Raw genomic sequence first — 144,179 nt, forward strand, 5'->3', positions numbered from 1 at the left:
ACCCCGGGTCTTTACCAAGGTAATGGCCGAAATGATGATTCTTCTTCGAAGAAAAGGCGTCTTAATTATCCCTTACTTGGACGATCTCCTGATAAGGGCATAGTCCAGGGAACAGTTGGAGGTCGGAGTAGCACTATCTCGGATACTGCTACAACAGCACGGGTGGATTCTAAATATTCCAAAATCGCAGCTGATCCCGACGACACGTCTGCTGTGCCTAGGGATGATTCTGGACACAGTCCAGAAAAAGGTGTTTCTCCCGGAAGAGAAAGCCAGGGAGTTATCCGAGCTAGTCAGGAACCTCCTAAAAACAGTGCATCATTGCACAAGGGTCCTGGTAAAAATGGTGGCTTCCTACGAAGCAATTCCATTCGGCAGATTTCACGCAAGAACTTTTCAGTGAGATCTGCTGGACAAATGGTCCGGATCGCATCTTCAGATGCATCAGCGGATAACCCTATATCCAAGGACAAGGGTGTCTCTCCTGTGGTGGTTATAGAGTGCTCATCTTCTAGAGGGCCGCAGATTCGGCATTCAGGATTGGATGCTGGTGACCACGGAGCCCAGCCCGAGAGGCTGGGGAGCAGTCACACAAGGAAAAAATTTCCAGGGAGTGTGATCAAGTCTGGAGACTTTTCTCCACATAAATATACTGGAGCTAAGGGTAAATTTATAATGCTCTAAGCTTAGCAAGACCTCTGCTTCAAGGTCAGCCGGTATTGATCCAGTGGGAAAAACATCACGGCAGTCGCCCACGTAAACAGACAGGGCGACACAAGAAGCAGGAGGGCAATGGCAAAAACTGCAAGGACTTTTCGCTGGGCGGAAAATCATGTGATAGCACTGTCAGCAGTGTTTCATCCCGGGAATGGAAACTGGGAAGCAGACTTCCTCAGCAGGCACGACCTCCACCCGGGAGAGTGGAAACTTCATCGGGAAGTTTTTTCCACATGATTGTAAACCGTTGGGAAATACCAAAGGTGGACATGATGGCGTCCCGTCTGAACAAAAAATGGGACAGGTATTGCGCCAGGTTAAGAGACCCTCAGGCAATAGCTGTGGACGTTCTGGTAACACCGTGGGTGTACCAGTCGGTGTATGTGTTCCCTCCTCTGCTTCTCATACCTAAGGTGCTGAGAATTATAAGACGTAGAGGAGTAAGAACTATACTCATGGCTCCGGATTGGCCAAGAAGGACTTGGTACCCGGAACTTCAAGAGATGCTTACAGAGGTCTTATGGCCTCTGCCGCTAAGAAGGGACTTGCTTCAGCAAGTACCATGTCTGTTCCAAGACTTACCGCAGCTGCGTTTGTCGGCATGGCGGTGGAACGCCGGATCCTAAGGGAAAAAGGCATTCCGGAAGAGGTCATTCCTACCCTGGTCAAAGCCAGAAAGGAGGTGACCGCACAACATTATCACCACATGTGGCGAAAATATGTTGCGTGGTGTGAGGCCAGGAAGGCCCCACAAAGAAATTTCAACTCGGTCGTTTCCTGCATTTCCTGCAAACAGGAGTGTCTATGGGCCTCAAATTGGGGTCCATTAAGGTTCAAATTTCGGCCCTGTCGATTTTCTTCCAGAAAGAATTGGCTTCAGTTCCTGAAGTCCAGAAGTTTGTCAAGGGAGTATTGCATATACAACCCCCTTTTGTGCCTCCAGTGGCACTGTGGGATCTCAACGTAGTTCTGGGATTCCTCAAATCACATTGGTTTAAAACCAGTCAAATCTGTGGATTTGAAGCATCTCACATGAAAAGTGACCATGCTCTTGGCCCTGGCCTGGACCAGGCGAGTGTCAAATTGGTGGTTTTTTCTCAAAAAAGCCCATATCTGTTTGTCCATTCGGACAGGGCAGAGCTGCGGACTCGTCCCCAGTTCTCTCCCTAAGGTGGTGTCAGTGTTTCACCTGAACCAGCTTATTGTGGTGCCTTGCACCTACTAGGGACTTGGAGGACTCCAAGTTGCTAGATGTTGTCAGGGCCCTGAAAATATGTTCCAGGACGGCTGGAGTCCAGAAAACTGACTTGCTGTTATCCTGTATGCACCCAACAAACTGGGTGCTCTTGCTTCTAAGCAGACTATTGCTAGTTGGATGTGTAATACAATTCAGCTTGCACATTCTGTGGCAGGCCTGCCACAGCCAAAATATGTCAATGCCCATTCCACAAGGAAGGTGGGCTCATCTTGGGCGGCTGCCCGAGGGGTCTCGGCTTTACAACTTTGCCGAGCGGTTATTTAGTCAGGGGCAAACACGTTTGTAAAATCCTACAAATTTGATACCCTGGCTAAGGAGGACCTGGAGTTCTCTCATTCGGTGCTGCAGAGTCATCCGCACTCTCCCGCCCGTTTGGGAGCTTTGGTATTATCCCCATGGTCCTTTCAGGAACCCCAGCATCCACTAGGACGATAGAGAAAATAAGAATTTACTTACCGATAATTCTATTTCTCGGAGTCCGTAGTGGATGCTGGGCGCCCATCCCAAGTGCGGATTGTCTGCAATACTTGTACATAGTTACAAAAATCGGGTTATTATTGTTGTGAGCCATCTTTTCAGAGGCTCCGCTGTTATCATACTGTTAACTGGGTTCAGATGTACAGTGTGATTGGTGTGGCTGGTATGAGTCTTACCCGGGATTCAAAATCCTTCCTTATTGTGTACGCTCGTCCGGGCACAGTACCTAACTGAGGCTTGGAGGAGGGTCATAGGGGGAGGAGCCAGTACACACCACCTGATCGTAAAGCTTTACTTTTTGTGCCCTGTCTCCTGCGGAGCCGCTATTCCCCATGGTCCTTTCAGGAACCCCAGCATCCACTACGGACTCCGAGAAATAGAATTATCGGTAAGTAAATTCTTATTTTTTCTGGTGTGTGTGTGTGTGTGTGTGTGTGTTGCCATGAGTCATTTGTAAAGAGACCTGCAAGGGATTTTTTTTTTGTGAGTCTGTTCCTGGTATTTTGCTCATATCTACATCCTTGAGGTGAGAACATGACTCGGATAGAGCCACTGCACTGCAGAAACTGAGAAAGAGATGTGACAACCTAGCTGCGAGATTCACCACTCCTCTTCCAGTCAGGTACATTGAGGTGCAGTACACAACAATGCTGCTCAACCAGGACATTCTCCAAAATACAAATTACAGAAGGTTTTCTGATAATATTGTAATCAGGGCCGGATTAACAATGGGGCGGATGGAGCTGCAGCTCCAGGCCCCCCATTGAAAATAGGCCCACAGGCTTCCCTGCAAAGCAGCCAGTGTTTACAGGAAAGAAACACTGTCTGCATTGCTATGTCCCCACAGTGGCCTGCACTCACCTCTTCACTGGATTGCTGCCGCGATCGGAGCTTAGCTCCGATCAGGCAGCGTTTGGTAACAGAACCCAGCACAGCTTGTACCACTGATGCTGCAGCCCGTGCTGGTTCTCCATTCTCCCAGTGGCTGGGCTTAGGGCTATGCAGCACTTCCTCCTCGTACTGCAAGCCCCGCCCATTTCATGACATCGTGAAAGGGGTGGGGCCAGCACTGCTGCAGTCTTGTTGTCACATGCAATACTGAGGCAGGAAAAGGTAAGGAGAGAGAAGTAGCAAGGGAGGGAGAATAAAGATGGAATGTAGGTAAGACATGAGTACAGGAAAAGAAGAGTAATGTACAGACAGACAGTAAAGTAAGTGATTAAGGTATGTTAGAAAAGAAGTAAGTAAATAAAGATAAATACTCTATGTAAGAGATTGGAAAGGAAGGCAAGCATGTGATGTGAGAGATTCAGTAATCACAAAACATGCACTACAGGCATTTTGTGACCCTGTTTTTAAAAATGTGCAGGTGCTGCAGGATATGCTGTGCAGCCAGTAACATTTCTCGGTGTCTGTCACCGCTAGCAGAGATCTCATCCAATCGCCGCCTGAGACCTACAGCCTCCCCTACCTGCTCACCATCGCACACTGCGCCGCTTTACAATTTATATCAGGTGTTACTATGTGCACGTTCGGGGAGAGCTTGTCAGTGTGACCTGGGCTGCGGTGTCAGCAGATTTGTGCTGGTGCTGACAAGGATCGTGAAGCTGAGCCGGCAGATCACGGTGCTCGGCAGTGCTTTCTGCGTGGCGATCTTCTTCCTCTACCTAATTCTGGACTGGGCCATTTAGGCTATGGGAGGGGAGGTTAGGGTTAGGCTGCAGGGAAAGAGGTTAGGGACAAGCACTTGGGGAGGTTAGAGTTAGGCTACAGGGAGGGGACGTTAGGGTTAGGTTGCGGGGAGGGGAGGTTAGGGTTAGGCTGCAGTGAGAGGAGGTTAGGGTTAGAATGCGGGGGGGGGGGGTTAGGGTTAGGCTGCGGTGAGGGGAGGTTAGGGTTAGAATGCGGGGGGGAGGTTAGGGCTAGGCTGCGGTGAGGTTAGGGTTAGGCTGCAGGAAGGGGAGGTTATGGTTAGGCTGCAGGGAGGGGAGATTAGGGTTAGACTGCAGGGAGGGGAGGTTAGGCTGCAGGGAGGGGAGGTTAGGGTTAGGCTATGGGATGAGAGGTTAAGCTGCAGGGAGGGGAGATTAGGGTTAGGCTATGGGAGGGGAGATAAGGGTTAGGTTGCGGGGAGGGGAGGTTAGGGTTAGGCTGCAGGGAGGGGAGGTTAGGGTTAGGCTGCGGGGAGGGGAGGTTAGGCTGCAGGGAGGGGAGGTTAGGGTTAGGCTGCGGGGAGGGGAGGGTTAGGGTTAGGCTGCGGGAGGGGAGGTTAGTGTAGGCAATGGGGGGAGGTTGGAGAAAGGCTGTAGAAGTGGAGGAGAGGGTTAGGCTGGCGGTACCTATAATTATGGGACACACAGTCACACAGTGACTTGGGACGTCGATGGACACCTTGCACAGGGCAGCACAAAGTCACTGGGTGCAATCCGCACTCCACAGTTTTAACGCACAGGGTTAGGAGCCAGTGTCAGGCGTATCAGCGGTGATAGCAAACTGGGGATCTCTAAAACGTGGGCCTCTGTCAGGACAGAGAGAGATAGGAGCCGGACACAGGGGAAGCCTCCTAATGGAACAGCCTGCCTCCTCTCTCCCTTTCTGCTCTCTGCTCTCCCGTCTCCCGTCTCCCGCTCACTCACCTTGGTCTGTTTCCTGGTGCCGGCATCAGGGCTTGGTAGAGCAGGTAGAGGTGCTCTTGTTCGGGCAACATGTCCGCAGTGCCTCTGCTACAAGCACCGTGCAGGGAGACAGCAGCGTGCAGATCCACAGGATAATCAGCCCACATCGCCGCCGCCAGTCAGGATGTGCTGGGGATGGGTCGCCAGTGTTGGGGGAAGCCCCTTCTGCCCTGAGTGAAGGTGCCACCCCTGTTCATGGGGAAGGGGGGGCGAGCGACGCAGCAGGGGGAGAAGGGAACAGCTCCTGCAAATGACTAGAGAGCGGGTGCCTCACTACTTTTTTTTTATTTTGGTGCACGCAGAGCCGTCCTTCATGTGCTGACGCCAATAGGCAGCTGCCTAATGGAAGCGCCGGCTCTGCTTACTGCAATGTATCCGACCCGCTCTTTAACCTGCACTGTATCCGTCCTGCACTGTACCTGACCCACACTGTGTGACCCACACTGTAACTGACTCAATATTTAACTGTGTGTCCCAATATATTCCGCACTGTACCCAACACAGTATCCAGCAGGTACAGAGCACTGTTTTTATTGTTGGGGAAATTTTGGGAGCTGCTCCACAAAAAGTCACTTTACATGGGCACAGAGTGACAGTCATCAGTGGCCCGGGGCCCCCAGGAGGCTGGTATAGATTGGGAATTGAGAATAGGCATGTGCACATGCCTAAAGGCCCATACACACTAGAAGATATTGTGAACTATATCAGTCCTTGTGAGCTTTATGAGCGATATCGTTCACAATATAGTCCAGTGTGTATCCAATGAACGATGCGCGCCCACGCCCTTCATCAGCTAGGGTTTCAGTCTTCTGAACTTGCAGTTAAATGTTGCCTATATCTTTCACGTAAAAGTGTATATCGTTCAGTGTGTACGCGGTGAACGATGAGCCATGGACGATATGAACGATATTCATCATAATAGCCACTCTGTAATGCCAGCCCATTATTTAAATTAGCCACCATTAGTGTCCCAGACGATGCTAGCAATATCGTTCATCGTTCATATCGTTTGAAAAATCATTCAGTGTGTATGCACAATGTCTTTTATCAAGTATGTTTAGAAGCTGAAGGGAAATCATTCACCAATATCGTTCATTGGTCATATTGTTTAGTGTGTATGGGGCTTAAAAGTCAGCCACCCATGGGTTGATGCACTGTAGTGAGTAAGCAGACACCCAAAGTAGTCCCTCCCATCCCCATCCTCAGGGGCCCACCCCTTCTTACCCCTTATGCTACCTGGATTGCGTCACTGTAAACTTCTCCTCCAGAGCTGCTCTGCACGCAAAGACCAGAGCAAAGATAAAAATAAAAATTTTGTGGGGAGGCAGTGGCGTGTTGTGTATAGTGATGTATTGTGGTGAAGTAGTGCAATTATGCAGTGTGAGGGAGAGAGTGTAGTGATGTAGAGTGGAGAGTTAGTGCTGAGATATAGGGGTCTATTTACTAAGTCTTGGATGGAGATAAAGTACCAGCCAATCAGCTACTAACTGTCATTTTTCAAACCCAGCCTGTGAAATGGCAGTTAGGAGCCGATTAGCTGAGACGTTATCTCCGTCGACTTTATCTCCATCCCAGGCTTAGTAAATAGACCCCATAGTGCTGAGATGTAGTGTGGGAAGGTAGCATAGTGATGTAGTGTTGGGAGGTAGTGTAGTATAGTGTTGAGGTGTAGTGTGGGGTGGTAGCGTAGTGATGTAGTGTGGGGTGGTAAGTCCAGTGATATAGTGCGGAGGTGTAGTATGGGTAAGTAGTGCAGTGATATACTGTAGTGCGGAGATGTGGTGTGAGGAGGTAGCGTAGCGATGTAGTGTGGGTTGGTAGTGCAGTGATATGGTGCAGAGATGAGGCGTGGGACGGTAGCGTAGCAATGTAGTGTGAGATGGTAGTGCAGTGAGATGGTGCAGAGATGTAGTGTGAGGATGTAGCAGAGTGATGTAGTGTGGGGTGGTAGTGCAGTGATATGGTACAGAGATGTAGTGTGGAGTGGTAGCGTAGTGGTATAGTGATGAGATGTAGTATAGGGAGGTGGTTCAGGAATATAGTATAGAGGTGTAGTGTTGGGAGGTAGTTTGGGTATGTATAGTGCTGGGATGTAGGGTGGGGGGGTAGCGAAGTGATATAGTGCAGGCATGTTGTGCAGAGATGTAGGAGTGATATAGTGCAGAGATGTAGTATAGTGAAGATATGTAATGTGGGGAGGTACTGTAGTGCAGTGATGTAGTATGCCACCACACCACCCTGGACACACAGGGAGAACTTCTGTGCGGCGATCACACGCCCGGTGGCGGCACACAATAGGCCCTTTATAAATTTCAGCTCCAGGCCTATGTGGACCTTAATCTGGCACTGATTGTAATGATATTTATGAAACCCTGGAGCCACTTCCCTGTGATTTCTTCACATGGTTTTCTACACTAACATTAACATTCTGAACTGCTGCATACAAATTTAGGCTATGCCAAGCATAATGCACGTGGGTAAATGGGGTTAGATTACACTGCATCATTTCAAACTATTGCAACTATAACAAACACATATAGAACACTGCCATTACATTAAATTACCAGGATGCTATACTTTAACATGTCGACATTCTGAATATTCTAAAAGTTGACTTTTTATACCACACCCGCTGCACTTGTTGCCCCCTATGTCTGAAGATCTATGTTTCTATCATTAAAGGGAAAGCATGCCTTTTTGCAGATGACACACAGGTATGCAACAGGGTAGACACACCAGGTGGGGTAAAACAAATGATTGAGGATCTAGGTAGACTAGAGGAATGGTCAAGAGTCTGGCAATTACAGTTTAATGCCAAAAAATGCAAAATCATGCACTTGGGTCTCAAAAATCCTAAAGCTAAATATAGTATTAATGGCACTATACTGGAAACTACTGAGGAGGAAAGGGATCTAGGAGTTACTATTTCAGATGACTTAAAGGCAGGTAAGCAATGTAACAAGGCAATGAGGAAGGCTAGTCAGATGCTTGGCTGCATTGGGAGAGGAATCAGCAGCAGAAAGAAAGAAGTAATAATGCCACTGTATAGGTCATTGGTACGGCCTCATCTAGAATACTGTATTCAGTTCTGGAGGCCATATCTTCAAAAGGATATTAATACATTAGAAACTGTACAAAGGAGGGCAACTAAAATGGTGCATGGCCTACATCACAAAACATACCCAGAAAGACTAAGAAATCTCAATATGTATAGTTTGGAGCAGAGAAGGGAAAGGGGGGACATGATAGAAACTTTCAAATATATCAAGGGTTTTAACAAAGTCCAGGAGGGAAACATTCTCCAAATGAAGAGAAGCAATAGGACACGAGGACATGCACTGAGGCTGGAGGGGGGGAGGTTCAGGGGAAATTTACGGAAAAATTATTTCACAGAAAGGGTAGTGGACAAGTGGAATAGCCTCCCATCAGAGGTGGTAGAGGCTAAGACAGTAGAGCAATTTAAACATGCATGGGATAGACATAAGGATATCCTTACAAAGAAATAAGGATCAAATAAGGTTAGAGATAAAAAATAATGTAGAAAAAAAAAAAAAAGGGGGCAGACTAGATGGGCCAAGTGGTTCTTATCTGCACACAAATTCTATGTTTCTATGTTTCTAAGAGGTGGATAGAGAGGTAGGCAATTTTATTTTGTTAGGCCCTTTACCCAACCAGCGTGTTTTTGAGTACCTAGAGGGGAAACACAGGCAAACATGGAGAGAACATACAGACTCCACAATTCAATCTAGTGCTGTAAAATGGCAATGCTTACCACAGTGCCATCATGCTTCCCAAGGTGAAGACGATGAATGGTGTATGTGATGTAGAGCTTTGAGCGTATCCTGATGAGCTGTGAGTATATGAAGATACTCTATGTGCTATTCAGTGTACTCATGTTTTCTAGTCAGATTTCTGTGTGCGTGATTGGGGAAGAGATATGTATTTGTAACACAAACAATATAACACTACAAGTAGCTGTTAACTGAGAACATTTCTTTCAAAGAATGACTTTCTGTAAAGTAGAAGATTTCATTTTTTTTATTTTATTTTTTTATTTTATTTCCTGCACCTCACATTTACATTCCTGACAGGGTTGGTTTAAGAGTGGAGGGGTCCCATGTTCAGGCAGTGTGGGCCCCTTCCTTGCGGCACCACAGTAGACCCTGTTATTGTGCCAGATTCTAATGCACATTCTCAGGTCTCGGGGAACATGGTGCCCATGACTTCTCTACTGCGCACGCTCAAATCTCCAGGAAAATGGCCGCTTTTTCATAGTGATTTCTGCTGCTGCACACCGACCTGGTACTCCTGAGGAGAGTATAAGTATATGGGGGCAAGATGTGCTGTGTGGGCCTCTCTGGACCCTGTGTATCGCATGCCCTTCACTCATTATGGACATATCAATGGTTCCTGTTCCATGCAGATCCATTCCACTCCTTTGTTATCTATTTTTTCAATCTACCACCAAATTCTAAGGGTTTTATGTAATACCTTCTGATTTCACGGAAACTGCAGGCCTTCGGTGAGAAGAGATGTGCACCGGAAATTTTTCGGGTTTGGTGTTTTGGTTTTGGGTTCGGTTCCGTGGCCGTGTTTTGGGTTCGAACGCGTTTTGGCAAAACCTCACCGAATTTTTTTTGTCGGATTCGGGTGTGTTTTGGATTCGGGTGTTTTTTTCAAAAAACCCTAAAAAACAGCTTAAATCATAGAATTTGGGGGTCATTTTGATCCCAAAGTATTATTAACCTCAATAACCATAATTTCCACTCATTTTCAGTCTATTCTGAACACCTCACACCTCACAATATTATTTTTAGTCCTAAAATTTGCACCAAGGTCGCTGGATGACTAAGCTCAGCGACCCAAGTGGCCGACACAAACACCTGGCCCATCTAGGAGTGGCACTGCAGTGTCACGCAGGATGGCCCTTCCAAAAAACACTCCCCAAACAGCACATGACGCAAAGAAAAAAAGAGGCGCAATGAGGTAGCTGTGTGACTAAGCTCAGCGACCCAAGTGGCCGACACAAACACCTGGCCCATCTAGGAGTGTCACTGCAGTGTCACGCAGGATGGCCCTTCCAAAAAACACTCCCCAAACAGCACATGACGCAAAGAAAAAAAGAGGCGCAATGAGGTAGCTGTGTGAGTAAGCTAAGCGACCCTAGTGGCCGACACAAACACCTGGCCCATCTAGGAGTGGCACTGCAGTGTCAGGCCGGATGGCCCTTCCAAAAAATACTCCCCAAACAGCACATGATGCAAAGAAGAAAAAAAAGAGGCGCAATGAGGTAGCTGTGTGACTAAGATAAGTGACCCTAGTGGCCGACACAAACACCTGGCCCATCTAGGAGTGGCACTGCAGTGTCACGCAGGATGGCCCTTCCAAAAAATACTCCCCAAACAGCACATGACGCAAAGAAGAAAAAAAAGAGGCGCAATGAGGTAGCTGTGTGACTAAGATAAGCGACCCTAGTGGCCGACACAAACACCTGGCCCATCTAGGAGTGTCACTGCAGTGTCACGCAGGATGGCCCTTCCAAAAAACACTCCCCAAACAGCACATGACGCAAAGAAAAATGAAAGAAAAAAGAGGTGCAAGATGGAATTGTCCTTGGGCCCTCCCACCCACCCTTATGTTGTATAAACAGGACATGCACACTTTAACCAACCCATCATTTCAGTGACAGGGTCTGCCACACGACTGTGACTGAAATGATGGGTTGGTTTGGACCCCCACCAAAAAAGAAGCAATCTCTCCTTGCACAAACTGGCTCTACAGAGGCAAGATGTCCACCTCATCATCATCCTCCGATTCATCACCGTGTACATCCCCCTCCTCACAGATTATCAATTCGTCCCCACTGGAATACACCATCACAGCTCCCTGTGTACTTTGTGGAGGCAATTGCTGCTGGTGAATGTCTCCACGGAGGAATTGATTATAATTCATTTTAATGAACATCATCTTCTCCACATTTTCTGGAAGTAACCTCGTACGCCGATTGCTGACAAGGTGAGCGGCGGCACTAAACACTCTTTCGGAGTACACACTTGTGGGAGGGCAACTTAGGTAGAATAAAGCCAGTTTGTGCAAGGGCCTCCAAATTGCCTCTTTTTCCTGCCAGTATACGTACGGACTGTCTGACGTGCCTACTTGGATGCGGTCACTCATATAATCCTCCACCATTCTTTCAATGGTGAGAGAATCATATGCAGTGACAGTAGACGACATGTCAGTAATTGTTGGCAGGTCCTTCAGTCCGGACCAGATGTCAGCATCAGCAGTCGCTCCAGACTGCCCTGCATCACCGCCAGCGGGTGGGCTCGGAATTCTGAGCCTTTTCCTCGCACCCCCATTTGCGGTAGAATGTGAAGGAGGAGATGTTGACAGGTCGCGTTCCGCTTGACTTGACAATTTTCTCTCCAGCAGTTCTTTGAACCCCTGCAGACTTGTGTCTGCCGGAAAGAGAGATACAACGTAGGTTTTTTAATCTAGGATTGAGCAAAATGTAGTGCTCTGATTTCAACAGATTGACCACCCGTGAATCCTTGTTAAGCGAATTAAGGGCTGCATCCACAAGTCCCACATGCCTAGCGGAATCGCTCCGTGTTAGCTCCTTCTTCAATGCCTCCAGCTTCTTCTGCAAAAGCCTGATGAGGGGAATGACCTGACTCAGGCTGGCAGTGTCTGAACTGACTTCACGTGTGGCAAGTTCAAAGGGCATCAGAACCTTGCACAACGTTGAAATCATTCTCCACTGCACTTGAGACAGGTGCATTCCATCTCCTATATCGTGCTCAGTTGTATAGGCTTGAATGGCCTTTTGCTGCTCCTCCAACCTCTGAAGCATATAGAGGGTTGAATTCCACCTCGTTACCACTTCTTGCTTCAGATGATGGCAGGGCAGGTTCAGTAGTTTTTGGTGGTGCTCCAGTCTTCTGTACGTGGTGCCTGTACGCCGAAAGTGTCCCGCAATTCTTCTGGCCACCGACAGCATCTCTTGCACACCCCTGTCGTTTTTTAAAAAATTCTGCACCACCAAATTCAAGGTATGTGCAAAACATGGGACGTGCTGGAATTTGCCCATATTTAATGCACACACAATATTGCTGGCGTTGTCCGATGCCACAAATCCACAGGAGAGTCCAATTGGGGTAAGCCATTCCGCGATGATCTTCCTCAGTTGCCGTAAGAGGTTTTCAGCTGTGTGCGTATTCTGGAAAGCGGTGATACAAAGCGTAGCCTGCCTAGGAAAGAGTTGGCGTTTGCGAGATGCTGCTACTGGTGCCGCCGCTGCTGTTCTTGCGGCGGGAGTCCATACATCTACCCAGTGGGCTGTCACAGTCATATAGTCCTGACCCTGCCCTGCTCCACTTGTCCACATGTCCGTGGTTAAGTGGACATTGGGTACAACTGCATTTTTTAGGACACTGGTGAGTCTTTTTCTGACGTCCGTGTACATTCTCGGTATCGCCTGCCTAGAGAAGTGGAACCTAGATGGTATTTGGTAACGGGGGCACACTGCCTCAATAAATTGTCTAGTTCCCTGTGAACTAACGGCGGATACCGGACGCACGTCTAACACCAACATAGTTGTCAAGGACTCAGTTATCCGCTTTGCAGTAGGATGACTGCTGTGATATTTCATCTTCCTCGCAAAGGACTGTTGAACAGTCAATTGCTTACTGGAAGTAGTACAAGTGGGCTTACGACTTCCCCTCTGGGATGACCATCGACTCCCAGCGGCAACAACAGCAGCGCCAGCAGCAGTAGGCGTTACACGCAAGGATGCATCGGAGGAATCCCAGGCAGGAGAGGACTCGTCAGACTTGCCAGTGACATGGCCTGCAGGACTATTGGCATTCCTGGGGAAGGAGGAAATTGACACTGAGGGAGTTGGTGGGGTGGTTTGCGTGAGCTTGGTTACAAGAGGAAGGGATTTACTGGTCAGTGGACTGCTTCCGCTGTCACCCAAAGTTTTTGAACTTGTCACTGACTTATTATGAATGCGCTGCAGGTGACGTATAAGGGAGGATGTTCCGAGGTGGTTAACGTCCTTACCCCTACTTATTACAGCTTGACAAAGGGAACACACGGCTTGACACCTGTTGTCCGCATTTCTGGTGAAATACCTCCACACCGAAGAGCTGATTTTTTTGGTATTTTCACCTGGCATGTCAACGGCCATATTCCTCCCACGGACAACAGGTGTCTCCCCGGGTGCCTGACTTAAACAAACCACCTCACCATCAGAATCCTCCTGGTCAATTTCCTCCCCAGCGCCAGCAACACCCATATCCTCCTCATCCTGGTGTACTTCAACACTGACATCTTCAATCTGACTATCAGGAACTGGACTGCGGGTGCTCCTTCCAGCACTTGCAGGGGGCATGCAAATAGTGGAAGGCGCATGCTCTTCACGTCCAGTGTTGGGAAGGTCAGGCATCGCAAACGACACAATTGGACTCTCCTTGTGGATTTGGGATTTCAAAGAACGCACAGTTCTTTGCGGTGCTTTTGCCAGCTTGAGTCTTTTCAGTTTTCTAGCGAGAGGCTGAGTGCTTCCATCCTCATGTGAAGCTGAACCACTAGCCATGAACATAGGCCAGGGCCTCAGCCGTTCCTTGCCACTCCGTGTGGTAAATGGCATATTGGCAAGTTTACGCTTCTCCTCCGACAATTTTATTTTAGGTTTTGGAGTCCTTTTTTTTCTGATATTTGGTGTTTTGGATTTGACATGCTCTGTACTATGACATTGGGCATCGGCCTTGGCAGACGACGTTGCTGGCATTTCATCGTCTCGGCCATGACTAGTGGCAGCAGCTTCAGCACGAGGTGGAAGTGGATCTTGATCTTTCCCTAATTTTGGAACCTCAACTTTTTTGTTCTCCATATTTTATAGGCAGAACTAAAAGGCACCTCAGGTAAACAATGGAGATGGATGGATTGGATACTAGTATACAATTATGGACGGACTGCCACGGTTAGGTGGTATAAAAAAACCACGGTTAGGTGGTATATATTGTAATACAATTATGGATGGACGGACTGCCTGCCGAGTGCCGACACAGAGGTAGCCACAGCCGTGAACTACCGCACTGTACACTGGTTGATAAAGAGATAGTAGTATACTCGTAACAACTAGTATGACACTATGACGGTATAAAGAATGAAAAAAAAACCACGGTTAGGTGGTATATATTATAATAATACAATTATGGATGGACGGACTGCCTGCCGAGTTCCGACACAGAGGTAGCCACAGCCGTGAACTACCGCACTGTACACTGGTTGATAAAGAGATAGTAGTATACTCGTAACAACTAGTATGACTGACTATGACGGTATAAAGAATGAAAAAAAAACCACGGTTAGGTGGTATATATTGTAATACAATTATGGATGGACGGACTGCCTGCCGAGTTCCGACACAGAGGTAGCCACAGCCGTGAACTACCGCACTGTACACTGGTTGATAAAGAGATAGTAGTATACTCGTAACAACTAGTATGACTGACTATGACGGTATAAAGAATGAAAAAAAAACCACGGTTAGGTGGTATATATTATAATACAATTATGGATGGACGGACTGCCTGCCGACTGCCGACACAGAGGTAGCCACAGCCGTGAACTACCGCACTGTACACTGGTTGATAAAGAGATAGTAGTATACTCGTAACAACTAGTATGACACTATGACGGTATAAAGAATGAAAAAAAAACCACGGTTAGGTGGTATATATTATAATACAATTATGGATGGACGGACTGCCTGCCGACTGCCGACACAGAGGTAGCCACAGCCGTGAACTACCGCACTGTACACTGGTTGATAAAGAGATAGTAGTATACTCGTAACAACTAGTATGACACTATGACGGTATAAAGAATGAAAAAAAAACCACGGTTAGGTGGTATATATTATAATACAATTATGGATGGACGGACTGCCTGCCGAGTGCCGACACAGAGGTAGCCACAGCCGTGAACTACCGCACTGTACACTGGTTGATAAAGAGATAGTAGTATACTCGTAACAACTAGTATGACTGACTATGACGGTATAAAGAATGAAAAAAAAACCACGGTTAGGTGGTATATATTATAATACAATTATGGATGGACGGACTGCCTGCCGACTGCCGACACAGAGGTAGCCACAGCCGTGAACTACCGCACTGTACACTGGTTGATAAAGAGATAGTAGTATACTCGTAACAACTAGTATGACACTATGACGGTATAAAGAATGAAAAAAAAACCACGGTTAGGTGGTATATATTATAATACAATTATGGATGGACGGACTGCCTGCCGACTGCCGACACAGAGGTAGCCACAGCCGTGAACTACCGCACTGTACACTGGTTGATAAAGAGATAGTAGTATACTCGTAACAACTAGTATGACACTATGACGGTATAAAGAATGAAAAAAAAACCACGGTTAGGTGGTATATATTATAATAATACAATTATGGATGGACGGACTGCCTGCCGACACAGAGGTAGCCACAGCCGTGAACTACCGCACTGTACACTGGTTGATAAAGAGATAGTAGTATACTCGTAACAACTAGTATGACTATGACGACGGTATAAAGAAAGAAAAAAAAATACCACGGTTAGGTGGTATATAATTATACAATTATGGATGGACGGACTGCCTGCCGAGTGCCGACTGCCGACACAGAGGTAGCCACAGCCGTGAACTACCGCACTGTACTGTGTCTGCTGCTAATATAGACTGGTTGATAAAGAGATAGTATACAACAATATACTACTATACTGGTGGTCAGGCACTGGTCACCACTAGTCACACTGGCAGTGGCACTCCTGCAGCAAAAGTGTGCACTGTTTAATTTTAAATTAATATAATATTATGTACTCCTGGCTCCTGCTATAACAACCTGCAGTGCTCCCCAGTCTCCCCCACAATTATTATAAGCTTTTATACATTGATGTGCAGCACACTGGGCTGAGCTGAGTGCACACAGACTGAGTCACACTGTGTGACTGCTGTGTATCGTTTTTTTCAGGCAGAGAACGGATATAGCAGAGAACGGATATATTAAATAAAAGTTAACTTAACAACAACTGCACTGGTCACTGTGGTAAACTCTGTCTGCACAATCTCTCTCTCTCTCTCTCTCTTCTAATCTATTCTAATGGAGAGGACGCCAGCCACGTCCTCTCCCTATCAATCTCAATGCACGTGTGAAAATGGCGGCGACGCGCGGCTCCTTATATAGAATCCGAGTCTCGCGAGAATCCGACAGCGTCATGATGACGTTCGGGCGCGCTCGGGTTAACCGAGCAAGGCGGGAAGATCCGAGTCGCTCGGACCCGTGAAAAAAAAAGTGAAGTTCGTGCGGGTTCGGATTCAAAGAAACCGAACCCGCTCATCTCTACATGTGTTACAGTTACCTGCTCTGTCACCTGGGTTCTTCCTGTGGATATTGGGTCTGCACTGAACATGATACAGCTGTAACGTCAGAGGCTATCAGAGCTGTCCTGGGGATGTGATGATCTGCCCCACACTTTATAACCCTACCGCCAGGGGTGGTATTCATGTGACCGGCGGTCTGCTGACCGACAGTCACATGACCTCCTCCACCATCCCGCTGGCTCAGTATCCCGACGGTCTGCATGCCGACCAACAGGGACTATTTCCACTCGTGGGTGTCCACGACACCCATAGAGTGGGAATAGAACTCGTGGCGACCGCAGGTCGCCACCGAGCCCGCAAGGGGCTTGCTGCACTCGCCCCTCCCCGCCGGGATCCCGGCGTCGGTATGCTGCCGGGATCCCGGCGTCGGTAAGCTGACCGGCGGTCAGGAGACCGCCGGTCAGCCATACTACACCCAATATAGATCTCCCTCTGTTACAACTGTGGACTTACAGTAATGCGTCTATCACTATCTATTACTGTGTGAGCAACAAACTGATTCTTGATACTGTGGTGACGTTCAGAATTATTTCTAGAAGTTTCCCAGTTCTCCTTTTAATTGGTTGCTGTATCCCAGGCTAGGGAGACGTACTGTATCACAGCTGGGAGACAAAGTAATAACCAATCGGCTTCTGTCCTTTATGAAACACAGGGCAGGATGTACTAATGGGGAAATGTGGACAAAACTCTGCAAATGCCATTTGTGGAGATTTGGACACATATGTAGCTTTGGCCGGTATGTAACTGATAAGTGTCGGGATGTATTGCGTCACAGATGCTTAGTACATCCGGGATGATGTCAATTTACCTACAATCAAAATCCCGACAACCATTGACTGACGGTCAAAAACCCGACCAGGTCAAAATCCCGACATTTAAAATAACGATAAGGTCCAAATACCGACATTTAAAATGTTGACAGGTCAAAAAGTCGATATGAGTTTTTCATGATTTTTTCATTGAAACCGACTTGTTCACACTTTACCATCCCAGTGGACCTGGAGGGGGAATATAATAGTGTACCGAGCGCAGGGAGGCACCGTGCCCGAAGCATGGAGAGCAAAGCGAGCCATGCGCAGGGACGCGGTACACTTACAAGGTGTCTATGTCGACATACACACCGAAAAAAACAATGAAAATCTCGTCTCGACTTTTTGACCTGTCAACATTTAAATGTTGGTATTTTGACCTTGTCTGTATTTTAAATGTCGGTATTTTGACCTTGTCAGGAATTTGACCATCGGGCAATTGTCGTCAGGATTTTGATTGTAGGTATTTTATACTAAACGCTGTGCATCTTGTTAGTAATATATCTCTTTCCAAGCTTTGATACATTTACCTCTCAGTCACTATAACACCTGATTGGAATATATGGCACTTTTTATATCTCATGTAAAGCACTTATCTAAAATCTCTTGAATGCTACTGTATCGCGTAGATGTCTCACGTAGCCGCTCAACCCAATCCTTCCTACTCGCTTACATTGAAGGTCACTGCTGACCATCCAATCAAAAATCGACGAGAAGCTTCTGTCTAAAAACCTACGGGAAAAGCTGCTTGTATGTTTAGTAACTGGGAACCGCAGAGAAGACAGTGTCTGTAAACCCAGCAGTTATCAGAAGATCTGATTATGGAAACCTCTGAAAACTCCAACAGAGGAATGAGTCAGCAGCCCCGTCTCAAGATCCATGCATTGCAGACTGTGTGAGCTATATACTATCACTGTAACTAATTGCTAAGTTGTCATGAGCTACTCAGTGCTTTATATTGTGCTATTAATTTTTACAATAATTTACAAAACCTTTCTGACAGCGAGAGAAATCTAAAATACCGGTTGGTTTTCTTTCGTACTCCTGATACCTCTCTAGAAATTCCTGTTCAGCCCCAGGAATTTGCTACAAGAAAACTCAGACTTGACAGGAAACTAGAGTTCACACTGCCTAAAGAAACATTATTACTCAGTGGGGTATATTTACAAAGATTCGTGTTTTGGCCGTTTTGAAGGGTGTTTGAACTAGAGATGAGCGGGTTCGGTTTCTTTGAATCCGAACCCGCACGAACTTCACTTTTTTTTCCACGGGTCCGAGCGACTCGGATCTTCCCGCCTTGCTCGGTTAACCCGAGCGCGCCCGAACGTCATCATGACGCTGTCGGATTCTCGCGAGGCTCGGATTCTATCGCGAGACTCGGATTCTATATAAGGAGCCGCGCGTCGCCGCCATTTTCACTCGTGCATTGAGATTGATAGGGAGAGGACGTGTCTGGCGTCCTCTCCATTAGAATAGAGATAGATAGATTAGATAGAGAGAGATTGTGCAGAGTCGCAGACAGAGTTAGTTTACCACAGTCAGTGACCAGTGCAGTTGCTAGTTAACTTTTATTTAATATAATATATCCGTTCACTTCTCTCTGCTATATCCGTTCTCTGCCTGAAAAAAAAAACGATACACAGCACAGTCAGTCACACAGTGTGACTCAGTCTGTGTGCACTCAGCTCAGCCCAGTGTGCTGCACAGTCATCAATGTATAAATTAAAAGCTTATAATTAATTGTGGGGGAGACTGGGGAGCACTGCAGGTTGTTAGCAGGAGCCAGGAGTACAATTATATTAATTAACAGTGCACACTTTTGCTGCAGGAGTGGTGACCAGTGCCTGACCACCAGTATAGTATTGTTGTATACTACTAATATCTCTTTAAATATCAACCAGTCTATATTAGCAGCAGACACAGTACAGTGCGGTAGTTCACGGCTGTGGCTACCTCTGTGTCGGCACACGGCAGGCAGTCCGTCCGACCAGAATTGTATTATTTATTATTATATACCTACCACCTAACCGTGGTTTTTTTTTCATTCTTTATACCGTCATAGTGTCATCCTAATTGTTACGAGTATACTACTATCTCTTTATCAACCAGTGTACAGTGCGGTAGTTCACGGCTGTGGCTACCTCTGTGTCGGCACACGGCAGGCAGTCCGTCCGACCAGAATTGTATTATTTATTATTATATACCTACCACCTAACCGTGGTTTTTTTTTCATTCTTTATACCGTCATAGTGTCATCCTAATTGTTACGAGTATACTACTATCTCTTTATCAACCAGTGTACAGTGCGGTAGTTCACGGCTGTGGCTACCTCTGTGTCGGCACACGGCAGGCAGTCCGTCCGACCAGAATTGTATTATTTATTATTATATACCTACCACCTAACCGTGGTTTTTTTTTCATTCTTTATACCGTCATAGTGTCATCCTAATTGTTACGAGTATACTACTATCTCTTTATCAACCAGTGTACAGTGCGGTAGTTCACGGCTGTGGCTACCTCTGTGTCGGCACACGGCAGGCAGTCCGTCCGACCAGAATTGTATTATTTATTATTATATACCTACCACCTAACCGTGGTTTTTTTTTCATTCTTTATACCGTCATAGTGTCATCCTAATTGTTACGAGTATACTACTATCTCTTTATCAACCAGTGTACAGTGCGGTAGTTCACGGCTGTGGCTACCTCTGTGTCGGCACACGGCAGGCAGTCCGTCCGACCAGAATTGTATTATTTATTATTATATACCTACCACCTAACCGTGGTTTTTTTTTCATTCTTTATACCGTCATAGTGTCATCCTAATTGTTACGAGTATACTACTATCTCTTTATCAACCAGTGTACAGTGCGGTAGTTCACGGCTGTGGCTACCTCTGTGTCGGCAGTCGGCAGGCAGTCCGTCCATCCATAATTGTATTATTATTATAATATATACCACCTAACCGTGGTTTTTTTTTCATTCTTTATACCGTCATAGTGTCATACTAGTTGTTACGAGTATACTACTATCTCTTTATCAACCAGTGTACAGTGCGGTAGTTCACGGCTGTGGCTACCTCTGTGTCGGCAGTCGGCAGGCAGTCCGTCCATCCATAATTGTATTATTATTATAATATATACCACCTAACTGTGGTTTTTTTTGCATTCTTTATACCGTCGTCATAGTGTCATACTAGTTGTTACGAGTATACTACTATCTCTTTATCAACCAGTGTACAGTGCGGTAGTTCACGGCTGTGGCTACCTCTGTGTCGGCAGTCGGCAGGCAGTCCGTCCATCCATAATTGTATTATTATTATAATATATACCACCTAACCGTGGTTTTTTTTTCATTCTTTATACCGTCGTCATAGTGTCATACTAGTTGTTACGAGTATACTACTATCTCTTTATCAACCAGTGTACAGTGCGGTAGTTCACGGCTGTGGCTACCTCTGTGTCGGCAGTCGGCAGGCAGTCCGTCCATCCATAATTGTATTATTATTATAATATATACCACCTAACCGTGGTTTTTTTTTCATTCTTTATACCGTCGTCATAGTGTCATACTAGTTGTTACGAGTATACTACTATCTCTTTATCAACCAGTGTACAGTGCGGTAGTTCACGGCTGTGGCTACCTCTGTGTCGGCAGTCGGCAGGCAGTCCGTCCATCCATAATTGTATTATTATTATAATATATACCACCTAACCGTGGTTTTTTTTTCATTCTTTATACCGTCGTCATAGTGTCATACTAGTTGTTACGAGTATACTACTATCTCTTTATCAACCAGTGTACAGTGCGGTAGTTCACGGCTGTGGCTACCTCTGTGTCGGCAGTCGGCAGGCAGTCCGTCCATCCATAATTGTATTATTATTATAATATATACCACCTAACCGTGGTTTTTTTTTCATTCTTTATACCGTCGTCATAGTGTCATACTAGTTGTTACGAGTATACTACTATCTCTTTATCAACCAGTGTACAGTGCGGTAGTTCACGGCTGTGGCTACCTCTGTGTCGGCAGTCGGCAGGCAGTCCGTCCATCCATAATTGTATTATTATTATAATATATACCACCTAACCGTGGTTTTTTTATACCACCTAACCGTGGCAGTCCGTCCATAATTGTATACTAGTATCCAATCCATCCATCTCCATTGTTTACCTGAGGTGCCTTTTAGTTCTGCCTATAAAATATGGAGAACAAAAAAGTTGAGGTTCCAAAATTAGGGAAAGATCAAGATCCACTTCCACCTCGTGCTGAAGCTGCTGCCACTAGTCATGGCCGAGACGATGAAATGCCAGCAACGTCGTCTGCCAAGGCCGATGCCCAATGTCATAGTACAGAGCATGTCAAATCCAAAACACCAAATATCAGAAAAAAAAGGACTCCAAAACCTAAAATAAAATTGTCGGAGGAGAAGCGTAAACTTGCCAATATGCCATTTACCACACGGAGTGGCAAGGAACGGCTGAGGCCCTGGCCTATGTTCATGGCTAGTGGTTCAGCTTCACATGAGGATGGAAGCACTCAGCCTCTCGCTAGAAAACTGAAAAGACTCAAGCTGGCAAAAGCACCGCAAAGAACTGTGCGTTCTTTGAAATCCCAAATCCACAAGGAGAGTCCAATTGTGTCGTTTGCGATGCCTGACCTTCCCAACACTGGACGTGAAGAGCATGCGCCTTCCACTATTTGCATGCCCCCTGCAAGTGCTGGAAGGAGCACCCGCAGTCCAGTTCCTGATAGTCAGATTGAAGATGTCAGTGTTGAAGTACACCAGGATGAGGAGGATATGGGTGTTGCTGGCGCTGGGGAGGAAATTGACCAGGAGGATTCTGATGGTGAGGTGGTTTGTTTAAGTCAGGCACCCGGGGAGACACCTGTTGTCCGTGGGAGGAATATGGCCGTTGACATGCCAGGTGAAAATACCAAAAAAATCAGCTCTTCGGTGTGGAGGTATTTCACCAGAAATGCGGACAACAGGTGTCAAGCCGTGTGTTCCCTTTGTCAAGCTGTAATAAGTAGGGGTAAGGACGTTAACCACCTCGGAACATCCTCCCTTATACGTCACCTGCAGCGCATTCATAATAAGTCAGTGACAAGTTCAAAAACTTTGGGTGACAGCGGAAGCAGTCCACTGACCAGTAAATCCCTTCCTCTTGTAACCAAGCTCACGCAAACCACCCCACCAACTCCCTCAGTGTCAATTTCCTCCTTCCCCAGGAATGCCAATAGTCCTGCAGGCCATGTCACTGGCAAGTCTGACGAGTCCTCTCCTGCCTGGGATTCCTCCGATGCATCCTTGCGTGTAACGCCTACTGCTGCTGGCGCTGCTGTTGTTGCCGCTGGGAGTCGATGGTCATCCCAGAGGGGAAGTCGTAAGCCCACTTGTACTACTTCCAGTAAGCAATTGACTGTTCAACAGTCCTTTGCGAGGAAGATGAAATATCACAGCAGTCATCCTACTGCAAAGCGGATAACTGAGTCCTTGACAACTATGTTGGTGTTAGACGTGCGTCCGGTATCCGCCGTTAGTTCACAGGGAACTAGACAATTTATTGAGGCAGTGTGCCCCCGTTACCAAATACCATCTAGGTTCCACTTCTCTAGGCAGGCGATACCGAGAATGTACACGGACGTCAGAAAAAGACTCACCAGTGTCCTAAAAAATGCAGTTGTACCCAATGTCCACTTAACCACGGACATGTGGACAAGTGGAGCAGGGCAGGGTCAGGACTATATGACTGTGACAGCCCACTGGGTAGATGTATGGACTCCCGCCGCAAGAACAGCAGCGGCGGCACCAGTAGCAGCATCTCGCAAACGCCAACTCTTTCCTAGGCAGGCTACGCTTTGTATCACCGCTTTCCAGAATACGCACACAGCTGAAAACCTCTTACGGCAACTGAGGAAGATCATCGCGGAATGGCTTACCCCAATTGGACTCTCCTGTGGATTTGTGGCATCGGACAACGCCAGCAATATTGTGTGTGCATTAAATATGGGCAAATTCCAGCACGTCCCATGTTTTGCACATACCTTGAATTTGGTGGTGCAGAATTTTTTAAAAAACGACAGGGGCGTGCAAGAGATGCTGTCGGTGGCCAGAAAAATTGCGGGACACTTTCGGCGTACAGGCACCACGTACAGAAGACTGGAGCACCACCAAAAACTACTGAACCTGCCCTGCCATCATCTGAAGCAAGAAGTGGTAACGAGGTGGAATTCAACCCTCTATATGCTTCAGAGGTTGGAGGAGCAGCAAAAGGCCATTCAAGCCTATACAATTGAGCACGATATAGGAGATGGAATGCACCTGTCTCAAGTGCAGTGGAGAATGATTTCAACGTTGTGCAAGGTTCTGATGCCCTTTGAACTTGCCACACGTGAAGTCAGTTCAGACACTGCCAGCCTGAGTCAGGTCATTCCCCTCATCAGGCTTTTGCAGAAGAAGCTGGAGGCATTGAAGAAGGAGCTAACACGGAGCGATTCCGCTAGGCATGTGGGACTTGTGGATGCAGCCCTTAATTCGCTTAACAAGGATTCACGGGTGGTCAATCTGTTGAAATCAGAGCACTACATTTTGGCCACCGTGCTCGATCCTAGATTTAAAGCCTACCTTGGATCTCTCTTTCCGGCAGACACAGGTCTGCTGGGGTTGAAAGACCTGCTGGTGACAAAATTGTCAAGTCAAGCGGAACGCGACCTGTCAACATCTCCTCCTTCACATTCTCCCGCAACTGGGGGTGCGAGGAAAAGGCTCAGAATTCCGAGCCCACCCGCTGGCGGTGATGCAGGGCAGTCTGGAGCGACTGCTGATGCTGACATCTGGTCCGGACTGAAGGACCTGACAACGATTACGGACATGTCGTCTACTGTCACTGCATATGATTCTCTCAACATTGATAGAATGGTGGAGGATTATATGAGTGACCGCATCCAAGTAGGCACGTCACACAGTCCGTACTTATACTGGCAGGAAAAAGAGGCAATTTGGAGGCCCTTGCACAAACTGGCTTTATTCTACCTAAGTTGCCCTCCCACAAGTGTGTACTCCGAAAGAGTGTTTAGTGCCGCCGCTCACCTTGTCAGCAATCGGCGTACGAGGTTACATCCAGAAAATGTGGAGAAGATGATGTTCATTAAAATGAATTATAATCAATTCCTCCGCGGAGACATTGACCAGCAGCAATTGCCTCCACAAAGTACACAGGGAGCTGAGATGGTGGATTCCAGTGGGGACGAATTGATAATCTGTGAGGAGGGGGATGTACACGGTGATATATCGGAGGGTGAAGATGAGGTGGACATCTTGCCTCTGTAGAGCCAGTTTGTGCAAGGAGAGATTAATTGCTTCTTTTTGGGGGGGGGTCCAAACCAACCCGTCATATCAGTCACAGTCGTGTGGCAGACCCTGTCACTGAAATGATGGGTTGGTTAAAGTGTGCATGTCCTGTTTTGTTTATACAACATAAGGGTGGGTGGGAGGGCCCAAGGATAATTCCATCTTGCACCTCTTTTTTCTTTTCTTTTTCTTTGCATCATGTGCTGATTGGGGAGGGTTTTTTGGAAGGGACATCCTGCGTGACACTGCAGTGCCACTCCTAGATGGGCCCGGTGTTTGTGTCGGCCACTAGGGTCACTAATCTTACTCACACAGCTACCTCATTGCGCCTCTTTTTTTCTTTGCGTCATGTGCTGTTTGGGGAGGGTTTTTTGGAAGGGACATCCTGCGTGACACTGCAGTGCCACTCCTAGATGTGCCCGGTGTTTGTGTCGGCCACTAGGGTCGCTAATCTTACTCACACAGTCAGCTACCTCATTGCGCCTCTTTTTTTCTTTGCGTCATGTGCTGTTTGGGGAGGGTTTTTTGGAAGGGCCATCCAGCGTGACACTGCAGTGCCACTCCTAGATGGGCCCGGTGTTTGTGTCGGCCACTAGGGTCGCTTATCTTACTCACACAGCGACCTCGGTGCAAATTTTAGGACTAAAAATAATATTGTGAGGTGTGATGTGTTCAGAATAGGCTGAAAATGAGTGTAAATTATGTTTTTTGAGGTTAATAATACTTTGGGATCAAAATTACCCCCAAATTCTATGATTTAAGCTGTTTTTTAGGGTTTTTTTAAAAAAACACCCGAATCCAAAACACACCCGAATCCGACAAAAAAAATTCGGTGAGGTTTTGCCAAAACGCGGTCGAACCCAAAACACGGCCGCGGAACCGAACCCAAAACCAAAACACAAAACCCGAAAAATTTCCGGCGCTCATCTCTAGTTTGAACTCGAATGGTATCGGGTGCATTTTACTGCAACTTTTTTAATCCTGATACGATCATTCACTAAGCTGCCGAGTTTTGCACATTCGTTTTTTCCGATGTCGATGTGATTCGTAATATCAGGCAGTGTTTTACGGGAGTGATGAGTAAAACACTGCCTGACAAAACACAAGGAATCCCGGACGGATCTGTGAGATCCGTGCAGGGCTTCATTGTGTACCTTAAAAAGTTGATTAAAGTCTTAAAAAATCTGAAAAAAATTGCGTGGGGTCCCCCCTCCTAAGCACAACCAGCCACATGCTCTTTGAGCCGGTCCTAGTTGAAAAAATATGGGGGGGAAAATGACAGGGGTTCCCCCATATTTAATCAACCAGCACCGGGCTCTGCGCCTGGACCTGGTTCCAAAAATACGGGGGACAAAAAGCGTAGGGTCCCCCGTATTTTTGAAACCAGCACCGGGCTCCACTAGCCAGGTACATAATGCCACAGCCGGGGGACACTTTTATAGTGGTCCCTGCGGCCCTGGCATTACATACCCAACTAGTCACCCCTGGCCAGGGTACCCTGGAGGAGTGGGAACCCCTTAAATCAAGGGGTCCCCCCCTCCAGCCACCCAAGGGCCAGGGGTGAAGCCCGAGGCTATCCCCCCCATCCAAGGGCGGCGGATGGGGGGCTGATAGCCTTTTGAAAAAATGTGAATATTGTTTTTAGTAGCAGTACTACAAGTCCCAGCAAGCCTCCCCCGCAAGCTGGTACTTCGAGAACCACAAGTACCAGCATGCAGTGGAAAATCGGGCCCGCTGGTACCTGTAGTACTACTACTAAAAAAATACCCCCAAAAAAACAGGACACACACACCGTGAAAGTATAATTTTATTACATACATGCACACCTCCAAACATACATACTTACCTATGTTCACACGAGGCTCTGTCCTCTTGTCCCTGTAGAATCCTTGGGGTACCTGTGAAAATAATTATACTCACATAATCCAGTGTAGAATCAGACCTTTGTATAATCCACGTACTTGGCAAAATAATAAAACGGAATCCCGACCACACACTGAAAGGGGCCCCATGTTTACACATGGGACCCCTTTCCCCGACTGCCAGGACCCCCCCCTGACTCCTGTCAAAGAGGGTCCCTTCAGCCAATCAGGGAGCGCCGCGTCGTGGCACTCTCCTGATTGGCTGTGTGCTCCTGTAGTGTCTGTCAGGCTGCACACGGCAGAGATACAATGTAGCGCCTATGCGCTCCATTGTATCCAATGGTGGGAACTTTGCGGTCAGCGGTTGACCGAAAGTAACCTCACCGCTGACCGCAAAGTTCCCACCATTGGATACAATGGAGCACATAGGCGCTACATTGAATCTCTGCCGTGTGCAGCCTGACAGACACTACAGGAGCACACAGCCAATCAGGAGAGTGCCACGACATTACGATCGCCGGAGTGAAGAAAAAGCCGTGAGTAAAAAAACTATCTTCATAGCAAAAATACTTGGCGCAGTGCGAACATTGCGCATGCGTACTAAGCAGAAAAACGCTGCGTTGCGAAGAAAATTACCGAGCGAACGACTCGGAATGACCCCCCTGATACGATCATTCACTAAGCTGCCGAGTTTTGCACATTCGTTTTTTCCGATGTCGATGTGATTCGTAATATCAGGCAGTGTTTTACGGGAGTGATGAGTAAAACACTGCCTGACAAAATACAAGGAATCCCGGCCGGATCTGTGAGATCCGTGCAGGGCTTCATTGTGTACCTTAAAAAGTTGATTAAAGTCTTAAAAAATCTGAAAAAAATTGCGTGGGGTCCCCCCTCCTAAGCACAACCAGCCACGTGCTCTTTGAGCCGGTCCTAGTTGAAAAAATATGGGGGAAAAAATGACAGGGGTTCCCCCATATTTAATCAACCAGCACCGGGCTCTGCGCCTGGACCTGGTCCCAAAAATACGGGGGACAAAAAGCGTAGGGTCCCCCGTATTTTTTAAACCAGCACCGGGCTCCACTAGCCAGGTACATAATGCCACAGCCGGGGGACACTTTTATAGTGGTCCCTGCGGCCCTGGCATTACATACCCAACTAGTCACCCCTGGCCAGGGTACCCTGGAGGAGTGGGAACCCCTTAAATCAAGGGGTCCCCCCCTCCAGCCACCCAAGGGCCAGGGGTGAAGCCCGAGGCTATCCCCCCCATCCAAGGGCGGCGGATGGGGGGCTAATAGCCTTTTGAAAAAATGTGAATATTGTTTTTAGTAGCAGTACTACAAGTCCCAGCAAGCCTCCCCCGCAAGCTGGTACTTGGAGAACCACAAGTACAAGCATGCAGTGGAAAACCGGGCCCGCTGGTACCTGTAGTACTGCTACTAAAAAATACCCCCAAAAAAACAGGACACACACACTGTGAAAGTATAATTTTATTACATACATGCACACCTCCAAACATACATACTTACCTATGTTCACACGAGGCTCTATCCTCTTGTCCCTGTAGAATCCTTGGGGTACCTGTGAAAATAATTATACTCACATAATCCAGTGTAGAAACAGACCTTTGTATAATCCACGTACTTGGCAAAATAATAAAACGGAATCCCGACCACACACTGAAAGGGGTCCCATGTTTACACATGGGACCCCTTTCCCCGACTGCCAGGACCCCCCCTGACTCCTGTCAAAGAGGGTCCCTTCAGCCAATCAGGGAGCGCCGCGTCGTGGCACTCTCCTGATTGGCTGTGTGCTCCTGTAGTGTCTGTCAGGCTGCACACGGCAGAGATACAATGTAGCGCCTATGCGCTCCATTGTATCCAATGGTGGGAACTTTGCGGTCAGCGGTTGACCGAAAGTAACCTCACCGCTGACCGCAAAGTTCCCACCATTGGATACAATGGAGCACATAGGCGCTACATTGAATCTCTGCCGTGTGCAGCCTGACAGACACTACAGGAGCACACAGCCAATCAGGAGAGTGCCACGACGTGGCGCTCCCTGATTGGCTGAAGGGACCCTCTTTGACAGGAGTCAGGGGGGTTCTTGGCAGTCGGGGAAAGGGGTCCCATGTGTAAACATGGGACCCCTTTCAGTGCGTGGTCGGGTTTCCATTTTATTATTTTGCCAAGTACGTGGATTATACAAAGGTCTGATTCTACACTGGATTATGTGAGTATAATTTTTTTCACAGGTACCCCAAGGATTCTACAGGGACAAGAGGACAGAGCCTCGTGTGAACATAGGTAAGTATGTATGTTTGGAGGTGTGCATGTATGTAATAAAATTATACTTTCACGGTGTGTGTGTCCTGTTTTTTGGGGGTATTTTTTTAGTAGTAGTACTACAGGTACCAGCGGGCCCGGTTTTCCACCGCATGCTGGTACTTGTGGTTCTCCAAGTACCAGTTTGCGGGGGAGGCTTGCTGGGACTTGTAGTACTGCTACTAAAAACAATATTCACATTTTTTCAAAAGGCTATTAGCCCCCCATCCGCCGCCCTTGGATGGGGGGGACAGCCTCGGGCTTCACCCCTGGCCCTTGGGTGGCTGGAGGGGGGGGGACCCCTTGATTTAAGGGGTTCCCACTCCTCCAGGGTACCCCGGCCAGGGGTGACTAGTTGGGTATGTAATGCCAGGGCCGCAGGAACCACTATAAAAGTGTCCCCCGGCTGTGGCATTATGTACCTGGCTAGTGGAGCCCGGTGCTGGTTTCAAAAATACGGGGGACCCCTACGCTTTTTGTCCCCCGTATTTTTGGAACCAGGACCAGGCGCAAAGCCCGGTGCTGGTTGATTAAATATGGGGGAACCCCTGTCATTTTTTGCCCCATATTTTTTCAACCAGGACAGGCTCAAAGAGCCCGAGGCTGGTTATGCTAAGGAGGGGGGACCCCTCAGGCAGTGTGAAAGGGGTATTAGTGGCACAACCTTGTAATGAACACGTTATTCCTTTTTTTCTGGTGTGTGTGTGTGTGTGTGTGTGTGTGTGTGTGTGTGTGTGTGTTGCCATGAGTCATTTGTAAAGAGACCTGCAAGGGATTTTTTTTTTGTGAGTCTGTTCCTGGTATTTTGCTCATATCTACATCCTTGAGGTGAGAACATGACTCGGATAGAGCCACTGCACTGCAGAAACTGAGAAAGAGATGTTACAACCTAGCTGCGAGATTCACCACTCCTCTTCCAGTCAGGTACATTGAGGTGCAGTACACAACAATGCTGCTCAACCAGGACATTCTCCAAAATACAAATTACAGAAGGTTTTCTGATAATATTGTAATGATATTTATGAAACCCTGGAGCCACTTCCCTGTGATTTCTTCACATGGTTTTCTACACTAACATTAACATTCTGAACTGCTGCATACAAATTTAGGCTATGCCAAGCATAATGCACGTGGGTAAATGGGGTTAGATTACACTGCATCATTTCAAACTATTGCAACTATAACAAACACATATAGAACACTGCCATTACATTAAATTACCAGGATGCTATACTTTAACATGTCGACATTCTGAATATTCTAAAAGTTGACTTTTTATACCACACCCGCTGCACTTGTTGCCCCCTATGTCTGAAGAGGTGGATAGAGAGGTAGGTAATTTTATTTTGTTAGGCCCTTTACCCAACCAGCGTGTTTTTGAGTACCTGGAGGGGAAACACAGGCAAACATGGAGAGAACATACAGACTCCACAATTCAATCTAGTGCTGTAAAATGGCAATGCTTACCACAGTGCCATCATGCTTCCCAAGGTGAAGACGAAGAATGGTGTATGTGATGTAGAGCTTTGAGCGTATCCTGATGAGCTGTGAGTATATGAAGATACTATATGTGCTATTCAGTGTACTCATGTTTTCTAGTCAGATTTCTGTGTGCGTGATTGGGGAAGAGATATGTATTTGTAACACAAACAATATAACACTACAAGTAGCTGTTAACTGAGAACATTTCTTTCAAAGAATGACTTTCTGTAAAGTAGAAGATTTCATTTTTTTTATTTTATTTTTTTATTTTATTTCCTGCACCTCACATTTACATTCCTGACAGGGTTGGTTTAAGAGTGGAGGGGTCCCATGTTCAGGCAGTGTGGGCCCCTTCCTTGCGGCACCACAGTAGACCCTGTTATTGTGCCAGATTCTAATGCACATTCTCAGGTCTCGGGGAACATGGTGCCCATGACTTCTCTACTGCGCACGCTCAAATCTCCAGGAAAATGGCCGCTTTTTCATAGTGATTTCTGCTGCTGCACACCGACCTGGTACTCCTGAGGAGAGTATAAGTATATGGGGGCAAGATGTGCTGTGTGGGCCTCTCTGGACCCTGTGTATCGCATGCCCTTCACTCATTATGGACATATCAATGGTTCCTGTTCCATGCAGATCCATTCCACTCCTTTGTTATCTATTTTTTCAATCTACCACCAAATTCTAAGGGTTTTATGTAATACCTTCCGATTTCACGGAAACTGCAGGCCTTCGGTGAGATTTCAGCTAAATTTAAAGAGACAATCTGTTCTAAGACTGAATCAGCCTTATAACTGGTGGCCGCTTTAAATTTAGCTGTAATCTCACCGACGTTCCGCAGCTTCCGTGGAATCGAAAGCTATTACATAAACTCCAAATAAACCCCAAAGTGTCAACTGTAAAGCACAAGGGACATGCTGGCGCTATATAGGGAAATGTTAATAAATAAGTGTCTGCTCTGTTATATAATGTAGTATTTGCATGTAGTTCCCAGATATTGAAAGTTATCTTGGCTCCGCCTTCCCCAGTGTCTATTTAATGATAGTATACAGCTGCTTACCCTGCAGTAGACTGGTGCTTTCTAGAGTTCAGCAGTAGTTGCAACACACAATGACGTCTCTCCTTGGATCTCTGTGTGTTCTCTCAGCTCTCATGGCCACTGGTAAGTACATATCACAGTACATGTGTTACAGTTACCTGCTCTGTCGCCTGGGTTCTTCCTGTGGATATTGGGTCTGCACTGAACATGATATAGCTGTAACGTCAGAGGCTATCAGAGCTGTCCTGGGGATGTGATGATCTGCCCCACACTTTATAACCCTACCGCCAGGGGTGGTATTCATGTGACCGGCGGGCTGCTGACCGACAGTCACATGACCTCCTCCACCATCCCGCTGGCTCAGTATCCCGATGGTCTGCATGCCGACCAACAGGGACTAATTCCACTCGTGGGTGTCCACGACACCCATAGAGTGGGAATAGAACTCGTGGCGACCGCAGGTCGCCACCGAGCCCGCAGCTTGGCGAGCGCAGCGAGCCCGCAAGGGGCTTGCTGCACTCGCCCCTCCCCGCCGGGATCCCGGCGTCGGTATGCTGCCGGGATCCCGGCGTCGGTAAGCTGACCGGCGGTCAGGAGACCGCCGGTCAGCCATACTACACCCAATATAGATCTCCCTCTGTTACAACTGTGGACTTACAGTAATGCGTCTATCACTATCTATTACTGTGTGAGCAACAAACTGATTCTTGATACTGTGGTGACGTTCAGAATTATTTCTAGAAGTTTCCCAGTTCTCCTTTTAATTGGTTGCTGTACCCCAGGCTAGGGAGACGTACTGTATCACAGCTGGGAGACAAAGTAATAACCAATCGGCTTCTGTCCTTTATGAAACACAGGGCAGGATGTACTAATGGGGAAATGTGGACAAAACTCAGCAAATGCCATTTGTGGAGATTTGGACACATATGTACCTTTGGCCGGTATGTAACTGATAAGTGTCGGGATGTATTGCGTCACAGATGCTTAGTACATCCGGGATGATGTCAATTTACCTACAATCAAAATCCCGACAACCATTGACTGACGGTCAAAAACCCGACCAGGTCAAAATCCCGTCATTTAAAATAACGATAAGGTCCAAATACCGACATTTAAAATGTTGACAGGTCAAAAAGTCGATATGAGTTTTTCATGATTTTTTCATTGAAACCGACTTGTTCACACTTTACCATCCCAGTGGACCTGGAGGGGGAATATAATAGTGTACCGAGCGCAGGGAGGCACCGTGCCCGAAGCATGGCGAGCAAAGCGAGCCATGCGCAGGGACGCGGTACACTTACAAGGTGTCTATGTCGACATACACACCGAAAAAAACAATGAAAATCTCGTCTCGACTTTTTGACCTGTCAACATTTAAATGTTGGTGTTTTGACCCTGTCTGTATTTTAAATGTCGGTATTTTGACCTTGTCAGGATTTTGACCGTCGGTCAATTGTCGTCAGGATTTTGATTGTAGGTATTTCATACTAAACGCTGTGCATCTCGTTAGTAATATATCTCTCTCCAAGCTTTGATACATTTACCTCTCAGTCACTATAACACCTGATTGGAATATATGGCACTTTTTATATATCATGTAAAGCACTTATCTAAAATCTCTTGAATGCTACTGTATCGCGTAGATGTCTCACGTAGCCGCTCAACCCAATCCTTCCTACTCGCTTACATTGAAGGTCACTGCTGACCATCCAATCAAAAATCGACGAGAAGCTTCTGTCTAAAAACCTACGGGAAAAGCTGCTTGTGTGTTTAGTAACTGGGAACCGCAGAGAAGACAGTGTCTGTAAACCCAGCAGTTATCAGAAGATCTGATTATGGAAACCTCTGAAAACTCCAACAGAGGAATGAGTCAGCAGCCCCGTCTCAAGATCCATGCATTGCATAACGTAGGGACATAGAGAATGCCATTACCTCTTGTACAACATTCCACAAATACAGAGATTGCACACAATAAGTAAAATCCAATCCACAAAATGAATCTGATGGTGTTGGCTGCCGCATCTTGCCAAATTTCCTACCTAGCACTGGCCAACACAAAAATCTAAAAAGAGTGCAAGAAGGTGCAGATAGGGGGGAATCTAATTGCCTGTAAATCTGCTGTATTGGCAATAATTTAAAAGGCAAAACCAGGCTGGACTTTAAAACAAAGACAACAAAACCACCAGGCAGAATGGCTGCTCACAATATAAAAGATGTATCCAGGTTTACCAGGTTGCTGCTTCTATAACACTCTGCAGCCAGGACTGCAACCAGATCATCCACAATCAAAGGAATTTCAAAGGTCAAAAGCAGACCTTCCATCCATGTCGACCTAGTGACTGTCGACCTATAGTGGTCGACCTAAACATTGTCGACCTAGACACTGTCGATTTGATGAACCACACCCGGCACAAACATGAGTAGGGGCCAAGGTACCACAGTTGGAACATTAACCATGTGGGTGTGGTATGTTAGGTAGATAAGACTTAGGTCCACAGTATCTAGGTTGACCACTATTGGTTGACAGTAAGTAGGTTGACATAGTTTCTATGTGGACAGGAACTCTAGGTCGACATGTACTAGGTCAACATAAGAAAATGTCGACATATATATTTTTTCTTTTTTTGGTGTCGCTTTCTCCGTACAGTGACCGGGAACCCCAATTATTGCACCGTGTCCCCTCCCCGATTGTAATCCAAGTGGATCGTAAAGTATGAAAAAGTTCAAAAAATGAAGAAAAATGTGAAAAACTCATGTCGACCTTTTGTCATGTTGACCTAGAACATGCCGACCCAGAAACCATATCGACCTACTTACTGTCGACCTAAAGACTGGATCCCAACCGTGTAATCGCAGACTCTATAAGAAAAAAAATAATTTGGTTACAACATATCCTCGTTTCACTATTCTTTCTTTTTTCAATTGCAGGTTTTTCTCTCACGTGTAAGCTGTGCACGGGCGTTGATTTTTCCTCCTGTACTGGAGAAACCACACAGTGTGCCGCAAATCAGGCTTGTGGGGGTGTCCGTACAGCATCTATAGCAAGTATGTTATACAGAGATTGCATTTTGCAAACAATATTTATGTGACTTGTGCTTTCACCTTTTAAGCTGCAAAGAGTTTGGTTTTGTGGAACTTATCGTAGCATTGTTCACATTTGCCTCCACTTCTTTAAATAAGAAGAATAAATTAAGAAGGAGACAGTAACTGTGTCCCTGGGGCCCGATTCAGAGATCTATGCTAATGCAATTGCATGTCCGATTTTCTCTGCTTTGCCACTGCTGACATTAGCGAGTGAAGCCCATGAATGAAAAAGGACGCCCACAGGAGCTATCGCTACTCTTCTGCAATTGCGTACACATTCGCAGCCTACACACAAGAACAGGGAATATCAGGCTTAGCTGTTCGTATATATGCACACTGGACATGACAGTGGCGACGCAGGCTCATTTATGTACGTAAGAACGTGCAGCTGACGGTAGATACACACCTCAAAAGCAGTCATGCCTGTGTTTTTACAACCACTTCTTATTAACGCCTCCAAACGGTCACTTCCCGGCAATCACTTTGCAATGAAATCCTCATTGTGAACGGGTTCGTAGCTGCACCTTGACACATACACAATGCAATTGCGGTGCTTGCACAGTCTGTCGAAAGTCTCTCAGTTGCGTGGAACATCAGCCATTGCGTCCATCTCTGTATTGGGCCCCTTGATAAACCAGTGCAGGCGGTGCAAATACGTACTTTTTTTTTCTTCATGCAGGGTAAATACAGACAGCTTTTGGCTGTAGCTCAGAAATACTATGCAGGATTATTTTTACACTGCAATTCAGATTTCAGTTTGGACACGCCAGTTACATGATCTTTCTTACTCTTTTCCCAAATCGCAATCAGGCCATCAGTGGGATGTAATGGAGTCTGAGATCGCTGGAGGTAGGTGCGGGATGCCGGCCAACATCGTTTTTTTAGAGGGGCAATCATTTATAAGGCATGGTTATGCCTTGTAAGTAAGAAAAAACATTGTTTTCCCTAATGCACACTGAGTGAAAAATAATACTACATAATGGCCCTCATTCCGAGTTGATCGCTCGCTGCCGTTTTTAGCAGCGTAGCGATCAGGCTAAAAATCGGCTGTTCTGCGCATGCGTATGGTACGCAGCGCGCACGCACGAAGTACTTTCACACAAAACTGCAGTTTTACACAAGCTCGAGCGGCGCTTTTCAGTCACTCGAGTGTTCGTAGTGTGATTGACAGGAAGTGGGTGTTTCTGGGCGGCAACTCAGCCTTTTCAGGGAGTGTGCTGAAAAACGCAGGCATGCCTGAAAAAAATGTAGGAGTGGCTGGGGAAACAGGGGAGTGGTTGGCCGAACGCAGGGCGTGTTTGTGACGTCAAACCAGGAACTAAACATTCTGCAGTCGTCGCAAGGTAGGAGTAAGTATCGAGCCACTCTGAAACTGCATGAAATTTTCTTAGTAGTAGAACTGCTAACCTTTGTTCGCACTTCTGCTAAGCTAAGATACACTCCCAGAGGGCGGCGGCTTAGCGTTTGCACTGCTGCTAAAAGCAGCTAGCGAGCGATCAACTCGGAATGAGGGCCAATAATCAGATAATACGGAGATCTTAGTTGCGTATATCTGCAGATATAGGGTTAAGCCCCCAGGCCGATCGGCAAGGCGTCTCCGTCACTGGGGGTCCCTAATACTAGGTATGGGTCCGGGGTGCAGGACCCCATCACGTCGGCACAGGTCGGCTACCCCAGGTCAGCATACAGGTGAAAGTTAATAAGGGTTAATAAGAAGCACATAAGTGCTATGTAAGTGAAGTGTGATTAAAATAATACAAAAATATATACAAAGTGATAGGGAAAATAATAAGTGTTAATAAAGTGTTAGGGTGTGCCGACCTGAAGCCACCCAGCCACACTGACATAGGGGCCACCGCACCCCACCCCCACCCCATAAATAATTACACATATGACTGGGTCTGAATTCCCAGTGTAAGGTCACATGATAATGGCTCCTACAGCATCTGAGAGCCAGCTTACCTGGAGACACCCCTAACTTCTCCAATAGCACTCCCTCCTAATGCTGACCCATCCATGCCTCTCTAAATACAATGCACATATATTGGCAAGCTGCTCAATCAGATTGTGATGTCACTCAGGTGCTAAAAGGGAGGGGTAATTCTGAGTAAGAAAACACATTGTTTTCCCTAATGCACACTGAGTGAAAAATAATACTACATATGCCTTGTAAGTGACTGCCCCTTTAGAAAACATCCAAATTCGGCCAGCAGCCCACACGTCGGGTGGACTCTGGCTCCATTACGTCCCGCCCCATGCATACCTCCCAACTGTCCCGATTTTCGCGGGACAGTCCCGTTTTTTGGGGTCTGTCCCGCTGTCCCACCCGCGGGCCGCAGTGTCCCGCGGTGGGGGGGGGACAGTTGGGAGGCTCAGTCTCTCGCTGCCCTGCTTAGCAGAGCAGCGGTGAATAGACGCTGTGCGCATGCGCACAGCGTCTATTCATTGTAGACAGAGGGAGAGGGGGCATGCCAGCGGCTCACGGAGCGCTGGGCATGCCCCCTCAGTGACGAAATCGGGGGCGTGGCTCGCGATCGCGGGTCTTCCCGCGAAGCCACGCCCCCTTTTCATAGGTCACACCCCTTTTTCGGGAGAGCGCGCGGCTTCGCCGCGCGTGTGTCCCTCTTTCAAGGCGGCCAAAGTTGGGAGGTATGCCCATGTGTCTATAGGTGGGGTTCCGGGTAAGACTTGGGCCATGTCATGCACAGTACTGTAAATCTTAGTTGGCAGCATTGGCTCACAGATATATCCATTTAATAGCAATTTATTGTAGTGATTGTCTTGAAAAAGAGTGGCTTATTGAGGGAGGGGCCAATAAAAACAGAAGATAAGCAGCCAATCAGATTTTCTTATTAATTTTTTTTTTAAAATGTTCTTTATAAATGATGGCTGGAAGTTGGTTACAATAGGCAAATTCTCCACTTGTCTCTCACGCCCAGCATGGGTAGGTGTAAGTGCCAATACAAGTGTCAACAGCTGCAGCCGCAGACAGAAAAATTGTGGCATGCGAATCCTCACCTCGGGCTTCCATGAGCAAAATGTCTGCATTCCAAATGTGGCCACATATGGAGTGACACTTAGGGACAGGGGCGGAATGTCCACAGCCCCCTCAAGGAAAGTTACCCGGTGGGCCGATGCGCACATGGGGCCTGTTTTGTTATTGACATGTGAAAGGTAGTGCTGCAGCCATGGTTACACATAATACCTCTGGTGCTGCTCATGTGAGGCCACTTCTACAACATTTTTCTAGGGCCCCATTCAGTTCCCAATCCGCCCCTGACGACTTTGAAAAAAAGAGCAAAGGATAATACTAGCACTGTAATAGAATTTTAATTACCTACCGGTAAATCCTTTTCTCATAGTTTGTAGAGGATACTGGGGTCCACATTAGTACCATGGGGTATAGACGGGTCCACTAGGAGCCTTGGGCACTTTAAGAAATCAATAGTGTGCACTGGCTTCTCCCTCTATGCCCCTCCTACCAGACTCAATCTAGAAACTGTGCCCGAGGAGACGGACATATCTTGAGAGAAGGATTCAGAAAGGATAGTGGTGAGATTCGAACCAGCACACACGAACAAGAAGAAAACATGTTAACCCAACATGAACAGGAACAGTAACGGCTGAACCAACAACAATACTTAACCGAGTAACCATGCAGGAAACATGAAGCACGGGAAGGAGCCCAGTATCCTCTATGGACTACAAGAAAAGGATTTACCAGTAGGTAATTAAAATCCTATTTTCTCTTACGTCCTAGAGGATACTGGGGTCCACATTAGTACCATGGGGATGTTCCAAAGCTCCCAAACCAGGAGGGAGAGTGCTGAGGTTCCTGCAGAACTTATTCACCAAACTGAAGGTCCCCAGAGGCCAAAGTATCGAACTTGCAGAACTTGTAAAACGTGTTCGACCCAGACCAAGTTGCTGCTCGACAGAGCTGTAAAGCCGAGACACCCCGGGAAGCTGCCCAGGAAGAACCCACCGACCGAGTAGAGTGGGCATGAACAGATTTAGGAGCCGGCAAACTTGCTGGATAGTAAGTGTGATCCAGCGAGCAATAGACTGCTTTGAAGCAGGGCACCCAAGTTTCTTGGCATCATAAAGCACAAACAGTTCGATTTCCTGTGACGAGCCATTCGCTTCACACAGATTTTCAAAGCCCTCACAACATCCAGGGACTTTGAAGTAGAAGAGGCGTCGGTAACCACCGGCACCACAATAGGTTGGTTGATATGAAACGCAGACACCACCTTCGGAAGAAACTGCTGACAAGTTCTGAGTTCAGCTCTATCTTCATGAAAAACCAAATAGGGGCTCTTGTGAGACAGGGCCTCCAATTCCGATACACGCCTTGCCGAAGCCAAGGCCAATAGTGTGACGGTCTTCCACGTAAGAAACTTTACATCAACCTCCTGTAAAGGTTCAAAGTTCAAACCAATCCGATTGCAGAAACTGCAACACCACGTTGAGATCCCAAGGTGCCGTGGGAGGCACAAAGGGCGGTTGGATGTGCAGAACTCCTTTCAAGAAGGTCTGAACCTCAGGAAGGGAAGCCAACTGTTTCTGGAAGAAAATGGACAAGGCTGAAATCTGGACGTTTATGGATTCTAGGCAGTAGCGGATCTTGCCACGGGCAAGCAGGACTTTTGCCCGGGGCGCCGCCTTTCCGGAGGGCGCCGCACTATGGCAAAATCAACTGCTGCTGTGGTGCCCCCTGCTGCCGCTGTCCGCTGTGAAGGGAAACTAGACGCTACGTTTCTAGTTTCCCTTCCTGGAGAGGACCTTAACTGTAATGATGTGCAGTGCGCGTTGACGTCATCGCGCACCGCACAGCAAAGGTCCTCTCCACGAAGGGAACTAGACGCTTAGCGTCTAGTTTTCCTTCGTGGAGAGGACCTTTGCTGTGCGGTGCACGTTGACGTCCTCGCGCACCGCACATCCTACTACAGTACAGGGGACGTAACTGACCACGCCCCCTGTATAAAGCCACACTCCCTAATGCCGCCCTGGGGCGCAAGAAGCCCCGGAACCGGCCCTGATTCTAGGCGTAGGCCCTCATCCACACCAGACTGCAGAAAAAGCAGAAACCGACTCAGTTGAAATTCCATCGCAGGAAATTTCCTGTTTTCACACCAAGAGACATATTTTCTCTAAATTTGGTGGTAATGTTTAGACGTTTCCCCTTTTCTGGCTTGAATCAAGGTAGAAATTACCCTGTCCGCAATCCCTTTCCGAGCTAGAATTTGATGCTCAACCTCCATGCCATCAAACGTAGCCGTGGTAAGTCTTGATAGATGAATGGCCCCTGTTGTAGAAGATCCTCCCGAAGAGGTAGAGGCCACGGGTCTGCCAGAAGCCTTTCCAGTAGATCTGCGTACCAAGCCCTTCTTGGCTAATCCGGAGCAATGAGAATTGCTTGAACCCTTTCCCTTTTTATTCTTTTGAGAATTCTTGGGATCAATGGAAGTGGTGAAAAGACATACACCATCTAATAGACCCATGGAGTCACCAGAGCATCCACCGCCACTGCCTGTGGGTCTCTTGACCTGGAGCAATACTGCTGGAGCTTCTTGTTGAGACGAGAGGCCATCATGTCGATCTGTGGAGTTCCTCACCGATGAGTCAAGCACCCAAATACATCCGGGTGAAGGCCCCACTCTCCTGGGTGGAGGTCGTGTCTGCTGAGGAAGTCTGCTTCCCAGTTGTCCATTCCCGGAATGAAGATCGCGGACAGTGCCACAGCGTGTCTCTCTGCCCAGAGGAGAATCCTTGTCACCTCTGACATTGCTGCTCTGCTCTTCGTTCTGCCCTGTCGGTTTATGTACATCACCGCCGTCACATTGTCCGACTGAACCTGGATGGCTCGATCTTGAAGAAGATGAGACGCCTGCAGAAGGGCGTCGTATATGGCCCTTAGTTCCAGAACGTTGATCGGAAGAATGGTTTCCTGACTTGACCATTTTCCTTGGAAGTGTTCCCCTTGGGTGACTGACCCCAACCTCTGAGGCTTGCATCCGTGGTTAGCAGAATCCAATTTTGAATCCCAAACCATCGGACCTCCGTCAGGTGAGAAGTCTGTAGCCACCACAGAAGAGAAATCCTGGTTCTTGGCAACAGACGTATCCTCTGGTGCATGTGGAGATGCGATCCGGACCATTTGTCCAGCAGATCCAGCTGGAAGGGCCTTGCGTGAAACCTTCCATACTGCAGTGCCTCGTAAGAGGCTACCATCTTTCCCAGGAGGCGTATACACAGATGCACCGATATCTGGGTCGGCATAAGGATGTCCCGTACCATTGACTGAATTACCAATGCCTTTTCCAGAGGAAGGAATACCTTCTGTACCTCCGTTTCCAGTATCATCCCCAGGAACGGAAGCCTCCGTGTTGGTTCCAGGTGAGATTTTGGCAGGTTCAGAATCCACCCTGATCCTGGAGTAGTCGTGTGGAGAGGCTAATGCTGTGTAACAACCTCTCCCTGGATGGTACTTTTATCAGCAGATCGTCCAGGTATGGTATTATGTTCAATCCTTGCTTGCAGAGGAGAAACATCATCTCCGCCATTACTTTGGTAAACACCCTCGGTGCCGTGGAGAGCCCAAAGGGCAGGGCCTGGAACTGGTAGTGACAGTCCTGCAATGCAAACCTTAGATAAGCCTGATGCGCTGGCCAAATTGGAATATGAAGGTAAGCATCCTTGATATCCAGAGACACCAGGAATTCTCCCTCCTCCAGACCTGAGATCACCGCTCTCAGCGACTCCATCTGAGTTTGAAGACCCGTAAATACGGGTTCAGTGACTTGAGTTTTAAAATGGGCCTCACCGAACCGTTCGGTTTCAGTACCACAAACAGGTTGGAATAGAAACCCTTGTTTTGTAGTTGAATGGGAACTGGAACAATGACCTGAGTCTGTACCAGTTTTTGAATTGCTGCTTGTAAGGTTTGTGAGGTGGGAGTTCCTGAAACTCCAGTCTGTAACCCTGGACGATAAGATCTTTTACCCATGGATTCAGGTACGATGTGGCCCAAACATTACTGAAATATCGTAACCGGGCTCCCACCTGCCTGTTATCCAGGCAGTGAGGTCCACCGTAATGCTGACAGTTTCGCGGAAGCAGAACCGGAGGTCTGATCCTGTGAGGCTGTATTTGCAGGTTTTTGGGGCTTACCTCTATTGCCTTTGAAGGTTGTAGAAGAACCCTTGAACTTACTTTTAAACTTTGCTGTCTGAAAGGACTGCAAATTTGGCGCAGTATAGGATTTCTAGCCGGGGGTGCTGCGGAAGGAAGGTATGTAGACTTACCCACCATAGCCTTGGATATCCACGTATCCAGTACATCTCCAAAAAGGCTTTACCTGTGAAAGGTAGGCTTTCCACGCCTTTCCTGGAATCCGCATCTGCAGTCCACTGGCGTAGCCACAAGCCCCTGCGTGCTGACACGGCCATGGCAGTGGTGCTTGCGTTGAGCAATCCAATCTCGTTTATGGCCTCCACCATAAAGTTAGCAGAATCCTATATATGCTGTAGGAGTCAAATAATCTCCCCCCTGGATAAGTAATCTAACCCGTCAATTAGATTACCTGACCATTTTGCGGTGGCATACAGTGATCCATGCACAAGCTATAGTGGGTCTTTGGGCCACCCCCGCAGCTGTGTACAGAGACTTGAGAGTGGTCTCAATCTTGCGGTCTGCAGCATCCTTCAATGAAGCTGCCCCAGGAACAGGTTAAACTATCTTACGTAATAGCCTGGAAACCGATGCGTCAACTATCGGTGGGTTTTCCCATTTTTTTTCTATCATCCTGAGGAACCGGAAGGATGTGAGCAACCCTTTTGGAATCTGAAACTTCTTGTCAGGATTAACAAAAGTTGCCTCAAAGAGGGAATTTAATTCCTTAGAAGCAGGAAAAGTAGCAAAGGATTTCTATTTCACATTAAAATAAGATTCCTCCTGGTCCTCTGACACCTTGTCAGGAATGTGCAGGACATCTCTTATAGCTTCTATTAGGGCCTGTATTCACTGTCCTAAAGCTGCAACCCCCTCTACCGAGTCCACGTCACCCTCCTCTGGGTCTGATACCTCATCATCGGTATCAGCCTGCATGATTTGGGCCAGAGTACACTTTTGTGGACAAATGACATAAGTCTGAGTCGCTGGAATGACCACTGAGTCTCTATTCATCAGGTCATCAACAGATTGCCTTAAGTATTGCGTCTCCTTTTCATTTTGGGATAATTTATTCAAAATATTTGAAATCATCCCTTTTAATGAATCTAACCACACTGGTTCAGATCTACTAGCCTGAGAATGTGTACTATCCTGAGTACACTGCAGTGATCCCCCAGATTGAGAAAAACACTCTGCTGTGCATGATACACACTTCTTTGACATAGTGAATGTGAAAGAACCCCCCCCCCACACACACACACACACACACACACGAAACAGGTTAAAACACAGTTAACCCACACAGAGCCCTTCTAGGGAGACACAGAGTATGACAGCGTCGCTATAGCTAAACTACATGTTTAGCTGGGTCGCAATCTAAATACCCTTAATAGGGCTTAGTACACCAAATATTGCTCCCCCCCTCCTTTGCTATGAACCCCTGGTTTGGCTGAGATGTTCTGGAGTCCTTGTGGAGGAGCTGCGCTTCCCAGCCAGTCTGCCTGTGTATAGCTGCAGAGGGAAAATGGCACTGGTGAGCTGCTGGATAGTGAAGCCCCGTCCCCTTAATGACGTGCGGTCTTCCTGGTTTTTTTATACTGGCTGAGGAAAAGAATCATGTCTACAGTGGGTTAAAACCCCTGTAGTGTAGTGCCAGTGTGGGTAATAGCAGTGGCTTCAGCTCACCCCTCACAGCGGTCACTGTGTGCTGGCAGACGGCTACTCGCCGCGTCCTGGGTCGCAGCGGCTATGCGTGACATCATGCAGCCACCGCGGCCCACCCCCCGCAACGGTCCGGACATGCTTGCGCTCTCTGGACCGCGCCCCGCCAATGGCGTTCTAACACTGGGTGTCATTCCGAGATGTTCGCTCGTTAGTTTTTTTCGCAACGGAGCGATTTGTCGCAAACTGCACATGTGCAATGTTCGCAGTGCGCCTGCGCCAAGTAAATTAGAAAACAAAAGTTTGGTATTTTACTCACGGCCTAACGAAGATTTTTCTTCGTTCTGGTGATCGTAGTGACAGGAAGTGGGTGTTTCTGGGTGGAAACTGGCCGTTTTATGGGAGTGTGCGGAAAAACGCAGGCGTTTCAGGGAAAAACGCGGGAGTGGCTGGAGAAACAGGGGAGTGTCTGGGCAAATGCTGGGTGTGTTTGTGATGTCAAACCAGGAACGAAACTGACTGAACTGATCGCAGTGTAGGAGTAAGTCTCGAGCTACTCAGAAATTGCTAAGAAATTTCTATTCGCAATTGTGCTAATCTTTCGTTCGCAATTCTGCTAAGCTAAGATACACTCCCAGAGGGCGGTGGCTTAGCGTGTGCAATGCTGCTAAAAGCAGCTAGCGAGCGAACAACTCGGAATGAGGGCCACTGTTGACACGCCCCCTCCCACCCCGCGACCGCCTCTGCCTGCCAATCAGGCAGAGGCGATCGCAGCCCTGAGATGCTTTTAGCATCTCACTGGGCTCCCGGATTGTGCACGTACAGAGCGCACGCTGCGCGAGCGCACGCCACAAAGGGCATCAGTCTGAATTAGCCCCAATGTTAGTAACAATGTGGAAATTTAGTTCAAAATCACTTCGCTGTTTTTGGTTGATTTCCTGAAAAATATTGAAAATTAATAGTAAATACAATCTGTATTTACAAAAAGGCATGACACTCTCACTACCCTTACCCGCCCTACTAATGGTACATTGGACACCTCTCAGTGGCGGGCACAGGAACGATTTATGGGTACCCAGAACACCCCCCTCCCCTCTTCCCAATGGACCACATCTTCTTTCAGAGAAGGAGACAGCCTTGTCCCCGTGTCTTCACTGGCTGTAGGCCACCTGTTGCCGTGTTTGGAGTAGGGATGGCCATCAACCATCGATGATTCAAAATCGATGGTCTATGGTCGATTCTGAATACGATGGTAAAGACCAACTAGATTTTTTTTTTATTCTTCCCCTCTACATTATGTTTGGACAAAGAGCTTTGCTCTGCCCCTGTCACCTGCAAGTCCCACCCCCAATCACTGATTGGCCAGCAGCCCACTCCATAGTAAAGAAGGGATGACCATCGGTGGGTGAAACCATTGATGGTTCCCTAGCATATGGTTTCTTAACATTGATGGCCAACCCACCGATGGCCATCCCTAGATCGGAGAAGCCGCACATGTTTGGCATCTGCTTGGACAGAGCATTGGTTGGCGGAGCTCTCTGTACTGGATACAGATGGTCAAGGGTGGTGTTCCTGTATATGCCCAGTAGCAGCAGCAGCTCCACTCATATGCCATCTGCTCACCCACTCTGGCAGCCAGGCTCCTCAGCCCTTGGCTTGTGTAAGTAAGCTTGCTGTGTGTGTGTGTGTGTGTGTGCAGAGCCGGATTAAGGCAGGGGCAAGAGGGCGGGCATCCCGGGGCTCCCACACATTAGGGGCCCCCACACCATATGTTTTGTAGGAGTCTTCCTTCGGCGGCTCAGCTGTTCAGTAACAGCAGCCGCCGAGGAGCTCCAGCACAGTCAGTCTTGCAGGACAAGGTAATCCCGCGAGACAGTGTCTGCAAGCCGCAGGACCGCCTGCGCTCCCTGCTGCAATGTAAGTAAAAATATGCATGTGTGTGTATGTATGTGAGTGTGTGTGTGTATGTGTGTGCATGCGAGCGCGCGCGCGCTCGGCCTTGGGAAGGAGGAGTGACGACTTTGCCAGAAATCATAGGTGGGGGCCCCCACAATCTACGTTGCCCTGGGCCCCCACCACCCTTAACTCGACCCTGTGTGTGTGTGTGTGTGTGTGTGTGTGTATGCTATGTGTGTTTGTTAGTATACTACTGTTTGTGTTTGTATGTATGTTCAGATATATACGTATACACACATACTCATATTTGGAATCCCCCCCCCCTCCCGAAAATCCTGCCTCTAGGGATAGCAGGTCCTCACCACTCACCTTGTGTTGTACTGTCATGTTGAGCAGAGAACACCCATGCAATTACACCTACTGTACTGTATTATAAGGAAGCTAAAACATTTCCAGAGCATGGAAGGTGAATATAATGTAAGTGGGATAGTGTTTATTACTGTATGTGGATGTTCAGTTATATTTCTCTTTTTGTAGCGTAACTATTCATAGATAATGGTAACGAGGTAAACAGAGGTGATGCGGGGAGGACTCGGCTACATGTAAGTGCTGGGGTCCTGCTGTGATGTGTGTTCTAGTGGATGAACCCCACCCAGGGGATGTTATTAGGAAAGCAGTGAGTTGGTAATTTTTGGGATTATGGGGTCTTTTCACTAAGCCTTGGATGGAGATAAAGTGGACGGAGATAAAGTACCAGCCAATCAGCGTCTATCTGCCGTGTCACAGGCAGTGTTTGAAAAATTAGAGTTAGGAGCTGGTTGGTTGGGACTTTAACTCCAGCCACCTTGGGGGTCATTCCGAGTTGATCGCTAGCTGCTTTTGTTCGCTGCGCAGCGATCAGGCAAAAGAAAGGCACTTCTACGCATGCATATGTGGCGCAATGCGCATGCGCATCGTACAATTGCAACGAACGATGTAGTTGCACACAAGGTCTAGCAAAGCTTTTCAGTCACACTGCTGGCCGCAGAGTGATTGACAGGAAGAGGGCATTTCTGGGTGTCAACTGACCGTTTTCAGGGAGTGTTCGAAAAAACGCAGGTGTGCCAGGAAAAACGCAGGCGTGGCTGGGCGAATGCAGGGCGTGTTCATGATGTCAAAACAGGAACTGAATAGTCTGAAGTGATCGCAAGCGTTGAGTAGGTCTGAAGCTACTCTGAAACTGCACAAAATTATTTTGTAGCCGCTCTGCGATCCTTTCGTTCGTACTTCTGCTTAGCTAAAATACACTCCCAGTGGGAGGCGGCATAGCGTTTGCACGGCTGCTAAAAACTGCTAGCGAGCGAACAACTCGGAATGACCACTCTTATCTCCATCCAAGGCTTAGTAAATAGACCCCAAAGTACCAACCAACTGCTAACTGTCATGTTTTCAAACACAGCCTGTTACATGGCGGTTAGGAGTCGATTGACTGGTACTTTATCTCTCTCCACTTTGGGGGTGATTCAGAGTTGTTCGCTCGCTAGCTACTTTTAGCAGCATTGCACACGCTAAGTCGCCGCCCTCTGGGAGTGTATCTTAGCTTAGCAGAATTGCGAACGAAAGAGTAGCAGAATTGCGAATAGAAATTTCTTAGCAGTTTCTTAGTAGCTCGAGATCTACTCACAAATAGCGATCAGTTCAGTCAGTTTCGTTCCTGGTTTGCCGTCACACACACACCCAGCGTTCGGCCAGCCACTCCCCCGTTTCTCCAGACACTCCCGTGTTTTTCCCTGAAACGCCTGCGTTTTTCCGCACACTCCCAGAAAACGGTCAGTTTCCGCCCAGAAACACCCACTTCCTGTCAATCACACTACGATCAGCAGAACGATGAAAAATCTTTGTTACGCCTTGAGTAAAATACCAAACTTTTGTGCTAATTTACTTGGCGCAGGCGCCCTGCGTACATTGCGCATGCGCAGTTTGCGACTAATCGCTCCGTAGCAAAAAAAAATAACGAGCGAACAACACGGAATGACCCCCTTTATCTCCATCCAAAGGTTAGTAAATAGACCCCTAAGAACTTTGAGCATAAAGTAGGGAAGACCTAGCTTTCTTTTTTAAATGTGTTTTATTTAGTTAATTGAAATTCATTATTCTTTTTGTGCAGATGGAGTCACAGTAAGTGAAATCTATGTCCTGTCTTGTGTAACTAATGAGAAGTGTAACACAAATGCATCTCTCAGCACTCCCAGCAGCAAAATAAAGTTGGCCACGTCCTGTTGTTACATGGATAACTGCACTCCATCAACACCTACACGTAAGTGTTCCAATTTAATTCTGATTTCCTATCTCTGAACTATGATATTTTCTGTGCACCTGTGAAAGTAGCAATTGACGGAATTTAGAACTGCTGGCGAAAGTAAAACACCTGGGTATTTTGGGCCTCATTCCGAGTTGACCGCACGCAGCTACTTTTTGCAGCCCGTGTGATCAACTAGATGCCACCTATGGGCAGGGATTTTTTGCATAGCAAGGCTGCGAACGCTTGTGCAAGCCCTGCTATGCAAAAAAAGATTTGAGCAAAAGAAGACCAGGATCAGGCTTACTTACCCTGTGCGACGGATCCAGCGACGAAGGTCCCGGAATTGACGTCAGACATCCGTCCTCCAAACGCCTGGACACACCTGTGTTCGACTCACCACGCCTTGAAAATGGTCAGTTGACACCCCGGAACGCCTCCCGCCTGTCAGTCTTCTTGCGATTGCCGCTGCGATCACTTTTTCCGCTGGCGGCGTCGCTGCCCGGTGATGGCTGTCGCCGTGAAAGACGTGCATGCGCATTGCGGGTACCACGCAGGTGCAGTCCCGGTCCGTTCACACCGCAGCAATGAACCGCGGCGTGCGAACGGGTCGGAATGACCCCCTGAGAGCACATAAAGGACTTACACTTATTTCTTTAAGTTGGAGCTCAGACAGTATTCCTTTCAAAGTAAAATACCCATATGAAATTTTAACTTTAAAGACTTCGAGGGTCTTTTAATAAAATGTTAAGCCAAGCTATAACCTAATAAAAATGATTTACAAGGAAAATTACATTGAGGAAAGTGCTATAAGTGCAGATACAGAGATAGTGAATGATATAATGTTCTTTTATAAAAATCCCTTTCAATGTTTTGCATAGGATTGTTTAAAATTACTCATATACAGTAGCCTTGTGAATGTGGATTATTGTTAATACGGATGGTGTAATGGTTAGCATTACTACCTCACAGCACTGAGGTCATGGGTTCGATTCACACCATGGCTCTAACTGTGTGGAGTTTGTATATTTGCACCGTACTTGCGTGGGTTTCCTCCGGGTACTCCGGTTTCCTCCCACAATCCAAAATATACTGGTAGGTTAATTGGATCCCAACAAAATTAACCCTAGCATGAATGTGTGTATATGTGGTAGGGAATATAGATTGTAAGCTCAACTGGGGCAGGGACTGATGTGAATGGCCAAGTATGGATGGATCTGCATGGATCCCAAGTGAATGGACACGGGTCTATCGAATCCTCCGGAAATAAGAAAACGGGAGGGGGGAACAAAGGGTTCGACCAATTGTCTAGTACACAGGTTCTCAAACTCGGTCCTCAGGACCCCACACAGTGCATGTTTTGCAGGTAACCCAGCAGGTGCACAGGTGTATTAATTACTCAGTAACACATTTAAAAAAGGTCCACAGGTGGAGCTCATTATTTAAATTGTGATTATGAGAGGAGACCTGCAAAACATGCACTGTGTGGGGTCTAGAGATGAGCGCCGGAAATTTTTCGGGTTTTGTGTTTTGGTTTTGGGTTCGGTTCCGCGGCCGTGTTTTGGGTTCGACCGCGTTTTGGCAAAACCTCACCGAATTTTTTTTGTCGGATTCGGGTGTGTTTTGGATTCGGGTGTTTTTTTAAAAAAACCCTAAAAAACAGCTTAAATCATAGAATTTGGGGGTAATTTTGATCCCAAAGTATTATTAACCTCAAAAAACATAATTTACACTCATTTTCAGCCTATTCTGAACACATCACACCTCACAATATTATTTTTAGTCCTAAAATTTGCACCGAGGTCGCTGTGTGAGTAAGATAAGCGACCCTAGTGGCCGACACAAACACCGGGCCCATCTAGGAGTGGCACTGCAGTGTCACGCAGGATGGCCCTTCCAAAAAACCCTCCCCAAACAGCACATGACGCAAAGAAAAAAAGAGGCGCAATGAGGTAGCTGACTGTGTGAGTAAGATTAGCGACCCTAGTGGCCGACACAAACACCGGGCACATCTAGGAGTGGCACTGCAGTGTCACGCAGGATGTCCCTTCCAAAAAACCCTCCCCAAACAGCACATGACGCAAAGAAAAAAAGAGGCGCAATGAGGTAGCTGACTGTGTGAGTAAGATTAGCGACCCTAGTGGCCGACACAAACACCGGGCCCATCTAGGAGTGGCACTGCAGTGTCACGCAGGATGTCCCTTCCAAAAAACCCTCCCCAAACAGCACATGACGCAAAGAAAAAAAGAGGCGCAATGAGGTAGCTGACTGTGTGAGTAAGATTAGCGACCCTAGTGGCCGACACAAACACCGGGCCCATCTAGGAGTGGCACTGCAGTGTCACGCAGGATGTCCCTTCCAAAAAACCCTCCCCAATCAGCACATGATGCAAAGAAAAAGAAAAGAAAAAAGAGGTGCAAGATGGAATTATCCTTGGGCCCTCCCACCCACCCTTATGTTGTATAAACAAAACAGGACATGCACACTTTAACCAACCCATCATTTCAGTGACAGGGTCTGCCACACGACTGTGACTGATATGACGGGTTGGTTTGGACCCCCCCCAAAAAAGAAGCAATTAATCTCTCCTTGCACAAACTGGCTCTACAGAGGCAAGATGTCCACCTCATCTTCACCCTCCGATATATCACCGTGTACATCCCCCTCCTCACAGATTATCAATTCGTCCCCACTGGAATCCACCATCTCAGCTCCCTGTGTACTTTGTGGAGGCAATTGCTGCTGGTCAATGTCTCCGCGGAGGAATTGATTATAATTCATTTTAATGAACATCATCTTCTCCACATTTTCTGGATGTAACCTCGTACGCCGATTGCTGACAAGGTGAGCGGCGGCACTAAACACTCTTTCGGAGTACACACTTGTGGGAGGGCAACTTAGGTAGAATAAAGCCAGTTTGTGCAAGGGCCTCCAAATTGCCTCTTTTTCCTGCCAGTATAAGTACGGACTGTGTGACGTGCCTACTTGGATGCGGTCACTCATATAATCCTCCACCATTCTATCAATGTTGAGAGAATCATATGCAGTGACAGTAGACGACATGTCCGTAATCGTTGTCAGGTCCTTCAGTCCGGACCAGATGTCAGCATCAGCAGTCGCTCCAGACTGCCCTGCATCACCGCCAGCGGGTGGGCTCGGAATTCTGAGCCTTTTCCTCGCACCCCCAGTTGCGGGAGAATGTGAAGGAGGAGATGTTGACAGGTCGCGTTCCGCTTGACTTGACAATTTTGTCACCAGCAGGTCTTTCAACCCCAGCAGACCTGTGTCTGCCGGAAAGAGAGATCCAAGGTAGGCTTTAAATCTAGGATCGAGCACGGTGGCCAAAATGTAGTGCTCTGATTTCAACAGATTGACCACCCGTGAATCCTTGTTAAGCGAATTAAGGGCTGCATCCACAAGTCCCACATGCCTAGCGGAATCGCTCCGTGTTAGCTCCTTCTTCAATGCCTCCAGCTTCTTCTGCAAAAGCCTGATGAGGGGAATGACCTGACTCAGACTGGCAGTGTCTGAACTGACTTCACGTGTGGCAAGTTCAAAGGGCATCAGAACCTTGCACAACGTTGAAATCATTCTCCACTGCACTTGAGACAGGTGCATTCCATCTCCTATATCGTGCTCAATTGTATAGGCTTGAATGGCCTTTTGCTGCTCCTCCAACCTCTGAAGCATATAGAGGGTTGAATTCCACCTCGTTACCACTTCTTGCTTCAGATGATGGCAGGGCAGGTTCAGTAGTTTTTGGTGGTGCTCCAGTCTTCTGTACGTGGTGCCTGTACGCCGAAAGTGTCCCGCAATTTTTCTGGCCACCGACAGCATCTCTTGCACGCCCCTGTCGTTTTTTAAAAAATTCTGCACCACCAAATTCAAGGTATGTGCAAAACATGGGACGTGCTGGAATTTGCCCATATTTAATGCACACACAATATTGCTGGCGTTGTCCGATGCCACAAATCCACAGGAGAGTCCAATTGGGGTAAGCCATTCCGCGATGATCTTCCTCAGTTGCCGTAAGAGGTTTTCAGCTGTGTGCGTATTCTGGAAAGCGGTGATACAAAGCGTAGCCTGCCTAGGAAAGAGTTGGCGTTTGCGAGATGCTGCTACTGGTGCCGCCGCTGCTGTTCTTGCGGCGGGAGTCCATACATCTACCCAGTGGGCTGTCACAGTCATATAGTCCTGACCCTGCCCTGCTCCACTTGTCCACATGTCCGTGGTTAAGTGGACATTGGGTACAACTGCATTTTTTAGGACACTGGTGAGTCTTTTTCTGACGTCCGTGTACATTCTCGGTATCGCCTGCCTAGAGAAGTGGAACCTAGATGGTATTTGGTAACGGGGGCACACTGCCTCAATAAATTGTCTAGTTCCCTGTGAACTAACGGCGGATACCGGACGCACGTCTAACACCAACATAGTTGTCAAGGACTCAGTTATCCGCTTTGCAGTAGGATGACTGCTGTGATATTTCATCTTCCTCGCAAAGGACTGTTGAACAGTCAATTGCTTACTGGAAGTAGTACAAGTGGGCTTACGACTTCCCCTCTGGGATGACCATCGACTCCCAGCGGCAACAACAGCAGCGCCAGCAGCAGTAGGCGTTACACGCAAGGATGCATCGGAGGAATCCCAGGCAGGAAAGGACTCGTCAGACTTGCCAGTGACATGGCCTGCAGGACTATTGGCATTCCTGGGGAAGGAGGAAATTGACACTGAGGGAGTTGGTGGGGTGGTTTGCGTGAGCTTGGTTACAAGAGGAAGGGATTTACTGGTCAGTGGACTGCTTCCGCTGTCACCCAAAGTTTTTGAACTTGTCACTGACTTATTATGAATGCGCTGCAGGTGACGTATAAGGGAGGATGTTCCGAGGTGGTTAACGTCCTTACCCCTACTTATTACAGCTTGACAAAGGGAACACACGGCTTGACACCTGTTGTCCGCATTTCTGGTGAAATACCTCCACACCGAAGAGCTGATTTTTTTGGTATTTTCACCTGGCATGTCAACGGCCATATTCCTCCCACGGACAACAGGTGTCTCCCCGGGTGCCTGACTTAAACAAACCACCTCACCATCAGAATCCTCCTGGTCAATTTCCTCCCCAGCGCCAGCAACACCCATATCCTCCTCATCCTGGTGTACTTCAACACTGACATCTTCAATCTGACTATCAGGAACTGGACTGCGGGTGCTCCTTCCAGCACTTGCAGGGGGCATGCAAATAGTGGAAGGCGCATGCTCTTCACGTCCAGTGTTGGGAAGGTCAGGCATCGCAAACGACACAATTGGACTCTCCTTGTGGATTTGGGATTTCAAAGAACGCACAGTTCTTTGCGGTGCTTTTGCCAGCTTGAGTCTTTTCAGTTTTCTAGCGAGAGGCTGAGTGCTTCCATCCTCATGTGAAGCTGAACCACTAGCCATGAACATAGGCCAGGGCCTCAGCCGTTCCTTGCCACTCCGTGTGGTAAATGGCATATTGGCAAGTTTACGCTTCTCCTCCGACAATTTTATTTTAGGTTTTGGAGTCCTTTTTTTTCTGATATTTGGTGTTTTGGATTTGACATGCTCTGTACTATGACATTGGGCATCGGCCTTGGCAGACGACGTTGCTGGCATTTCATCGTCTCGGCCATGACTAGTGGCAGCAGCTTCAGCACGAGGTGGAAGTGGATCTTGATCTTTCCCTAATTTTGGAACCTCAACTTTTTTGTTCTCCATATTTTATAGGCAGAACTAAAAGGCACCTCAGGTAAACAATGGAGATGGATGGATTGGATACTAGTATACAATTATGGACGGACTGCCACGGTTAGGTGGTATAAAAAAACCACGGTTAGGTGGTATATATTATAATAATAATACAATTATGGATGGACGGACTGCCTGCCGACTGCCGACACAGAGGTAGCCACAGCCGTGAACTACCGCACTGTACACTGGTTGATAAAGAGATAGTAGTATACTCGTAACAACTAGTATGACACTATGACGACGGTATAAAGAATGGAAAAAAAACCACGGTTAGGTGGTATATATTATAATAATAATACAATTATGGATGGACGGACTGCCTGCCGACTGCCGACACAGAGGTAGCCACAGCCGTGAACTACCGCACTGTACACTGGTTGATAAAGAGATAGTAGTATACTCGTAACAACTAGTATGACACTATGACGACGGTATAAAGAATGAAAAAAAAACCACGGTTAGGTGGTATATATTATAATAATAATACAATTATGGATGGACGGACTGCCTGCCGACTGCCGACACAGAGGTAGCCACAGCCGTGAACTACCGCACTGTACACTGGTTGATAAAGAGATAGTAGTATACTCGTAACAACTAGTATGACACTATGACGACGGTATAAAGAATGAAAAAAAAACCACGGTTAGGTGGTATATATTATAATAATAATACAATTATGGATGGACGGACTGCCTGCCGACTGCCGACACAGAGGTAGCCACAGCCGTGAACTACCGCACTGTACACTGGTTGATAAAGAGATAGTAGTATACTCGTAACAATTAGGATGACACTATGACGGTATAAAGAATGAAAAAAAAAACCACGGTTAGGTGGTAGGTATATAATAATAAATAATACAATTCTGGTCGGACGGACTGCCTGCCGTGTGCCGACACAGAGGTAGCCACAGCCGTGAACTACCGCACTGTACACTGGTTGATAAAGAGATAGTAGTATACTCGTAACAATTAGGATGACACTATGACGGTATAAAGAATGAAAAAAAAAAACCACGGTTAGGTGGTAGGTATATAATAATAAATAATACAATTCTGGTCGGACGGACTGCCTGCCGTGTGCCGACACAGAGGTAGCCACAGCCGTGAACTACCGCACTGTACACTGGTTGATAAAGAGATAGTAGTATACTCGTAACAATTAGGATGACACTATGACGGTATAAAGAATGAAAAAAAAAACCACGGTTAGGTGGTAGGTATATAATAATAAATAATACAATTCTGGTCGGACGGACTGCCTGCCGTGTGCCGACACAGAGGTAGCCACAGCCGTGAACTACCGCACTGTACACTGGTTGATAAAGAGATAGTAGTATACTCGTAACAATTAGGATGACACTATGACGGTATAAAGAATGAAAAAAAAAACCACGGTTAGGTGGTAGGTATATAATAATAAATAATACAATTCTGGTCGGACGGACTGCCTGCCGTGTGCCGACACAGAGGTAGCCACAGCCGTGAACTACCGCACTGTACACTGGTTGATAAAGAGATAGTAGTATACTCGTAACAATTAGGATGACACTATGACGGTATAAAGAATGAAAAAAAAACCACGGTTAGGTGGTAGGTATATAATAATAAATAATACAATTCTGGTCGGACGGACTGCCTGCCGTGTGCCGACACAGAGGTAGCCACAGCCGTGAACTACCGCACTGTACACTGGTTGATAAAGAGATAGTAGTATACTCGTAACAATTAGGATGACACTATGACGGTATAAAGAATGAAAAAAAAACCACGGTTAGGTGGTAGGTATATAATAATAAATAATACAATTCTGGTCGGACGGACTGCCTGCCGTGTGCCGACACAGAGGTAGCCACAGCCGTGAACTACCGCACTGTACACTGGTTGATAAAGAGATAGTAGTATACTCGTAACAATTAGGATGACACTATGACGGTATAAAGAATGAAAAAAAAAACCACGGTTAGGTGGTAGGTATATAATAATAAATAATACAATTCTGGTCGGACGGACTGCCTGCCGTGTGCCGACACAGAGGTAGCCACAGCCGTGAACTACCGCACTGTACACTGGTTGATAAAGAGATAGTAGTATACTCGTAACAATTAGGATGACACTATGACGGTATAAAGAATGAAAAAAAAAACCACGGTTAGGTGGTAGGTATATAATAATAAATAATACAATTCTGGTCGGACGGACTGCCTGCCGTGTGCCGACACAGAGGTAGCCACAGCCGTGAACTACCGCACTGTACACTGGTTGATAAAGAGATAGTAGTATACTCGTAACAATTAGGATGACACTATGACGGTATAAAGAATGAAAAAAAAACCACGGTTAGGTGGTAGGTATATAATAATAAATAATACAATTCTGGTCGGACGGACTGCCTGCCGTGTGCCGACACAGAGGTAGCCACAGCCGTGAACTACCGCACTGTACTGTGTCTGCTGCTAATATAGACTGGTTGATATTTAAAGAGATATTAGTAGTATACAACAATACTATACTGGTGGTCAGGCACTGGTCACCACTCCTGCAGCAAAAGTGTGCACTGTTAATTAATATAATTGTACTCCTGGCTCCTGCTAACAACCTGCAGTGCTCCCCAGTCTCCCCCACAATTAATTATAAGCTTTTAATTTATACATTGATGACTGTGCAGCACACTGGGCTGAGCTGAGTGCACACAGACTGAGTCACACTGTGTGACTGACTGTGCTGTGTATCGTTTTTTTTTTCAGGCAGAGAACGGATATAGCAGAGAGAAGTGAACGGATATATTATATTAAATAAAAGTTAACTAGCAACTGCACTGGTCACTGACTGTGGTAAACTAACTCTGTCTGCGACTCTGCACAATCTCTCTCTCTCTATCTAATCTATCTCTATTCTAATGGAGAGGACGCCAGACACGTCCTCTCCCTATCAATCTCAATGCACGAGTGAAAATGGCGGCGACGCGCGGCTCCTTATATAGAATCCGAGTCTCGCGATAGAATCCGAGCCTCGCGAGAATCCGACAGCGTCATGATGACGTTCGGGCGCGCTCGGGTTAACCGAGCAAGGCGGGAAGATCCGAGTCGCTCGGACCCGTGAAAAAAAACATGAAGTTCGGGCGGGTTCGGATTCCGAGGAACCGAACCCGCTCATCTCTAGTGGGGTCCTGAGGACCGAGTTTGAGAACCTGTGGTCTAGTATGTTTTGAACAAGGCGCAACTCCCCATATTTCCTAAAGTCCTCCCTACTCTCCGTACAAAGGTGTGCGTACCGTACTCACATCCACTTAGACAATTCAATGCATATTAAGGTATCTTTCAATCCCATGTTCTTATCAACTTCAGAATGCCCAATATTCACAGAAAGGAGACAGAAATTGAGCATACCCGACTTACAGTACGATGCATATGGGCGTGTCCATAACGGTTTCTTAACTCTTCATATAGTCAGTGTCTTCAAAACATCCTTCCAGAACTTATATGAAGTGGGTAATGTATGTAGTATAATAAAATCTCATCAGATGTATACTAAAAAGATTATTTTATTCCAAAATTCTATGACCATCTGAACATATAAAACCGGACACACTGGCAAAGTATTCAGGTAGATGATAATGACACCAAAAAAAGTTGAGAAATAAGTATCCGGACTTTCCTCACCTTTAATGGTGTGACCTAAAGAGTTCCCAGTGCTCCAGACCCTCACACCTGACGCGTTTCGACCTAAGTCTCTGTCAAAGTGAGTGCTGAGGGCAAATGACCAGGTATTTATACCTAAAAACCGGATATCCTGTCAAGTGGGTGGGGTACCCATATTTAAATTGAGAGATGAAAACAAACATTAAAAAGTAAGCATGAAAAAAACAATTCTACTAATACATCATTTATGGAGCTCCCATAGATAGTTGGCAAATCTCAAACAGATTTATAGGGACCACAAACTGAAATTACCACTATGCGTTAAACTTAATGCACAGTGGAACGCATCAACTTCCAGCAGAACCAGAAGCTCCGTTGCTGAGCGACCCTTCTTCCGTGTGGTGCGCAAGGCTTGGAACGCACCGCACAGTGGAGAACATCGACTTCTGGTGGAACTGGAAGCCCCTCTGTGTATTCTGCATAGATTGTACGTTCCACTAACATATTGGTGGACCACAAAGTACCCCGTCGGGAATGAGAGTATGCCTGCTATGCGTTACACCTTCTCACAGGTGCAGTTAATAGCCTGACAATAACAATGAACCTTCATAGTGAAATGAAGTGTAATTCCATACTACATTCACTAAAAAGACCTAATTTCGTATATAAAAAAAATGAATCAATAAAATATAAAAAAACAACATTATGACCACATCCCTATGAGGTCACCTGCATAGAAGATCAGTCTCACATTGTGTATTAAAATAAATAATCTGTCCCATATTCTAATTTAAATTGGATATTAGATGTCCTATTAGTTCTGGGATCTGTTGCCTTTTACATTTATAGGGTTATGAAACTCTACTGGATGGTGGTCGTTACGTCGACATACATTGGGTCAACCACGTTTGGTTGACATGCATTAGGTCGACATGACCACTAGGTCGACATGGTCATTAGGTTGATATGTACTAGGTCGAAATGGAAAAAGGTCGACATGAGTTTTTGACAATTTTTAAAAAAAATGTTGACCTTTTTTATACTTAACGATTCACGTGGACTACAATTGGGAACGTTAACCTGTGCCGAGCCCCGCGGTAGCAGAGAGAGGCACCATGCACGAAGCATGGTGAGCGAAGCGAGCCGTGCGAGGGGTCATGGTGCACTAACTGGGGTTCCCCGTCACTTTTCGAAGAAAACGACACCAAAAAAGTAAAAAAACCCTCATGTTGACCTTTTTCCATGTCAACCTAGCACATGTCGACCTAGTTGTCATGTCAACCTAATGCATGCCGACCAAATGTGGTCGACCCAATGTATGTCAACCTAACTCAGGTCGACTTAATGAACCACACCCAACTCTTCTATGGCAAACGATATTATCTATATATTGTATATTTTGAATCTTCCTGTTTTACAGTAGCCGCTGATAGCTCCCAGCCCAATGGTCTGACCTGCCGGACGTGTCTCTCTGCTTATTCTGACTATTGTTACACCGGGGACACCATAGGATGTAATGGAGATGAAAATATGTGTATTCTCCAACGTACCAATATTATTAATGGTAATTATACCTCTTTTATGTTTCTGTCCTGTACAGCGTTGTGTAAATGGAGTTATAATACCCATTGTAGAGTCTGGGGAAATGTGCCTGGGTCACATACAATCCAGCTTTATCATTAGAAATATCACTTTTCCCTGGCTTTATTCCAGGTTTGTATATGAGGTCTGATTCTGAGATAGTCTTGTGGGCAGATCTCACAGAATTCAGCATTGGCACCAATTTAGACTTACGCACACAGAGAGAATTTGTTAATTAGTACGTATTGATCCACCCATCAGTGCGAGACACTGGGCCTAATTCATGATTATAAGGCATTCCGCGTCATTAAAATGCAAAGGCAGCAGGAGGCCTCTGTAGGACGATAGACGCCTCCTGTGTGCATTTGCGAGATCCGAGAGCTGCATCTGGGGATTTTGCCTCGGATCACCATCACGTCCATGGTGATGGTTTATTTTAGGCACCGGTCAGCCGGCATTAGCCTAAGCTTAATCATGCTGGCCGTTGGCTATTGACACCCAGGTGCAGGAAGTTTGCATCCTGCAATGCAGATCCTGGACATGCCGGCCAACGTTGTTTAGGTGTGACAGGAGGCTGTGCGCAATACTGCAAGATCCATTCTGAACATACGCAGATCCCACACCATCTGATCTGTAAGTAAGCCATCGGGTTTAATAAAGCGCCATATCCAGGAAATGGGAACTTCAGGATGGCAGATGGGATCACATGGAACTAATCTCACTCATGGGTGAGCCATGACTTGCTGGCCAACGTCAATGCTCATTTGCATTGTGCAGACAGTCATGCTGTCTGTTTAAGACAGATGTATTGCATTCAGCATGGGGCTGGTGTAAGTTCTGATAACAATAGTGGCAGCTGTGGGACAGGCTTCCACATGCAGACGCACAGAATTTACTAGACATGGGCTGATTCTTGCATTACCATAATGTAGTTGGTAGACATTCATGGACAGATGGGAAAGCGGAAAAGGATGCGCCTGATGTCTAACTCAGAATAGGCCCTATAATCTCATCCAGTCTTTAGGTCGACCCTGTCTAGGTTGACAGTCAATAGGTAGACCACTGAAGGTCAACAGTAAGTAGGTTGACACTGACTGAAGGTCGACACATGACTAGGTGGACAGGAATAGAAGGTCAACATGGTCATTAGGCCAACATGGGCAAGGTCAACACACATAAGGTCGACACAGTTTTTTTTTGGGGGGGCAGGACCTTTTCATACCTCCTCTATCCAGGTGGGCACAGAGTTTGTTATAAACCTTCTAGCAAGCCACCATGCCCGAAGCATGTTGAGCGAACGCGTTTCAACTGTCGGTGGTCCCAGATGGCAATTCGGGACAAGAAACTCCCCCCCAAAAAAAAAAAACCTGTGTCAACCTACGTACTAAATGGGGTAAAATTAGGGGATTCTGTACTGGAAAAGGACTTAGGTGCCCTCATAGATAGCAAACTAAGCAGTAGTACCCAAAGAAGGATTGCAGCAAAGAAGGCTAATAAGATATTAGCATGCATAAAACGGGGAATTGATGCTAGGGACGAGAGTGTTATACTCCCGTTATATAAATCACTAGTGAGGCCACACCTTGAATACTGTGTACAATTCTGGGCACCATACTACAAAAAGGATATCCTGGAGCTAGAAAAGGTTCAGAGGCGGGCGACCAAACTAATTAAGGGCATGGAGATGCTGGAATACGAGGAAAGGCTTGCAAGACTAGTCATGTTTACACTGGAAAAGAGGAGACTAAGAGGGGACATGATCAACATCTACAAATATATAAGGGGACAATATATAAGGGGACAGATCTTGCGCAGGACCCGTTTTTGGTTAGATCAACACAGAGAACTCGTGGACACTCGCTCAGGTTAGAGGAGAGGAGATTCCGCACAATACGGCGTAAAGGCTTTTTCACGGTAAGGACTATACGTGTTTGGAATTCCCTGCCTGAGGGAGTTGTAATGGCGGACTCAGTCAACACCTTTAAGAATGGGTTAGATAAATTCCTAATGGATAAGGATATCCAGGGTTATGGTGCTTAGTCACGCACTATAGTTATTATAAAAAGAGGGATAAAACGTAACGGCAGACATCAGCATCAGTCAAAATTTTAGACCAAATAATCCTGCATAGGAGACCACAAATAGGTTGAACTCGATGGACAATTGCCTTTTTTCAGCCTTAGATACTATGTTATTATTAACCTAATTACCATGTCGACCTTCCATACCTGTCGACCTTCAGTCAGTGATGACCTACTTACTGTCTACATTCAGTGGTCCACCTAGTGACTGTCGACCTAGACAGAGTCAACCCAATGATCCACACCCATCTCATCCCTTCCTGCCCAGGCAGCAGTGTAAAAGTTTAATAGTAACATTCTCGCTGTATTCCCACCTTGATTACTGTAACCTACTTGGTTGGTATTTTATCACGGTGCAATTTATCACTCTCCAAGGCTTCATAAATTTGGACCTAAGACTACCAGCCTATGTAATTTAAGAAAGTATATGATTGATGCATAAGACGAACTACGTTTGAACTGTTTTATTAATGCACTCTAATATGTTGTGCTTACCATGTAAAATACCATTGAATAGGAAATTCACAATAAAAGTTTATATCAAGATCATTTAAAAACAAACTTCCAGTGACTCCACTGTTAAAATTCAAATAGCCATCTGCTTTCATGTCTCAGACTGACCCACTCATTTATGTGAAGTACATAATGCATATACAGTAAATCCCAACGGCCACCACTGACAGTGGGAGGAAATCAAGATCCTGTCAGCCAATCAGATGTAATTGCCAATCATTATTATTGGTGAATATTTTATTTTTGGGGGGATCTAGTGATACATATACTGATGAGTGCATAAGTACCTTTATTGTGAGTGAATAGTTGAGAGAACACACTCTTAGTATATTTGGCCAATGATAGGATGCTCCTTCCATCCTCCATTTTGGGACCCTAGGGAGGTGAATAATTTTCATGTGCAAGCACCTTATACATTTGCCGTTTTCACCTAGAAGATTTGCTTGCAGCCAAATCTACTGTACGCCTGGCCCTATTTTGGAAACTGTTCATGTATTCAGATGGGAGTGCTTGAAATGTCGGCACCTGAATGTTGACATGGTCTGAATGTAAGACAAAAACTCAAAAGCGGGGAATACCGCACAGGATCACTCCTTAACCTAATCCCCTTTAGAAAAAAGGGGAGTGAGAAAAAGGGGGGGGGGGGGGGTTGTTACCCCTTTCAGCAATTATTATTGTGTAAGGAGATAGAGATAGATAAATAAACAACCAAAACCTTAATTTTCATATTTACACATTTGGTCATATAGGGGTTGGTGGTGCTCCCCAGAGTCAGAAAACATATATTGTCTGGAGAGAAAAAGATGACTCTACATTGGGGGCACTCTTATTACATACTAAGTCCAGGGTAATCATGTCAATATCAATATAAAATGTAACTTTGATTGTACTTGTTAAAACATCAAAACAAATTTATTTAGCATAAAAATAGGACACAGACAAACACACAAAAAACATTAATATTCTATAGTTGTGAGAGAAAAAATATATTTCTCTAGCTAACGAGCTAATGCCTTCAATTGACCCAATACATTTTAGGTCAATAATAACAAGTCGCAATGGACAGAAAAACATTCATATTATACTGGAATAAATCCTAGTGGTTCAACTGTTCATGGATATTACATACAGACAAAGCACACTCATGTGGTAGATAACTGAAAGATAGATGCTTAGATGAGCTTATTAGTTCATACACTCTGTTTAGGGAGGCCAATCCCGGGCCGTTTTTTCAATCCCGGGATTCGGGATTGAAAAACGGTCAATCCCCGGGATTCCCGGGATCCCGGGATTGCAGTAGGGACCAGTGAAGGTTGTAGGGAGCAGCACTGGAGGGAGGTTCTAGGTAGTGGTGCGGGAGGTAGGGAGGGTGTAGGTAGTGGTGCGGGAGGTAGGGAGGGTGTAGGTAGCGGTGCGGGAGGTAGGGATGGGGTAGGTAGCAGTGCGGGAGGGTGGGTGTAGGTAGTGGTGCAAGAGGGAGGATGTAGGTAGCGGCGCGGAAGGGTTGGTAGCGGCGCGAGAGGGAGGGTGGGTGTAAGTAATGACACTTACTATTAGGCGTGCGGCAGCCATGGACTCACTGAACGCGGGAGCATTTCAAATGAAGCGCCGGCCGCCAGCCAACCAGAGCTGTCGGACCGGCAGCAAATCAAGGAAGCGGTCGCAGCAGTGGCTCCTGATTGGCTGCCGCTGCTGCGGCAGCTTCCCTGATTGGCTGCCGTGCCGCCAGCTCTGATTGGCTGGCGGCCGGCGCTACATTTGAAGTGCTGCCGCGTTCAGCTTGTCCATGGCTGCCGCGGCCGCCCGCCTAATAGTAAGTGTCATTACTTACACCCACCCTCCCGCACATGCGCACTGTAATCCCTTGAATCCCGGGATTGGAAGCTCCAATCCCGGGATTCAAATCCCGGCATTTTTGGGCCCAAATCCCGGGATCCCGCCGATCCCGATCCCGGGATTGGCCTCCCTAACTCTGTTCTTAGATGTCCCTGTTGTTCTGAGTAGCTCATATATTATTTTGCTGAATGTTACACGCTTTTATTGGTGTAATTATACCTCAGTAATTCCTAAATTTGATCACAATTCAAACATCATATGAAAAATGTCATGTATTAGGAGCACAAATCTGTGACTCGCAATGACTAGGTCCAATTTAGCAACAGAGTGTCAATTGGATTGGTGTAGTAAACTCTGTATCTATTACCTGATACTGTTATACAATAAACCCCCTTGCTAGTGGGGCATATTAAGCATGTCACAAAACATAGTATATGATTCAATATAGATGACAGTGGTACCGTACCATATGCAGTGCCTGGTTGTACGTTTGTTTAAATCTCATGTGGGTGTACACCGATATATCACACAGAGTTAGTACATTCCAATTTAGCAATGTGCAGCAAAACAATTTTGAACACAGTTCATCTTTCAATATTAGCATTAAGCAATGTAGTGATCTACACAGCTCTTGCATTAAGGGACCAGCGGAGCATCATATAATTTTTTTTTTTTAAACTCCTATGGCAGCACAAAAGTCTCACAGCAGCATCATGCCCTTAATGCAAGGGCTGTGTAGATCACTACATTGCTTAATCCTAATATTGAAAAATTAACTGTGTTCAAAATTGTTTTGCTGCACATTGCTAAATTGGAATGTACTAACTCTGTGTGATATATCGGTGTACAGCCACATGAGATTTAAACAAACGTACAACCAGGCACTGCATATGGGCCCTCATTCCGAGTTGTTCGCTCGCTAGCTGCTTTTAGCAGCTTTGCACACGCTAGGCCGCCGCCCTCTGGGAGTGTATTTTAGCTTAGCAGAATAGCAAACGAAAGATTAGCAGAATTGCTACTAAATAATTCTTTGCAGTTTCTGAGTAGACCCAGACCTACTCCTAGATTGCGATCAGCTCAGTCCGTTTAGTTCCTGGTTTGACGTCACAAACACGCCCTGCGTTCGGCCAGCCACTCCCCCATTTCTCCAGACACTCCCGCGTTTTTCCCTGGCACGCCTGCGTTTTTTAGCACACTCCCGGAAAACGCTCAGTTACCACCCAGAAACGCCCCTTTCCTATCAATCACTCACCGATCAGCAGTGCGACTGAAAAGCGCTGCAGAATCCACAGCAAATCTACTAAGTTTTTAGTTAAATAACTAAGTGCATGCGCCCTGCGTGCCTTGCGCATGCGCATTTTGCAACAAATCGCAGCATAGCGAAAATCGGCAACGAGCGAACAACTCGGAATGACCACCATGGTACGGTACCACTGTCATCTATATTGAATCATATACTATGTTTTGTGACATGCTTAATATGCCCCACTAGCAAGGGGGTTTATTGTATAACACTATCAGGTAATAGATACAGAGTTTACTACACCAATCCAATTGACACTCAGTTGCTAAATTGGACCTAGTCATTGTGAGTCACAGATTTGTGCTCCTAATACATGACATTTTTCGTATGATGTTTGAATTGTGACCAAATTTAGGAATTACTGAGGTATAATTACACCAATAAGAGAGTGTAACATTCAGCAAAATAATATATGTGCTACTCAGAACAACAGGGACATCTAAGAACAGAGTGTATGAACTAATAAGCTCATCTAAGCATCTATCTTTCAGTTATCTATCACATGAGTGTGCTTTGTCTGTATGTAATATCCATGAACAGTTGAACCACTAGGATTTATTCCAGTATAATATGAATGTTTTTCTGTCCATTGTGACTTGTTATTATTGACCTAAAATTTATTGGTCGTTAGCTAGAGAAATACATTTCTCTATCGTCCTAGTGGATGCTGGGGTTCCTGAAAGGACCATGGGGAATAGCGGCTCCGCAGGAGACAGGGCACAAAAAGTAAAGCTTTAGGATCAGGTGGTGTGCACTGGCTCCTCCCCCTATGACCCTCCTCCAAGCCAGTTAGATTTTTGTGCCCGGCCGAGAAGGGTGCAATCTAGGTGGCTCTCCTAAAGAGCTGCTTAGGAAAGTTTAGCTTAGGTTTTTTATTTTACAGTGAGTCCTGCTGGCAACAGGATCACTGCAACGAGGGACTTAGGGGAGAAGAAGTGAACTCACCTGCGTGCAGGATGGATTGGCTTCTTGGCTACTGGACATCAGCTCCAGAGGGACGATCACAGGTACAGCCTGGATGGTCACCGGAGCCTTGCCGCCGGCCCCCTTGCAGATGCTGAAGTAAGAAGAGGTCCAGAATCGGCGGCAGAAGACTCCTCAGTCTTCTAAAGGTAGCGCACAGCACTGCAGCTGTGCGCCATTTTCCTCTCAGCACACTTCACACGGCAGTCACTGAGGGTGCAGGGCGCTGGGAGGGGGGCGCCCTGGGAGGCAAATGAATACCTAATTTGGCTAAAAATACCTCACATATAGCCTCCGGAGGCTATATGGAGATATTTAACCCCTGCCAGAATCCGTTAAGAGCGGGAGACGAGGCCGCCGAAAAAGGGGCGGGGCCTATCTCCTCAGCACACAGCGCCATTTTCCCTCACAGAAAGGCTGGAGGGAAGGCTCCCAGGCTCTCCCCTGCACTGCACTACAGAAACAGGGTTAAAACAGAGAGGGGGGGCACTAATTTGGCGATATGCTTATATATATATTAAGATGCTATAAGGGAAAACACTTATATAAGGTTGTCCCTATATAATTATAGCGTTTTGGTGTGTGCTGGCAAACTCTCCCTCTGTCTCTCCAAAGGGCTAGTGGGTCCTGTCCTCTATCAGAGCATTCCCTGTGTGTGTGCTGTGTGTCGGTACGTGTGTGTCGACAGGTAGGAGGACGATGTTGGTGAGGAGGCGGAGCAATTGCCTGTAATGGTGATGTCACTCTCTAGGGAGTCGACACCGGAATGGATGGCTTATTTAGGAAATTACGTGATAATGTCAACACGCTGCAAGGTCGGTTGACGACATGAGACGGCCGACAAACAATTAGTACGGTCCAGACGTCTCAAAAACACCGTCAAGGGTTTTAAAACGCCCGTTTACTTTAGTCGGTCGACACAGACACAGACAGGGACACTGAATCCAGTGTCGACGGTGAATAAACAAACGTATTCCTTATTAGGGCCACACGTTAAAGGCAATGAAGGAGGTGTTACGTATTTCTGATACTACAAGTACCACAAAAGAGGGTATTATGTGGGATGTGAAAAAACTACCATAGTTTTTCCTGAATCAGATAAATTAAATAAAGTGTGTGATGATGCGTGGGTTCCCCCCGATAGAAAATTATGGGCGGTATACCCTTTCCCGCCAGAAGTTAGGGCGCGTTGGGAAACACCCTTTAAGGTGGATAAGGCGCTCACACGCTTATCAAAACAAGTGGCGGTACCGTCTATAGATAGGGCCGTCCTCAAGGACCAGCTGACAAGGCTGGAAAATATAATAAAAAGTATATACACACATACTGGTGTTATACTGCGGCCAGCGATCGCCTCAGCCTGGATGTGCAGAGCTAGGGTGGCTTGGTCGGATTCCCTGACTAAAAATATTGATACCCTTGACAGGGACAGTATTTTATTGACTATAGAGCATTTCTATATATGCGAGATGCACAGAGGGATATTTGCACTCTGGCATCATGAATAAACGCGATGTCCATAACTGCCAGAAGATGTTATGGACACGACAGTGGTCAGGTGATGCAGATTCCAAACGGCACAGTATGGCCGTATACAGGAAGAGGACTTGTTTGGGGTCGGTCCATCGGACCTGGTGGTCACGGCAACTGCTGGAAAATCCACCGTTTTTTACCCTAAGTCACATCTCTGCAGAAAAAGACACCGTCTTTTCAGCCTCAGTCCTCTCGTCCCTATAAGATCATATCTGCCCAGGGATAGAGGAAAGGGAAGAAGACTGCAGCAGGCAGCCCATTCCCAGGAACAGAAGCGTTCCACCGCGTCTGACAAGTTCTCAGCATGGCGCTGAGACCGTACAGGACCCCTGGATCCTACAAGTAGTATCCCGGGGGTACAGATGGGAATGTCGAGACGTTTCCCCTTCGCAGGCTCCTGAAGTCTGCTTTACCAAGTCTCCCTCCGACAAGGAGGTAGTATGGGAAAAAATTCACAAGCTGTATTCCCAGCAGGTGATAATTAAATTACCCCTCCTACTACAGAAAAGGGGTATTATTCCACACTATATTGTGGTACTGAAGCCAGAAGGCTAGGTGAGACTTATTCTAAAAAAAAAATTTTTTTTGAACACTTACAAAGGTTCAAATTAAGATGAAGTCACTCAGAGCAGTGATAACGAACCAGGAATAAGGGGACTATATAGTGTCCCGGGACATCAGGGATGCTTACCTCTATGTCCCAAATTTGCCCTTCTCACTAAGGGTACCTCAGGTTCGTGGTGCAGAACTGTCACTATCAGTTTCAGACGCTGCCGTTTGGATTGTCCACGGCACCCTGGGGTCTTTACCAAGGTAATGGCCGAATTGATGATTCTTCTTCGAAGAAAAGGCGTCTTAATTATCCCTTACTTGGACGATCTCCTGATAGGGGCATAGTCCAGGGAACAGTTGGAGGTCGGAGTAGCACTATCTCGGATACTGCTACAATCAGCACGGGTGGATTCTAAATATTCCAAAATCGCAGCTGATCCCGACGACACGTCTGCTGTGCCTAGGGATGATTCTGGACACAGTCCAGAAAAAGGTGTTTCTCCCGGAAGAGAAAGCCAGGGAGTTATCCGAGCAAGTCAGGAACCTCCTAAAAACAGTGCATCATTGCACAAGGGTCCTGGTAAAAATGGTGGCTTCCTACGAAGCAATTCCATTCGGCAGATTTCACGTAAGAACTTTTCAGTGGGATCTGCTGGACAAATGGTCCGGATCGCATCTTCAGATGCATCAGCGGATAACCCAATATCCAAGGACAAGGGTGTCTCTCCTGTGGTGGTTATAGAGTGCTCATCTTCTAGAGGGCAGCAGATTCGGCATTCAGGATTGGATGCTGGTAACCACGGAGCCCAGCCTGAGAGGCTGGGGAGCAGTCACACAAGGAAAAAATTTCCAGGGAGTGTGATCAAGTATGGAGACTTTTCTCCACATAAATATACTGGAGCTAAGGGTAAATTTATAATGCTCTAAGCTTAGCAAGACCTCTGCTTCAAGGTCAGCCGGTATTGATCCAGTGGGAAAAACATCACGGCAGTCGCCCACGTAAACAGACAGGGCGACACAAGAAGCAGGAGGGCAATGGCAGAAACTGCAAGGACTTTTCGCTGGGCGGAAAATCATGTGATAACACTGTCAGCAGTTTTTCATCCCGGGAATGGAAACTGGGAAGCAGACTTCCTCAGCACGACCTCCACCCGGGAGAGTGGAAACTTCATTGAGAAGTTTTTTCCACATGATTGTAAACCGTTGGGAAATACCAAAGGTGGACATGATGGCGTCCCGTCTGAACAAAAAACGGGACAGGTATTGCGCCAGGTCAAGAGACCCTCAGGCAATAGATGTGGACGTTCTGGTAACACCGTGGGTGTACCAGTCGGTGTATGTGTTCCCTCCTCTGCTTCTCATACCTAAGGTGCTGAGAATTATAAGACGTAGAGGAGTAAGAACTATACTCATGGCTCCGGATTGGCCAAGAAGGACTTGGTACCCGGAACTTCAAGAGATGCTTACAGAGGTCTTATGGCCTCTGCCGCTAAGAAGGGACTTGCTTCAGCAAGTACCATGTCTGTTCCAAGACTTACCGCAGCTGCGTTTGTCGGCATGGCGATGGAAAGCCGGATCCTAAGGGAAAAAAGGCATTCCGGAAGAGGTCATTCCTACCCTGGTCAAAGCCAGAAAGGAGGTGACCGCACAACATTATCACCACGTGTGGCGAAAATATGTTGCGTGGTGTGAGGCCAGGAAGGCCCACAAAGAAATTTCAACTCGGTCGTTTCCTGCATTTCCTGAAAACAGGAGTGTCTATGGGCCTCAAATTGGGGTCCATTAAGGTTCAAATTCGGCCCTGTAAATTTTCTTCCAGAAAGAATTGGCTTCAGTTCCTGAAGTCCAGAAGTTTGTCAAGGGAGTATTGCATATACAAACCCCTTTTTTGTGCCTCCAGTGGCACTGTGGGATCTCAACGTAGTTCTGGGATTCCTCAAATCACATTGGTTTAAAACCAGTCAAATATGTGGATTTGAAGCATCTCACATAAAAAGTGACCATGCTCTTGGCCCTGGCCTGGACCAGGCGAGTGTCAAATTGGTGGTTTTTTCTCAAAAAAGCCCATATCTGTTTGTCCATTCGGACAGGGCAGAGCTGCGGACTCGTCCCCAGTTCTCTCCCTAAGGTGGTGTCAGTGTTTCACCTGAACCAGCTTATTGTGGTGCCTTGCACCTACTAGGGACTTGGAGGACTCCAAGTTGCTAGGAGTTGTCAGGGCCCTGAAAATATGTTCCAGGACAGCTGGAGTCAGAAAATCTGACTCGCTGTTTATACTGTATGCACCCAACAAGTTGGGTGCGCCTGCTTCTAAGCAGGCGATTGCTCGTTGGATTTGTAACACAATTCAACTTGCACATTCTGAGGCAGGCCTGCCACAGTCTAAATCGGTTAAGGCCCATTCCACAAGGAAGGTGGGCTCATCTTGGGCGGCTGCCCGAGAGGTCTCGGCATTACAACTCTGCCGAGCAGCTACGTGGTCAGGGGAGAACACGTTTGTAAAATTCTACAAATTTGATATCCTGGCAAAAGAGGACCTGGAGTTCTCTCATTCGGTGCTGCAGAGTCATCCGCACTCTCCCGCCCGTTTGGGAGCTTTGGTATAATCCCCATGGTCCTTTCAGGAACCCCAGCATCCACTAGGACGATAGAGAAAATAAGAATTTACTTACCGATAATTCTGTTTCTCGGAGTCCGTAGTGGATGCTGGGCGCCCATCCCAAGTGCGGATTATCTGCAATACTTGTACATAGTTACAAAAATCGGGTTATTATTGTTGTGAGCCATCTTTTCAGAGGCTCCGCTGTTATCATACTGTTAACTGGGTTTAGATCACAAGTTGTACGGTGTGATTGGTGTGGCTGGTATGAGTCTTACCCGGGATTCAAAATTCCTCCCTTATTGTGTACGCTCGTCCGGGCACAGTACCTAACTGGCTTGGAGGAGGGTCATAGGGGGAGGAGCCAGTGCACACCACCTGATCCTAAAGCTTTACTTTTTGTGCCCTGTCTCCTGCGGAGCCGCTATTCCCCATGGTCCTTTCAGGAACCCCAGCATCCACTACGGACTCCGAGAAACAGAATTATCGGTAAGTAAATTCTTATTTTTTTCTCTCACAACTATAGAATATTAATGTTTTTTGTGTGTTTGTGTCCTATTTTTATGCTAAATAAATTTGTTTTGATGTTTTAACAAGTACAATAAAAGTTACATTTTATATTGATATTGACATGATTACCCTGGAGTTAGTATGTAATAAGAGTGCCCCCAATGTAGAGTCTTCATTTTCCCTCCAGACAATATATGGTCTGAATGTTGTCATTGTGCATGTCATCAAAGGGCTCTTACAGTATGAAAACTAAAACTGTAATCCTAACACTAATATGTACTATCATTACTCTGACAGTCTACATTCTCAGTGTTGACAATGAGGGTGTCGACATTTTCACCTTCGGCATTCTGACCATGAAAACATTGTGAGTGTTGATATAATGACTACACACCATTCAGAATATGCCCAACAGATGGTGCTCTAGGCAGCGTATTTGCAAATTCATCCATGTCCCACCCCGTTATCACATAATTGTTATGTAAAAGGAGCCTGCAGGTACGTTGGGCCTGATTCAGATGCGGTCGCAACTTCGATGGTGTTGCAACTGAGTGATTATTAGTTAGGGTTGGCAGCTGAATCAATTGCAGAGTGATTGACAGGTAGAGGCCATTTAAGGGAGGTAACGGGGAGTGTCTGCAAAAATTCAGGCTTGTCCTGGTTATTCTCAGTTACATGACTGAGATATTGTAATCATATAACATGGCGCCAGTGCGTACATTCTGCGTGGGCATGGAGACACTCGGGGAGTCCATGTTTCGTGTTTCTGCGTCATGGATGTGATGGAGTATGCAGTTGCTCAGCATGTTGCAATGGCTTTGTGGGCGGCTGCTACACTTGTGTTGCCTCGCAGTTCCGTCACTGAAAAGGATCGCTGCTTTGTCGGCATTGCATCTGATTCAGGCCCATATTTATAACTTTAAGTGATGGCCAACAATGTCAATTATTTTGCTCTTCCATGTTAAGACTATGTTTAGGTTATCGGGCTAATTGGAAACTTTACTGACCTCAAAAGCAAAGTTACCTCTTTAAAAATCTTAAATTTTTCTTTTTACTTTAAACAAGTTAAAATAAATTGTCACTGATCTTTATGTATGTTTATAAACAGCTCAAATAAAGCAATCTGTGGCTATTCGGGGATGTGCCACTAAAAGTTACTGCTCTATTGGCTCCAATTCTACAAGCAATGGGAACCTGGAAGTCAACGTGGTGATTACATGTAGCAATGGAGCTTTCGGTCTCCGCAGTAGTCCTTTTGTTGCCTTTATTGTCGCTATTGTAATGGCTAAAGTTTTTCTTCTTAAATAAAGAAATGCAAATATAGCCTACATTATTTAATACTTTGTGCTATAATATTTTATTGGAAATATTTAGGTCCTGTCTTGAAAGTTAAACATAGAATGTGACGGCAGATAAGAACCACTTGGCCCATCTAGTCTGCTCATGTACACACACACACACACACACACACACACACACACGCACACGCACACACACACACACACACACACACACACATACTTACAAAGTAGGGTTAATTTTTGTTAGGGGCCAATTAACCTACCAGTATATTTTTGGATTGTGGGAGAAAACTGGAGTACCGAGAGGAAACCCACTCAAACACATGGAAGAATACACAAACTCCACACCAGGGCAGCCAAGAGAGGGGGGCATTACCCCCGTGGGGCCTTGCCCCCCCCCACCCTTCGACCACCAGCACCCCCCAGTTCTATGCGCTGCACGTCCCCCCCCCCCTCCTAACGAGGCTTGCCACTGGCAATGGGAGCCGCGGTGCAGCATGGAGAGAAAAGACTTCAGGCTGCCGGGGAAGGAGGGATCCATGCTGCCAGGGAAGGAGTGCGGCTGTGCATGCGGCTTCCTCCCCTTTCCTCTCAGGCAGCACAGTCGGGGACTGAGTCATGCAACCTCCAGCTTTTGCTGCTGCCGGCGGCAGAAGCTGAAGAGTGGCGACAGAGTGGTGCAGAGCTCCGGCTGGGGGGCTCCTTAAGACAGGGAGGCCCGAGGTACTGACCCCCTTGCCCTCCCCCATCCCCATTAATCCGGCTCTGCTCCACCCAGTTAGGGCCATGGTGGGAAACAAAGCCATGACATCGGTGCTCTGAGGCAGTAATACTAACTAAGACGGGTCTAATCTTTCAAATGATTTTCCCCATTAGTACTTATGGGTCCTACTCCATGTTTGCACACAATGCCGATATTCATACAACTGAGCGATTATCAGCAGACTGCGATCGCACTGTGCATGTGGAAAGGTGCCTTTTGAGATTCCGCTTGTAGTGAGGATTTTATCGCAGTGATTGACAAGAAGTGACTGTGGGATCTATTTACTAAGCCTTGGATGGAGATTAAATCGCTGGAGATAAATCGGCTCCTAAAGTCCATAGCTCCCCCATCTTGTGTTGAATAAAAAAAAATGGTCCTTCATATAATGCAGTTGGTTGTCTACTGTAGTTTATAAAATGGTAGACTTTTGTTGAGTTACCTTCTCTTTGTCAAGGGCTCTGCTCATTGTCAGGGGATTTCCCCTAGCCACTGCCGTTGCAGATCAGTGGTCCCATCTCACCTTCCCCCCATTGAAAATGTCCTTTCAAAAATGGCCACTGCCTCCTCTAGCATCCTTAAAAACTGTCTCCTCTGAGGCGGCGCCCATTTTGGAACATTTTGAATGGGGGGCATGCGCGATGGGACAGGAAACAAGTATCTCCAGGTCCAGGAAGTGGCATAACAATAGCCCCCTGCAGACTCCCAGCACCCACAAGCCACCCATCGCCTCCAAGCCACCGTGGGGTCTACGGGGGCTATTGCAACGCCACTGCCAAGAATGCTGAAATGTATAGGAATACATAAAAAAACTACAGTTTGGAGGGGTGGAAACCTAATTACTGTTCTTAAAAATTATGAAACCCCATGTGTATATACTGTACCTCCTGAAAACCCTCAAACCACACGGCCTCAACATAGTACACATTGAGTGTAATGTGTTTCTTTAATCCCTTTCTTCATTTCAGATTTCTTGCATTTCATTAAAATAAAATAAAAATTCCAATAAAAAACACAAAATGACAATAGGATATGTTTTTGACAGAAATATTGTATTAATAGAAAAGGAAAATTGAAGACAAAAATGACAATTAACAAAGAGGACATGATTATGGTAGCTGTTAGATCCTCTTCATTAAGCATGTGAAATACCATCTGCCGAGGAAAATCAAGGTTGCTAGCAGTTTCAGTAGCCACGTCACCATCTATTTCCTTTGGTAACTTTCACTCACCCGAAGCGTGGCTAGCGAAGCAAGCCCGCAAGACTACACTTTGGGTTCCATGAACCTTGGCTCTCCCCCTTATGAGCACTATTCCACATCCTTGAAAAAGTATCCAGAAGGTAGGAAATGTGTTGCAGTAACTGTGCAGGCCATCGGGGAATGGCCAGGAACATACACTGTAGAACCGAGTTGTGTCTGATGTCATCAGTAGCTGTCACGGCTATCAGAGCCGGACAAGCTGCATCCCCAGACCAGGAATTGTTTCATGGACCAACTGGTCAACATGATAGGGGAACTTACCTCCATGTCTGCCATGAAGTTCCCCTAAACCACTAGCAACCAATGATCATTTATTGTATGCAATTAGAACCTATGTTATTTTAGTTAAAAAAAAAACCCAGAACATTTTTAAACTCTTATACCTGTTGTCATTGTTGTGTAATAATCACCATTTTTTCATATTTCTACACACATAAGCCCTTGTTATTATTCCCATGTACTAAATGTATCTTACGGCAACTGTACCTGCGAATTATGTCCCCCGCAGAGGCTGTGGAAGAAGGATCTCCTGCGAGAATGCCTTCATAGTGTGACAATCTGGGGAGTATTTCTGGTCAGAGTGTTCATTGAAATTATCTGGGGAATGTATTTGGATGGAGTGTTACGCAAGCCCAGCAATCCTCAAGTCTCCTGTGTTCTAAAGCTTCACCTTTAGCAGCCGCCTTTCCTAGGTGGATTTGGTCCACCCAGTACTCAGATGCCCACATGTCTTAATGTGGACAAAGAAACAACTGAAGGCTGGGCAAGTGCAAGGAATAAACCTCCTAACGGCTGAGGATTATCCTGTGTCCCTCAATTATAAAAAAACAACCTAATACTTAAATATTAAATGAAGACACAGAGACATAAATTTGGCAGAAAATTGTCAGCTATTTATTTAAGATGAACTAATGCAATCTAATGACTGCATGAGATGTTAAACTTCAAAGTATGTTGGCACGAAAGAACGGCTAAAACAACCCTAACCCCCGAACAAATCCCACTCTATAAAAACTGAAGCAAACCATCTAAAACACCAAAGGTATCCACTCAACCTTCTTCTTGACTACCCACCCGTAAAGGTGATGAGGCTGCCCCCGTAAAGGCTGTCCAGCAGATGAATACCAGTCAACGAAGGTGAGTGCACCTAAAATCAACCACCAATCGAACTCCAAGCAATTTCCTAATCCAAAAACAAGTAACTTGTCATTCTTTCCCGCCAAAATCATAGTTCCGTTGACCTGAAAAACCCTACACAAAAATAGCCAACGAAGAAACACCCACAACACCTACAACCAAATAGGGAGGGAGGGTGGGAAGATTAGAACAAAAGAGGTTGACCCAGTCCCCTCACCAGACTCAAAACACTACTAACCACTCTCTTCTCCTATTGGACAAAAAGCCCCAACCCATAATGTCTCCCCAGGCCTGCCCCCAGCCTATGAGGTTTAACCCACTTCTTTCCTATTCTGTCATTACATTTTCTATATGCTGGAGTAGAACCCACCTGACATGGAGTGAGTTAAGGCTGGACAGACTGGCACACACTAGACAAGGACAAGACCAAGAATACCAAAAGTCAAGAAGAAGACAAGAGAATAATTAATTAATAACAAGGTATGGTAATAAGGTATAGGTACTAATGAGACATCTGGGTATTGAGAGACATAGAAGGAGTGGTGCACTAATGGTAATAGCAACGGGGAAGTAGTCAGGAGAGAAGGCAATAACAGACTAACAGGCTGGGTGATCTAATTAAAGAGACAGGCAAAAAACACAAATCAAATGGTACATAGATAGCAGGGAATGCTCTGAACTCACAGTGGTTGCTACTGGCAACAACAGAAATGCATGACAATAGAATACAGACAGGGAAAGCAGAACAGACATACAAACAGAGAATGCTCCAGGTCAGTGGATGTTACTCCTGGCAACCGCAGTACCAACACAAAGTATCAAAGAAGACTGAGACAAGGATTTGTGCAGAGAACAGACTAATAGGACTGTGACAATGGCCCTCATTCCGAGTTGTTTGCTCGCTAGCTGCTTTTAGCAGCATTGCACACGCTAGGTCGCCGCCCTCTGGGAGTGTATCTTAGCTTAGCAGAATAGCGAACGAAAAATTAGCAGAATTGCTACTAAATAATTCTTTGCAGTTTCTGAGTAGCTCCAGACCTACTCCTAGATTGCGATCAGCTCAGTCCGTTTAGTTCCTGGTTTGACGTCACAAACACGCCCTGCGTTCGGCCAGCCACTCCCCCGTTTCTCCAGACACTCCCGCGTTTTTCCCTGACACGCCAGCGTTTTTTAGCACACTCCCGGAAAACGCTCAGTTACCAGCCAGAAACGCCCCTTTCCTGTCAATCATTCACCGATCAGCAGTGCGACTGAAAATTGTAGTTCGAACACCAGCAAATCTGCTAAGTTTTGTGTAAAATAACTTAGCGCATGCGCTCTGCGTACCATGCGCATGCGCAGTTAGCAACAAATCGCAGCATAGCGAAAATCGGCAATGGGCGAACAACTCGGAATGACCCCACATGTACACTGATAAACAGGCCAGAGAGAGACTGTAGTGGAATGGGACTGTGGTAATAGAGACACAGGTGGCGGTATGTGTAAAGCAGCTGTATGCAAATAAAATGATTCTGGATAACAGAAAGACCAAGATACAGAAAAGACAAAGAACAAGTATAGTGTGGAGAAATCCCCACTGCAGCTAAAGCCAAGACAGACAGGACTGTATCTGGCAAGGACACTCTAGCACGGGATCTCACAGGACAAGAATATGAAACAGAGAGCCAAAGGCTTCCACGGCAAACAGGATCTATGACCAGCAGGGAGTAATGGAATATAAAGAGAGCACCAACCAATGAAAAGGTTCAATGCAGCCAGGCCCCTTTAATTACTAATGCCGGATCCCACCTGGGAATTGGAAACGGGTCCTACCGGGTGGGATCCGGCATTGGACCCTACCACAGGCTTCCCTGACCCGACAATATGCCGGGCAGGTTGCCATAGCAGTGGGGGAGGAGCCGGCAGCAGGGACGGTGCTGGGAGATGAGCTCATCTCCATGACACCTCTCCCCTACGTAGTGAACGGGTCCCGGGTTGCATCGACTCGGGAGCCCATTGACGTTGCCACTGACCCAGTATTCAACCCAGGAATAACACTGCTTGATTCCTGGGTTGAATTACCGGGTCAGGCAACCCAGGATTTTGACTATGGTGCTTTCACACCGCACAACGCCTTCTATCGACCTGGCAATATGCCGGGTCGATACCGGGTTATTTGTGTGGTGTGAAAGGGGTATAATTCAGTACAACTGTGCTACAGTGCTACTGCACATCACCCAGGCTCCTAGCTTAATAAGAACCACATGGTGATGTCAGGTAACGAAGCACTCCCAAACAGGTGTGCTGTAACACACAGAAGCCAGTCTCCAGGTTGCTAGGAGACAGCCAGATCAGCAAGCAGGGAAAAGCTGCTGCTGCAACTCATAACACATAGGCATAAAGTGGATTATGCCATCTGAGGATGGCGTAAACCAGAGACCTGGGGGCCAAGAGTTTGGTACATAGGGGTAAGACTGTAGACCCCATTGATAATAATAGGGACTGCAGTCTACAGTGCAATTTAACCTTTTGCAGGATATTTAGGCTGTTAGTTATGCGGCTTTTGATCATGTGAACCGGTAATTTGCCCGGTCTAGCAAGCTGGCAAATTCCTGGTTCTCAGATCAGTGACCCTGGTTGGGAATAGGATCATGGACCTGGCACTATAAGTGTAACACCCCACTGGTATTAGGTATGCAACAACCGCAGTCACTGTGTATAGTGCATCTCACTTACTCTGCCCCGGCTGGTCATGGGTTCAGGCACGGATACCAGAGAGCGCCCTGAATAATCAGGTGTTTAATTACAAGTGCATTGTGGGTGTGGACTACAGGTGTCGGTGCAGCGCATAAAGAATTGGGCGCCAGGCCTTCTCAGAAAAACAGCATAAAGTTTATTTTAAAATCAAACAGGGATATTGCAGGGATAACTTGTGAACACTCCTCCAGCACAAAGCATAACAGTTACAGTGGATCACATATCAGGGCACCTCCTCCAGAGCATCGCTTAGTCGCAGCGGCATATATATGGCGAACATCAGTACGTACCAGGGCATTCTGTGACCAGTAGTGCTACACATCAGGTTGCCGTCTCTCTCTCTCTTACTTAGCGAGGATTCTTTTCCATGGGGGGCTTCTAATCACGCCGCGTGGCTTTCCGACCACTTCACCCAGATACCTCTCGAGATTCTTTTCCATGGGGGCTTTTAATCACGCCGCGTGGCTTCCGACCACTTCACCCAGATACCTCTCGAGACTCACACCTTTAGCACACTTTTCTCCTGGCATCACCCTTTCACTGGATTCTGCATACTGCTGCTCTAACACTGCGGTGTCTCCCTCTGTCAAGTGCCTTGCTGTGGCTGGCATCACTCCCCACCAAAACATGTGGGGAGCCCTCACTGGGGCTACATCTTTCTGGTTAATCCACCACACTTCTGCTAGCTAATACACGTGCTTCTCCTCACTGTCTCCTCACTGTCTGTCTGCTCTCTGCTGTAGTTGAGTCCTCTCTCACTGCAGGACAACCTTTTTTATAACCTTGCATTCCCAGGGACACATTCCATCTGGGATCTCCCGCTCTGAGTTTCCCGCTCTCAGTTTCCCGCTCTGAGTCTGCAAATGGGTGAGTCATGCCCTCTGCATTTTGCAGACTGATCTGTATTGCTGTGAGCTGGGCTGTTAACTCCTTCTGTGCTGCAAGCTGTAGGCTGCTGGCTCTGTTCTATATTACACAGCCATGCTGGCACCTGTAGTGCCACAGTTGATTTGTGCTTGCAGTTCCAGGGTATTACATAAGGGGAACATTTACTAAGCAGTGATAAGAGCGGAGAAGTGAGCCAGTGGAGAAGTTGCCCCATCAACCAATCAGCAGCTCTATCATTTTATAGTATGCAAATTAAAAATGTTACTTCAGCGCTGATTGGTTGCCATGAGCACTTCTCCACTGACTCACTTCTCTGCCCTTATCACTGCTTAGTAAATGTCCCCTTAGTCCTGGGTCATTTGTTTTCACACATGCAAAAATCCGAGGCTGATCTGCATCCAAGTGCAAAAACACAGGATTCCCATGTATGTGTGAAAGGGATAATTGCGGGGATACATACAATTATGCAGAAACACTGCAGTTTTTATATAATTTTAAAAACAATAAAAGCCTGATAATTAGAATCCTGAGTAACAAAAAAAGAGTATAAATTTTTTTTTTTCCTTTTTAGGGGTTATAAGTTAGGAACTTTAATTATTAACAGCTTATATGTAGCAGAACCATATATTGCAATGTCTTACAGAGAGCGGAACAGAATGTACAACCTTATTTCTGTGAAAACATTCTTGTACACACGGTGAGATCCCTGCTATGTTCGATTTTGACTAGGAGATTTCCCTTGAACTCCCCCAGAGGCCAGATAGCACAGATAGTACAGATTTTGACTATCTGTGCTTGAGATTTTGTCTATGTACGATTTTGACTAAGTGCCAATTTTGACTATACTTTGTACTAGATAGTACAATAGATAGTCAAGATTGACTTGCCTGCACAGTCTATTTAGCCTTCCGATACCGACCCCACGGGAGCGTGCATCGGGATCGAATCTGTATCGCAAGCTGCCTAACACCTTGAGATATGCACTAACTTTTCATAAGATTTTGACTATATAGTCAAAATCTTATGGGCCCTACAGACTCAGCGATGTGCTGCCGAGCTGCCCGACCGCCGATACGGCAGACGGGCGACCCGACGGCAGGGGGCAGTGACAGGGGGAGTGAAGTTTCTTCACTCCCCCCGTCACCCTGCTCCGTAGACGTGCAGGCAAATATGGACGATCTCGTCCATATTGGCCTGCATGCACAGCCGACAGGGCACCAGCGATGAAAGAGCGCGGGGCCGCGCATCGTTCATCGCTGGTGCCTCCACACTGCACGATATGAACGTTATCTCGTTCATTAATGAACGAGATCGCTCATATCGTGCAGTGATGTCGGCCAGTGTGTAGGGCCTATTACAGATTTATCTCACCGTGTGTACACACCTTTACTGTAACAATAAATTATGTCTTTGGCTGAGGTGATAGCACTTGTTTAATTATGGGTTATGCGCATTAATGTGTATATAATTGTGCAATTGTTATGTCAGCTGACAGACATGTACAGTACTAGAAAGCAGTTAGTAGGTCACATTTTCTATTAAATATTTTAGCAAGATTTTGCAGTACTTACACTTCCTTAAGAGCATTTACACTAGCAGCAAAATCCGAGGTCTTTGCACATTTGCGCAGCAATCAGGGATTTTGATAAATATGAATGCAAATTACCTGGGGCTGAGACCAGGGAACTTGGTGACTTGCTAGACCTGGCAAATTCCCATGTCTCAAGTGTGAAATGGGAATGAGACATTTTAAAATGAGGGGTCTAATCATGAAGCAGGAAAAGAGTGGAGAAGTGAGACAGTGGAGAAGTTGCCCATGGCAACTAATGAGCATTGAAGTAACATTTATAATTTGTATACTATACTATTGTATGGAGCAGCTGATTGGTTGCCATGGGCAACTTCTCCACTGGCTAACTTCTCCACTCTTTTCACTGCTTTCCCACCATAAAACCATTGTGCTATTAAACTGTGCTTTATGAACTGATTTACTAGTTCAAATACAAAAAAGCACAGTTCCATAGGAGTGTGAGCAATCATTTCTTGGTAATAAAACAGAATTATCGGTCAATCCAGTTAGGTGCGAGTTTGTTTCATGAAATTCACAGACTGCACGAAAGCGTGCTACAGAGAATTCTCTAATCCAATTAAAAATGCCTATTTGTGATGCTTGCTGCGGGAGTTTGCAAATTGTCACAGCCAGCACCCCTGCACTGCCGACACCTCCACACAGAGAACGCAGCTCCTACTGCTGACTCCCCAGTACAGAGGACACCAGTGGCACCCCCACACTGCCGACACAGCCAGAAGCCCCGCACATACAACACAACTGGGACACTTGCACTGACGACACTGCTGGCACCACTGCAGTGAGGACACCGATGGCACCCCTGCACTAAGGACACATCCGGCACCCTAGCATGGCTGACAATGCCTGAGCCTCTACCCGCTGCCAACAGCGCAGACATACCCACATTAAGGACAGCGCTGGCACCCTCACAATAGTGGCACCCCCACAATGAGAACACTGCCAGCACTCCCGCATTGCCGACATCACAAACGCTCCCGCACTGAGGACCCTGACTTCACCACCACCGCTGTCACCACTAGCATACCCACATTGAGGACACCGCTGGCACCCTCACACTGCTGACACCGCTGGCACCTCTGCATTGAGGACACCCCTGCACTGCGTAGTAGATAAAATGTAATATTGCGCTTACACTGTACAAAGATGCAAGAGTTTTAAATGCAGGGTTTTCATATGGTCAATGGAATATGTAACCAAATGGGGGGAATGATCCCTTGGATGGTATAGCTATAAAAGAAGGTAAACAATAGTGCAAGTACGCCAATATAAAAAATAATTCCTTTTAATGATCTGTATATTAAACTCACAAACGTAGGTTTTTTGAAAGCATATCACAGTAACGATGGTTCACAATTAGGAACGGTTTGATGACTTTCAGGCTTCTTTCTTATGACAAGATTAGAGAAGGCTGGAAGATAATAGAAAAAAGTGCAACAGTGCAAAACCTGATGTGCAAAATGAACAATTTAATTAGCACCAAATGCACTCACAAACATGAAATTTAAAAGAAGCTTGTAATAAAATGCTGGATGGATGGAGTCACATATACTTATGAAGAGATAAGTCTCGTAGAGGTCCCACAGAGTTCCGGATACTCGAAGGGATTTTCTCAGGGAGATTCCAGTTCCAGTCAATCCAACAGTAGCCACGGCTGCTTAATGCATTTCGAACCAAAGGGTTCTTCCTCAGAAGCGTTTAGTGGCTGATTGAATTTCAGAGGTATATATATACCCCTGTTCATTAGTCTGAACAATCTCAGATGTGTGTTAGTATCACATGTATTCATTAAACCGACCTGCATCGGCATCACAAACAGGAAGCGGCGGTATGCGTTCCACAGCATAGCGCGTCACTTCCTGTCCCGGAAGTCAGGGCTAGTGACGCGACGGACTAGGAAACCACAGGAAATGACGTAGTGCGTTCCATCATCCGGCGCATCACTTCCTGATCGACCCGCTGAATGACTAAATACAAAATAAACAATAACAACTTTTGACTGATGTGGTCATGCGTTCCAATAAGAGTCCGCACATCCTGAATTATGCGTTCCAAAGTGCGGAGTGCATTCCAGACGGATAGCTGAGGTGAAATTCAAATGTCTCCAACAACGATTTTTTAGAAGTCCAATGAATCCAAACAAATGATACCCAAAAGAAAATGATGATAATAGTAATTAGCAGAATAAAAAATAAATAAAAAATAGATAATAAACAAATGGCATTTTTTAAAAGACTACGTTAAAAACCACTTCATTTCAAAATCTGTATTCAGACCCTTTGGTTGAAGGGTGCCTAAATTAAAAATCCATCTCATTTCTGACTTTGCCAACCTACTCTCCATATCTCTTGTTTTCCAGGTCGGCTTAATTTGTTGGACCCCCAAAAAGCTTTTTATTTGACACTCTGTCTTATCATAAAAATTCTTAAAATGGTTAGAGAGTGAGTGAGACTCCAAGCCCTTGCGTATATTGTATATATGTTCGCCAAGGCGTGTTTTTAAATTTCTACTTGTCTTGCCGACATAAGCAAAGCCACAAGTACACTCAATGATGTAGATAATATTTTTAGAATGACAGGTAATAAAATCCTGAATGTTGTGGGTTTCACCATTTACAGTAAAGTTGGTAAATTTATTTATTGAACTTTTGACTGTTCGACACATTAGACATTGTCCACACATATGAAATCCCTTCATTCTAGTGCTGACTCTGGTACCGTCATCTAAAGTGCTTCTAACTAATTTATCTTTAAGAGATGGAGCTTTTCTATATATAAATGTTGGGCCTTCAGGTATTATCTTCCCCAAAACGGGGTCCTTTTTTAAAAGATGCCAATTTTTCTTAAAGATGTTTTCAATATCCTTAAACAAAGGATTATATTGATTTATGAATGCCCAATTGGACTTATTCTCATCAGCACTTATTTGTTTAGGCTTTTGTGTAAGAAGGTCCTCTCTCTTTATATTTCCAACTTTACTTTGTGCCCTGTCAAGTAGTTTCTCGGGATATCCTTTGGATCGGAATCTCTCAGTGGTCTCTTTTATTTGATTCTCACATACTACTGAATCAGTACAATTTCTTTTTATTCTCATATACTGGCTGAAGGGGATACCTTCTAACCAATTATGATGATGGGAACTTTCTCTTTCTATGTAGCTGTTCGAGTCAGTTGCTTTTCTAAAGGTCTTTGTTTTAAAAACACCATTTTCTACATAAATACATAAATCTAAAAAAGCAATTTCTTCCACACTATTATTAAAGGTTAGATGAATATCATAGTCATTTATATTTAATTTATCCGAAAAGGCGGCGAGACTTTCCTCACTGCCATTCCATAAAAACAAAATATCATCGATGTATCTATGCCAGGATACCAGACTCGCCCCCAGATGATCTTATTTGAAGATCGTGAGTTCTTCCCAATATGCCATATAAAGATTGGCATAGCTGGGGGCGAATCTGGTACCCATGGCAGTGCCCACTTGTTGAAGGTAATAAGTTCCATCGAAATAAAAATAATTATTATCTAAAATAAAAGTAATGCCATCTAAAATAAATTTCTTAGTAGGTTCATCGTAATTACTTTTATTGAGGAAATAGGACACAGCTTGAATGCCCTTTTCTTTGCTAATAATTGTATATAGTGTGCTGACATCAGCACTGCAAATAATGCTTGAGTTTGTATGGGTGAATTCATTAATGACTCTTAAGGCATCCCCAGTGTCTTTTAAGTAGGCTGGAGTCTCTAGAACTAAGGGTTGTAAAAAGAAATCAATTAGCGCTGATAAATTAGAAGTCAGGCTATTACAGCCCGATATAATGGGGCGACCGGGAGGGTGGAGGGGGTCCTTATGAATCTTAGGCAAAACGTATATAGTTGGAACAGAGGGTTCTTTTATATTGAGGAATTCATGTTCCTTTTCATTTATTACCCCATTTTGTAGTGCATTGGTTGTTAACATTAATAATGCATCACTTATTTTTTGTGTTGGGTCAGATTTTAATTTCCTATATGTATTGCCTGTTTTTAACTGTTTCATAATCTCATCTACATATTCTGATTTATTCATAAGGACCACCCCCCCACCCTTGTCCGCCGGTTTTATAATGATATTTTTATCTTCTTTCAAAGCCCGAACTGCTTCATATTCTTTTTTTGATAAATTACATTTTACCCTTTTCTTTCTTTTTAGTAATTTTTCAATTTCATCATTGATAACTTCATTAAAGCAGTTGATGAATTTTCCCCTTTCATAGGTGGGGTTAAAATTTGATTTGTTTTTGAATTTATCCCTCCCTGAATGGCTATTGGTATCTGTATTGCTTTCTTTATACTGGAAAAACTTTTTTAAAGTAATTTTTCTAATGTATTTCTGGGTATCAATATATAGATTAAAAGGATCAACTTGTCCAGTAGGGGCAAACTTAAGTCCCTTCTGTAACACCCTTATTTCTATAGGAGTTAAAATTCTGCTGCTCAAGTTAAAAATCTTTCCTACACATTCTGTCTGTTTTAATTCATTTTCTTTATTTTTACTTTTGTTTTTACTTGGACTTTCTTTTTACCGGCCCTTTTTCCTCGTTTAGTTTTTTTATTCTTTATTTTTGAAATATTAGTTTTTGGATTGTAATTTATCTCACTCTCATTGATCTCTGATCCCACTGAAAAGGGGAGTGTGCATGTAAAGGAGTGGTAGGATTGAATGATTGGTACCTATTAAAGGTTCTCAGGGGTTTGGTATTCCACTCATGAGATTCGTTAATTGGATGACGATTTATTCTCCAATTATCTCTATATTGAGGCCTATTGTCATTCCGATAATTATGTTTAACACCTGAATTGGAGTTAAATCTGGTATACCGAAATCTATTGTTTTGTGGGTGATTTCTAGTTACCCTTTCCCATTTAGGGCTTGGGTCTACTCTAGTTTTACCAGTTCCAAAAGAACGAACACTCTGAAGCTTTTTTGGGGGATTGGATGGTTCTCCTTCCTGTATTGTCTGTGTTTGTTCGTAATCTTTATCTAAAAGTTTTAAATCCCTTTGACATTTTTTACACTTCTTATCACGAAGCTCTTTGGTGTTTCTCTTTATTTTATACAATAGTTCATTTTCCGCCTTTCTAAAATCCTCTAATTCCCGAAAGGAGTGAACAATTGTATGTAAATTAGAGATTTCTGTATTTAGGGATTTGAGTGTTTCTCTTCTTTCCTTTATAACTAAATCAATAAGGGCACAAGAACAATTGTCCAAAATAGTTTCCCAATCTTTCTTAAAATTATCACTAGACACTGCGAAAGATGGTGGTTTCACAATTTTTAATCCCTTGGGTATAATTTTGGACATTTGATATTGTTCTAACGTAGATATTTCCCAAAATATCTTGTTTTCTTTTAACATAACAGATTCTAATTTTTTAAAAATAGACTCTAAGTTTTCATCACATACACTTATATCATTTGCTTGTGAAAAGGTATGTTTAAGGAGTTCTTGTCTATCCTCCCTATATGTAAACATCTCTGCAGCAGATACATAAAAAAAGTGATAGTAGTACAAATGAAATATAAAGATTGTGATAACTGCGCAAAAGTACAGTATTAGGTTAGCAGCATAAACATTTAAAGAAAAAATCACCAATTTTTCAACAAATTGCAATACGTAGTAGATCAAATTTAATATTGCGCTTACACTGTACAAAGATGCAAGAGTTTTGAATGCAGGGTTTTCATATGGTCAATGGAATATGTAACCAAATGGGGGGAATGATCCCTTGGATGGTATAGCTATAAAAGAAGGTAAACAATAGTGCAAGTACGCCAATATAAAAAATAATTCCTTTTAATGATCTGTATATTAAACTCACAAACGTAGGTTTTTTGAAAGCATATCACAGTAACGATGGTTCACAATTAGGAACGGTTTGATGACTTTCAGGCTTCTTTCTTATGACAAGATTAGAGAAGGCTGGAAGATAATAGAAAAAAGTGCAATAGTGCAAAACCTGATGTGCAAAATGAACAATTTAATTAGCACCAAATGCACTCACAAACATGAAATTTAAAAGAAGCTTGTAATAAAATGCTGGATGGATGGAGTCACATATACTTATCAAGAGATAAGTCTCGTAGAGGTCCCACAGAGTTCCGGATACTCAAAGGGATTTTCTCAGGGAGATTCCAGTTCCAGTCAATCCAACAGTAGCCACGGCTGCTTAATGCATTTCGAACCAAAGGGTTCTTCCTCAGAAGCGTTTAGTGGCTGATTGAATTTCAGAGGTATATATATACCCCTGTTCATTAGTCTGAACAATCTCAGATGTGTGTTAGTATCACATGTATTCATTAAACCGACCTGCATCGGCATCACAAACAGGAAGCGGCCTTTATGCGTTCCACAGCATAGCGCAAGACTTCCTGTCCCGGAAGTCAGGGCTAGTGACGCGACGGACTAGGAAACCACAGGAAATGACGTAGTGCGTTCCATCGTCCGGCGCGTCACTTCCTGATCGACCCGCTGAATGACTAAATACAAAATAAACAATAACAACTTTTGACTGATGTGGTCATGCGTTCCAATAAGAGTCCGTATATCCTGAATTATGCGTTCCAAAGTGCGGAGTGCATTCCAGACGGATAGCTGAGGTGAAATTCAAATGTCTCCAACAACGATTTTTTAGAAGTCCAATGAATCCAAACAAATGATACCCAAAAGAAAATGATGATAATAGTAATTAGCAGAATAAAAAAATAAATAAAAAATAGATAATAAACAAATGGCATTTTTTAAAAGACTACGTTAAAAACCACTTCATTTCAAAATCTGTATTCAGACCATTTGGTTGAAGGGTGCCTAAATTAAAAATCCATCTCATTTCTGACTTTGCCAACCTACTCTCCATATCTCTTGTTTTCCAGGTCGGCTTAATTTGTTGGACCCCCAAAAAGATTTTTATTTGACACTCTTTCTTATCATGAAAATTCTTAAAATGGTTAGAGAGTGAGTGAGACTCCAAAACCCTTGCGTATATTGTATATATGTTCGGCAAGGCGTGTTTTTAAATTTCAACTTGTCTTGCCGACATAAGCAAGGCCACAAGTACACTCAATGATGTAGATAATATTTTTAGAATGACAGGTAATAAAATCCTGAATGTTGTGGGTTTCACCATTTATAGTAAAGTTGGTAAATTTATTTATTGAACTTTTGACTGTTCGACACATTAGACATTGTCCACACCTATGAAATCCCTTCATTCTAGTGCTGACTCTGGTACCGTCATCTAAAGTGCTTCTAACTAATTTATCTTTAAGAGATGGAGCTTTTCTATATATAAATGTTGGGCCTTCAGGTATTATCTTCCCCAAAACGGGGTCCTTTTTTAAAAGATGCCAATTTTTCTTAAAGATGTTTTCAATATCCTTAAACAAAGGATTATATTGACTTATGAATGCCCGATTGGACAAGTGGGCACTGCCATGGGTACCAGATTAGCCCCCAGCTATGCCAAACTTTATATGGCATATTGGGAAGAACTCACGATCTTCAAAGAAGATCATCTGGCGGCGAGTCTGGTATCCTGGCATAGATACATCGATGATATTTTGTTTTTATGGAATGGCAGTGAGGAAAGTCTCGCCGCCTTTTCGGATAAATTAAATATAAATGACTATGATATTAATCTAACCTTCAATAATAGTGTAGAAGAAATTGCTTTTTTAGATTTATGTATTTATGTAGAAAATTGTGTTTTTAAAACAAAGACCTTTAGAAAAGCAACTGACTCGAACAGCTACATAGAAAGAGAACGTTCCCATCATCATAATTGGTTAGAAGGTATCCCCTTCAGCCAGTATATGAGAATAAAAAGAAATTGTACTGATTCAGTAGTATGTGAGAATCAAATAAAAGAGACCACTGAGAGATTCCGATCCAAAGGATATCCCGAGAAACTACTTGACAGGGCACAAAGTAAAGTTGGAAATATAAAGAGAGAGGACCTTCTTACACAAAAGCCTAAACAAATAAGTGCTGATGAGAATAAGTCCAATTGGGCATTCATAAGTCAATATAATCCTTTGTTTAAGGATATTGAAAACATCTTTAAGAAAAATTGGCATCTTTTAAAAAAGGACCCCGTTTTGGGGAAGATAATACCTGAAGGCCCAACATTTATATATAGAAAAGCTCCATCTCTTAAAGATAAATTAGTTAGAAGCACTTTAGATGACGGTACCAGAGTCAGCACTAGAATGAAGGGATTTCATAGGTGTGGACAATGTCTAATGTGTCGAACAGTCAAAAGTTCAATAAATAAATTTACCAACTTTACTGTAAATGGTGAAACCCACAACATTCAGGATTTTATTACCTGTCATTCTAAAAATATTATCTAAATCATTGAGTGTACTTGTGGCCTTGCTTATGTCGGCAAGACAAGTAGAAATTTAAAAACACGCCTTGCCGAACATATATACAATATACGCAAGGGCTTGGAGTCTCACTCACTCTCTAACCATTTTAAGAATTTTCATGATAAGAAAGAGTGTCAAATAAAAAGCTTTTTGGGGGTCCAACAAATTAAGCCGACCTGGAAAACAAGAGATATGGAGAGTAGGTTGGCAAAGTCAGAAATGAGATGGATTTTTAATTTAGGCACCCTTCAACCAAAGGGTCTGAATACAGATTTTGAAATGAAGTGGTTATTAACGTAGTCTTTTAAAAAATGCCATTTGTTTATTATCTATTTTGTATTTATTTTTTATTCTGCTAATTACTATTATCATCATTTTCTTTTGGGTATCATTTGTTTGGATTCATTGGACTTTTAAAAAATCGTTGTTGGAGACATTTGAATTTCACCTCAGCTATCCGTCTGGAATGCACTCCGCACTTTGGAACGCATAATTCAGGATGTACGGACTCTTATTGGAACGCATGACCATATCAGTCAAAAGTTGTTATTGTTTATTTTGTATTTAGTCATTCAGCGGGTCGATCAGGAAGTGACGCGCCGGACGATGGAACGCACTACGTCATTTCCTGTGGTTTCCTAGTCCGTCGCGTCACTAGCCCTGACTTCCGGGACAGGAAGTGACGCGCTATGCTTTGGAACGCATACCGCCGCTTCCTGTTTGTGATGCCGATGCAGGTCGGTTTAATGAATACATGTGATACTAACACACATCTGAGATTGTTCAGACTAATGAACAGGGGTATATATATACCTCTGAAATTCAATCAGCCACTAAACGCTTCTGAGGAAGAACCCTTTGGTTCGAAATGCATTAAGCAGCCGTGGCTACTGTTGGATTGACTGGAACTGGAATCTCCCTGAGAAAATCCCTTCGAGTATCCGGAACTCTGTGGGACCTCTACGAGACTTATCTCTTCATAAGTATATGTGACTCCATCCATCCAGCATTTTATTACAAGCTTCTTTTAAATGTCATGTTTGTGAGTGCATTTGGTGCTAATTAAATTGTTCATTTTGCACATCAGGTTTTGCACTATTGCACTTTTTTCTATTATCTTCCTGCCTTCTCTAATCTTGTCATAAGAAAGAAGCCTGAAAGTCATCAAACCGTTCCTAATTGTGAACCATCGTTACTGTGATATGCTTTCAAAAAACCTACGTTTGTGAGTTTAATATACAGATCATTAAAAGGAATTATTTTTTATATTGGCGTACTTGCACTATTGTTTACCTTCTTTTATAGCTATACCATCCAAGGGATCATTCCCCCCATTTGGTTACATATTCCATTGACCATATGAAAACCCTGCATTCAAAACTCTTGCATCTTTGTACAGTGTAAGCGCAATATTACATTTTATCTACTACGTATTGCAATTTGTTGAAAAATTGGTGATTTTTTCTTTAAATGTTTATGCTGCTAACCTAATACTGTACTTTTGCGCAGTTATCACAATCTTTATATTTCATTTGACACCCCTGCACTGCACACAGCCCCACACTGAGGACAACATCGACACTCCCAGCCACGTGTAGAACTTGATTTACCGATGGACACAATACTGACAGTCATAATCCCTACAGGCATTGACCAGTTATCACAATCTTTATATTTCATTTGTACTACTATCACTTTTTTTATGTATCTGCTGCAGAGATGTTTACATATAGGGAGGATAGACAAGAACTCCTTAAACATACCTTTTCACAAGCAAATGATATAAGTGTATGTGATGAAAACTTAGAGTCTATTTTTAAAAAATTAGAATCTGTTATGTAAAAAGAAAACAAGATATTTTGGGAAATATCTACGTTAGAACAATATCAAATGTCCAAAATTATACCCAAGGGATTAAAAATTGTGAAACCACCATCTTTCGCAGTGTCTAGTGATAATTTTAAGAAAGATTGGGAAACTATTTTGGACAATTGTTCTTGTGCCCTTATTGATTTAGTTATAAAGGAAAGAAGAGAAACACTCAAATCCCTAAATACAGAAATCTCTAATTTACATACAATCGTTCACCCCTTTCGGGAATTAGAGGATTTTAGAAAGGCGGAAAATGAACTATTGTATAAAATAAAGAGAAACACCAAAGAGCTTCGTGATAAGAAGTGTAAAAAATATCAAATGGATTTAAAACTTTTAGATAAAGATTACGAACAAACACAGACAATACAGGAAGGAGAACCATCCAATCCCCCAAAAAAGCTTCAGAGTGTTCGATCTTTTGGAACTGGTAAAACTAGAGTAGACCCAAGCCCTAAATGGGAAAGGGTAACTAGAAATCACCCACAAAACAATAGATTTCGGTATACCAGATTTAACTCCAATTCAGGTGTTAAACATAATTATCGGAATGACAATAGGCCTCAATATAGAGATAATTGGAGAATAAATCGTCATCCAATTAACGAATCTCATGAGTGGAATACCAAACCCCTGAGAACCTTTAATAGGTACCAATCATTCAATCCTACCACTCCTTTACATGCACACTCCCCTTTTCAGTGGGATCAGAGATCAATGAGAGTGAGATAAATTACAATCCAAAAACTAATATTTCAAAAATAAAGAATAAAAAAACTAAACGAGGAAAAAGGGCCGGTAAAAAGAAAGTCCAAGTAAAAACAAAAGTAAAAAATAAAGAAAATGAATTAAAACAGACAGAATGTGTAGGAAAGATTTTTAACTTGAGCAGCAGAATTTTAACTCCTATAGAAATAAGGGTGTTACAGAAGGGACTTAAGTTTGCCCCTACTGGACAAGTTGATCCTTTTAATCTATATATTGATACCCAGAAATACATTAGAAAAATTACTTTAAAAAAGTTTTTCCAGAATAAAGAAAGCAATACAGATACCAATAGCCATTCAGGGAGGGATAAATTCAAAAACAAATCAAATTTTAACCCCACCTATGAAAGGGGAAAATTCATCAACTGCTTTAATGAATTTATCAATTATGAAATTGAAAAATTACTAAAAAGAAAGAAAAGGGTAAAATGTAATTTATCAAAAAAAGAATATGAAGCAGTTCGGGCTTTGAAAGAAGATAAAAATATTATTATAAAACCGGCGGACAAGGGTGGGGGGGTGGTCCTTATGAATAAATCAGAATATGTAGATGAGATTATGAAACAGTTAAAAACAGGCAATACATATAGGAAATTAAAATCTGACCCAACACAAAAAATAAGTGATGCATTATTAATGTTAACAACCAATGCACTACAAAATGGGGTAATAAATGAAAAGGAACATGAATTCCTCAATATAAAAGAACCCTCTGTTCCAACTATATACGTTTTGCCTAAGATTCATAAGGACCCCCTCCACCCTCCCGGTCGCCCTATTATATCGGGCTGTAATAGCCTGACTACTAATTTATCAGCGCTAATTGATTTCTTTTTACAACCCTTAGTTCTAGAGACTCCAGCCTACTTAAAAGACACTTGGAATGCCTTAAGAGTCATTAATGAATTCACCCATACAAACTCAAGCATTATTTGCAGTGCTGATGTCAGCACACTATATACAATTATTAGCAAAGAAAAGGGCATTCAAGCTGTGTCCTATTTCCTCAATAAAAGTAATTACGATGAACCTACTAAGAAATTTATTTTAGATGGCATTACTTTTATTTTAGATAATAATTATTTTTATTTCGATGGAACTTATTACCTTCAACAAGTGGGCACTGCCATGGGTACCAGATTCGCCCCCAGCTATGCCAATCTTTATATGGCATATTGGGAAGAACTCACAATCTTCAAAGAAGATCATCTGGGGGCGAGTCTGGTATCCTGGCATAGATACATCGATGATATTTTGTTTTTATGGAATGGCAGTGAGGAAAGTCTCGCCGCCTTTTCGGATAAATTAAATATAAATGACTATGATATTCATCTAACCTTTAATAATAGTGTGGAAGAAATTGCTTTTTTAGATTTATGTATTTATGTAGAAAATGGTGTTTTTAAAACAAAGACCTTTAGAAAAGCAACTGACTCGAACAGCTACATAGAAAGAGAAAGTTCCCATCATCATAATTGGTTAGAAGGTATCCCCTTCAGCCAGTATATGAGAATAAAAAGAAATTGTACTGATTCAGTAGTATGTGAGAATCAAATAAAAGAGACCACTGAGAGATTCCGATCCAAAGGATATCCAGAGAAACTACTTGACAGGGCACAAAGTAAAGTTGGAAATATAAAGAGAGAGGACCTTCTTACACAAAAGCCTAAACAAATAAGTGCTGATGAGAATAAGTCCAATTGGGCATTCATAAGTCAATATAATCCTTTGTTTAAGGATATTGAAAACATCTTTAAGAAAAATTGGCATCTTTTAAAAAAGGACCCCGTTTTGGGGAAGATAATACCTGAAGGCCCAACATTTATATATAGAAAAGCTCCATCTCTTAAAGATAAATTAGTTAGAAGCACTTTAGATGACGGTACCAGAGTCAGCACTAGAATGAAGGGATTTCATAGGTGTGGACAATGTCTAATGTGTCGAACAGTCAAAAGTTCAATAAATAAATTTACCAACTTTACTGTAAATGGTGAAACCCACAACATTCAGGATTTTATTACCTGTCATTCTAAAAATATTATCTACATCATTGAGTGTACTTGTGGCCTTGCTTATGTCGGCAAGACAAGTAGAAATTTAAAAACACGCCTTGCCGAACATATATACAATATACGCAAGGGCTTGGAGTCTCACTCACTCTCTAACCATTTTAAGAATTTTTATGATAAGAAAGAGTGTCAAATAAAAAGCTTTTTGGGGGTCCAACAAATTAAGCCGACCTGGAAAACAAGAGATATGGAGAGTAGGTTGGCAAAGTCAGAAATGAGATGGATTTTTAATTTAGGCACCCTTCAACCAAAGGGTCTGAATACAGATTTTGAAATGAAGTGGTTTTTAACGTAGTCTTTTAAAAAATGCCATTTGTTTATTATCTATTTTTTATTTATTTTTTATTCTGCTAATTACTATTATCATCATTTTCTTTTGGGTATCATTTGTTTGGATTCATTGGACTTTTAAAAAATCGTTGTTGGAGACATTTGAATTTCACCTCAGCTATCCGTCTGGAATGCACTCCGCACTTTGGAACGCATAATTCAGGATGTACGGACTCTTATTGGAACGCATGACCACATCAGTCAAAAGTTGTTATTGTTTATTTTGTATTTAGTCATTCAGCGGGTCGATCAGGAAGTGACGCGCCAGACGATGGAACGCACTACATCATTTCCTGTGGTTTCCTAGTCCGTCGCGTCACTAGCCCTGACTTCCGGGACAGGAAGTGACGCGCTATGCTGTGGAACGCATACCGCCGCTTCCTGTTTGTGATGCTGATGCAGGTCGGTTTAATGAATACATGTGATACTAACACACATCTGAGATTGTTCAGACTAATGAACAGGGGTATATATATACCTCTGAAATTCAATCAGCCACTAAACGCTTCTGAGGAAGAACCCTTTGGTTCGAAATGCATTAAGCAGCCGTGGCTACTGTTGGATTGACTGGAACTGGAATCTCCCTGAGAAAATCCCTTTGAGTATCCGGAACTCTGTGGGACCTCTACGAGACTTATCTCTTGATAAGTATATGTGACTCCATCCATCCAGCATTTTATTACAAGCTTCTTTTAAATTTCATGTTTGTGAGTGCATTTGGTGCTAATTAAATTGTTCATTTTGCACATCAGATTTGCACTATTGCACTTTTTTCTATTATCTTCCAGCCTTCTCTAATCTTATCATAAGAAAGAAGCCTGAAAGTCATCAAACCCTTCCTAATTGTGAACCATCGTTACTATGATATGCTTTCAAAAAACCTACGTTTGTGAGTTTAATATACAGATCATTAAAAGAAATTATTTTTTATATTGGCGTACTTGCACTATTGTTTACCTTCTTTTATAGCTATACCATCCAAGGGATCATTCCCCCCATTTGGTTACATATTCCATTGACCATATGAAAACCCTGCATTCAAAACTCTTGCATCTTTGTACAGTGTAAGCGCAATATTAAATTTGATCTACTACGTATTGCAATTTTTTGAAAAATTGGTGATTTTTTCTTTAAATGTTTATGCTGCTAACCTAATACTGTACTTTTGCGCAGTTATCACAATCTTTATATTTCATTTGACACCCCTGCACTGCACACAGCCCCACACTGAGGACAACATCGACACTCCCAGCCACGTGTAGAACTTGATTTACCGATGGACACAATACTGACAGTCATAATCCCTACAGGCATTGACCGATAATCAAAATACCGACACGGTCAAAATACTGACATTCATTATACCGACATGTCCAAAATTCCGACATAGTCAGAATACCGGCATTTAAAATGCTGACATGTCAAAATACCGACATGTGTTTTTAAGGACTTTTTGCCCAAAAAACAGACTTGTTCATGCTTTACCATCCCAGTGGACCTGGAAGGGGAATATAATAGTGTGCCGACCTGGAAGGGGAATATAATAGTGTGCCGAGTACAGCGAGGCACCGTGCCCAAAACGCCATGCGAGGGGACGCAGTACACTTACACGGTGTCCATGTCGACCTATATCCACATTGACAGTGACACCCAAAAAAACAGAAAAACTCATGTCGGTATTTTGAAATGTCGGCATTTCAAATGTCGGTATTCTGACTATGTCAGCTTTTTGAACATGTTGGCATAATGAATGTCGGTATTTTGACTGTGTTGGTATTTTTACTGCCGGTCAATGACTGTCGGGATTATGACTGTTGGTATTGTGTCCGTAGGTAAATCATACCGAACCCCCAGCCACAGTAAGTGCACTATTGTTGTGTCTAACCTGCACTGTATCTTGTACTGTATCCAACTCGCACTGTATCTTGCACTGTAGACAACCCACACTGTATGATACCTGCACTGTATATAACCCACACTGTAAACAGCAATGTATCCAAACCACACTGTATTCTACATTGTATCCAACCCGCACTGTATCCGACCAGCACTTTAACTAGAGATCAGCAGGTTCGGATCTCTGAGATTCGAACCCCCCCAGACTTTACGATCCGAGCCTGGATCTGAATCCAGCTCGGGACTTCCCGCCAGACTCAGATCCCAGACCGAGGTAAAATGTCATCATCCCGCTGTTGGATTCTCGCAGGTTTTGGATGCCATATAACGAGCCATACGTTGCCACCATTTTCACTCTGGACTTGGAGAGTAAGGGAGACAGACCTCTGTCTCTCTGTGAGTGGTGGCATTGGGCGGGGTCAGTGTGTGCTGTTTAGAGGTGCTGTCCTGTGTGCTGTTAGGTGTGCTGGCCTGTCACTGTGGTGTCCTCTGCTGTTAGGGGTGCTTTCTTGTCACTGTGGTGTCCTCTGCTGTTAGGGGTGCTTTACTGTCACTGTGGTGTCCTGTGCTGTTAGGGGTGCTGTACATGGGTGTTGCTGTCCTGTCACTGTGCTATACAGGGGCACTGTCTTGTATGCTGTAAAAAATACAGGGGTGTTGTAAAGGTGCACTGGCCCTGTCTTGTATGATGTAATATGAAAGAGGTGTTGTTAAAATACAGGGGTGCAGGCCCTGTTCTGTATGCTTTAAAAATACAGGGGAGCTGGTTCTGTCTTGCATGTTGTAAAAAATACAGGGGTGTTGTAAAGGTACACTGGCCCTGTCTTGTGTGCTGTAAAATTACAGGGGTGCTGCGAAAATAAGGGTACACTGGCCCTGTCTTGTATGCTGTAAAATTACAGGGGTGCTGTGAAAATAAAGGTACACTGGCCCTGTCTTGTATGCTGTAAAAATACAGGTGTGTTGTTAAAATAAAGGGGCACTGTTCCGTGTGCTGTAATAATAAAGGGGTGTTTTCATGTGAAATGGAGAACAAAAATTTGGAGAAAAAATTAGTGAAAGATCAGGAACCACTTCCAGTTCCTAATACTAGTGCTGAAGCTGCTGCTGCCACCAGTCATGATTCCATCAACGCCGTCTGCTCGGGCCAATGCCCAATATCATAGAGGGCATGTAAAATCCAAGAAGTAGAATTAATAACAAAAAAAAAAAGAAATTATCTGTTAAGAAATGTAAAATTGGCAATATTCCATTCACAACACAAAGTGGCAAGGAAAGGCTAAGTCTTTGACCTATATTCATGACTGGTGGTTCAGCTTCTCAAAAAGATGGAAGCCCTCCTCCCTCTCGAAAAATTTAAAAAAATAAGGATCGTTAAAGCACAGGAAATAACAACTGTGCATTCAGAAATATAACAAATCCCCAAGAGGAGTCCAATTGTATCCGCGGTTGCGATCTCTAGGCCTGACCTTCCCAAAACTGTATGGGAAGAGGAGACTCCTACCACCATTTGTACTCCCCCTGGAAGTGCTGGGAGGAGCACCGCTAGTGCTGATATTGAGATTGAGGATGTCACTTTAGAAGTACGCCAGGTTGAGGAGGATATTGGTGTAGCTGGTGTTCAGGAGGAAGTTGATGATGAGGATTCTGATGGTTATGTGGTTTGTTTGAATAAAACATCGGTGGAGACAGTTGTCGGCCATGGGATGAAAATGCCCATTGTCATGCTTGGGCAAAATACCAAAAATCCACCTCTTCGGTGTGGAATTATTTTTCTATGAGGATGAGGATGTAAATACTGAAGGGGGTGAGGAATCGGAGCATGAGGATGAGGACGACATCTTGCCTCTGTAGAGCCAATTTGTTCAAGGAGAGATTAATTGCTTCTTTTTTGGTGGAGGCCCAAACAAACCAATCATTTCAGCCACAGTCGTGAGGCAGACCCTGTCGTTAAATGATTGGTTTGTTAAAGTGTGCATGTTCTGTTTATACAACTTAAGAGTTGGTGGGAGGGCCCAATGACAATTCCATCTTGCATGTCTTTTCTTTGTCTGCCACATCATTCCAGGGGTTCTGCCCCTCTGCCCCATCAGTCCAGGGGTGCTGCCCTACTGCCATTTAATTCCAGGGGTGCTGTTGCCTGTCTGCTGTGTAATTCTCCAGATGTGCTGTCTATGCTGTATAAGTTCAGGGGTGTTGCCTATTTGCTGTATAAATCCAGGGGTGCTGCCTAACTGCTGTATAAGTCCAGGGGTGCTGCCTATCTGCTGTATAACTCCAGAGGTGATGCTATATAATTCCAGGGGTGCCCTGTCTGAAACCGCTCATCTCTAGTAGATATATCTTCTAGTGGGCACTGTGTACCCAGTATTATAGAGAGGTTCTTCTCAATCATTGCATGCTAGGGACTCAAGAGAATGGCTCCAATTAGTGAACATTAATTTAGATTTATTATTAATGTTCCACATTTTGGGATTATTTACAAGGTGTGCATTTGTTGTACAGGGTTCTTTTCCTTTATTTTGTAAATGTTTTCTTCTTAATCATTGTACAATATAAGGGCTGTGTAGGGCTATCGTAAGACCTCGCGTTGTTAGAAGAACAGAGTTTCAGTAACCTTGCATTACATCAGCTTTCCATTGCACTACAGCTCCTGTGAGGCACAAACAGTTACTGAATAAGGGCCCTGTATGGAGTCTCATAGTGGCTTACAGCCAGGAAGATGTCTGCTGTTGGCACAGAGGTTAGCATTGCTTCCTCCCACAGTCCTACTTGTAATATGAAATGAGGTTCGACTAGAGTGGTAACCTCCACTAGGGCAGGGGCTGAAACACAAAAAAAATAAATCACCGCACAGTCCTGCTTAGGACTGTACCGAACCCACCCGAACTCAACTTGCCCGATCCGGTGCTGCTGTGGGGGCTCATGAGGGACTGCTAAAAAACCTAAGGGGCTGCTTTATTTAAAAATAAAATATAAATAAAATAAAAAAGACACTCAGGTATGCTCACATACGTTTAACTGGAACACACAGGTATGCTCACATGCATGAACTGGGAGCTGTGAAAAATGAAAATAAAGCATCTGCCACAAAATATGTAAATAAAAATGCAATAAAAAAATGGAGGAAAAAAACCCCACGAGATTTTCACAAAATAAGTCTCCAGACTCCGTGGAAGGGAAAATATCCAATCTTGATCCTATGGTATACACCAATTTATTTGCACCCCAGCATTAAATACGAGATTATCATAATCCCTGATAATGGAGAAGGGGGTACAAATATCGAGGTTTTGGCCCCTAGTTTTTCAGCATGTCCAGTAATGTGGTAATTATATATTTGCTTGGTTGAAGTCCTTTCTGTTCCACACCAATATAGGGGTGGAGGTGAAAGCCAGTGTGTTGTTCCTGATTGCGTGTGCCTCTCTAATTTTTAATCACCTTCTTGACACTGGGGGTCATACCGAGTTGATTGCTCGCTAGCAGTTCTTAGCAGCCGTACAAACGCTATGCCGCCACCCAATGGGAGTGTATTTTAGCTTAGCAGAAGTGCAAACGGTTGTATCGCAGAGCGGCTACAACATTTTTTTGTGTAGTTTCAGAGTAGCTCAAAACCTACTCAGCATTTGCGATCACTTCAGACTAGAGATGTGCACCTGAAATTTTTCGGGTTTTGTGTTTTGGTTTTGGATTCGGTTCCGCTGCCGTGTTTTGGATTCAGACGCGTTTTGGCAAAACCTCCCTGAAAATTTTTTGTCGGATTCAGGTGTGTTTTGGATTCGGGTGTTTTTTTTCCAAAACCCCTCAAAAACAGCTTAAATCATAGAATTTGGGGGTAATTTTTATCCTATAGTATTATTAACCTCAATAACCATAATTTCCACTCATTTCCAGTCTATTCTGTACACCTCACAATACTATTTTTAGTCATAAAATTTGCACCGAGGTCGCTGGATGACTAAGCTAAGCGACCCAAGAGGGCGGCACACACACCTGGCCCATCTAGGAGTGGCACTGCAGTGTCAGACAGACAAACACCTCAATATCACAGGAATTATTCGTTCTAATCAATGGTATTATTGGTCCAAATCACTGGCAGAAAATGACAAAATTACAGGAATTATTTGTTCTAATCAATGGTATTATTGGTCCAAATCACTGGAAGAAAATATCAAAATCACTGGAATTATATGGCAGTAATGTCGGGAATTATATCAAATGGCAGTACCACTGGACATATACGGAAGTGTCAGAGGATGGCACTTAAAAAAATGGTCCCCAAACAGCACACGATGCAAAGAAAAGAGAAAAAGAGGTGCACTGTGGTCGCTGGATGGCTAAGCTAAGCGACACAAACACCTCAATATCACAGGAATAATTCATTCTAATCAATGGTATTATTGGTCCAAATCACTGGAAGAAAATGACAAAATCACAGGAATTATTTGTTCTAATCAATGGTATTATTGGTCCAAATCACTGGAAGAAAATGACAAAATCACAGGAATTATTCGTTCTAATCAATGGTATTATTGGTCCAAATCACTGGAAGAAAATTACAAAATCACTGGAATCATTTGGCAATATCACTGTAATTAATAATTAATTATAAATCACTGATATTAATTGGTAAAATCTCGCTATCGCCTGCCTAGTGAAGTGGAATCTAGATGGGATTTTGTACTGGGGACACAATAATTTCATCAATTGTCTAAATCCCAATGCACTAATGGGCAAAAACGGGCGCACGTCTAACAGCACACTGATTATACTGAGAACTGATTATACTGATCAATCACTGATTATACTGAGCACTGATTTTACTGAGCACTGATGATACTACGGAGAGCTGACACTGAGCAGCGAGAACAGCACTGAACTATTGTACTGTAGTATACTGGTCACCACAATGCTGCACTGTCCTACTATATACTGCTCACAACAATGCAGCACATATATGGATACTTGCAGTGACACAGAGCTGCAAGATACAGCAATGGCCTACTGTACTGTACAACTATATACTGTTGGTCACCAAAATGCTGCACTGTACTACTATATACTGCTCACAATAATGCAGCACAGATATGGATAGTATACTTGACACAGAGCTGCAAGATACAGCAATGGCCTACTGTACTGTACTATATGTATACTGCTGGTCACCAAAATGCTGCACTGTCCTACTATATACTGCTCACAATAATGCAGCACAGATATGGATAGTATACTTGACACAGAGCTGCAAGATACAGCAATGGCCTACTGTACTGTACTATATGTATACTGCTGGTCACCAAAATGCTGCACTGTCCTACTATATGCTGCTCACAATAATGCAGCATAGATATGGATAGTATACTTGACACAGAGCTGCAAGATACAGCAGTGGCCTACTGTACTGTACTATATGTATACTGCTGGTCACCAAAATGCAGCACACTGAGCACAGATATTTGCAGCACACTGAGGATAGATATGGAGCGTTTTCAGGCAGATATTTGCAGCACACTGAGCACAGATACGGAGCTTTTCAGGGAGAGAACGCAGCCACGTCCTTTCCATTCAATCTCCAATGCACAAGTGAAAATGGCGGCGACGCGCAGCTCTTTATATAGAATACGAATCTCACAAGAATCCGACAGCGGGATGATGACGTTCGGCCTCGTTCGGGTTAACCGAGCAAGGCGGGAAGATCCGAGGCTGCCTCGGAACCGTGTAAAATAGGTGAAGTTCGGGGGGTTCGGATCTCCGAGAACCGAACCCGCTCATCTCTACTTCAGACTATTCAGGTCCGGATTTGACGTCACAAACCCGCCCAGCATTCGCCCAACCACGCCTGCGTTTTTCCTGGCACGCCTGCGTTTTTCCGCACACTCCATGAAAACGATCAATTGCCACCCAGAAATGCTCACTTTATGTCAATCACTTTTTCCAGGGGGACCACCTGTCACTGAAATGATGGGTTTATTATACTGTGCATTTCCTGTTTAAACAACATAAGGGTGGGTGGGAGGGCCCAAGACAATTCCATCTTGCACCTCTTTTTTTTCTTTGCATTATGTGCTCTTTGGGGCCTAGTTTTTAAAACTACCATCCTCTGTCTGCCACTGGAGTGCTACTCCTAGATGGGCCACGTGTTTGTGCTGCTGCTCTGTTGCTTTGCCAAGCTTTGGCCTATGTTGGTGAGGTGGTCAAAATTGACTGGAAATGAGTGGAAATGAATGTTATTGAGGCTAGTAATACTGTAGGAACAAAAACAGGCCAACATTCTAAGTAATTTTAGCTGTTTTTATGATTTTTTCAAAACAATACAGATCCAAAACCAAAACCAACAAGGGTGGTTTTGGCAAAACCAATTCAGATCCAAAACACGAAGGAGATACAGATCCAAAACCAAAACACAAAACCTGAAAACTGGCCCGGTGCACACCTCTAGTTCAGAGAAAGAGCAATAGTACTTCCAAATTCACATTTCTTAAGTCATGGGGGTAAATTTACTAACATTCGTAATTTTCGGAAAAAGGTCAAAGTTCAATCACGAATGACATCGAAAGTGTAAAACTGCAACTTTTTGAATTGATTACGACTAATTTACTAAGCTGTCGTATTCGGGTTTTTCTTTTGTTCCGATGTCGATGTCATTCGTGTTTTTTTTTCTATTTTTACGGCAGTGATTAGCAAAACACTGCCGACTTTTTAAAAATGAATCTCGGCCGGATCTGTGTGATCCGTGCTGGGGTTCATTTTTTTTTTTTTTTTAAATTAAACAGTGTAAAATTAAAAAAAAAATTGCGTGGGGTCCCCCCTCCTAAGCATAACCAGCCTCGGGCTCTTTGAGCCGATCCTGGTTGCAGAAATATGGGGGAAAAAATGACAGGGGTTCCCCCATATTTAAGCAACCAGCATCGGGCTCTGCGCCTGGTCCTGGTTCCAAAAATACGGGGGACAAAAAGAGTAGGGGTCCCCCGTATTTTTAAAACCAGCACCGGGCTCCACTAGCTGGACAGATAATGCCACAGCCGGGGGTCACTTTTATATAGTGCCCTGCGGCCGTGGCATCAAAAATCCAACTAGTCACCCCTGGCCGGGGTACCCTGGGGGAGTGGGGACCCCTTCAATCAAGGGGTCCCCCCCCCAGCCACCCAAGGGCCAGGGGTGAAGCCCGAGGCTGTCCCCCCCCCATCCAATGGGCTGCGGATGGGGGGGCTGATAGCCTTTGTTGTAAATGAAAAGATATTGTTTTTAGTAGCAGTACTACAAGTCCCAGCAAGCCTCCCCCGCATGCTGGTACTTGGAGAACCACAAGTACCAGCATGCGGCGGAAAAACGGGCCCACTGGTACCTGTAGTACTATTACTAAAAAAATACCCAAATAAACACAAGACACACACACCTTGAAAGTAAAGATGTATTACATACATGCACACAAACATACATACATACTTACCTTATGTTCACACGCAGGTCGGTCCTCTTGTCCAGTAGAATCCATGGGGTACCTGTAGAAAAAATTATACTCACAAAATCCAGTGTAGATCGGTCCTCTTCAAATCCATTTGTAATCCAGGTACTTGATTAAAATAAAAAAACGGACACACGAGCCACGAACTGAAAGGGGCCCCATGCAGGGCCGGTGCTAGGGTGTTTGGCGCCTCCCTGCAAACTATAAATTTGCGCCCTCTCTCCAATACTTAATAAAGGGAAAGCACACACTGAAGGCAAGTGAGGTCTCACAAGGAAGGGGTGTGCCCACACAATTGTACCCCAAATTCAAATTACACCACACAGTAGCACAAAAGTATCGTTAGTATGTAGTGCCCCTATTTCATATTACGTCACACAGTACTGCCCCATATTCACGTTATGCTACACAGTAGTGCCCCATATACACAATTTCCATGATAGCACATAATAATGCCCACGGTATCAGTGCCACGTATACAGTTACACATAATAATGCTCACAGTATCCGTGCCGCTTACACATAATAATGCCCACGGTATCAGTGCCGCTTATACACATAATAATGCCCACGATATCAGTGCCGCTTACACACACAATAATGCCCACGGTATCAGTGCCGCTTACACACACAATAATGCCCACGGTATCAGTACCGCTTACACACATAATAATACCCACGGTATCAGTGCCGCTTATACACATAATAATGCCCACGATATCAGTGCCGCTTACACACACAATAATGCCCACGGTATCAGTGCCGCTTACACACACAATAATGCCCACGGTATCAGTGCCGCTTACACACATAATAATGCCCACGGTATCAGTGCCACGTATACAGTTACACATAATAATGCTCACAGTATCCGTGCCGCTTACACATAATAATGCCCACGGTATCAGTGCCGCTTACACACAAAATAATGCCCACGGTATCAGTGCCGCTTACACACATAATAATGCCCACGGTATCAGTGCCACTTATACAGTTACACATAATAATGCTCACAGTATCCGTGCCGCTTACACATAATAATGCCCACGGTAGCAGTGCCGCTTATACAAACAATAATGCCCACAGTATCAGTGCCGCTTACACACACAATAATGCCCACGGTATCAGTGCCGCTTACACACACAATAATGCCCACTGTATCAGTGCCGCTTACACACACAATAATGCCCACGGTATCAGTGCCGCTTACACACACAATAATGCCCACGGTATCAGTGCCGCTTACACACACAATAATGCCCACGGTATCAGTGCCGCTTATACACATAATAATGCCATGCTTGCCTACCTGACCCTCTCCATGAGTGAGAAAATGCTCTGTTCCTGGACTTTCCTGGTAATGTATGATTAGAGATGAGCGCCGGAAATTTTTCGGGTTTTGTGTTTTGGTTTTGGGTTCGGTTCCGCGGCCGTGTTTTGGGTTCGACCGCGTTTTGGCAAAACCTCACCGAATTTTTTTTGTCGGATTCGGGTGTGTTTTGGATTCGGGTGTTTTTTTCAAAAAACACTAAAAAACAGCTTAAATCATAGAATTTGGGGGTCATTTTGATCCCAAAGAATTATTAACCTCAAAAACCATAATTTACACTCATTTTCAGTCTATTCTGAATACCTCACACCTCACAATATTATTTTTAGTCCTAAAATTTGCACCTAGGTCGCTGGATGACTAAGCTAAGCGACCCTAGTGGCCGACACAAACACCGGGCCCATCTAGGAGTGTCACTGCAGTGTCACGCAGGATGTCCCTTCCAAAAAACCCTCCCCAAACAGCACATGACGCAAAGAAAAAAAGAGGCGCAATGAGGTAGCTGTGTGAGTAAGATAAGCGACCCTAGTGGCCGACACAAACACCGGGCCCATCTAGGAGTGGCACTGCAGTGTCACGCAGGATGTCCCTTCCAAAAAACCCTCCCCAAACAGCACATGACGCAAAGAAAAAAAGAGGCGCAATGAGGTAGCTGTGTGAGTAAGATAAGCGACCCTAGTGGCCGACACAAACACCGGGCCCATCTAGGAGTGTCACTGCAGTGTCACGCAGGATGTCCCTTCCAAAAAACCCTCCCCAAACAGCACATGACGCAAAGAAAAAAAGAGGCGCAATGAGGTAGCTGTGTGAGTAAGATTAGCGACCCTAGTGGCCGACACAAACACCGGGCCCATCTAGGAGTGTCACTGCAGTGTCACGCAGGATGTCCCTTCCAAAAAACCCTCCCCAAACAGCACATGACGCAAAGAAAAAAAGAGGCGCAATGAGGTAGCTGTGTGAGTAAGATAAGCAACCCTAGTGGCCGACACAAACACCGGGCCCATCTAGGAGTGTCACTGCAGTGTCACGCAGGATGTCCCTTCCAAAAAACCCTCCCCAAACAGCACATGACGCAAAGAAAAAAAGAGGCGCAATGAGGTAGCTGTGTGAGTAAGATAAGTGACCCTAGTGGCCGACACAAACACCGGGCCCATCTAGGAGTGGCACTGCAGTGTCACGCAGGATGTCCCTTCCAAAAAACCCTCCCCAAACAGCACATGACGCAAAGAAAAATTAAAGAAAAAAGAGGTGCAAGATGGAATTGTCCTTGGGCCCTCCCACCCACCCTTATGTTGTATAAACAGGACATGCACACTTTAACCAACCCATCATTTCAGTGACAGGGTCTGCCACACGACTGTGACTGAAATGACGGGTTGGTTTGGACCCCCACCAAAAAAGAAGCAATTAATCTCTCCTTGCACAAACTGGCTCTACAGAGGCAAGATGTCCACCTCATCATCATCCTCCGATATATCACCGTGTACATCCCCCTCCTCACAGATTATCAATTCGTCCCCACTGGAATCCACCATCTCAGCTCCCTGTGTACTTTGTGGAGGCAATTGCTGCTGGTCAATGTCTCCACGGAGGAATTGATTATAATTCATTTTAATGAACATCATCTTCTCCACATTTTCTGGATGTAACCTCGTACGCCGATTGCTGACAAGGTGAGCGGCGGCACTAAACACTCTTTCGGAGTACACACTTGTGGGAGGGCAACTTAGGTAGAATAAAGCCAGTTTGTGCAAGGGCCTCCAAATTGCCTCTTTTTCCTGCCAGTATAAGTACGGACTGTGTGACGTGCCTACTTGGATGCGGTCACTCATATAATCCTCCACCATTCTTTCAATGGTGAGAGAATCATATGCAGTGACAGTAGACGACATGTCCGTAATCGTTGTCAGGTCCTTCAGTCCGGACCAGATGTCAGCATCAGCAGTCGCTCCAGACTGCCCTGCATCACCGCCAGCGGGTGGGCTCGGAATTCTGAGCCTTTTCCTCGCACCCCCAGTTGCGGGAGAATGTGAAGGAGGAGATGTTGACAGAGCGCGTTCCGCTTGACTTGACAATTTTCTCACCAGCAGGTCTTTCAACCCCAGCAGACTTGTGTCTGCCGGAAAGAGAGATCCAAGGTAGGCTTTAAATCTAGGATCGAGCACGGTGGCCAAAATGTAGTGCTCTGATTTCAACAGATTGACCACCCGTGAATCCTTGTTAAGCGAATTAAGGGCTCCATCCACAAGTCCCACATGCCTAGCGGAATCGCTCCGTGTTAGCTCCTCCTTCAATGTCTCCAGCTTCTTCTGCAAAAGCCTGATGAGGGGAATGACCTGACTCAGGCTGGCAGTGTCTGAACTGACTTCACGTGTGGCAAGTTCAAAGGGCATCAGAACCTTGCACAACGTTGAAATCATTCTCCACTGCGCTTGAGACAGGTGCATTCCACCTCCTATATCGTGCTCAATTGTATAGGCTTGAATGGCCTTTTGCTGCTCCTCCAACCTCTGAAGCATATAGAGGGTTGAATTCCACCTCGTTACCACTTCTTGCTTCAGATGATGGCAGGGCAGGTTCAGTAGTTTTTGGTGGTGCTCCAGTCTTCTGTACGTGGTGCCTGTACGCCGAAAGTGTCCCGCAATTCTTCTGGCCACCGACAGCATCTCTTGCACGCCCCTGTCGTTTTTAAAAAAATTCTGCACCACCAAATTCAAGGTATGTGCAAAACATGGGACGTGCTGGAATTTGCCCATATTTAATGCACACACAATATTGCTGGCGTTGTCCGATGCCACAAATCCACAGGAGAGTCCAATTGGGGTAAGCCATTCCGCGATGATCTTCCTCAGTTGCCGTAAGAGGTTTTCAGCTGTGTGCGTATTCTGGAAAGCGGTGATACAAAGCGTAGCCTGCCTAGGAAAGAGTTGGCGTTTGCGAGATGCTGCTACTGGTGCCGCCGCTGCTGTTCTTGCGGCGGGAGTCCATACATCTACCCAGTGGGCTGTCACAGTCATATAGTCCTGACCCTGCCCTGCTCCACTTGTCCACATGTCCGTGGTTAAGTGGACATTGGGTACAACTGCATTTTTTAGGACACTGGTGAGTCTTTTTCTGACGTCCGTGTACATTCTCGGTATCGCCTGCCTAAAGAAGTGGAACCTAGATGGTATTTGGTAACGGGGGCACACTGCCTCAATAAATTGTCTAGTTCCCTGTGAACTAACGGCGGATACCGGATGCACGTCTAACACCAACATAGTTGTCAAGGCCTCAGTTATCCGCTTTGCAGCAGGATGACTGCTGTGATATTTCATCTTCCTCGCAAAGGACTGTTGGACAGTCAATTGCTTACTGGAAGTAGTACAAGTGGGCTTACGACTTCCCCTCTGGGATGACCATCGACTCCCAGCAGCAACAACAGCAGCGCCAGCAGCAGTAGGCGTTACACGCAAGGATGCATCGGAGGAATCCCAGGCAGGAGAGGAATCGTCAGAATTGCCAGTGACATGGCCTGCAGGACTATTGGCATTCCTGGGGAAGGAGGAAATTGACACTGAGGGAGTTGGTGGGGTGGTTTGCGTGAGCTTGGTTACAAGAGGAAGGGATTTACTGGTCAGTGGACTGCTTCCGCTGTCGCCCAAAGTTTTTGAACTTGTCACTGACTTATTATGAATGCGCTGCAGGTGACGTATAAGGGAGGATGTTCCGAGGTGGTTAACGTCCTTACCCCTACTTATTACAGCTTGACAAAGGCAACACACGGCTTGACACCTGTTGTCCGCTTTTCTGTTGAAATACCTCCACACTGAAGAGCTGATTTTTTTGGTATTTTCACCAGGCATGTCAACGGCCATATTCCTCCCACGGACAACAGGTGTCTCCCCGGGTGCCTGACTTAAACAAACCACCTCACCATCAGAATCCTCCTTGTCAATTTCCTCCCCAGCGCCAGCAACACCCATATCCTCCTCATCCTGGTGTACTTCAACACTGACATCTTCAATCTGACTATCAGGAACTGGACTGCGGGTGCTCCTTCCAGCACTTGCAGGGGGCGTGCAAATGGTGGAAGGCGCATGCTCTTCACGTCCAGTGTTGGGAAGGTCAGGCATCGCAACCGACACAATTGGACTCTCCTTGTGGATTTGGGATTTCGAAGAACGCACAGTTCTTTACGGTGCTTTTGCCAGCTTGAGTCTTTTCAGTTTTCTAGCGAGAGGCTGAGTGCTTCCATCCTCATGTGAAGCTGAACCACTAGCCATGAACATAGGCCAGGGCCTCAGCCGTTCCTTGCCACTCCGTGTGGTAAATGGCATATTGGCAAGTTTACGCTTCTCCTCCGACAATTTTATTTTAGGTTTTGGAGTCCTTTTTTTACTGATATTTGGTGTTTTGGATTTGACATGCTCTGTACTATGACATTGGGCATCGGCCTTGGCAGACGACGTTGCTGGCATTTCATCGTCTCGGCCATGACTAGTGGCAGCAGCTTCAGCACGAGGTGGAAGTGGATCTTGATCTTTCCCTAATTTTGGAACCTCAACATTTTTGTTCTCCATATTTTAATAGGCACAACTAAAAGGCACCTCAGGTAAACAATGGAGATGGATGGATACTAGTATACTTATGGATGGACTGCCGAGTGCCGACACAGAGGTAGCTACAGCCGTGGACTAACGTACTGTGTCTGCTGCTAATATAGACTGGATGATTGATAATGAGATGAAATCAATATATATATATGTATGTATATATAATATCACTAGTACTGCAGCCGGACAGGTAGATAATATATTTATTAGGTAATGATGACTGATGACGGACCTGCTGGACACTGTCAGCTCAGCAGCACCGCAGATTGCTACAGTAAGCTACTATACTCTATAGTAGTATGTACAAAGAAGAAAGAAAAAAAAAAACCACGGGTAGGTGGTATACAATTATGGATGGATTGCCGAGTGCCGACACAGAGGTAGCTACAGCCGTGGACTAACGTACTGTGTCTGCTGCTAATATAGACTGGATGATTGATAATGAGATGAAATCAATATATATATGTATGTATATATAATATCACTAGTACTGCGGCCGGACAGGTAGATAATATATTTATTAGGTAATGATGACTGATGACGGACCTGCTGGACACTGTCAGCTCAGCAGCACCGCAGACTGCTACAGTAAGCTACTATACTCTATAGTAGTATGTACAAAGAAGAAAGAAAAAAAAAAACCACGGGTAGGTGGTATACAATTATGGATGGACTGCCGAGTGCCGACACTGAGGTAGCTACAGCCGTGGACTAACGTACTGTGTCTGCTGCTAATATAGAGTCTAGACTGGATGATAAATTATTGATAATGAGATGAAATCAATATAATATCACTAGTACTGCAGCCGGACAGGTACTATATATATTTATTATGTAATGACTGATGACGGACCTGCTGGACACTGTCAGGTCAGCACAGCACCGCAGACTGCTACAGTAAGCTACTATAGTAGTATGTATAAAGAAGAATAAAAAAAAAAAAAACCACGGGTAGGTGGTATACAATATTATATATATATATATATTATATACAATTATATATATATATATATTAAACTGGTGGTGATTGATTATTAAACTGGTGGTCACTTCAGGACAGGTCACGTTGCAACTTGCAACTAGTACTCCGAGGCCTAAGCAGACAATCACAAAATATATTATTATACTGGTGGTCAGTGTGGTCACAACAATGGCAGTGTGGCACTGACTCTGGCAGCAAAAGTGTGCACTGTACGTTATATGTACTCCTGAGTCCTGCTCTCAGACTCTAACTGCTCCCCACTGTCAGTGTCTCCCCCACAAGTCAGATAATACACTTACAGTCACACTATCTAATCTATAAATATCACTTCAGCAAGTAGTATAGTAGTATACAGTAGAGATGAGCGGGTTCGGTTTCTCTGAATCCGAACCCGCACGAACTTCATGTTTTTTTTCACGGGTCCGAGCGACTCGGATCTTCCCGCCTTGCTCGGTTAACCCGAGCGCGCCCGAACGTCATCATGACGCTGTCGGATTCTCGCGAGACTCGGATTCTATATAAGGAGCCGCGCGTCGCCGCCATTTTCACACGTGCATTGAGATTGATAGGGAGAGGACGTGGCTGGCGTCCTCTCCATTTAGATTAGGAGAGAGAGAGAGAGATTGACCTGAGGCTGATACTGTAGAAGAGAGTGCAGAGTTTAGTGACTGACCACAGTGACCACCAGCAGTGCAGTTGTTTTATTTAATATATCCGTTCTCTGCCTGAAAAAAACGGTACACACAGTGACTCAGTCACATACCATATCTGTGTGCACTGCTCAGCCCAGTGTGCTGCATGCCTGCATCATCTATGTATATATTATATATCTGACTGTGCTCAGCTCACACAGCTTATAATTGTGGGGGAGACTGGGGAGCACTGCAGTGCCAGTTATAGGTTATAGCAGGAGCCAGGAGTACAAGACAGTCACATACCATATCTGTGTGCACTGCTCAGCCCAGTGTGCTGCATCATCTATGTATATATTATATATCTGACTGTGCTCAGCTCACACAGCTTATAATTGTGGGGGAGACTGGGGAGCACTGCAGTGCCAGTTATAGGTTATAGCAGGAGCCAGGAGTACATATTATATTAAAATTAAACAGTGCACACTTTTGCTGCAGGAGTGCCACTGCCAGTGTGACTGACCAGTGACCTGACCACACTGACCACCAGTATAGTTAGTAGTATACTATATTGTGATTGCCTGAAAAAGTTAAACACTCGTCGTGTGACTTCACTTGTGTGGTGTTTTTTTTTTTATTCTATAAAAAACTCATTCTGCTGACAGACAGTGTCCAGCAGGTCCGTCATTATATAATATATATACCTGTCCGGCTGCAGTAGTGATATATATATATTTTTTATATCATTATTTATCATCCAGTCGCAGCAGACACAGTACGGTAGTTGACGGCTGTAGCTACCTCTGTGTCGGCACTCGGCAGTCCATCCATAATTGTATACCACCTACCCGTGGGTTTTTTTTCTTTCTTCTTTATACATACATACTACTACATCTCTTTATCAACCAGTCTATATTAGCAGCAGACACAGTACAGTACGGTAGTTCACGGCTGTGGCTACCTCTGTGTCGGCACTCGGCAGTCCGTCCATAATTGTATACCACCTAACCGTGGTTTTTTTTTCTTTCTTCTTTATACATACATACTACGACATCTCTTTATCAACCAGTCTATATTAGCAGCAGACACAGTACAGTACGGTAGTTCACGGCTGTGGCTACCTCTGTGTCGGCACTCGGCAGTCCGTCCATAATTGTATACCACCTAACCGTGGTTTTTTTTTCTTTCTTCTTCATACATACATACTACGACATCTCTTTATCAACCAGTCTATATTAGCAGCAGACACAGTACAGTACGGTAGTTCACGGCTGTGGCTACCTCTGTGTCGGCACTCGGCAGTCCGTCCATAATTGTATACCACCTAACCGTGGTTTTTTTTTCTTTCTTCTTTATACATACATACTACGACATCTCTTTATCAACCAGTCTATATTAGCAGCAGACACAGTACAGTACGGTAGTTCACGGCTGTGGCTACCTCTGTGTCGGCACTCGGCAGTCCGTCCATAATTGTATACCACCTAACCGTGGTTTTTTTTTCTTTCTTCTTCATACATACATACTACGACATCTCTTTATCAACCAGTCTATATTAGCAGCAGACACAGTACAGTACGGTAGTTCACGGCTGTGGCTACCTCTGTGTCGGCACTCGGCAGTCCGTCCATAATTGTATACCACCTACCCGTGGTTTTTTTTTCTTTCTTCTTTATACATACATACTACTACATCTCTTTATCAACCAGTCTATATTAGCAGCAGACACAGTACAGTACGGTAGTTCACGGCTGTGGCTACCTCTGTGTCGGCACTCGGCAGTCCGTCCATAATTGTATACCACCTACCCGTGGTTTTTTTTTCTTTCTTCTTCATACATACATACTACGACATCTCTTTATCAACCAGTCTATATTAGCAGCAGACACAGTACAGTACGGTAGTTCACGGCTGTGGCTACCTCTGTGTCGGCACTCGGCAGTCTGTCCATAATTGTATACCACCTAACCGTGGTTTTTTTTTCTTTCTTCTTCATACATACATACTACGACATCTCTTTATCAACCAGTCTATATTAGCAGCAGACACAGTACGGTAGTTCACGGCTGTAGCTACCTCTGTGTCGGCACTCGGCAGTCCGTCCATAATTGTATACTAGTATCCATCCATCTCCATTGTTTACCTGAGGTGCCTTTTAGTTGTGCCTATTAAAATATGGAGAACAAAAATGTTGAGGTTCCAAAATTAGGGAAAGATCAAGATCCACTTCCACCTCGTGCTGAAGCTGCTGCCACTAGTCATGGCCGAGACGATGAAATGCCAGCAACGTCGTCTGCCAAGGCCGATGCCCAATGTCATAGTACAGAGCATGTCAAATCCAAAACACCAAATATCAGTAAAAAAAGGACTCCAAAACCGAAAATAAAATTGTCGGAGGAGAAGCGTAAACTTGCCAATATGCCATTTACCACACGGAGTGGCAAGGAACGGCTGAGGCCCTGGCCTATGTTCATGGCTAGTGGTTCAGCTTCACATGAGGATGGAGGCACTCAGCCTCTCGCTAGAAAAATGAAAACACTCAAGCTGGCAAAAGCAGTAGCACCGCAAAGAACTGTGCATTCTTCGAAATCCCAAATCCACAAGGAGAGTCCAATTGTGTCGGTTGCGATGCCTGACCTTCCCAACACTGGACGTGAAGAGCATGCGCCTTCCACCATTTGCACGCCCCCTGCAAGTGCTGGAAGGAGCACCCGCAGTCCAGTTCCTGATAGTCAGATTGAAGATGTCAGTGTTGAAGTACACCAGGATGAGGAGGATATGGGTGTTGCTGGCGCTGGGGAGGAAATTGACCAGGAGGATTCTGATGGTGAGGTGGTTTGTTTAAGTCAGGCACCCGGGGAGACACCTGTTGTCCGTGGGAGGAATATGGCCGTTGACATGCCTGGTGAAAATACCAAAAAAAATCAGCTCTTCGGTGTGGAACTATTTCAACAGAAATGCGGACAACAGGTGTCAAGCCGTGTGTTCCCTTTGTCAAGCTGTAATAAGTAGGGGTAAGGACGTTAACCACCTCGGAACATCCTCCCTTATACGTCACCTGCAGCGCATTCATAATAAGTCAGTGACAAGTTCAAAAACTTTGGGTGACAGCGGAAGCAGTCCACTGACCAGTAAATCCCTTCCTCTTGTAACCAAGCTCACGCAAACCACCCCACCAACTCCCTCAGTGTCAATTTCCTCCTTCCCCAGGAATGCCAATAGTCCTGCAGGCAATGTCACTGGCAATTCTGACGAGTCCTCTCCTGCCTGGGATTCCTCCGATGCATCCTTGCGTGTAACGCCTACTGCTGCTGGCGCTGCTGTTGTTGCTGCTGGGAGTCGATGGTCATCCCAGAGGGGAAGTCGTAAGCCCACTTGTACTACTTCCAGTAAGCAATTGACTGTTCAACAGTCCTTTGCGAGGAAGATGAAATATCATAGCAGTCATCCTGCTGCAAAGCGGATAACTGAGGCCTTGACAACTATGTTGGTGTTAGACGTGCGTCCGGTATCCGCCGTTAATTCACAGGGAACTAGACATATTATTGAGGCAGTGTGCCCCCGTTACCAAATACCATCTAGGTTCCACTTCTCTAGGCAGGCGATACCGAGAATGTACACGGACGTCAGAAAAAGACTCACCAGTGTCCTAAAAAATGCAGTTGTACCCAATGTCCACTTAACCACGGACATGTGGACAAGTGGAGCAGGGCAGGGTCAGGACTATATGACTGTGACAGCCCACTGGGTAGATGTATGGACTCCCGCCGCAAGAACAGCAGCGGCGGCACCAGTAGCAGCATCTCGCAAACGCCAACTCTTTCCTAGGCAGGCTACGCTTTGTATCACCGGTTTCCAGAATACGCACACAGCTGAAAACCTCTTACGGCAACTGAGGAAGATCATCGCGGAATGGCTTACCCCAATTGGACTCTCCTGTGGATTTGTGGCATCGGACAACGCCAGCAATATTGTGTGTGCATTAAATATGGGCAAATTCCAGCACGTCCCATGTTTTGCACATACCTTGAATTTGGTGGTGCAGAATTATTTAAAAAACGACAGGGGCGTGCAAGAGATGCTGTCGGTGGCCAGAAAAATTGCGGGACACTTTCGGCGTACAGGCACCACGTACAGAAGACTGGAGCACCACCAAAAACTACTGAACCTGCCCTGCCATCATCTGAAGCAAGAAGTGGTAACGAGGTGGAATTCAACCCTCTATATGCTTCAGAGGTTGGAGGAGCAGCAAAAGGCCATTCAAGCCTATACAATTGAGCACGATATAGGAGGTGGAATGCACCTGTCTCAAGCGCAGTGGAGAATGATTTCAACGTTGTGCAAGGTTCTGATGCCCTTTGAACTTGCCACACGTGAAGTCAGTTCAGACACTGCCAGCCTGAGTCAGGTCATTCCCCTCATCAGGCTTTTGCAGAAGAAGCTGGAGACATTGAAGGAGGAGCTAACACGGAGCGATTCCGCTAGGCATGTGGGACTTGTGGATGGAGCCCTTAATTCGCTTAACAAGGATTCACGGGTGGTCAATCTGTTGAAATCAGAGCACTACATTTTGGCCACCGTGCTCGATCCTAGATTTAAAGCCTACCTTGGATCTCTCTTTCCGGCAGACACAAGTCTGCTGGGGTTGAAAGACCTGCTGGTGAGAAAATTGTCAAGTCAAGCGGAACGCGACCTGTCAACATCTCCTCCTTCACATTCTCCCGCAACTGGTGGTGTGAGGAAAAGGCTCAGAATTCCGAGCCCACCCGCTGGCGGTGATGCAGGGCAGTCTGGAGCGACTGCTGATGCTGACATCTGGTCCGGACTGAAGGACCTGACAACGATTACGGACATGTCGTCTACTGTCACTGCATATGATTCTCTCACCATTGAAAGAATGGTGGAGGATTATATGAGTGACCGCATCCAAGTAGGCACGTCACACAGTCCATACTTATACTGGCAGGAAAAAGAGGCAATTTGGAGGCCATTGCACAAACTGGCTTTATTCTACCTAAGTTGCCCTCCCACAAGTGTGTACTCCGAAAGAGTGTTTAGTGCCGCCGCTCACCTTGTCAGCAATCGGCGTACGAGGTTACATCCAGAAAATGTGGAGAAGATGATGTTCATTAAAATGAATTATAATCAATTCCTCCGCGGAGACATTGACCAGCAGCAATTGCCTCCACAAAGTACACAGGGAGCTGAGATGGTGGATTCCAGTGGGGACGAATTGATAATCTGTGAGGAGGGGGATGTACACGGTGATATATCGGAGGGTGATGATGAGGTGGACATCTTGCCTCTGTAGAGCCAGTTTGTGCAAGGAGAGATTAATTGCTTCTTTTTTGGGGGGGTCCAAACCAACCCGTCATATCAGTCACAGTCGTGTGGCAGACCCTGTCACTGAAATGATGGGTTGGTTAAAGTGTGCATGTCCTGTTTTGTTTATACAACATAAGGGTGGGTGGGAGGGCCCAAGGACAATTCCATCTTGCACCTCTTTTTTCTTTTATTTTTCTTTGCGTCATGTGCTGTTTGGGGAGGGTTTTTTGGAAGGGACATCCTGCGTGACACTGCAGTGCCACTCCTAAATGGGCCCGGTGTTTGTGTCGGCCACTAGGGTCGCTAATCTTACTCACACAGTCAGCTACCTCATTGCGCCTCTTTTTTTCTTTGCGTCATGTGCTGATTGGGGAGGGTTTTTTGGAAGGGACATCCTGCGTGACACTGCAGTGCCACTCCTAAATGGGCCCGGTGTTTGTGTCGGCCACTAGGGTCGCTAATCTTACTCACACAGTCAGCTACCTCATTGCGCCTCTTTTTTTCTTTGCGTCATGTGCTGATTGGGGAGGGTTTTTTGGAAGGGACATCCTGCGTGACACTGCAGTGCCACTCCTAAATGGGCCCGGTGTTTGTGTCGGCCACTAGGGTCGCTAATCTTACTCACACAGTCAGCTACCTCATTGCGCCTCTTTTTTTCTTTGCGTCATGTGCTGATTGGGGAGGGTTTTTTGGAAGGGACATCCTGCGTGACACTGCAGTGCCACTCCTAAATGGGCCCGGTGTTTGTGTCGGCCACTAGGGTCGCTAATCTTACTCACACAGTCAGCTACCTCATTGCGCCTCTTTTTTTCTTTGCGTCATGTGCTGATTGGGGAGGGTTTTTTGGAAGGGACATCCTGCGTGACACTGCAGTGCCACTCCTAAATGGGCCCGGTGTTTGTGTCGGCCACTAGGGTCGCTAATCTTAGTCACACAGTCAGCTACCTCATTGCGCCTCTTTTTTTCTTTGCGTCATGTGCTGATTGGGGAGGGTTTTTTGGAAGGGACATCCTGCGTGACACTGCAGTGCCACTCCTAAATGGGCCCGGTGTTTGTGTCGGCCACTAGGGTCGCTAATCTTACTCACACAGTCAGCTACCTCATTGCGCCTCTTTTTTTCTTTGCGTCATGTGCTGATTGGGGAGGGTTTTTTGGAAGGGACATCCTGCGTGACACTGCAGTGCCACTCCTAAATGGGCCCGGTGTTTGTGTCGGCCACTAGGGTCGCTAATCTTACTCACACAGTCAGCTACCTCATTGCGCCTCTTTTTTTCTTTGCGTCATGTGCTGATTGGGGAGGGTTTTTTGGAAGGGACATCCTGCGTGACACTGCAGTGCCACTCCTAAATGGGCCCGGTGTTTGTGTCGGCCACTAGGGTCGCTAATCTTACTCACACAGTCAGCTACCTCATTGCGCCTCTTTTTTTCTTTGCGTCATGTGCTGATTGGGGAGGGTTTTTTGGAAGGGACATCCTGCGTGACACTGCAGTGCCACTCCTAAATGGGCCCGGTGTTTGTGTCGGCCACTAGGGTCGCTAATCTTACTCACACAGTCAGCTACCTCATTGCGCCTCTTTTTTTCTTTGCGTCATGTGCTGATTGGGGAGGGTTTTTTGGAAGGGACATCCTGCGTGACACTGCAGTGCCACTCCTAAATGGGCCCGGTGTTTGTGTCGGCCACTAGGGTCGCTTATCTTACTCACACAGTCAGCTACCTCATTGCGCCTCTTTTTTTCTTTGCGTCATGTGCTGATTGGGGAGGGTTTTTTGGAAGGGACATCCTGCGGGACACTGCAGTGCCACTCCTAGATGGGCCAGGTGTTTGTGTCGGCCACTAGTGTCGCTTAGCTTAGTCATCCAGCGACCTTGGTGCAAATTTTAGGACTAAAAATAATATTGTGAGGTGTGAGGTATTCAGAATAGACTGAAAATGAGTGGAAATTATGGTTTTTGAGGTTAATAATAATATGGGATCAAAATGACCCCCAAATTCTATGATTTAAGCTGTTTTTTAGTGTTTTTTGAAAAAAACACCCGAATCCAAAACACACCCGAATCCGACAAAAAAATTTCGGTGAGGTTTTGCCAAAACGCGGTCGAACCAAAAACACGGCCGCGGAACCGAACCCAAAACCAAAACACAAAACCCGAAAAATTTCAGGCGCTCATCTCTAGTATACAGTAGTACTCCTCCTAATAATGCTCCCCGAAAATACTGTGTCTCTCTCTTCTCTAAACGGAGAGGACACCAGCCACGTCCTCTCCCTATGACTCTCAATGCACGTGTGAAAATGGCGGCGACGCGCGGCTCCTTATATAGAATCCGAGTCTCGCGATAGAATCCGAGCCTCGCGAGAATCCGACAGCGTGATGATGACGTTCGGGCGCGCTCGGGTTAGCCGTGTAAAAAACCTGAAGTTCGGGCGGGTTCGGATTCAGAGGAACCGAACCCGCTCATCTCTATGTATGATTGCCATCACCTGTGCTGAGTTAGGTAATTGATAAGAAAGGTGTTTCACCACAGGTGATGGCAATCATACATTACCAGGAAAGTCCAGGAGCAGAGCATTTTCTCCCTCATGGAGAGGGTCAGGTAGGCAAGTATGAATAATGCCCATGATATCAGTGCCGCTTACACACAATAATGCCCACGGTATCAGTGTCACGTATACAGTTACACATATACGTGTGTGCTACTTATACACATGCCCACAGTTTCAGTGCCACTTATACATATAATAATTGCTCTCTTCCCCCCACCCCCTAGATAGATAGAGCTCTGGTAAAAAAAAAATATAGAAAGCACACACTTACAGCAGCAGCATTCTTCAATACATTAGAAAACAGGTTTCAAAGAGTTAAACTCGGCCTGCTCTGACCACACTCAAGCCCCTGCATCAGCATGTTGTAGAGGGGGAGGGCTGGAGCGCAGGAAGAACGGAGAACAGCTTCATGTCATAAATCACAAGCAGGCTGCAGCCAGGACGTGGAATAGAAAGTGAAAGTGGCCAGCCTGTGCGGACGATGGAGTGAAACCCCCCCCCTGCGTGTTCTGCTGGTAGGAGGAGGGAGGGAAGATCAGCTGGTGGACTGGACTCGAGCCTCTTGTTGCTGTGGCAGCCGGCAGCAGCAGCGCACAGCAGCGGAGTCTCAGAGCAGGGAGAGCGCCTCTCTTGGCCAGCGCCTCCCTGCTTTGCAGACTCTGCTGAGCGGTTTGCGCCGGCTCTGGCCCCATGTTTTCACATGGGACTCCTTTCCCCGAATGCCAGAAACCCACTCTGACTTCTGTCTAAGTGGGTTTCTTCAGCCAATCAGGGAGCGCCACGTTGTAGCACTCTCCTGATCGGCTGTGTGCTCCTGTCCTGAATGACAGGCGGCACACGGCAGTGTTACAATGTAGCGCCTATGCGCTCCATTGTAACCAATGCTGGGAACTTTCTGCTCAGCGGTGACGTCACTTTAGGTCAACCGCAGGGCAGAAAGTTCCCACCATTGGTTACAATGGAGCGCATAGGCGCTACATTGTAACACTGCCGTGTGCCGCCTGTCACTCAGTACAGGAGCACACAGCCGATCAGGAGAGTGCTACAACGTGGCGCTCCCTGATTGGCTGAAGAAACCCACTTAGACAGAAGTCAGAGTGGGTTTCTGGCATTCGGGGAAAGGAGTCCCATGTGAAAACATGGGGCCTCTTTCAGTTCGTGGCTCGTGAGTCCGTTTTTTTATTTTAATCAAGTACCTGGATTACAAATGGATTTGAAGAGGACCGATCTACACTGGATTTTGTGAGTATAATTTTTTCTACAGGTACCCCATGGATTCTACTGGACAAGAGGACCGACCTGCGTGTGAACATAAGGTAAGTATGTATGTATGTTTGTGTGCATGTATGTAATAAATCTTTACTTTCAAGGTGTGTGTGTCTTGTGTTTATTTGGGTATTTTTTTAGTAATAGTACTACAGGTACCAGCGGGCCCGTTTTTCCACCGCATGCTGGTACTTGTGGTTCTCCAAGTACCAGCATGCGGGGGAGGCTTGCTGGGACTTGTAGTACTGCTACTAAAAACAATATCTTTTCATTTACAACAAAGGCTATCAGCCCCCCCATCCGCAGCCCATTGGATGGGGGGGGACAGCCTCGGGCTTCACCCCTGGCCCTTGGGTGGCTGGGGGGGGGACCCCTTGATTGAAGGGGTCCCCACTCCCCCAGGGTACCCCGGCCAGGGGTGACTAGTTGGATTTTTGATGCCACGGCCGCAGGGCACTATATAAAAGTGACCCCCGGCTGTGGCATTATCTGTCCAGCTAGTGGAGCCCGGTGCTGGTTTTAAAAATACGGGGGACCCCTACTCTTTTTGTCCCCCGTATTTTTGGAACCAGGACCAGGCGCAGAGCCCGATGCTGGTTGCTTAAATATGGGGGAACCCCTGTCAATTTTTTCCCCATATTTCTGCAACCAGGCTCAGCTCAAAGAGCCCGAGGCTGGTTATGCTTAGGAGGGGGGACCCCACGCAATTTTTTTTTTGGAAAAAAAACACTTTCCCACCCCTTCCCACTGATAGACATGCACGGATCTCATGGATCCCTGCATGCCTATGCAATCACGAATATAAAAAGCAGGTCTGCTTTTTTTTAGCACTTTTTTGCGATTTGTAATTTTTCACGGCAGTGTTTTCCTCTTTGGAGATTTGCACTTTTTAGTAAATTACCGAGTTCTACTAATTTGCTGGCGTATTTTGACCGATGGTGTATTCATTCGTATTTTTTTACAACTACTTCCAAAAAAATACGAATGCCCTCATCTCTGCCGTGATTTGAGTTTAGTAAATTACCGAGATGACACTTTGAAGAAAAAACGGCATCTCGGTCAAAATCGGGACCTTAGTAAATTTACCCCATGGTATCTGAGCTTCTACTCCAAAGTTTTCTGCTTTGTATATTGTTATATTACCGTTACCTTACACACGTATTATACTTTTGTGTTCATATCATTGATTTTCTCTTACTGTTATTAATCCAGTTTGGGAGCCGTGTTGTGACACAAGTGAAAAATGTTTACATGTTACACACATACATGTCTGTACCAATGGACCAGACATACTTCAGAGATGTTAACATACTTGGATTCTCCTGAAATACATAGCATTAATCCATTATACGGAACACGTGAGACATTTTCATATGACTGAAGCAAGTTATATTTTAGAGGCCATTTATATCAGGGCAATGCACACCTGCTAACATTCCTGTTTAGAATATTGGGAGAGAAACCACAACCCTGATCCACCCGAGGTTTAGGCCAAACTACACCCGATCCAACCAAACAAGCCACACCCATTTCAATTTAGGCCACACTCATTTCAGGTAAGGCCAAGACCATTTTGGTGCTCCAATTTGATTAAAATGGAAACTTCAAGCAGACACGGAAAGCTCCAGCCTTGCCAATTATAGCAATATGGCAAAGGATGCCTATCTGCGGCTTAACTGGTCAGTGGAGGCATCCATAACATGGGTAACACATCAGACCCCTCAGCAACATTTTGGGGAGACCAGGCACTGCAATTGGGATCAGAGCTTCACTGCCTGTGTGCCAGTCCCTCCTTCGCTTCTGTGAACAACAGAGTGGTGGCCACAGGATGGTTCTGGGACTACATGACCTGTAGCGGCCATTCCTCCAGATGTCACAATAGTTCCATCACTGTCACATGATATTGGCCGAAAATGTTTTTTAGTGGCTCTTTGTCCCAGTAACAACACATGACTGGATTTACCTACACCTGACTTAAGGTGCTCACAAACAGGGTCGCCAAGAGTGGCCAAGAGCCCGGTTACTGAGGGGGCATGACCAAACCTGGGGAGGCGTGGCCACAACCTCTAAAAAAATTGTCAAAATCATTTTTCCCGGCACCGTGGCCACACAGGGGGACTTCCACTGTAGAGATGTGCACCGGAAATTTTTCGGGTTTTGTGTTTTGGTTTTGGGTTCGGTTCCGTGGCCGTGTTTTGGGTTCGAACGCGTTTTGGCAAAACCTCACCGAATTTTTTTTTGTCGGATTCGGGTGTGTTTTGGATTCGGGTGTTTTTTTCAAAAAACCCTAAAAAACAGCTTAAATCATAGAATTTGGGGGTCATTTTGATCCCACAGTATTATTAACCTCAATAACCATAATTTCCACTCATTTTCAGTCTATTCTGAACACCTCACACCTCACAATATTATTTTTAGTCCTAAAATTTGCACCGAGGTCGCTGGATGACTAAGCTCAGCGACCCAAGTGGCCGACACAAACACCTGGCCCATCTAGGAGTGGTACTGCAGTGTCACGCAGGATGGCCCTTCCAAAAAACACCCCCCAAACAGCACATGACGCAAAGAAAAAAAGAGGCGCAATGAGGTAGCTGTGTGAGTAAGCTAAGCGACACTAGTGGCTGACACAAACACCTGGCCCATCTAGGAGTGGCACTGCAGTGTCAGGCCGGATGGCCCTTCCAAAAAATATTCCCCAAACAGCACATGACGCAAAGAAGAAAAAAAAGAGGCGCAATGAGGTAGCTGTGTGACTAAGATAAGTGACCCTAGTGGCCGACACAAACACCTGGCCCATCTAGGAGTGGCACTGCAGTGTCACGCAGGATGGCCCTTCCAAAAAATACTCCCCAAACAGCACATGACGCAAAGAAGAAAAAAAGAGGCGCAATGAGGTAGCTGTGTGACTAAGATAAGCAACCCTAGTGGCCGACACAAACACCTGGCCCATCTAGGAGTGGCACTGCAGTGTCACGCAGGATGGCCCTTCCAAAAAACACTCCCCAAACAGCACATGACGCAAAGAAAAATGAAAGAAAAAAGAGGTGCAAGATGGAATTGTCCTTGGGCCCTCCCACCCACCCTTATGTTGTATAAACAGGACATGCACACTTTAACCAACCCATCATTTCAGTGACAGGGTCTGCCACACGACTGTGACTGAAATGACGGGTTGGTTTGGACCCCCACCAAAAAAGAAGCAATTAATCTCTCCTTGCACAAACTGGCTCTACAGAGGCAAGATGTCCACCTCATCATCATCCTCCGATTCATCACCGTGTACATCCCCCTCCTCACAGATTATCAATTCGTCCCCACTGGAATCCACCATCACAGCTCCCTGTGTACTTTGTGGAGGCAATTGCTGCTGGTGAATGTCTCCACGGAGGAATTGATTATAATTCATTTTGATGAACATCATCTTCTCCACATTTTCTGGAAGTAACCTCGTACGCCGATTGCTGACAAGGTGAGCGGCGGCACTAAACACTCTTTCGGAGTACACACTTGTGGGAGGGCAACTTAGGTAGAATAAAGCCAGTTTGTGCAAGGGCCTCCAAATTGCCTCTTTTTCCTGCCAGTATACGTACGGACTGTCTGACGTGCCTACTTGGATGCGGTCACTCATATAATCCTCCACCATTCTTTCAATGGTGAGAGAATCATATGCAGTGACAGTAGACGACATGTCCGTAATCGTTGGCAGGTCCTTCAGTCCGGACCAGATGTCAGCATCAGCAGTCGCTCCAGACTGCCCTGCATCACCGCCAGCGGGTGGGCTCGGAATTCTGAGCCTTTTCCTCACACCCCCAGTTGCGGGAGAATGTGAAGGAGGAGATGTTGACAGGTCGCGTTCCGCTTGACTTGACAATTTTCTCACCAGCAGTTCTTTGAACCCCTGCAGACTTCTGTTTGCCGGAAAGAGAGATACAACGTAGGTTTTAAATCTAGGATCGAGCACGGTGGCCAAAATGTAGTGCTCTGATTTCAACAGATTGACCACCCGTGAATCCTTGTTAAGTGAATTAAGGGCTCCATCCACAAGTCCCACATACCTAGCGGAATCGCTCTGTGTTAGCTCCTCCTTCAATGTCTCCAGCTTCTTCTGCAAAAGCCTGATGAGGGGAATGACCTGACTCAGGCTGGCAGTGTCTGAACTGACTTCACGTGTGGCAAGTTCAAAAGGTTGCAGAACCTTTCACAACGTTGAAATCATTCTCCACTGCGCTTGAGACAGGTGCATTCCACCTCCTATATCGTGGTCAGTTGTATAGGCTTGAATGGCCTTTTGCTTCTCCTCCAACCTCTGAAGCATATAGAGGGTTGAATTCCACCTCGTTACCACTTCTTGCTTCAGATGATGGCAGGGCAGGTTCAGGCGTTTTTGGTGTTGCTCTAGTCTTCTGTACGTGGTGCCTGTACGCCGAAAGTGTCCCGCAATTCTTCTGGCCACCGACAGGATCTCTTGCACGCCCCTGTCGTTTTTTAAATAATTCTGCACCACCAAATTCAAGGTATGTGCAAAACATGGGACGTGCTGGAATTTGCCCAGATTTAATGCACACACAATATTGCTGGCGTTGTCCGATGCCACAAATCCACAGGAGAGTCCAATTGGGGTAAGCCATTCTGCGATGATCTTCCTCAGTTGCCGTAAAAGGTTTTCAGCTGTGTGCGTATTCTGGAAAGCGGTGATACAAAGCGTAGCCTGCCTAGGAAAGAGTTGGCGTTTGCGAGATGCTGCTACTGGTGCCGCCGCTGCTGTTCTTGCGGCGGGAGTCAATACATCTACCCAGTGGGCTGTCACAATCATATAGTCCTGAGTCTGCCCTGCTCCACTTGTCCACATGTCCGTGGTTAAGTGGACATTGGGTACAACTGCATTTTTTAGGACACTGGTGAGTCTTTTTCTGAGGTCTGTGTACATTTTCGGTATCGCCTGCCTAGAGAAATGGAACCTAGATGGTATTTGGTACCGGGGACACAGTACCTCAAACAAGTCTATAGTTGGCTCTGCAGTAATGATGGATACCGGAACCACGTTTCTCACCGCCCAGGATGCCAAGGCCTCAGTTATCCGCTTTGCAGCAGGATGACTGCTGTGATATTTAATCTTCCTCGCAAATGACTGTTGGACAGTCAATTGCTTGGTGGAAGTAGTAAAAGTGGTCTTACGACTTCCCCTCTGGGATGACCATCGACTCCCAGCAGCAACAACAGCAGCGCCAGCAGCAGTAGGCGTTACACTCAAGGATGCATCGGAGGAATCCCAGGCAGGAGAGGACTCGTCAGAATTGCCAGTGACATGGCCTTCAGGACTATTGGCATTCCTGGGGAAGGAGGAAATTGACACTGAGGGAGTTGGTGGGGTGGTTTGCGTGAGCTTGGTTACAAGAGGAAGGGATTTACTGGTCAGTGGACTGCTTCCGCTGTCGCCCAAAGTTTTTGAACTTGTCACTGACTTATGATGAATGCGCTGCAGGTGACGTATAAGGGAGGATGTTCCGAGGTGGTTAACGTCCTTACCCCTACTTATTACAGCTTGACAAAGGCAACACACGGCTTGACACCTGTTGTCCGCATTTCTGTTGAAATACTTCCACACCGAAGAGCTGATTTTTTTTGTATTTTCACCAGGCATGTCAATGGCCATATTCCTCCCACGGACAACAGGTGTCTCCCCGGGTGCCTGACTTAAACAAACCACCTCACCATCAGAATCCTCCTTGTCAATTTCCTCCCCAGCGCCAGCAACACCCATATCCTCCTCATCCTGGTGTACTTCAACACTGACATCTTCAATCTGACTATCAGGAACTGGACTGCGGGTGCTCCTTCCAGCACTTGCAGGGGGCGTGCAAATGGTGGAAGGTGCATGCTCTTCACGTCCAGTGTTGGGAAGGTCAGGCATCGCAACCGACACAATTGGACTCTCCTTGTGGATTTGTGATTTCGAAGAACGCACAGTTCTTTGCTGTGCTTTTGCCAGCTTAAGTCTTTTCATTTTTCTAGCGAGAGGCTGAGTGCTTCCATCCTCATGTGAAGCTGAACCACTAGCCATGAACATAGGCCAGGGCCTCAGCCGTTCCTTGCCACTCCGTGTGGTAAATGGCATATTGGCAAGTTTACGCTTCTCCTCCGACGATTTTATTTTAGATTTTTGAGTCCTTTCTTTACTGATATTTTGTGTTTTGGATTTTACATGCTCTGTACTATGACATTGGGCATCGGCCTTGGCAGACGACGTTGATGGAATTTCATCATCTCGGCCATGACTAGTGGCAGCAAGCTTCAGCACGAGGTGGAAGTGGATCTTGATCTTTCCCTATTTTTGGAACCTCAACATTTTTGTTCTCCATATTTTAATAGGCACAACTAAAAGGCACCTCAGGTAAACAATGGAGATGGATGGATACTAGTATACTTATGGATGACGAGTGACTGACGACACAGAGGTAGCTACAGCCGTGGACTACCGTACTGCGTCTGCTAGTATAGAGATGATAATGATATAAAAAAAATATATATATCACTACTGCAGGTATATATAATATAATGACGGACCTGCTGGACACTGTCAGCAGACTCCTACTACTAGTATGAAGAAGATAGAAAAAATAACCCTACCACAGGTAAGTATACAATTATGGACGAGCACTGATGACACAGAGGTAGCTACAGCCGTGGACTACCGTACTGCGTCTGCTAGTATAGAGATGATAATGATATAAAAAATATATATATATCACTACTGCAGGTATATATAATATAATGACGGACCTGCTGGACACTGTCAGCAGACTCCTAAACTACTAGTATGAAGAAGATAGAAAAAAAAACCCCACCACAGGTAGGTATACAATTATGGACGAGCACTGACGACACAGAGGTAGCTACAGCCGTGGACTACCGTACTGCGTCTGCTAGTATAGAGATGATAATGATATAAAAAATATATATATATCACTACTGCAGGTATATATAATATAATGACGGACCTGCTGGACACTGTCAGCAGACTCCTAAACTACTAGTATGAAGAAGATAGAAAAAAAAACCCCACCACAGGTAGGTATACAATTATGGATGAGCACTGACGACACAGAGGTAGCCACAGCCGTGGACTACCGTACTGCGTCTGCTAATATAGAGATGATAAAGATGATAGAGATGAACAAAAAAAATATAACACTACTGCAGGTAAATATTTATATAATATAATGAATGACGGACCTGCTGGACACTGTCAGCAGAATGCGTTTATAGAATAAAAAAAAAAACACCACAGGAGTGTTTAACTTTTTCAGGCAGACAATATACTGGTGGTCCCTGGTCAGTCACACTGGCAGCAAAAGTGTGCACTGTACTCCTGCTATAACTGCACCCCAGTCTCCCCTACAATTCAGCTGTGTGAGCAGTGAGCACTCAGCACAGTCAGATATACATAGATGATATTATCATGCAGCACACTGAGGCTGAGCACAGATATGGTATGTGACTGTGTGTGTATCGTTTTTTTTCAGGCAGAGAACGGATTATATTAAATAATAAATAAAACTGGTGGTGGTCACTAGTAACTATCAGCAAAACTCTGCACTCTGAGTACTCCTAATGCTCCCCAAAATTACTAAGTTAGTAGTAAATCAACTCAAGTGTCTCTATCTATTCTAACGGAGAGGACGCCAGCCACGTCCTCTCCCTATCAATCTCAATGCACGTGTGAAAATGGCGGCGACGCGCTGCTCCTTATATAGATTCCGAGTCTCGCGAGAATCCGACAGCGGGATGATGACGTTCGGGCGCGCTCGGGTTAACCGAGCAAGGCGGGAAGATCCGAGTCTGCCTCGGACCCGTGTAAAAAGGCTGAAGTTCGGGGGGGTTCGGATTCCGAGGAACCGAACCCGCTCATCTCTACTAAGCAGCCCTGCAAATCAGCAATCGGAGTCCCCAGAATGGCAGATAGGATCGGCAGAATGGGTAATTGAGTCGTAGATGTACTGTATGTCCACATTACTATCTTGATTTAGCTACAATATATTTCCAGCAGCTCCCTGAGAAATGTTTTGATTGAACATGCAAAGTACTTTATTTGGAGCACGGAAAGTAGAGGGGGATAGGGGTACGGAAACTAAAGGCATAATCTGGCAACCTAGAGGATACAGATATGAATTGAGAAAGAATCGGATATGAATTACAAACCAACTGTATGTAGATCAGTTCTAAAAGGTGGAACTTAGGGCACCAATCAGGTCAGTGCACAGGTACATTAAGCATTTTTACAAGAAGAGGAACACTGCAATTGAGTCGATGGGAATGACAGAAGAAGAGGGTGAGGGCTCCTCCAGAGGAACAGCAAGGGGTGGAGCCTAAATCCTCACTGGCCTATTATGTGAGGGGATAATGCAGCTGAGACATCTTTGTATTACATACTGTACTGATCAGATGGGGATGCATTTTTAAATGGACAGAAAGGACTATATTACATACTGATTAGATGGGGATACATTATACAGTATAATGGACAGAAAGGACTGTTGGGGTAATTCAGACTTAATCGTAGATGTGCTAAATTTAGCACATCTACGATCACTTTCACAGACGTGGGGGATGCCCAGCACAGGGCTAGTCCACCCCCCATGTCTGGCTCTGCCTTCCCCCTGCACAGGTACAAATGCATTGCACGGCTGCAATACTTTTGTACCTGAAGAGTAGCTCCCTACTAGCGCAGCTACTTTGCGCTGACAGGGAGCTACCCATCGCTCTCCAAGTCGCAGCAGCTGAATGTGACATCAGGCAGCCACCGCGGCCTGCCCCCCACCCGGACCGTGCTCCCAAAACGGCGGCCCAACGCCGCCAGCCCGTCCCCTCCTGCCCAGCGAACGCCTCTGCCTGTCAATCAGGCAGAGGCGATCGGTGGGCTGAGATACAGATCGCATCTCTGGCATGCACCGGCGCACTGCGGCGCCTGCACAGTTCAGACCTGATCGTCCTCTGTGCGAAAATGCACAGCAGCGATCAGGTCTGTATTACATACTGATCAGATGGGGATGCACAGGGCCGGATTAACAATGGGGAGGATGGAGCTGTAGATCCAGACCCCCCATTGAAAATAGGCCCACAGGCTCCCCTGCAATGCAGCCAGTGTTGACAGGAAAAACATTTTTTCCTGTCCTCACAGACAGGAAATCTCACACACCTCCCAGCCACAAAAAATAATGTATATTTACTAGAGATGAGGGGTTGCAGTGTTTTCTGAGTACCAGTAGAAACAACCCCAAAGCCAAGAGCACCAAACACGCATGCCTATCCATTGCCGCGGCTGTCCCTAATTATTATTATTATTATTATTATTTTTTATAAGACAGAGAGCTGGGATGGCCTGATGGAGCTGCTGCTGTTCCTTGTGGGCACAGAGATACTGAAGCTTAGTTTAAGGGATCTGCTGCAGCATGCAGCTCCTAACACCGGCAGCGAGTTGGTTCCCTGCCCAGTTTGAGTGCCAGTGAGTTTTATCCTTCTCCTCCTTGCCTGGAAGCAGCCTCTGCCACCTGCAGGTCACCTTCATTTGTGTTATGCACACCAGTGCCAGAAGGAATGTACTGGTGTCTGAACGGAGAGCGATGCAAAACAAATGAACTCACAGACAGACTGGGGAATATGACATTACATACATAGAAGGTGATAGGGTAACAAAATAAACACAAAGTGAACAGAGAAGCCCAAAGGCTAAGAAACTGGGTGTCTCCCTAGTATTAGGAATGCTCAGATGGAAAGAAGCGAGATGTTGTGTTTTAATACGTAGAGAACCCGAAATACTGTTGCTAAGGGCAACAGCAAAACCCTAAAGGGTTACCAACGGGTGTGGCAGTAAACTCCTTGGTCAGAGATGGAATAATAGACACAAGGAGAGTCTCCACAATCCTAGTCCTCACTTGCAGTGCACTGGTTCAGCTTACTGCCACTAAACTGACACCTGAACACCTTGCACAGTGAGAAAGGATTTTGGCAGGCAAGTCTGAGAATACAGCCGCAAATTTGGTAGGTTCACAGAGTAGCAAAAGAACCCCAGCAGGTTAAACGACTGACTCCAGTCTTACTGCTAGGTCTGGATTGGCAGAGTGTAATACCAAATCCCAAGGCCTATTTGCAGTAAGCAACAAACAAATACAAAGTTTACACAGTACTAGCTAGCTTTCAGGAACTGACTAACCAACAAAGATTCAGCAGCATCTGCCTAACCTGAGAAGAGGGTTTATATAGCAGGTGCTGTCCACGCCCCACTCAGACCTCACAGACTGTGAGCACAAAAACCAGCACCGGATCCCCTGCCGTGCACAGAGCCTGTAACCACTGCACAGCAAAAGACCCGAACCAGAGTATCAGCTACGCTCAGGTTACTCCACTAGCACTTGTCTCCCGGTTGCCATGACGACGTGGCAGCACAGAGCAGGAGACCCTAACAGTACCCCCCCTCTGACGAGGGGTCAAAGAACCCCTACCACCGGGTTTATCGGGGAACTGCGAGAAGAAAGAGCGTAACAGTCTGGGGGCATGAAGATCACAACTGCGCACCCACGACCGCTCCTCCGGGCCATACCCCTTCCAGTGCACCAAAAATGACAGCCGACCCCGAACCATCTTGGAGTCAAGAATCCTTTCAACAACAAACTCCCTCTGGCCACGTATCAGAAGAGGGGAAGGTCTTCCACTGGAAGAAGGATTACTAATCGCCCGTTTTAAAAGGGAACAATGAAATGTTTTATTGATACCCAAAGAATGGGGTAGATCTAACTGAAATGCCACCGGATTGATAACCCTAGTGATCTTATAAGGACCGATGAACCGGGGGCAAAACTTATGAGATGGCTGTCTCAACTTCAAATTCTTGGTAGACAACCAGACGAAGTCTCCTAATTTGAAGCTGCAGGGTCTTTTCCGCTTATCAAAAACCCTTTTGGTCACTAATGACACAGACACAAGGGCTTTCTTCACTTTCCTCCAAATACCTCTAAGGACCGAAACCACAGAGGAACCACCAGGCGTGGAGTCCTGGGGGTCAAAAGAATTGGCCTTAGAATGATGCCCATACACACAAAGGAAGGGAGAGATCCCTGTAGCAGAGTGAGCAGCGTTGTTATAGGCAAACTCCGCCATGGACAGATGAGCAACCCAGTCAGTCTGACACTTGGAGACATAACACCTGAGGAACTGCTCCAAGGACTGGTTCACCCTTTCAGTCTGCCCATTAGACTGCGGATGGTAGCCTGACGACAAGCTGACAGAAATCTGGAGATCGGAACAAAATGCCCTCCAGAATTTGGCCACAAACTGGGATCCGCGGTCAGAGACCACATCAAGTGGCAACCCGTGGAGGCGCACAACATGCAGCATAAATAATTCAGACAGGCGTCTGGCCGATGGCAGCCCAACCAATGGAACGAAGTGCGCCATCTTCGAAAACCTGTCAACGACAACCCAGATGGCTGTCATCCCTGAGGATTTGGGCAAGTCCACCACAAAATCCATTGAAATGTGGGTCCATGGCTTAGATGGAACAGAGAGTGGATGTAATGGGTCAACATGAACCCCTCTAGGAGTCTTATTTCGGGCACAGATGTCACATGCCCGAACCCACTGATCCACATCCCTAGCCACCGAGGGCCACCACACCGCCCTAGATAGCAACTCCCGAGTTCTGGCAATACCCGGGTGACCTGCCAACTTCTTGGCATGGAATTCCAGGAACACTCGCTGTCTTAACCTAGGAGGCACAAACAAAAGACCTACCGGAAGGTCTGGAGGAGCCTGCTCCTGTGCTCTAAGGACTAATGACAAGAGGTCCTGGGTAATGCCCACTTTAATACATGATGGGGACACAATGGGCAATGGCTCCTCGGTGGTCTCCTGGATTGGAGCAAAACTCTGCGATTGCGCATCAGCCTTGATGTTTTTTGACCCAGGGCGATATGTTATAAAAAAATTAAAGCGAGCAAAAAACAAAGCCCATCGTGCCTGCCTGGCATTGAGGCGCTTCGCTGACTCTAAATATGCCAAATTCTTATGGTCGGTGAGAATTGAGACCACAAACTTAGCCCCCTCAAGCCAGTGTCTCCACTCCTCGAGTGCATCCTTAATAGCCAACAATTCCCGGTTACCCACGTCATAATTCATCTCGGCAGGCGAAAATTTACGGGAAAAGTAAGCACAGGGATGATGGCGATTATCAGACACCCCCATCTGAGAGAGCACTGCCCCAATACCCATCTCAGAGGCATCCACCTCCACCACAAAAGGACGCTCTGGATCTGGGTGTCGCAGCACCTTGGCCGAGACAAATGCCCTTTTGGGACGGGCAAAAGCCGCTTTGGCCTCACAAGACCAGTGAGCAACATCCGCCCCTTTCTTAGTGAGTGCCACCAAGGGCGCCACTATAGACGAAAATCCAGCGATAAATCGTCTATAAAAATTCGCAAAGCCCAGAAAACGCTGAAGCGCCTTCAAACTAGTGGGCTGCACCCAATCCAGGACTGCCTGTACCTTGGAACCCTCCATTTGGAAACCTTCTGGGGAGATAATATATCCTAGAAATGCGATTTGCTGAACTTCAAAGTCGCACTTCTCCAGCTTCGCCCCAAGCCGGTGGTCTCTGAGTTTCTGGAGGACTAAGCGTACATGCTTCCGATGTTCCTCCAGGGAATGGGAGAAGATTAGGATGTCATCTAAGTATACAACTAAGAATCTATCCAAATATTCCCTGAGCACATCGTTCATGAAGTCCTGGAAGACTGCCGGGGCATTACAGAGCCCAAAAGGCATCACCAAATATTCATAATGCCCTGAGTGGGTATTAAAGGCAGTCTTCCATTCATCCCCCTCTCTTATTCGGATTAGATTGTACGCACCGCGTAGGTCAATCTTAGAAAAAATGGTGGCAGTACGAAGCTGGTCAAACAAGACCGAAATGAGAGGCAGTGGGTATGAGTTTTTAATCGTGATACGGTTCAATTCCCTGAAGTCGATGCAGGGTCGCAACGAACCGTCCTTTTTACCCACGAAGAAGAACCCCGACCCAACTGGAGACTGTGAAGGTCTGATAAATCCCTTAGCCAAGTTCTCCTGAATGTACTCTGCCATAGCCTGAGTCTCAGGACGTGACAGGGAGTACAACCTGCTCTTGGGAAGCTTAGCATTCGGCAACAAATCAATGGCACAGTCATAGGGGCGATGGGGAGGTAGTACCTCTGCAACTCTTTTGGAGAACACGTCCGCAAAATCTGCATAACATCCTGGCAATCCTGGCAAACTTAGCTGTGAAAGCCTGACTGGAAGGCTCAAGCAACTCCTGAAACAATCAGTACCCCAACTAAGAATCTCCCCAGAGACCCAGTCAAATTGAGGCTTGTGGGCCCTTAACCAGGGTAACCCCAACACCAATGGGGCAAAAGTACAGACAGTCACATAAAAGGACAATTTTTCAGAGTGTGTGGCTCCAATAAACAAAGAAATCTGGCTAGTGCAAGAGGTAATTTTACCCTGGGATAATGGTTCCCCGTTTAACCCACAAATCTCAATTTCCGATGCCAAGGGTACTAAGGGAACAGAGTGTTTCAGGGCGAATTGGCGGTCCATAAAAATCCCGTCGGCCCCACTGTCCACAAAGGCCTCAGTCTTGACAGTTTGACCGAGGATCTTCAAGGTCACCGGAATGATAAAAGTCTTTTTGGGAAATTCTGACTTCTGGCCTGACAGGATATTTCCCATCACCCTCAGGCCCTGAAGTTTTCCGGCTTTTCTGGAATGATACTACCACATGACCTTTATTCCCACAGTACAAACATAACCCCTGCTGTCTCCTCCGCGTCTTCTCACGCGAGGAGAGGCGGGTAGCCCCAATCTGCATAGGCTCCTCGGAAAATTCCTCAGAGTCTGAGGTTCCCTTGGGAAAGAAGGAAACCTCGGTCTCCGTTTCAAGCCTGCGCTCTCTCAGCCGTCTATCCACCCGAATGGATAACTGCATGAGCTGATCCAAGCTATCAGGCAAGGGATATTGTACCAGTTGGTCTTTTAACTGGTTAGAAAGACCTCTTCGGTACTGGTGTCTCAGGGCTGGGTCATTCCACTGGGTATCATGGGCCAACCTCCGAAACTCCGTACAATAAACCTCAACTGGCCTTCGCCCTTGTTTAAGGATCGAAATCTGAGCCTCAGCTGAGGCCGTCTTGTCAGGGTCATCATACAACATGCCCAGTGCCGTAAAAAAAGCATCAACACCTTTAAGCGACGGACAGTCAGGCTGCAACCCATATGCCCAGACCTGTGGGTCTCCTTGTAGCAAGGAAATCACTATGCCCACCCGCTGAATCTCTGACCCAGAAGACTGAGGCCTAAGCTGGAAATATAGCTTGCAGCTCTCCTTGAAACAGAAGAACTGCGAGCGATCTCCAGAAAAACGGGAGATTTACTTTCGGCTCCTTAACCCCTGAAGGCACTGCTGCTGCGGGAGCTCCGCCAGCGGCCTGCGAGGTGTGCATTTTAATGGACAAATCATTAAATTGTCGAGTCAGGACCTGCACCTGATCGACCACCTGTTGCAAAGTATTTTGAGGGGTATGCTCCATATTCCCACAAAATTTCAACAGGAGTATTTGGCTGCTGAATATGTTATGCACACCAGTGCCAGCAGGAATGTACTGGTGTCTGAACGGAGAGGGATGCAAAACAAATGAACTCACAGACAGACTGGGGAATATGACATTACATACATAGAAGGTGATAGGGTAACAAAATAAACACAAAGTGAACAGAGAAGCCCAAAGGCTAAGAAACTGGGTGTCTCCCTAGTATTAGGAATGCTCAGATGGAAAGAAGCGAGATGTTGTGATTTAATACGTAGAGAACCCGAAATGCTGTTGCTAAGGGCAACAGCAAAACCCTAAAGGGTTACCAACGGGTGTGGCAGTAAACTCCTTGGTCAGAGATGGAATAATAGACACAAGGAGAGTCTCCACAATCCTAGTCCTCACTTGCAGTGCACTGGTTCAGCTTACTGCCACTAAACTGACACCTGAACACCTTGCACAGTGAGAAAGGATTTTGGCAGGCAAGTCTGAGAATACAGCCGCAAATTTGCTAGGTTCACAGAGTAGCAAAAGAACCCCAGCAGGTTAAACGACTGACTCCAGTCTTACTGCTAGGTCTGGATTGGCAGAGTGTAATACCAAATCCCAAGGCCTATTTGCAGTAAGCAACAAACAAATATAAAGTTTACACAGTACTAGCTAGCTTTCAGGAACTGACTAACCAACAAAGATTCAGCAGCATCTGCCTAACCTGAGAAGAGGGTTTATATAGCAGGTGCTGTCCACGCCCCAATCAGACCTCACAGACTGTGAGCACAAAAACCAGCACCGGATCCCCTGCCGTGCACAGAGCCTGTAACCACTGCACAGCAAAAGACCCGAACCGGAGTATCAGCTACGCTCAGGTTACTCCGCTAGCACTTGTCTCCCGGTTGCCATGACGACGTGGCAGCACAGAGCAGGAGACCCTAACAATTTGTGGGCATCAATGTGTATAAAGCAAGGAGCAGGCACTCTCACCCTGGTACAGCACTGATCTCTCTCTGGGCGGGATGTATTAACATACATCACCGCCCATCTCTGGTCATCGCAGCGATGTTAATCGCATATGTATTAACATATGCGATTAGTATCGCAATGCGACGACAGAGGTCCCCTGCGATGTTGGTGGTCCAGTGTACGGGAGTCGGATCTTTCAGGATGGCTGCGGAAAGAAGCCTATGAACTTATATAAGGTAATGCTAACAAAAGCTGGCATTACCCTCCGCACCGAAAACAAGGTGGCCAGGCAGTAGTTCATTTAGTACATCCTGCCCTCTATGGTGGTAGATGGTGAGTAAAAGACCGCCCACGACTGCTTTACCAAGCACAACCATCTGTCCCCAGAGGAGCCCCTCATGCCCACTGCTGTCAGCTACCCCTGCTCCACAGCTGCAGAAGCCTTTGCCTTTGGGTTCTTTCCAGAATAAGTCAGCCACCCCTCACATGCTGGGCACCCTCTCATGCCATCTCCAACACCCACACTCCTTCTTTAAATATCACCACAGAGACCCACTCACCTTCTGCCCCTGGATACTGTGGAACAGGTTCTTCAGCACAGATCCAAGGTAATCGGGGTGGGTTCAGAAGAGGAGGTTATGTGTTACACTGGTGTGTCTTATGTGCTTTATGCCTGTCTCACCTAACCCCCACATGATAATTACTACACATATGCACTGACATACCACACATACTGTATGCACTAACGTGCCACACATATGCACTGACCATCAGTGATGCAATGTTGGGATGCAGGTTGGTTATGTATCATGCTGGGTTGTAGTGTGGGCATACTTCCCAACTGTCCCGTTTTTTTGGGACTGTCCTGCTGTCCCATCCGTTGGCAGCAGTGTCCCACGGTGGGGGGGGGGGGGGGGAGCAGTTGGGAGGCTCCTGTATTCACTGCTCTGCATAGCAGAGCAGCGGTGAATAGACGCTGTGCGCATGCACATAGCTTCTATTCAGGAGTGACAGAAGGAGAGGGGGCATGCCAGCGCTGGGCATGCCCCTTTCAGTGATGTACAAGGGAGGCGTGGCTTACAATTGCAGCATCACCGGGAAGACACACCCCTTTGTATAGGCCATGTCCCTGTTTCGGGAGCGTGCGCGGCTTCGCCGTACGTGTGTCTCGCTTTCAAGAAAAAGAAAGATAGGAGGTATGAGTGTGGGGAGGTAGTGAAGTGATATAGGGGGTCATTCCGACCCGTTCACACGCTGCTGTTTTTTGCAGCGGTGCGAACGGGTCATTTCTGCGCATGCGCGGTGGCCACAATGCGCAGGCACGTCGTTGTCCAGCGACGAGAAGACCGAAGAAAGCGATCGCTGATGCGATCACAAGAAGATTGACAGCAGGAAGGCATTCCGGGGCGTCAACTGACCGTTTTCTGGGAGTGGTGCAGTGAACGCAGGCAGTCTGACGTCAATTCCGGTATCTGCAATGCTGGATTCATCGCGCAGGGTTCATAACTCTTACCCTGGTCTAGTTCTAATCTACACAAAACTTTTTTTGCATAGCAGGGCTGCACAAGCGTTCGCAGCCTTGCTATGCAAAAAAACCCTCCCCCACAGGTCTAGTTGATCACACGGGCAGCAAAATGTTGCTACGTGCGATCAACTCGGATTGACCCCCTTAGTGCAATGATATAGTGCAGTGATATAGTGTGAGGAGGTTGCATAGTGATGTAGTGTGGTGAGATTTGGGGTGGTAGATATAGGTGGTCATTTTGAGTTGTTCACTCGCTAGCAGTTTTTAGCAGCCGTGCAAATGCATTGTCGCCGCCCACTGGGGAGTGTTTTCGCTTTGCAGAAGTGCAAACACCTGTGCAGCAGAGCGCCTGCAAAAACATTTTGTGCAAAACATGACCAGCCCTGTACTTACTCTTCGTGTGCAATGATTCTAACGTTGGAGGGTTGGCTTTTGACGTCACACACCCGCCCAGCGTTCGCCCAGCCACGCCTGTGTTTTCCCTGGCACGCCTGTGTTTTTCTAAGCACTCCCTGAAAACGGTCAGTTGACACCCAGAAACGTCCCCTTCCTGTCAATCTTCTTGCGGTCGCCAGTGCGAATGAAAACGTTGCTAGAACCTGTTTAAAACCACAAAGGACTTTGTACCGGTACGTCGTGCGTGCGCATTGCGGTGCATACGCATGCGCAGAAATGCTGATTTTTAGCCTAATCGCTGTGCTGCGAACAACGGCAGCTAGCGATCAACTTGGAATGATCCCCATAGTGCAGAAATGCAGTGTGGCAAGTAGCATAGTGATGTAGTGCAGGGATATAGGGGATAATTCAGAGTTGATCGCATCACCCCCAGCGGGTGGGCTAGGAAATGTTATCCTTTTCCTCGCAGCCCCAGTGGTGGGAGAAATTGAAGGAGGAGCTGTTGATGGGTCACGTTCCGCTTGAGTTGACAATTTACTAACCAGCAGGTCTTTGCACCTCTGCACACTTGTGTCTGCTGGAAGAGAGATACAACGTAGGCTTTAAACCTAGGATCGAGCACAGTGGCCAAAATGTAGCGCTCTGATTTCAACAGATTGACCACCCTTGAATCCTGGCAAAGCGAATGAAGGGCTCCATCCACAAGTCCCACATACTTTGCGGAATCGCTCCGTCTTAGCTCCTCCTTCAATTTATCCAGCTGCTTCTGCAAAAGCCTGATGAAGGGAATGACCTGATTCGAGCTGGCAGTGTCTGAACTGACTTCACGTGCGGCAAGTCTGAAGGGTTGGAGAACCTTGCACAAGACGGAAATCATTCTCCACTGCGCTTGAGTTAGGTGCATTACCCCTCCTTTGCCTATATCGTAGGTGGATGTATAGGCTTGAATGGCCTTTTGCTGCTTCTCCATCCTCTGAAGCATATAGAGTGTTGAATTCCACCTCGTTACCACCTCTTGCTTCAGTTGATGGCGGGGCAGGTTCAGGAGTGTTTGCTGGCGCTCCAGTCTTTCGCACGCAGTGGCAGAATGACCCCCCATGTGAATTCCTGTTTTTTTTTCAGAATCTGTCTCTCACAGTTGAAGTGTACCTATGATGGTAATTACAGAGCTCTATCATCTCTTTAAGTGGGTCAACTTGCACAATCGGCAGCTGTCCAAATACTTTTTTGCCCCACTGTGTATCGTAGGTGGATGTATAAGCTTGAATGGCCTTTTGCTGCTCCTCCACCCTCTGAAGCATATAGAGTGTTGAATTCCACCTCGTTACCACCTCTTTCTTCAGTTGATGGCGGGGCAGGTTCAGTAGTGTTTGCTGGCGCTCCAGTCTTTGGCACACAGTGGCAGAATGCCAAAAGTGGCACACAATTTTTCAGGCCACCGACAGCATCTCCTGCACACCCCTCTCATTTTAGAAAAAATTCTGCACCACCAAATTAATTGTATGTGCAAAACATGGGACGTGATGGAATTTGCCCAGAAGTAATGCACGCAGAATATTGGTGGCGTTGCCCGATATCACAAATCCCCAGGAGAGTCCAATTGGGGTAAGCCATTCTGAGATGATGTGCCTCAGTTTCCATAAGAGGTTGTCAGCTGTGTGCCTCTCAGGGCCGTTTCTAGCCAATTTGGCTCCCAGTGCGAGATTTAAAAATGCGCCCCCCCCCCCATCCCATTGATATAAAAAAATGTGCCCCCCATAGTTATAAAAAGAAAAAGCGGGGGCGTGGCTTGGTGAACAACCAGGACGGACGTGCTGTGCAGAGGCTCCCGAGATAAAGCCTAAGCTGATCAGCAATACAGTGCCCAGCAGCCCTACGTCGACTCTCCTGGTCGGCCAGTACCCCAGTTGGGGGGTGGGATAGTTCACGGAGCCGGGGGACTGTTTTCACGGTCCCTGCGGGTTGTGGCCTGCTCGCCTTTCACAGCCGGGGCCTCGATTTACCAGCCCGTCCCACGACGCCAGAAGTGCTGCATCAACGGCGGGATCTCTCCTCCCTGAGACGGCGCTGCTTGTGAGCCGGGACCTTGCTTCCACCCCTTACCTGGGACCACAGGAGCCGCCCGGCAATCTGGTGAGCTGATTACACCATCCCCGCGGCCTGCACGGCCTCATCCGGCGGCGGCCGTGGCTCCAAGCTCCGAACCCGGCACGTGACGCTGCTGCAGCACCCGTCGGGGGATCCCGGCGCACGATCCTGGGGCCGTCCCTGAGTGTAACCTAAGGCCTACCTGCTCCTGGGGTGCACAGAGGCGCGGGACCGTTGCCTGCTTCAGCCTCCCTCCTCAGATCCAACCCTGGACGGCCATCTTCCCTCTGCACATGGAGGACGCTTGCTGCAGCCTGGAGCCAGACTGGTGACTGGGTGAGCCCTCTCCATTGCTCCCTCTACTGCTGATACTCCCTCTTCATTCTGCATTGCTGTTTGGGGAGGAGATATTGGAGGGCTATATATCATATTTATCATCAGTGAGTCTGGTACAGTTCTTGTTCTTGTGCATTTAATATTTACTGCTGATTATGCCCCCATTACACAGTGGAGTTGGCTTATGAAGTATATGTATTGGGTTGGAGCTCCTCCTAGTGGCTCTTCCAGATACATGGACTTATATCTGTGATTATATTGCCTTTATACCTGCCTGACAGAATTTGCAAATTGTCTCGGGACGCCTACTGGGAGCCGGCGGCACGGATGTCCAACGTCCGCCCTCTCCTCTCCGGGGATGCGGAAAACGATGCCCATTGTGTGCTTGTTGCCTTAATGGATGAAATTTGATTAATGGGGTGCTAGTGCCATTCCACTGGGAGTCACCATGCTGTAGGCACTTCACAGCGTATCGAGCAGTACCTTTGCATAAAGTCTCTATATCACATGCTATCGTTTAATCATCTGTCCTCCTCCCATCATGGTCAGATCCGGGAAAAAGAAAAGTAATACTACGAACTCTAGGGAGACCGCGACCCAGCCGGGAATGAGATCATTCCTACAACCCACTCCAGCAATGCCTTCGGGAGATCTGTCCCCCTCAAGCCCCTCTTCCTGCCATTCCGCCTCTCCGGCCTCTCCATTAGCGATGGAGCAACCCGCCCCACACGCTCACAACGATACTGCTCTTCAAGACATCTTGAAGTTTATGAAAACGCTTCCAACGAAGCAGGATCTCCAGGACACTATGCGCAGGGAGTTGGCATCTATCAAACATTATATCTCGCAGCTCTCTGATAGGGTGACCGCACTGGAGGACCATCGTGACTCTGCAGATGTCTTTATGGGGTCCCTAACGGATGTTATCAAGGCTCAATCAGAGGAAATCCGGTCGCTGCGGTCCCGTGTGTTGGATTTGGACAATAGAGGTAGGAGAAACAATGTCCGGGTGAGAGGTATTCCGAGGACGTCCCCCAGACAGACTTAGAGGATGCCCTGACGAAAATATTCAACGCAGTTCTGGGTAAGGACCCGGCTAACAGCATAACCTTTGATAGAGCTCACCGTGCCCTTAAACCGAGAGGGCTCTCCTCCGACCGACCTCGGGACGTCATATGTCGATTGCATTACTACTCTCAGAAAGAGGAAATTATGAGTAAATCGCGCCGCCTGGATGGCCTGGACTTTAATGGCGACCCAATTTCCATCTTCCAGGATCTCTCCTGGCATACGCTTCAACAAAGAAAGACCCTCTGACCCCTTACGGAGGAACTCCGCAAACAACAACTGAAATACCAATGGGGTTTCCCTTTCAGCCTGTAGGTCTCCGCCTCGGGAAAGATCCACACCCTGCATACTCCCTCCGACCTTACCACTTTCTGCTGCGGTCTCGGTCTCCCACCCCTGAAGATTCTGGATTGGGACTTCACCCTCCCTGATCTGCTCCCGCCCCAACCTGCGGGGGGCGGTGCGTCATGGCAAGTTGTACGTAGTTCTCAGAAGAAAGCTTTAAAAACTCTATCCGCTTGCCAGGACTCCTCCACTACCTGACGACATTCTTCTCTACTGCCCTGCAAACCGGACCTTCTTGTTTCCTGCAGGAGGGTTGACCGTTCCAGATGTGGCATGCCGGGTGAGATACATCCTATGCCACCTCGTGCCGCTACTGCTCCGTTTCACAGTGTTCTCACCGGTTTCACCTTTAAACCTGGAGCTTAGTATTGAGACTATATTATTAGACAGTTAGTTGTTACTGCCTTTTTTTCTTTCTTGTTCTTTTTTTTTTTTTTTAAATATGTTTATTGAAGGGTTTTCAAACATATACATGCAAATACAAAAAACGCAAAAGGAAATATACATACAACATGGGAATACTGTGTATTATACATGTAATATATATGCGGGGGGGGGGGGGGAACACAGAAGGGTAACAGAGATGGGAGGAGGGGAAGATAAGACTGGCTGAGGGTGAGTGTTAGGGCCTGCCCATAACACTCCTTATCACATCATACTAGTGCCAGGGAAAAAAGAGTTATTATGATATTTGTAATGCAACGTTAACCAGTTCACATAATATACTCGAGCATTTACAAATGATTCATAAGATAACATAGAGCAGTCCAAGGTTTCCAAGATATGTTGTTTGGTAGGTGTGGGCAGCGTGTCTATGAATGGGCTCCATTTGCGACAAAACTTTCGCGTAGTAAAGAATGGAGAAGTTAGAACCGTTTTTCTATCATAATACAATAATTGCAAAAGTTTTTGCTTGACTTCCGCAAGGGAAGGAGCGGAGCGTTTAACCCATCTAATCAGTATACATTTTTTTCCAAGTGTGAGGATCACGCTGAGGAGAGGGATATGTCCAGCAGTGATCTGCCAGTTTGTAAAGTTTAATGTGAGACAGGCTAGCTGATCTGGTGCAATGTTTAATAAGAATAGACTGTTAATATAGATAAAAAGTTTACACCAGAATTTTCTGATTTTTCTGCATTCCCACACGCAATGTATAAAAGAAGCAGAGGCTTTCCCACATTTAAGGCAATCACCGGATTCGGCGGCTAACATATGAGATCGTTGTGCGGGTGAAATGTATGCTCTGTGCAAAAATCGCAGGTGGACTTCTTGGAAGTAAGCTGACGACAAAAATTTCAGTGATTTTTCACAAGGTTGTGTGATATCAGAAATGGTGACTAAAGCAGGGATGTCGTCTTTCCATTTTAGCAGTAAATTATCCCATTGCGCGGTGGGAAGGCAAGATATCAAAATGGCATAGAGATACTTTATCTTAAATGGACGTATCTGGGAGGAATGCAGAAGAGCATCAATATCTTGGGAAGCAGGGTAATCCTTAGAGGAAGTTTTTGCATGAGTCAAGACATCATAAGAGAGTACAAAGTGACGCACCTGGAAATACATATACAAGTGGCGAGGAGACAAATCAAATTTCTGGCATAGAGCAGAGAAGGAGTACAGGACTCCTCCTGGGTCAAACACCTTGTGAAAGGAATCAAGACCTTTTTCTTTCCAGAGGGAGTACGTAGCATTGTGCAGCGAGGGCTGAAAAGCTGGGTTACCCCACAACGGGATAAATTTAGAGAAATAAGGATCTCGTTGACATTTTTTGTTGATGGTTAACCAAGCATGGGAAGTGTCTTTAAATAGTATATGGTTCTTTAATTGGGAAGGTATCTGGGAGTGATGTGAAAGTATTAGTGCACTAGGGGCGTATGGAGAGAATATTGCTAAGTCGAGGTCGTAATCAACATAGTGGGATGTTGCATGGAGCCAATCAACAATATAGCGGAAGTGGACAGCTAAGGAATATGCTTGAATATCAGGAGCAGCAAAGCCGCCGTTTGCTTTAGGGGATTTTAGTTTCTGTTTGGCTATGCGCGGTCTTTTGCCTCGCCAAAGAAACTTAGAAAAAAGTGCTTCAAGTCTGAGGATATCTTTACGTGTCAATGAAATAGGAAGCATTTGCATTAAATAAAATAATTTGGGGAAAATAATACATTTTATCACTTCTAACCTCCCCAGGAGAGATAATGGTAAATCCATCCAGGAATCCATCTTGAGGGCCAGGTTCTCTATAAGAGGAGAGTAGTTAATTTTATAAAGATTAAGGAGATCAGAGCAAATGTTAATACCTAAATATTTGAAATGGGAAAGGGTTACTTTAAAGGATGGGATGTCAGGATGGGACAATATAGAAGGTGTTAAATTACCCAGAAGCAGAAGTTCCGATTTATTAACGTTAATTCTGTAACCTGCCAATTTTCCAAAGGAGTGAATCAATTGTAATAGGGACGGTAGTGATTGTTCTGGATTTGATAAAAACAAAAGTGTGTCATCCGCAAATAGTGCTATTTTCAAAACTTGCGGTCCAATGGTGATACCATGTATGTGTGGAGAATTACGAACAGCTATAGCAAGAGGCTCAATTGATAGATCAAAAAGGAGTGGGGAAAGTGGACAGCCTTGTCTCGTTCCCCTCTGTAAAACAAAGGCAGCTGAAAGAAGACCGTTGCAAGAAATGGAGGAAGATGGTGCAGAATATAATGTACGGATAACAGAAATGAAGGAATCAGGGAAGCCAAATCTGTGCAATATTTGGAAGAGGTAGGGCCATAATAAAAGGTCGAAGGCCTTTTCTGCGTCTATCAATAAGATAAGCGCCGGGGGGGAGGTAGTAGAAGAATTGGCATGTTGGATGACCGAGAGGACCCTCCTAAGATTCACTACCGAATGTCGACCATTTATAAAACCTGTTTGGTCTTTGTGGATAAGTATAGGCATGACTGACTTTAGTCTCTGCGTGAGGATAGATGTAAAAATTTGAAAATCTACATTTAATAATGAAATAGGCCTATAGGAGCCCGGTAAGGAGAGGTCTCTGCCAGCTTTGGGTAACACCTTGATCACTGCGTCAGTGAACCTATCAGGAAGAATCCCCTCGGTCATGATTTTGTTAAAAACCGCCTGCAAGGGAGGGCCAATCTTATGGGACATAAATTTATAAAATTTGTTTGTGTAGCCATCTGGGCCTGGGGCTTTGCAAGGTTTAAGCCTTTTTATAGTTGTTAGGATTTCAGAAAGAGTAATAGGAGAAGTTAAGGAGG

The 144,179-nt window shown here is 45.8% G+C and overlaps 1 protein-coding gene across 1 annotated transcript; it reads left to right on the forward strand.

Annotated features, from left to right (window-relative positions):
• The first annotated feature begins 32,319 nt into the window (after positions 1-32,319).
• Positions 32,320-71,742, forward strand: LOC134949828 (phospholipase A2 inhibitor and Ly6/PLAUR domain-containing protein-like). The gene is made up of 5 exons (XM_063938544.1): positions 32,320-32,389; positions 34,377-34,493; positions 47,410-47,559; positions 58,371-58,514; positions 71,530-71,742. Exons 1-5 carry the CDS (start codon positions 32,320-32,322, stop codon positions 71,727-71,729), a joined length of 681 nt encoding a protein of 226 aa, XP_063794614.1. The 3' UTR covers positions 71,730-71,742.
• The last annotated feature ends 72,437 nt before the right edge of the window (positions 71,743-144,179 follow it).

The sequence above is a fragment of the Pseudophryne corroboree genome, chromosome 8 (assembly GCF_028390025.1).
Source record: "Pseudophryne corroboree isolate aPseCor3 chromosome 8, aPseCor3.hap2, whole genome shotgun sequence".
Taxonomy (NCBI): Eukaryota; Metazoa; Chordata; class Amphibia; order Anura; family Myobatrachidae; genus Pseudophryne; species Pseudophryne corroboree.

Bases quoted from the DNA above. Each gene is read 5' to 3' on its own strand.
- LOC134949828 (XM_063938544.1), top strand. From the start codon at position 32,320: ATGGGGAAATGTGGACAAAACTCAGCAAATGCCATTTGTGGAGATTTG. The intron at 32,390-34,376 runs GTATGTAACTGA...TTTCAATTGCAG, and splicing joins CACATATGTACCTTTGGCCG to GTTTTTCTCTCACGTGTAAG. The intron at 58,515-71,529 runs GTAATTATACCT...GTTTATAAACAG, and splicing joins ACGTACCAATATTATTAATG to CTCAAATAAAGCAATCTGTG.